The following is a 144,179-nucleotide window of genomic DNA, read 5'->3' on the forward strand; positions in this document are numbered from 1 at the left end:
TGATCTTTTGTGCAAACTCTTTATCCCTATTCTCCGCAAGCAGGTCCACACTACATCTCTTCCCCAGGTTCCCTGTGGTACCAGAAAGCTCCGGTGGTGGAGAAGTATTCCCATTCTTTTGTGTTTGTAAAGGACCATCCTACCCTCACAAGTTCAGATAAAACTCACCTCATTTTCCCTCAATAGCTCAGATGAGACCTGTCTCCATCCTTCCTCTTGACACTTTTATTTTATAAAAGCCCAGGTTTTTTCCATATTTTTTGAAATGTTCCTCATTAATGAATGTTCTCTATATTGCAATACTTTGAATACAGTCATCTCCTTAGTTATCTTGGGCCTTTTGGCTTTCACAGTGGGCAAATCCGGTCTCTGTCAGTGAGTTCATCAGAGACTTGTCGTTCTTTGCTGTAAACTGTTGATTTCCTTGCCTGTCATCCTCACTAGACTGAAAATTCCTTGAGAGTTGAGAATGTCTCTCTATATTCCCACGTGTACTCAATGCAGTGCCTGAGTACACATAGCAGGTGACATATAAACCTTTGAAGACCACTAAGTGAGAGCTTGCTCTATGTTCACTGTTTTCTTTTACTACAGGAAGGACATCAAGGCTGCCTCTTTTCCTGATCAGAGTCATTTTAACACTCTGAATTAGGCTCAGCCTATCCATCCATACCTTCTCCTAAAATGATTACAGAAAAGTTTATTTTCACCATATACAAAAATGGTAATTTCAGCTGTTTACTAAAATCCTTTGTGGTTCATAGATGATTATTACAAAAAAAAATAACCCTTACAGGTGTCATTCATTATATGTCAGAGTCACACAATGTTGAAATATGAACGGCAGTGAGACATCAAAAATGACAAGGTTTAATAGCTTTGAGAAAGTGTGAAAGAAAGATCTTTCCAGAAATCTAATTTCTGGAGAATTATACAAAGTAGTGGGAAATCAAACTTCAAGAAAAATACATAAAACTGAGGCAAATATAACCTTAGAAAGCAGCAAAAATTTAGAATTAAAGAAAGATGGTGATTTATCCACGAAGAAAGTAAAGAATAATTTAAAGTGAAGAATTTAGTTGGCTTTACACAGTGGATTCTTTATTTAGAGCTTGTTAAGTACCATTCGTACTTTGACAGTCCACACACAACTCTGGGGTTTCAAGATTTGTAATAACTTGTACTTTACAAGGTATAATTGTGTGGTGGTAGGTTTCTGTCCAGGAGGCTTACCTACTAGTGAGTGAACCTAGCTTACCACACAGCATTTGGCATTTACCACACAGTATAGAGATAAGATTCTTTGGTCTCAAATCATCATTGTAAATATATCTGTTCTCTTAAAGTCAAGCAACTAAATAACATGATGGTGGATGTGTGTGTCCCTTCCTCTGTGTGGGGGTCTGTGACTAAAATATTATCCTGGAAAAAAGTGTTAAGTATTTTTTTTCTATTATTGACATATTTCATGAGAATACTTGCAGGTTTGAAGATAGAATGGCTTTGCAGATTTTTATTTTTAAATGTAAAATTTGCATATTGTAAAATGCACAGATCCCATGCAGTGAAATGCACAGTGTACAGTACAATGAGTTTTGACAAATGCATAACCATGTAATCTAAACCCCTATGTATCTTTGGAGAAGTAGATACCAGTGGGATTAGAAGTGCAAAAGATTTATTGGGGGAAATACCTATGAAGGATAAAGGGGAGGAGGGTGGAGTGGGCAGGGACAGCCTGACATCAATGAAAAGGGTTAGAAAGAATTAGGTAAATGGGTAAATGTTGCAGACCATAGCAGAGTGTGTTTTCACTTCTCTTCTAGAAATACCAAGGTTTAGTTGCTCGGTCATAGAGTAGGTATATGATTAACTTTATAAGAAACCATGAAACAGTTTCCTAAAGGGTTGTAGCATTTTCTCCTCTCACCAGCTATGACATGTCCTATTGCTCGGCATTTTTGCAAGTATTTGATGTTATTGATCTTTATAATTATAGCCATTCTAGTGGTTTTAATTTATATTTCCAGTATGAATAATGATATTGAACAACTTTTCCTGTACTTATTGGTCATTCTTATGTCATCTTTCTGTCATGTGTTTAAGCCTTTCTCCTATTTTTAATTGTTTTATTATTGTTGATTTGTAGGAATTCTTTACATGTTTTGTACATAAATCCTTGGTCAGATATATTTACTTCAAAAACATCTCACCCAGTCTATGGTTTGTGTTTTTATGATACTAACATTACCTTTAATGAACACAAATTGTTTTTTAAATTTTGATGTTCAATTTATCAATTTTTTTCTGTTATGGTTAGTACTTTTTGTGTCTTCTCTACAAAATCTTTGCCTACTCCAAGGTCATAAAATATTCTAAGAGTTGGCAACTACAGACTGTAGTTCAGCTGCCTGTTTTTGTAAATAAAGTTTTATTGGAACCCAGCCAGGCCATTTATTTACTTATTGTCTGTGGCTGTTTTTGTGTTACAATGGCATAGTTGAGTAGTTGTCACAAATTTTAAAAAAGTGAGATGAGCAGAAGCATTAAAACATTACCAAATGACGGGCAGTTTAGACATGAGAAAAGGTTTCCATAGGGATTTCAAAGAGAAAAATAACTTCAAAGACCAAAAATAATCCTTACCCAAAGAGCTTGGTTCCTTCTTGTTGGAAGAAGCCAAAGTGTGTCTGTGGCCAGAAATTCTCACTAAAAGGGGACTGTGGAACTGTCTACTTCCTTCAAACTGGGCTTATTTTCAAACAAAAAGTAGCAGGTTTCTATACTTAAGATGCTAAGTCTTTAGAAGTCTGGTTTTAATAACCTAACATTTATTATATATTTTTAACTTGTAAAATAATCCCCATTACCCTGTGATGCGTTTTCTTTTTTGTAGATTTAGGTTGCATTTCATGCTCAGATCAGCTATTTGTTCTTATCTAAAGTTTCCTCATAAAATTAGCTCATTTCTCCATCTCCCCTTATCCTACATTAAGAATATATACATTACATATATTAGTTTCTATATGTATAATAGTTTTTTAAAAACAAATTTTCTCATACTACACTCAGATAGTCAAAGAATATATAGTTTATTTGCTATAATTTATGTAACTTTCTTCATGAGTTTCAACTCTGCTGGCTAAAGGAAAATATTAAATTTTAATATTTGCAATCATTTTTCTGTTACTGTGGATTGCAGATAGATTTTCTGTTAATGTAGATCATCTTTTTGGATTAAATGCCCATTCTTTCAGAATCACTTCCCACTTTCGCATTTGGGGGAAAGAGACAAACCATTGGCCTTGTGCTGTTTTGTGCATTGGCAAAGATCTACTGAGAAGTGTTTGCTTTATCTGATTCCTGGGGGGCTTTTGCCCTCTAGTCTGCTACTGAATATTATAACTAGTTGTGCTTTATTAGTTCTCTAGGTCTGTCATGACAAAATACCACTTCAAAAATACAATAATGGGACTGGCATATGATAGACATTTCTATTCCAAAAAGGAAAAATCACAAGGAAGGAAGGGTCCCAAGCAAGTATGAAACCTAGCAGGGCAAATTTTATTAGATTTTAAGGCTTGATAATTATGCTCTTTGGCTTGATGCTCTGTTCTTGTGACCCACCAGGAAGGTGACCTTGACTTCAAGGCCCGCCAGTGTACCAGTGTAGGGGCCCCACCCCTTCTGCACTGGGCATAGGTGGCTTGGTTCTCTGAAACCAAGCAGGTGGGCCCTCCCTCTGGAAATGAGGAAAATAAAGCTCTCCCAACTTACTGGACTTGTGCCCTCTGACTTCCTGGTGACAGTGGCAGCTGTGCTTACCTTTGAGATGCTTTTGGGATCATTCTCCCATTTTCTTGAATGAAAAAGCATATTTGCAGCTGGGTAGTTTTATCGGTTCATCCTGTAGGATCCCAGAAGTCTAACAGCCTTCTTTTATTTTGATTCATCTTTGTCCCCTTTAGGCTAAGCTAGCACTTTTCTGCTAGTATAAAATTCCCAAAAGCCTTTTTGGCCTTCCATGAAACTCATAAACCATCAGACAAAGGGGTTGTCCATAGACCTTTCCTAGATAGCTGCATCCCTATTCCTGCTTCTGCTGAGATGATTGACTGGATTCATGAGGCCTAACCTCTTTAGCAAACGGTTGTCCAGCCATACTCTTGATGTTCCCTCCAGAACATTGTAAATCAACTATACTGCAATTTAAAAATAATAATAATAAAATACTATTGATAGCACCTCCACCCCAAATGCAAGATGCAATATGAGTATGCTGAGAATTTTCCAAATCTCCAAGTTCTGGCTTCTTTCTGCTTAAGAAATGCTTCTTCAGTTTCTCTCTCTCCTCTTACATTTTATTCTCAGTAGCAGGGAGAAACCAGGTTTCACCTTTAATATTTTGCTTAGAAATCTTTTCTACTCAATATCCAAGTTCATAACTTACAAATTCTACTTTCCACACAATATCTGAACAAAATTCTATTAAGTTCTTTACCGCTTTTTAATAAAGATTATCTTTTCAGCAGTTTTCAATAATATGTTCTTTATTTCCATCTGAAATGTCATCAGAATTGTCTTTCATTGCCATATTTCTACCAAAAATCTCTTTAAGATAATCTAGGCTTTTTCTAATGTGCACCTCAAGACTCTTTTAGCCTCTACCATTACTCAGTTCCAAAGCCACTTCCATATTTTCATGTATTTGTTACAGCAGCACACCACTCCCTGATACCAAACTCTGTTTCAGTTTGCTAAGACCATAACAAAGTACCACAGACTGGGTAACTTACACAACAGAAATTAATTTTCTTCAATTCGGGAGGCTAGCTCCCCAAGATCAAGGTGCAATTGCTTTTTTCTGAGGCCTCTCTCCTTGGCTTGTGGATGACCATCTTCTCTCTGGTCTTCCATCTGTACATGTTTTTGTCCTAATCTCCTCATTTATAAAGATACCAGTCATATTGGGTTAAAGCCACCCCAATGACCTCATTTTTACTTAATTATCTTTTTAAAGACCCTATCTCCAAGTTGTAGTCTGAGGGCCTGGGTCATATACATTTTGGGAGAACGCAATTCAGCCCATAACAATTATCCATAATGCCCAAAATTTATTTCAGATCTTTGCTCCTTGATAATGCTTGAGTCCTGCTAGCTCAGTAGACCCTTCTGATTCTCTGTCTTTGTCCTCTACCCAATTCTTGCCTTAAATGACTCACTTCATGTCTTGCCATTATGTATTCCCATGCAATCCTTCCCTTTGGTGTCATCACCTTCCTAAGAAGTGTGAAAAATTCTGGGTACCTCCTCAATATAAGAACTAAAGAAGGTCTGGGAGTAAAAAATACTAGGGGCTTCTGGTTTGATCCTTTTACTTGGTTAAGGCTACCTCATTTTAGAGTGAGAAAACCTTGTTTAGCTATATAATCCCACAGTCCCGAATGTGGCAACCATTTGACTCTATTCCTCCAGCTGGGACCAAATGCATTCTATCATCATCATTTCCTTTAACTTACCTTAAACATATATATATTTTTTCCTCTCAGCCTCTCACATATCAAAGGTAGGTCCAAGGAGGGTGTTATTGGATTCAGGTATCTGACCTCTGCTTCTCCAAACTATGTTTGTCTTCTTCCTTAGATTCCCCAGGTGAAAGGGGTATGATGGATTTTCTACTTTCTTTAGGTCATGTTAACTTTCTACCTTAAGGTAAGTGGCCTTATGACCATCATGGGCCAAGGGAATATACTCTTTATGAGATAAATTCTCATATATGAGTCTTTAGGGCTTGGTTTTTGATAAGTGAAATGGAAACTAAATGAATTTAGAAAATCTATTCTTTCTCAGAAAAGCTTGGTTTTGAAACCATTTTTAAATTAAAATATTCCATTTTCTAGTAAAAAATGTAATACAATATAATCTTTCCTTTTGTGTTCTTGATAAAATACTTCCCTCCAAACACTCACTGAAAATTTCCCCAAAGCATATGCAAACTTCAGATGGAGTAAATACAAAGAAGAAAGTCACATTTCACTGGTATTATACCCACTATGTTTTTCATTGTATGTCTAATTCTATCATGCCATATGACATAATTTTTTTGGAAATTAACCAGGGAAAATAATAGATATATTAAGCAAAGTTATTTTTGCTCACATAGTCGTATTAAAGGCATTTGGAGAAACATCTCTTAGATGAGACCCTTACCACTAATACTGAGTGCTCAACAACATTGTTCAAAAGTTGTTATTGCTTAGTCACATATTTTGTTTAGGCTCCACTTCTTTCCTATGGGAGTACAATATATCCATGTTTAACAACATCAGTATATTCCTCACTAGAAGGAACTTGGATCCAGGTGTTTGGAACTTGAATCAGCCAATGAAAATTAAAAGACTATAGAGCCAAGTTTTCAGCTGTAGATTTCATTTTACAAATTGTAATTTTTACTTTTGCTATTAATCTCACCTCCAAAATTGCATACACAGTTAATTAAGCCACCAGGTGGCTTATTGAAAGACTATTTAATTGCTTGCATCTTATTTTGAGGGCAATGGTTATAATTATCAAGTTGCAAGTGAAATTAAATATGATGCCATTTCCTTGCCAAATGAATTGTGATTAGAAAAGGAAGCTAACTTAGGCCAAGTTGGAAGACTAGGATTAGTGTTAGATAAAATGCAGTGATTGCTTTTCAATTTCTCATTGAATGAGAAATTAAGCTTAATTTAATTTAAGAAAAGCTTAATGATGGGATTAATTTAATGCAGGATTTAATTTAATGCAGTCTCATTCTTAAGCTCTATGCCAATTTGAATGGCAAAAACATATAACATCACAAGTTAGATTCTTCTTATTTGCTATTTTTCAGTTATAAATTAATCACATTGGGAGACGCATAGTTCTCAGAAATTTCCCAAATATGTTCTTTAGATCAAAGGTTTAGAAGCCCATTAACAGATATATTTTACAGATTGATTTTCAAGGCCAAATAAGTTGAGAATTCTTCATTAGATAAGAAAAATCATAGTTATTATTTAAAACATTTCCCCAAAGTATACCTACAAAGGTATGCAGCATTTCAAAATTTATTTGAGCAAGGAAACCATTTTTCTCAGAGCATCTTAGAAATAGGGTGAAAGAAGTTTCAATGAATCTATTTTAGAAAATGTTGCATTGACTCATGTCTTATTGTTTATTGATAAAGCCCAGAAAATGATAGGTCTAGGTCAATAAATGTTATCAGGAAAAAAATGCCTATTGTAAAATGCTTAAATGTCAAATCAGCTTTTCTGTCAATAGTATAATTTTTAAGTGATTAACTGACTTGTTTTCTTAAGTGTAAAAAGAGATTTCAAATATAATTTAAAACTAGGGTAGTCTATCAGTTTATAAAATTGAGTAGTAAACCATTGCTCTGATTGAATTTCTTTTTTTTCCTATAGTTCTTTAAGAATTATTTATTTTTAGATTAAAGTTATTTTACCTACCAAAAGGAAGACAATTTTCAAAAGTGTAATATAATTTTCAGTCATTCACACCTCTCAATTAATCTACAACTCATTCTTGAGACAAAGTTTTGATATAGAGTGAAGAAAGGGGATAGTCCATCTCCTAATTTGCTGAAAGGTCACTGGCACTCGGAAGAAACAGAGGGTGGTGAGTTTATAGATTCTTTCCTGTTCAAATGTCCAAATTCTAGCTTTCCTATGGGAACAAATGAAAAATAAAGTTGTCAAACTCTATATCATGCATTTGAATTTCTTACACACATTGTGGATATAAAACTTGGTAAACTTTGGACACATTTATGAACTTATTAAATGTCAATGGTTTAAAGAATAAAAGTGAAAAATGAGCTGTCAAAAATTCTGCCTTTATGAACTTTTATTCATCGTAAAAATGTAATTTTTAAGACAACATTGACAGATTAGTTTTCCTAATAATTTCTTAGAATAGCTTTAGTCACATCAACTTATGAGAAAGAAAAATCCATGCAACATTTCCCACTCCTTAGGTAGTGAAGCTAAATAAAAATTGATTTTGGTCAAAGAAAAAAATCCGAAAGTATATTAAAGCAATAATATGTACCCTGGAATCTTTCTTTGTTAGAACTTAAAAATGGATGAATTCCCAACTGCCTGAAATAGGTTAGATATAGAAATAGCTAAATATAATGAAGGGTAATAGTACTTCTTAGGGATCCTATCCACTTGTTTGATCATATATAACTGGTTTGAACTGCTCCACAACACTCAGAAGATATGGACTTACAACTCTTTTTTTTTTTTTTAACATCTTTATTGGGGTATAATTGCTTTACAATGGTGTGTTAGTTTCTGCTTTATAACAAAGTGAATCAGTCATACATAAACATATGTTCCCATATGTCTTCCCTGTTGCATCTCCCTCCCTCCCACCTTCCCCATCCCACCCCTCCAGGCTGTCACAAAGCACCGAGCCAATATCCCTGTGCCATGCGGCTGCTTCCCACTAGCTATCTACCTTACTGCGTTTGTTAGTGTGTATATGCCCATGACTCTCTCTCGCCCTGTCACAGCTCACCCTTCCCCCTCCCCATAACCTCAAGGCCGTTCTCTAAGAGGTCTGCGTCTTTATTCCTGCTTTACCCCTAGGTTCTTCATGACATTTTTTTCTTAAATCCCATATATATGTGTTAGCATACGGTATTTGTCTTTTTCTTTCTGACTTACTTCACTCTGTATGACAGACTCTAGGTCTATCCACCTCATTACAAATAGCTCAATTTCGTTTCTTTTTATGGCTGAGTAATATTCCATTGTATATATGTGCCACATCTTCTTTATCCATTCATCCGATGACGGGCACTTAGGTTGTTTCCATCTCCGGGCTATTGTAAATAGAGCTGCAATGAACATTTTGGTACATGACTCTTTTTGAATTTTGGTTTTCTCAGGGTATATGCCCAGTAGTGGGATTGCTGGGTCATATGGTAGTTCTATTTGTAGTTTTTTAAGGAACCTCCATACTGTTCTCCATAGTGGCTGAACCAATTCACATTCCCACCAGCAGTGCAAGAGTGTTCCCTTTTCTCCACACCCTCTCCAGCATTTATTGTTTCTAGATTTTTTGATGATGGCCATTCTGACTGGTGTGAGATGATATCTCATTGTAGTTTTGATTTGCATTTCTCTAATGATTAATGATGTTGAGCATTCTTTCATGTGTTTGTTGGCAGTCTGTATATCTTCTTTGGAGAAATGTCTATTTAGGTCTTCTGCCCATTTTTGGATTGGGTTGTTTGTTTTCTTGTTATTGAGCTGCATGAGCTGCTTGTAAATTTTGGAGATTAATCCTTTGTCGGTTGCTTCATTTGCAAATATTTTCTCCCATTCTGAGGGTTGTCTTTTGGTCTTGTTTATGGTTTCCTTTGCTGTGCAAAAGCTTTGAAGTTTCATTAGGTCCCATTTGTTTATTTTTGTTTTTATTTCCATTACTCTAGGAGGTGGGTCAGAAAGGATCTTGCTGTGATTTATGTCATAGAGTGTTCTGCCTATGTTTTCCTCTAAGAGTTTGATAGTTTCTGGCCTTACATTTAGGTCTTTAATCCATTTTGAGCTTATTTTTGTATATGGTGTTAGGGAGTGATCTAATCTCATACTTTTACATGTACCTGTCCAGTTTTCCCAGCACCACTTATTGAAGAGGCTGTCCTTTCTCCACTGTACATTACTGCCAACTTTATCAAAGATAAGGTGTCCATATGTGCATGGGTTTATCTCTGGGCTTTCTATCCTATTCCATTGATCTATCTTTCTGTTTTTGTGCCAGTACCATACCGTCTTGATGACTGTAGCTTTGTAGTATAGTCTGAAGTCAGGGAGCCTGATTCCTCCAGTTCCTTCTTTTGTTCTCAAGATTGCTTTGACTATTCGGGGTCTTTTGTGTTTCCATACAAATTGTGAAATTTTTTGTTCTAGTTCTGTGAAAAATGCCAGTGGTAGTTTGATAGGGATTGCATTGAATCTATAGATTGCTTTGGGTAGTAGAGTCATTTTCACAATGTTGATTCTTCCAATCCAAGAACATGGTATATCTCTCCATCTATTTATATCATCTTTAATTTCTTTCATCAGTGTCTTATAATTTTCTGCATACAGGTCTTTTGTCTCCTTAGGTAGGTTTATTCCTAGATATTTTATTCTTTTTGTTGCAATGGTAAATGGGAGTGTTTTCTTGATTTCACTTTCAGATTTTTCATCATTAGTATATAGGAATGCCAGAGATTTCTGTGCATTAATTTTGTATCCTGCCACTTTACCAAATTCATTGATTAGCTCTACTAGTTTTCTGGTAGCATCTTTAGGGTTCTCTATGTATAGGATCATGTCATCTGCAAACAGTGACAGCTTTACTTCTTCTTTTCCAATTTGGATTCCTTTTATTTCCTTTTCTTCTCTGAGTGCTGTGGCTAAAACTTCCAAAACAATGTTGAATAATAGTGGTGAGAGTGGGCAACCTTGTCTTGTTCCTGATCTTAGTGGAAATGCTTTCAGTTTTTCACCATTGAGGATGATGTTTGCTGTGGGCTTGTCATATATGGCCTTTATTATGTTGAGGAAAGTTCCCTCTATGCCTACCTTCTGCAGGGCTTTTATCATAAATGGGTGTTGAATTTTGTCAAAAGCTTTCTCTGCATCTATTGAGATGATCATATGGTTTTTCTCCTTCAATTTGTTACTATGGTTTATCACATTGATTGTTTTGCGTATATTGAAGAATCCTTGCATTCCTGGAATAAACCCCACTTGATCATGGTGTATGATCCTTTTAATGTGCTGTTGGATTCTGTTTGCTAGTATTTTGTTGAGGATTTTTGCATCTATGTTCATCAGTGATATTGGCCTGTAGTTTTCTTTCTTTGTGACATCCTTGTCTGGTTTTGGTATCAAGGTGATGGTGGCCTCGTAGAAGGAGTTAGGGAGTGGTCCTCCCTCTGCTATATTTTGGAAGACTTTGAGAAGGATAGGTGTTAGCTCTTCTCTAAATGTTTGATAGAATTCGCCTGTGAAGCCATCTGGTCCTGGGCTTTTCTTTGTTGGAAGATTTTTAATCACAGTTTCAATTTCAGTGCTTGTGATTGGTCTGTTCATATTTTCTATTTCTTCCTGATTCAGTCTTGGCAGGTTGTGCATTTCTAAGAATTTGTCCATTTCTTCCAGATTGTCCATTTTATTGGCATAGAGTTGCTTGTAGTAATCTCTCATGATCTCTTTTATTTCTGCAGTGTCAGTTGTTACCTCTCCTTTTTCATTTCTAATTCTATTGATTTGAGTCTTCTCCCTTTTTTTCTTGATGAGTCTGGCTAGTGGTTTATCTATTTTGTTTATCTTCTCAAAGAACCAGCTTTTAGTTTTATTGATCTTTGCTATTGTTTCCTTCATTTCTTTTTCATTTATTTCTGATCTGATTTTTATGATTTCTTTCCTTCTGCTAGCTTTGGGGTTTTTTTGTTCTTCTTTCTCTAATTGCTTGAGGTGCAAGGTTAGGTTGTGTATTCGAGATGTTTCCTGCTTCTTAAGGTGGGCTTGTATTGCTATAAACTTTCCCCTTAGAACTGCTTTTGCTGCATCCCACAGGTTTTGGGTCGTTGTGTCTCCATTGTCATTTGTTTCTAGGTATTTTTTGATTTCCTCTTTGATTTCTTCAGTGATCTCTTCATTATTAAGTAGTGTATTGTTTAGCCTCCATGTGTTTGTATTTTTTACAGATCTTTTCCTGTAATTGATATCTAGTCTCATGGCGTTGTGGTCAGAAAAGATACTTGATACAATTTCAATTTTCTTAAATTTACCAAGGCTTGATTTGTGACCTAAGATATGATCTATCCTGGAGAATGTTCCATGAGCACTTGAGAAAAATGTGTATTCTGTTGTTTTTGGATGGAGTGTCCTATAAATATCAATTAAGTCCATCTTGTTTAATGTATCATTTAAAGCTTGTGTTTCCTTATTTATTTTCATTTTGGATGATCTGTCCATGGGTGAAAGTGGGGTGTTTAAGTCCCCTACTATGAATGTGTTACTGTCGATTTCCCCTTTTATGGCTGTTAGTATTTGCCTTATGTATTGAGGTGCTCCTATGTTGGGTGCATAAATATTTACAATTGTTATATCTTCTTCTTGGATCGATCCCTTGATCATTATGTAGTGTCCTTCTTTGTCTCTTTTAATAGTCCTTATTTTAAAGTCTATTTTGTCTGATATGAGAATTGCTACTCCAGCTTTCTTTTGGCTTCCATTTGCATGGAATATCTTTTTCCATCCCCTTACTTTCAGTCTGTATGTGTCTCTAGGTCTGAAGTGGGTCTCTTGTAGACAGCATATATAAGGGTCTTGTTTTGTATCCATTCAGCTAATCTGTGTCTTTTGGTAGGAGCATTTAGTCCATTTACATTTAAGGTAATTATCGATATGTATGTTCCTATTCCCATTTTCTAAATTGTTTTGGGTTCGTTATTATAGGTCTTTTCCTTCTCTTGTGTTTCTTGCCTAGAGAAGATCCTTTAGCATTTGTTGTAAAGCTGGTTTGGTGGTGCTGAACTCTCTCAGCTTTTGCTTGTCTGTAAAGGTTTTAATTTCTCCATCAAATCTGAATGAGATCCTTGCTGGGTAGAGTAGTCTTGGCTGCAGGTTTTTCTCCTTCATCACTTTCAGTATGTCCTGCCACTCCCTTCTGGCTCGTAGGGTTTCTGCTGAGAGATCAGCTGTTAACCTTATGGGGATTCCCTTATGTGTTATTTGTTGTTTTTCCCTTGCTGCTTTTAATATGCTTTCTTTGTATTTAATTTTTGACAGTTTGATTAATATGTGTCTTGGCGTATTTCTCCTTGTATTTATCTTGTATGGTACTCTCTGTGCTTCCTGGACTTGATTAACTCTTTCCTTTCCCATATTAGGGAAGTTTTCAACTATAATCTCTTCAAATATTTTCTCAGTCCCTTTCTTTTTCTCTTCTTCTTCTGGAACCCCTATAATTCGAATGTTGGTGCGTTTAATGTTGTCCCAGAGGTCTCTGAGACTGTCCTCAGTTCTTTTCATTCTTTTTTCTTTATTCTGCTCTGCAGTAGTTATTTCCACTATTTTATCTTCCAGGTCACTTATCCGTTCTTCTGCCTCAGTTATTCTGCTATTGATCCCATCTAGAGTACTTTTAATTTCATTTATTGTGTTGTTCATCGTTGCTTGTTTCATCTTTAGTTCTTCTAGGTCCTTGTTAACTGATTCTTGCATTTTGTCCAATCTATTGTCCATTCTATCTCCAAGATTTTGGATCAACCTTACTATCATTATTCTGAATTCTCTTTCAGGTAGACTGCCTATTTCCTCTTCATTTGTTAGGTCTGGTGCATTTTTATCTTGCTCCTTTATCTGCTGTGTGTTTTTCTGTCTTCTCATTTTGCTTATCTTACTGTGTTTGGGGTCTCCTTTTTGCAGGCTGCAGGTTTGTAGTTCCTCCTGTTTTTGATGTCTGTCTCCAGTGGCTAAGGTTGGTTCAGTGGGTTGTGTAGGCTTCCTGGTGGAGGGGGCTAGTGCCTGTGTTGTGGTGGATGAGGCTGGATCTTGTCTCTCTAGTGGGCAGGTTCACGTCTGGTGGTGTGTTTGGGGGTGTCTGTGGCCTTATTATGATTTTAGGCAGCCTCTCTGCTAATGGGTGGGGTTGTGTTCCTGTTTTGCTAGTTGTTTGGCATAGGTTTTCCAGCACTGTGGCTTGCTGGTCGTTGAGTGAAGCTGGGTGCTGGTGTTAAGATGGAGGTCTCTGGGAGATTTTCGCCGTTTGATATTATGTGGAGCTGGGAGGTCTCTTGTTGATCAGTGTCCTGAAGTTGGCTGTCCTACCTCAGAGGCAGAGCCCTGCTTCCTGGCTGGAGCACCAAAAGCTTTTCATCCACAGGCTCAGGATAAAAGGGAGAAAAAGTAGAGGGAATTAGTAGAAGTATGAGGAAAGAAAGAAGGAAAGGAGGGTAGGAAGGAAGGAAGAAAGAAAGAAAGAAGCAAAGAAGGCAAGAAGGCAAGAAGGAAAGAAAGGAGGGAGGGAGGAAGGAAGGAAGGAGGGAAAGAAGGAAAAAAGACAGAAAGAAAGAAGATACAGTAAAAATAAAATAAAGTTATTGAATTAAAAACTTCTTATTTAGAAAAAAAAAAGGGACGGAAAGAACCTTAGGACAAATGTTGGAAGCAAAGCTATACAGACAAAATCTTACACAGAAGCATACACATACACCCTCACTAAAAGAGGTAAATGGGGAAAAATCCTAAATCTTGCTGTCAGAGACCACCTCCTCAATTTGGGATGATTCGTTGTCTAAAGGAGGGAAGGAAGGACGGAAAGAAAGAAAGAAAGAACGAAGGTAAAGTATAATAAGGTTATTAAAATTAATTATTAAGAAAAAAATTTAAAAAAAAAACATGGACGGATAGAACCCTAGGACAAATGGTGGAAGCAAGACTATACAGACAAGATCTCACACAGAAGCATACACATACACATTCACAAAAAGAGGAAAGGGGAAAAAATCATAGATCTTGCTCCTAAAGTCCACTTCCTTAATTTGGGATGATTGGTTGTCTATTCAGGTATTCCACAGATGCAGGGTACATCAAGTTGATTGTGGAGCTTTAATCCGCTGCTTCTGAGGCTGCTGGGAGAGATTTCCCTTTCTCTTCTTTGTTCTCACAGCTCCCAGGGCTAAGCTTTGGATTTGGCCCTGCCACTGCGTGTAGATCGCTGGAGGGCGTCTGTTTTTTGCTCAGACAGGATGGGGTTAAAAGAGCCGCTGATTGGGGGCTCTGGCGCACTCAGGCCGGCGGGGACGGAGGGGCACAGAGTGCGGGGCGGGCCTGCGGTGGCAAAGGCCGGCGTGACTTTGCACCAGCCTGAGGCGCGCTGTGCGCTCTCCCGGGGAAGTTGTCCCTGGATCCCGGGAACCCGGCAGTGGCGGGCTGCACAGGCTCCGCGGAAGAGGGGTGTGGAGAGTGACCTGTGCTCGCACACAGGCCCCTCGGTGGCGGCAGCAGCAGCCTTAACGTCTCCCGCCCGCCTCTGGGGTCCGCGCTTTTAGCCGCGGCTTGCGCCCGTCTCTGGATTCCGCGCTTTCAGCCGCGGCTCGCGCCCGTCTCTGGGGTCCGCGCTTTCAGCCGCGGCTCGCGCCCGTCTCTGGGGTTCGCGCTTTTAGCCGCGGCTCGCGCCCGTCTCTGGAGTTCCTTTAAGCAGCGTTCTTAAACCCCTCTCCTCACGCCCCAGGAAACAAAGAGGGAAGGAAAAGTCTCCTGCCTCTTCTGCAGGTGCAGGCTTTTCCCCGACTCCCTCCCGGCTAGCTGTGGTGCACTAACCCCTTCAGGCTATGTTCAAGCCGCCAACCCCAGTCCTCTCCCTGTGCTCCGGCCTCAGCTCGCAGCCCCGCCCGCCCCGGCGGGAGAGCAGACAAGCCTCTCGGGCTGGTGAGTGCCGGTCGGCACCGATCCTCTGTGCGGGAATCTCCCCGCTTTGCCCTCCGCACCCGTTGCTGTGCACTCCTCCGCGGCTTCGAAGCTCCCCGCTCCGCCTCCCGCAGTCTCCGCCCGCGAAGGGGCTTCCTAGAGTGTGGAAACTTTTCCTCCTTCACAGCTCCCTCCCACTGGTGCAGGTGCCGTCCCTATTCTTTTGTCTCTGTTTTTTCTTTTGCCCTACCCAGGTACGTGGGGAGTTTCTTGCCTTTTGGGAGGTCTGAGGTCTTCTGCCAGCCTTCAGTAGGTGTTCTGTAGGAGTTGTTCCACGTGTAGATGTATTTCTGGTGTCTCTGTGGGGAGGAAGGTGATCTCCGCGTCTTACTCTTCCGCCATCTTCCGCCTTCTCCACAACTCTTATTTATATATACCAAAGGAAAATCATCTTGGGCCACCACCTGTCAGATTGCCTGGGAGTCCAGTGTTATCTTCTTGGATTAACCCTGTTCTCATGGAACATTAAATTTTTTTCTTGTGTGTAAATTGCCTGGTGGTCCAGTGGTTAGGACTTGGTGCTTTCACTGCCAGGGCCAGGTTGAGTCCCTGGTCAGCGAACTAAGATCTCACAAGCCGTGCTGTGTGGCCAAAAGAATAAAGAATTTAAAAAAAAAATTTTTTTTCGTGTGTCTGTGTGTGTGGCAGGGATGGGTATGTTGTTCAAGCTTACATAGTTTACATGAGAGGACCATCTCTTTGGTCCTCTTTTTCCAAGCAGGGGAGCCCAGGTGTCTGGTGATGATGATGGTGATGCGGTTATCCCTTACTGCCTCGTTGTCTTGATGTTGAAAGCTGGTCCTTCAACTTGTGAGCACGCTGCTATGATTGAATACTTTGACCGTGTGAGGTCTGCTGATACATTTTGAGGAAACTGTGAGCCTTTGCTCACAGTTCAGTGTACAGCACTGAAGGTGAATCCCCTCTAAAGTGCCAGTTTATTCAAGGCAACCTTGGCAGAATTCCTGGAAGCTCTCAGAACCTAACCCTGTCTGTTACACACTTTGCAATTCTCATTTAGGACGCAGCCATCCTGGAAAGGCTGTGCCAGGTTGGCTTGGGTGTCTATTCTGTTCTTTACCACAACGGCGACCAGTATTTCTAGTTCCAGCAAATCTATTACTGCTGGGTTATATTCATTTTAATACTCAAAGTGCAAATGAACTCTTTTACTCTCCCACTCCTTAACTATGATTTATCCAGATACACCTCTCTTCCCTCAGGAATGCTTCATTGTCACCAGCCACACTCTCCAGTTTGACTTAAACACAAAAGACAGGTAGGATAATACATTTTAGGATAATAGGCTTGATTGCTTCCCTTGTGCATACGTGTTTGAAATCAAGTGTCTTGTTTAAAGATCCTGAGAAGCAAAACTTGTCTAACATCTTAAAGCTAAATACCATATTTTTTCTTATCTTTTGGAAGACAATTATGGCAATAAAACCAAAGTTTAAAATTCTATATGATTGTCATAGACATTAGAATATTTTATGTTCTAAGTTACTACCTGTATGATACTGTGGGGAATTGTGAGGTTGAGAATTGTTGGTAAGTGTACAGAGGCTTTGTCTTTGAGAGTTTTAAGCACCACTGTAAAATGATGTGGAAGGATTAAAGAGGTTTAAGTGGAGTGACACGCTAGACAAGAAATTACTCTCAATATATTTGAGAGAGAAAAAAAGGAAGACAAGAAGGATATATAAGAAACAATTGTATTTGGTTGAGTTAGGAACCAGTAATAAGGTTGGCTGCACTTCCTTATTTTTCTTTTTGAGCTTGTTGTAGTTTCATCTATTAATATAGATAATGGAGGCATAATATGCCTGTTATTTCATGTTCCAGAAGGCTTATTATTCATTTATTTCTTAATTCTCTTCCCTATCATATCCACCCTCCCCCATCTTCCTTCCAAGCTCCAATAGGACAGAGAGCTATTTTCATTTTAATTGTGATGTATTCCAAGCACACAGAATAGTGCTTTACATATAAAGGGCAACACAAATAGACACAAATACAATTATTTGCTGTATATTTTTATTCATTATTCAGTCATTTTATTTATGATTTTTCTAATTCTAAAAAACATTTTGCATGGCTCATAGAAATACAAACAATACATTAAAATAAAAATTAACATAAAACTAGTTGAGAGAACTGGGGAAAAGAAAAATAAGGTTAAAAATAAGTTAGATGAAGCCCGGAATAGATTAAGGTTACCAAATGTATTCTGTGAAATCTTGTTAGACTCTTGTTACAGGTCACCACAAATTTGGCTTTAAACTTGGTAGCAACTGATATAAAAAAAGGAATATAATAAATCACATCATTTATGATTCAATGCTACACTAACAGATACACACACATGCATATACATAGAGGTGGTCAGGAGGACACTAGTTATTCATGATGTTGAAATCAAAGAAAACTTTCCGAGGATCGTCATGGAGAGGACACTTTGTAAGTAGGTTGGTAAAAACCTCAGTGAAAACTCTACAAGTATATTATAGTAATTTCAATAAAAGTTGTTTCTTATAATATTCCTACCATAAATGTGTAAGGGCTGGATGAAGGCTTTGTGAAAGATGAACTGAATTGGAGATAATCAATTCCTCTCAGGTCTAAAATATCTAGGGTTTTTTTTTTTTTTTTTTTTGGCCACGTTGTGCAGCATGCGGAATCTTAGTTCCCTGACGAGGGGTCGAACCCACACCTCCTTTGGTGGAAGTGTAGAATCTTAACCACTGGACTGCCAGGGAAGTCCCCTTTAGTTTTATAACAGTTTTAAGCAAAGATGATTAATCACAGTGTAGCTGTATGACTCAGGCTTAGCAGTGCACTTTCCTCGGTGGCTCTGACTAAGGTTCCCAGGTTAGACTTACTGACTAGGCAATAAGAGCTGGCAAAACTTCTCCTTTCTACGCTTTCCTCATCTGTAAAGTAGGTTTAACCATAATACTTACTTCACATGTTGTTTTGAGACTTGAGTTATTTTATGTAAAATTATACACAAGTCACCTTGGTAAGAACTTTTCCATTTAGGTTAATCCCTACAAATCTGCCAATTATTCTATATTCACAAACTGTTTTAGACATCTATGCATTTTAACAGCCAAGTCTTTGAAAGTTATAACCTTTCCTATTGGACACATTGAATAAAAAAAGGATAATTGGATGACAAGAGAAAGATATGTAACATCATGAGTCATTAGGGAAATGCAAATTAAAAACATGTTGAGATACTATTTCACATCCAGTAGAATGGCTAAAATTTTTAAAAAATAAAAAAATGCAAATTAACTATACCACATGCCAAAGAGAATCTGGAACAACTGAACTCTTTTAAATTCCTAGAAGAAATGTAAAATAGTGGAACCACCCTGGCAGCCTTTTTGTTTGTTAAACAGACATAATATGCTCCTGGGTATATACCCAAGTGAAATGAAGACATATACCCCCCAAAACCTGTTTATAAATGTTTACAGTAGCGAAGGGTAGCAAAATATGCAACCCTCAAATATACCACTTTGGCATACGGCTTATTTTAAGCTGAAGGCAATTGAGAAGAAGCAGATACGAGAAAAGTTCTCTACCTCCTTTGCCTAAAAGGAGGACATAAATTTACAAAGGCTTTACTCCTCCTGCCTCTACCAGGAAAGACAAATGTTATTTCCCCTAGACAAGTTTATGGCCTATGAGTCTGGAGGCAGCGTCAAAGAAATTTACATGGCAAACTTTATTAATTAGCCTTTATCTCCACCTTTGGAAGCCTAAAACTGCTTAGCTTTAGTCCAGCACTTTCCCACAAATTTATTTTTCTTAGTTGAAGATGTTATAAAAGCCAGAGTTCCAAGCTATCTCTTTGAGTTACTCATTTTCCCCTGATATCTCCCTTCTCTATATGAGGTATACAAGTTAATAAACCTCTGTTTGCTTTTCTCTTGTTAATCTGTACTTTATTAGGCATCTCAGCCAAGAGCTCAGAAGAATAGAACAAATATTATTTTTCCTCCCTTACATTAGTTTTATTCACATTGGCAAAAATTGGAGGACCTGGTATTACAATCAGTTGGTGCATAAATAAGGTGGAGTCCATCAATGGAATAATTTCACTAAAAAAGAATTAACTACTGATACACACAATAACATAGATGCATCTCAAAACCTTATACTCAGTGAAAAAAACCTTACTTAAAGGTTACCACTGTATGATTCCATTTATATGACATTCTGTCCAAAGCAAAATTATAGTAAGAGTGGATGCTAGACATATAAGATCAAGTATTGACAGGGATGATTCCTTCTGAGGGCTATGAGAGACGATCTATTCCATGCTGTTCTCCTAGCTTCTGGTTTGCTGGTAAACTATGGCATTATTTGGCATCTGCATCACTGTGAACTCTCCCTTTATCTTCACATGGTATTCTTCCTTTGTGCATGTCTGTGTCCAAGATTTCTTTTTTTATAAGAACATCTGTCATGTTGGATTAAGTCTCCACTCTACACCAGTATGACCTCATCTTAACTAATTATATGTGCAATGATTTTATTTCCAAATAAGTGTGCATTCTGAGGTACTGGGGGTTAGAACTTCAACATGTAAATCTGGAAAGGCAACAAGTTAACCCATAACAGTCTCCCTCAACTGGGGCTTCTAGCTTTGCTTCCTCGTTATGTTGAGCTGCCGCCTGGCTCCCTGGTCATGCAGGGTTGAAGCCTATGCTCACCAGCTGGAAGGGGCTGTTGGCTTGGTTTCACCCCCAACCTGAGCACGGCTGTTGTATGGGTTCCTTGGCTGCCTAGGAGTTACTGGCTAAGCTTCCTTGTGGGTGGGGCTAGAGGCTATGCCCAGTAATTGGGTAAAGCTGTTTGCTTGACTCCCTGAGTGAGCAGGGTCATGGGCTGGGCTCTGAGGCTATTCCAGGGTTACTGACTGGGTTCCCTGGTCAGGTGGGGTTGGAGACTATGCTCATCAGGTGGGCAGGGCTGCTGGCTTGGCTCTCTGCCTGGGAAAACCATAAAATCTGTTTGCTGGGAACCCAAACCAGGCAGAACTACTGGCCAAACTCCCTGGCCAGACAGGACACAGCTGGGCTCTGCAAATAGGCACAGCTGCTGATTGGGATCTCTGCTTGGGTACCTTCACCAGCACAAATGTAGTCTGCCAAGATCCACGTGCTGGTTGCTGTGAACCCTACCCCCCTTCTCCATCTCTAGCTGATCCCTGGTGGTCTGGTCTAGACTCAGGACTTATTCCCCCAGTAATTCGCATGAGGCAAGACCTAAGTAGGCCTCTTGGGAAGTATCCTGAAGCACTGGAGAAGCTGCATGCCCACCCTAGGCTCTCTTTTTCCCACTGGAGAATCCATAGGCCCAGGGGACTGTCTCAATGCTGCACTGTGCTGCCGGGAGAAGAGGTGATGTAATCAAAGTGCAACTATTCCTCTTATCCCTCTATTGTGTTTTTCCTTGGTTTTTCTGGTCAAAAGAAAAACCAATGCAACATTGTAAAGCAACTATACTCCAATAAAAATTTTAAAAAATGATACGCGCACCCCCAATGTTCATTGCAGCACTATCTACAACAGCCAGGACATGAAAGCAACCTAAATGTCCATAAACAGAGGAATGGATAAAGAAGATGTGGTACATATATACAATGGAATATTCCTCGGCTATAAAAAGGAATGAAATTGGGTCATTTGTAGAGACGTGGTTGGACCTAGAGACTGTCATACAGAGTGAAGTAAGTCAGAAAGAGAAAAACAAATATCATATATTAACATGTATATGTGGAATCTAGGAAAATAGTACAGACGGACCTATTTGCAAAGCGAAAATAGAGACACAGATGTAGAGAACAAATATATGGACACCAAGGGGGGAAAAGCAGGGTGGGATAAATTGGGAGATTGGGATTGACATATATACACTACTATGTAAAAAATGGATAAGTAATGAGAATGTACTGCATCGTACAGGGGGAGAAAAAGAAGGTACAATCTGTTTGTAGGACATATATTAAGTTAACCTTAAAAATGTATTCCAATATACAGTAAGTGCAGACAAATACTGTTTGATTCCACTTATAGGAGGCACCTAGAATAGTCAAATTCATAGAGTCAGAAAGTACATTAGTAGATGCCAGGGGCTAGGGGGTGAAGAGATGGGGAGGGGGAGGGGGAATGGGGAGTTAGTGTTTCATGGGGACAGAGTTTCTGTTTAGGAAGGTGAAAAATTCAAGAGATGGATGATGGTGAGAGTTGCATAACAATGTGAATGTACTTAGTGCCACTGAACTGTACAGTTAAATATAGTTAAAATAATAAGTTTTATATTATGTGATTTTACCACAATTAAAAAAAGGGGGAAAAATATCTGCACATTTGTTTTCCTCACCAATAAATTTCTAGTACTTAATCTCAAAAAAATAAATAAATAAATAAATGAAACTATGTTTATTTTTAAAAAAAAATTTATTGGGGTATAGTTTATTTACAATGTGTTAGTTTCAGGTGTACAGCAAAGTGAATCATTAATACATATATATACATTCACTCATTTTTTTAGACTCTTTTCCCATATAGGTCATTACAGAGTATTGAGTAGAATTCCCTGTGCTATACAGTATGTTCTTATTAGTTATCTATTTTATATATAGTAGTGTGTATATGTCAATCCTAATCTCCCAATTTATTCCTCCCCACTCTTATCCCCTGGTAACTATAAGTTTGTTTTCTACGTCTGTGACTCTACTTCTGTTTTGTAACTAGGTTCATTTAAACACTTTTTTTTTTAGATTCTGCATATAAGCAATATCTGATATTTCTTTCTGTGTCTGACTTACTTCCCTCAGTATTTACCAAACATTTATGTTTTATCCAACTATGTGTGAAGCACTGTTGTAAGTGCCTTACAAAAATATACCTTCTTAACTCTATGAAGTAGGTGCTATTATCATCACTATTTCACAGATGACAGAAATTAGACATGGAAAAGTTAAGTAGTTTGCCCAAAGACTGAGGACTTGGAAGCGGTATAGAAACGATTTAAACACAAGCAGGCTGGTTCCAGATGTTGTGCTCAATTTCAATTGCTGAACCAATAAATATAAATATTTTAAGTGTCTTAGGAGAGACAATTAATTTTCTCAAGATGGAGGAGATACATATTGATCACGTCCTAGTTAAGATACTTTAATTGGAAATCACAGAAGCCAGCAAAAGCTACCTAATTTTAAAAATCAAGGATTTTATATAAAAATTTAAAAAAGGATAGTTTACAGAAATTGAAAGCAAGGATGAAACTATCAGGATGTGAAAGGATAAGATACTAAAAAATAAAACTGACTAGATGTCATGATAAACTTTTCTCTGTATTTCCTGTCACAGCCTAACTCTCTTTTTTTGCTTCATTCTTTCTCAAACTAGTATTTTGGCTTCTTCCTGTATGAGGCAAATCAAGTAGAATACAGTCTCTAGGAAGTCTTTAGGTTTATGGGATCCCTTCATGTGGGATCCCTGCTTTCAGTCCCACTTTCAACTTCCTAGACAGAGTCTCTAATGTTTGGCTTTGGTCTGGTGCCCACTTATGGTCTGATGGAAGGAGGTTAACCAGAGTCACAGAATACAGATATGACAGCGGGCGGGGGGGGCAGTTCTCAGAGAAAGGAAATCACTTTGCTCTAGGCAGATACTGCCAAATGTGTTTGTCATCGATGTTACCTTGAGAACTCTGATCCACTGACCGGGCAGGCATTCAGTGTGAGGGATGCCTGGGAGAGTTTCAGGCTTCCAGGTATGAGAATGGTCTTCGAGAGCAGAACTCAGAACCCTGAGAAAGAAATTGACAAAGAACAAAGAAAACAAAATACTCCTAGAAAAATACTTAAGGAATAAGAAGCAAATGTAGCTTGGTATTGAAAGAGGTACTTGTTATAAACAGCACTCATTATGTATTTGCTCCTAAAATTTTCTTTGCTTTACTTCTTATTCATTTATTCATTCAACAAATATTTTTTGAACATTTCCTATGTAAGAAACATAGTGCTGTTTTCTAGAGTCATAGGTGACTAATAAAACATGTTCTTCCTTTTTGTCGAAGGGGATCACAGAATATTTAAATTATACCATAGAATTACAATATCTACCTATCTATCTATCTATCTATCATCTATGTATCTATCTATCTATGTATCTTCCTCTGGTATTTTCAGGGAAAACATCTTTGCTGCAAACAGTTTCACTGTACAATTAATAGACCATAAGACAATTTTGCCATAAAAGATAAAATAACTAAAATAAAATAAAATGGAAGAGGGACATAATAAATGTCATAGTAAAATATGAAAAATTAATAAAATTTAAAAAAATTATTGTGGAAAATGAAAATACAAAAATATTCAAATACATTTAAAATGTGTATAGATTCATGGTTATAGTTGTATCTGGGTATATCTTAGAGAAAGCCATGATACTTCCTTTCTCAAAGTTGATCATTAAGGATTCAGGATCTAATGTCAGACATAAATTCTTTAGGATACAAAAAAAATCTGCTCTAAAGGCTTCCCTGGTGGCACAGTGGTTGAGAGTCCGTCTGCCGATGCAGGGGACGCGGGTTCGTGCCCCGGTCCGGAAAGATCTCACATGCCGCGGAGCGGCTGGGCCCGTGAGCCATGGCCGCTGAGCCTGCGCGTCCGGAGCCTGTGCTCCGCAACGGGAGAGGCCACAACAGTGAGGGGCCCGCGTACAGAAAAAAAAAAAAAAAAATCTGCTCTAAGTCTCTTTACATTTCCCCAGAAGTAAAATAAACAGATGAGGGATGCTGATATGTCTTATATGTAACTATATATAACCGGTAGTACACATCTGGACTATATTTAAGTGTTTCATCACATGCTCAGTCCTTACATTTTACCAAATCATCTAAGCCAGATTCTGTGCCAAATACCAAAATTCTGTCTACATCATGTTCTCCACTATCAAATAGCAAAACATCTTCAGAATTTTAAAGAAACTTATACTTACCAGGAATCACATAACCACTTCTTTTGGGGGGATAAGAAGAGCTTGATTATTCTTTTCTCTCCAACTTGTAATATTGCATGATCTTGGTAAAGATGGCATTAAAGAACAAGCTGTTGTATCTAAATTAGCTGAAGAATTGATAAATAATGCTCTCAGAGAGAGTTCTGAATTACTAGCCGTCTCTTATATATTTGCCATAGCTTTGTAAACTTTTGGTTTTGATGGGTAGGAGGGATGACTGTGCTCACTGAAGGATTTGCAAAAACTGATATGTTATCATTTTCTAGTGCGATGGAACCAAAACTGTCAATCAACCAGTTATTTTGTCTTTTACAGAAAAATAGTCTTAAAGCCAATTAGTTATGTGATGAAACCGCTTGTGGCAAAGAATTTTATGGCTAAAATACCAAGAACCTATCTATCTGTGTGCCTATCTATCTACCTATCTATCATTATCTATCATCTATCATCTATCTATATCATCTTCAAAGAACTTATAGAAAAAAGACATTTATACCTACTGTCACCATTCTGACTTAACATTATTCTAGAAATTTGGAGTAAAGCAATAAGATCAAAAAAGAAACTTAGTCATAAGTTTCAGAAAAAAATTGCAAAGTATTATTACTAGCAGATGATATGATTGTCTAGCAAGAAAATCAAAGAGACCCTCTTGCACCGTTGATGGGAATGTAAATTGATACAGCCACTATGGAGAACAGTATGGAGGTTCCTTAAAAAACTAAAAATAGAATTACTATATAACCCAGCAATCCCACTACTGGACATATATCCTGAGAAAACCATGATTCAAAAAGGCACATGTACCACAGTGTTCATTGCAACACTATTTACAATAGCCAGGACATGAAAGCAACCTAAGTGTCCATCGACAGATGAATGGGTAAAGAAGATGTGGCACATATATACAATGGAATATTACTCAGCCATAAAAAGGAATGAAATTGGGTCATTTGTAGAGACATGGATGGACTGTCATACAGAGTGAAGTAAGTCAGAAAGAGAAAAACAAATATCGTATATTAATGCTTAACGTGGAATCTAGAAAAATGGTACAGATGAATCACTTTGCAAGACAGAAATAGAGACACAGATGTAGAGAACAAACGTATGGACACCAATGGGGGGGAAAGTGAGGAGGGGGTGGTGGTGTGATGAATTGGGAGATTGGAATTGTTATATACACTAATATGCATAAAATAGATAACTAATAAGAACCTGCTGTATAAAAATAGATTAAAATAAATTTTTAAAAATCAAAGAGGATCACTGCAACATTCTAAAATGTTTAAGTGAATTAAGCATACTGGTTAAAACAAATATACAAAGTCAACATTTTTCTAATATATGAGGACTAATCAGTTAAAAATAAAATGGGAACGATCATATATTAGCAACTAAATAAATGAAATGATAGCTATAAATAAATAAAAAATAAAATACCAAGGAATGAACTTCAAAAAGAAGTAGACTGAACTGTACAAAAATGTTCAAAATTCTGCCGTGGAACAAAAGAGATGATTTTAATGGGAGAGGCATAACACACTTCTTTACAATAATCCATACTAAATATATCCTAATGTAAGCAAAAGGCTTTTTTTAGGAACCTTACTCAATTATGAAGTTTATTTCCAAGAAGAAATGAGATAAAAAAATTAAAAGAGTAATGAGAGAAAAGTCAATTATTTAGTTTAAAATATACTATCATGTTCTTATAATTTATTGTGATATTTGCACAGTATCACATAGATCAGTCTATCACAGTATAGAAAGCCCAAAATCTTGTCCAGGAGAAGAACTATGATGAATTTCGTTCATCACAGAAATAGCGTTTTAAAAGAGTGGAGAAAGAATGAATTATTTAATAAATGTCCTGGTATAGCTTGGCTCATTTGGAAAAACAAAAGAATCTATGACTCTAATATAAAATACATGAACAGCAGGGCTTCCCTGGTGGCGCAGTGGTTGAGAGTCCGACTGCCGATGCAGGGGACACGGGTTCGTGCCCCGGTCTGGGAAGATCCCGTATGCCGCGGAGCGGCTGGGCCCGTGAGGCATGACCGCTGAGCCTGCACGTCCAGAGCCCGTGCTCCGCAACGGGAGAGGCCTGCGTACCGCAAAAAAAAAAAAAAAAAAAAAAAGAACAGTAATTATTGCTGAAATAAATGCACAGATATTAAAAATAATATTCAACCTTACAAGTACTGTCACAAAATATTGACAAATATTTATGTGTTCTCATGGGACTGACTAGTCTTTGTAAACATAAAATCAAAAGCAAAAATCACAAGGAAAATGTGGATAATTTTAACTATATAAAAATGGAAAACTTTTTTTTTTAAAAAGAGTAAATCACTGTTAAAAGATATGTGATGATTAAATTAACAAGTGTTTTCTTAGATTTAAAATACAAGAGCCACAAAATAAAACATTTGGTCTTGAAATATTAAGATATCTTATGCTAACTATATTTGAAGAGAAAAATATATTGGAAATGCTTATATCCTGTTATACTACGTAACATCATATTTTAATTAAATTCTCAGATTAAATTTCTGGCATCTCATTTTGAATGTTCCAAGTCACCTCTTTCAAACAACTACCATTTTTCATACAACCCAACTAGAAGAGAATTTCCGAATCTTCATTTATAAGGCAGAGGTTTCTCTTTGTATGCTAAGTAGTTTATTTTTTCTCATACAGAGCACTATAATGATACCTCTGTGACAAACCTGCTAGTTTTATTGTTCTGACCACCTTGACATCAATGGCAATGTCCCTGTCAATGGTATCTTTTGGATTCAGACTGTTAATCTCATCATTAGACATAGGTGAATAAAACAAAATACTTTTTAGCAGCTTTGGAATAAAAATCATAAATCCCATGACAGTAGGTTCCTATAATGAAACAGATCATGCATAGAAGACTTTGAAATTTGGTGATAAGGCAATAACAGCTTCTGTCAGATCCCGGTAACTTCATTTGACAGGCATAATGTTTCTACTTTGTCTTCATTTAGGACAGCTTTGCTTCAGTGACTAGGAAACGTAACGATGAGTTGTAACAGCTAGCAGTTCAAACTACTTTTCCAACTGAATCTCGAGGTGAAGCTAACAGACTTGCAAATAGGGAAATTAATAGTTTTTCAGAAGCTCCCACATGAAATCACACAACTATGATACTTTTAAAAATGTAGATGTGTAATGATAATTGAAATCATTATGGGAAATAGTATTGAATATTAGGAATAAAGTTAAGTAAGAGTGACTCAATGCAACAGAGGTTTTTATTTGGACATGTTTCTCAAAAGCCATGCTTTATGCTGCAATGGTTTTATTTAGCAATGAGTTTGGGTTTCAAGTCAAGCAAGCCTTTGTAGATTTCCTCAAGGATTGAGGCTGAGCATTCAGAGGTCTACACTGAAGAAATGTTACTGGAGAAAATTAAGGTGTTATATTGGCCTAATTATAGAGAGATATCACCATATTATATTCTTTTAATGAATCTCTGAGTATTCAGAGAAATATAAGGTGACAAATTGAGCAAGCATTCAGGAGATGTGGGCTCTGAGTCCTCCTTTGCCAGCTGCTAACTGTGTGACCTTCGAAAATTTAATTCACTTATTTGGGTTAGGATTATCTCATCTGTAAAATGAAGAATTGGATGTCATTTATATTGGGGTGCCTTAGATGAGAGGTCACTCTGAACTTTCACTGAACGTTAAAGGGATAATTTTTCTCAATACCATCAGAGTAAAACAGGGTGAAGATTTCTAAACACAAGCTGTATGAAGATTTCTAAACACAAGCTGTATGCCATGTATGCAAAAGGGGTAATTTCTGGTCAAAAGGTGACTAGGAAAAAGTCTGTTAGAATGGACTGTCAATGGAGGCCATATGAAGTATAATAAGCTTACTTGCAGTGATTTCTCTGCATCTGAATAGAAAAATACAAATGTCTGTATTTTTCTCTTGCCTCAAGATAAGATTCATTATTGTGCTATATTCAAAAGATGCACAAATTCAACTCCACAGTCTGGTAAAAGGCTTGGAGTTATTTCTGAAAAATCAGTAAAAGAGAATATATAGCTCACAAAACAGAGAAAAGCTCCTAAAATTTACTGTTTAGGTATTACCATCTACCTCCAAAGTCTATACACATGGCAGCTAATAAAATCATTCTACCTCCTCATGTCTCAGATAATCTTGACTTCACTTCTCCACTCTATCTAGCCAGGATCTTCTTCCATTTGGAATATGTATTTCTAAAAAAAATTCCATCTTTTCTGTTTATGCTCAGACTGAGGGAAGAAATAAGGCAGGCTGAAGTGAAAAAACAACATTAAAGGTTTTTAAAGCACCAATTGTATCTAGTCATTTTACCTGACATAATTGCATTTCAGCCTCCCAATCAACCCATAATACAGGTATTATCATCATTCAAATATTAAATATAAGGTAACTGATTCTGAAAGAGGATTGAAAAACTTTCCTACATTTAATAGTTTTTAAAAGGATAGTTTTGGAATTGGAACTCATCAATTCTTGTTGTATGAATTTAAAAGGAAAAGATTTTGATCATATATATTTATTTCACATAGTAAATTGGTACAAGACTTGACTTTTTTAACACTAATTTTCTGAATAGTTTCAAGTAAAAATCTGAATTTAATAATTTTTGTTAGATATGGACATATATTTGTATTAGTACATATTTAGGTACACATATTAACAGATAAATATTTCAAGTGACAGTTATCTGAAAAAAGATAAAAGAAAAAATTATCAGTGCACACAAACAAAGCACACTTTGATATTTCCGTAAAGAAGGATTAGCCTGCAAAGAAAGAGAAGGAATAATGAGAGGTTGGAGAAAAGCAGAGTAGTGTGGTCTCGTGGACGACAATTCTAAAGAAACTTCCTTTAGGGATAATTTATGATTTTTGAAACTTCTGAACACTTGCATGTATCAAAATATCTATCTTTTCACCTCAAAACATGAATTGTAGACAGAACTGACTTTAGAAATCTAGGCTGAATATTGCCTTCCCTCAGACCTTTGAAGGCTTTCCTTATGGTCTTCTAGTTTCCAGTGCAGGCACTGAAAAGTCAAAGGCCACTGTGATTTTTATTCCATTTTACAGAACTGATTTTTGGAGACTAGAAACTTTAGAATTTATTCATTATCACCGGGGTTCAGAAATTTTTCCAGTTTCATCTTTTAGGTTAAGGAAAGTCTTTATTATTAATCCTTTTTAGCACGTATTGGACACTTTCAGTGAATAAAGTCATTTCTTTCAATTCTGAGAGTTTTTTTTTTTTTTTTTTTTTTTGGTATTTCTCCCACTCTTAATTTTCTTTCCTCTTTCTGGAATTCTTAATATTGGCTGTAGAAACTCCTAGACAATTTCTCTAATTTTAAAACTATTTTCTCCTGTTTTACATCACTTACCTTTTGCTTTTTTTCTTTTTTAACATCTTTATTGGAGTATAATTGCTTTACAATGGTGTGTTAGTTTCTGCTTTACAACAAAATGAATCAGTTATATATATACATATGTTCCCATATCTCTTCCCTCTTGCATCTCCCTCCCTCTTACCCTCCCTATCCCACCCCTCCAGGCAGTCACAAAGCACCGAGCTGATCTCCCTGTTCTATGCGGCTGCTTCCCACTAGCTACCTTACGTTTGGTAGTGTATATATGTCCATGACTCTCTCTCGCTTTGTCACAGCTTACCCTTCCCCCTCCCCATATCCTCAAGTCCATTCTCTAGTAGGTCTGTGTCCTTATTCCTGTCTTACCCCTAGGTTCTTCATGACATTTTTTTCCTTAAATTCCATATATATGTGTTAGCATACGGTATTTGTCTCTCTCTTTCTGACTTACTTCACTCTGTATGACAGACTCTAGGTCTATCCACCTCATTACAAATCGCTCAATTTCGTTTCTTTTCATGGCTGAGTAATATTCCATTGTATATATATCCCACATCTTCTTTATCCATTCATCCGATGATGGACACTTAGGTTGTTTCCATCTCTGGGCTATTGTAAATAGAGCTGCAATGAACATTTTGGTACATGACTCTTTTTGAATTATGGTTTTCTCAGGGTATATGCCCAGTAGTGGGATTGCTGGGTCATATGGTAGTTCTATTTGTAGTTTTTAAAGGAACCTCCATACTGTTCTCCACAGTGGTTGTATCAATTCACATTCCCAGCAACAGTGCAAGAGTGTTCCCTTTTCTCCACACCCTCTCCAGCATTTATTGTTTCTAGATTTTTTGATGATGCCCATTCTGACTGGTGTGAGACGATATCTCATTGTAGTTTTGATTTGCATTTCTCTAATGATTAGTGATGTTCAGCATTCTTTCATGTGTTTTGTTGGCAGTCTGTATCTTTTCTTTGGAGAAATGTCTATTTAGGTCTTCTGCCCATTTTTGGATTGCATTGTTTGTTTTTTTGTTATTAAGCTGCATGAGCTGCTTATAAATTTTGGAGATTAATCCTTTGACAGTTGCTTTATTTGCAAATATTTTCTCCCATTCTGAGGGTTGTCTTTTGGTCTTGTTTATGGTTTCCTTTGCTGTGCAAAAGATTTGAAATTTCATTACGTCCCATTTGATTATTTTTGTTTTTATTTCCATTTCTCTGGGAGGTGGGTCAAAAAGGTTCTTGCTGTGATTTATGTCATAGAGTGTCCTGGCTATATTTTCCTCTAAGAGTTTGATAGTTTCTGGCCTTACATTTAGGTCTTTAATCCATTTTGAGCTTATTTTTGTGTATGGTGTTAGGGAGTGATCTAATCTCATACTTTTACATGTACCTGTCCAGTTTTCCCAGCACCACTTATTGAAGAGGCTGTCCTTTCTCCACTGTACATTCCTGCCTCCTTTATAAAAGATAAGGTGACCATATGTACGTGGGTTTATCTCTGGGCTTTCTATCCTGTTCCATTGATCTATATTTATGTTTTTCTGCCAGTACCATACTGTCTTGATTACTGTAGCTTTGTAGTATAGTCTGAAGTCAGGGAGCCTGATTCCTCCAGCTCCGTGTTTTGTTCGCAAGATTGCTTTGGCTATTCGGGGTCTTTAGTGTTTCCATACAAATTGTGAAATTTTGTGTTCTAGTTCTGTGAAAAATGCCAGTGGTAGTTTGATAGGGATTGCATTGAATCTGTAGATTGCTTTGGGTAGTAGAGTCATTTTCACAATGTTGATTCTTCCAATCCAAGAACATGGTATATCTCTCCATCTATTTGTATCATCTTTAATTTCTTTCATCAGTGTCTTATAATTTTCTGCATACAGTTCTTTTGTCTCCTTAGGTAGGTTTATTCCTAGATATTTTATTCTTTTTGTTGCAATGGTAAATGGGAGTGTTTTCTTGATTTCACTTTCAGATTTTTCATCATTAGTGTATAGGAATGTCAGAGATTTCTGTGCATTAATTTTGTATCCTGCTACTTTCCAAATTCATTGATAGCTCTACTAGTTTTCTGGTAGCATCTTTAGGATTCTCTATGTATAGCATCATATCATCTGCAAACAGTGACAGCTTTACTTCTTCTTTTCCAATTTGGATTCCTCTTATTTCCTTTTCTTCTCTGACTACTGTGGATAAAACTTCCAAAACTATGTTGAATAAGAGTGGTGAGAGTGGACAACCTTGTCTTGTTCCTGATCTTGTGGAAATGGTTTCAGTTTTTCGCAATTGAGGACGATGTTGGCTGTGGGTTTGTCATATATGGCTTTTATTATGTTGAGGAAAGTTCCCTCTATGCCTACTTTCTGCAGGGTTTTTATCATAAATGGGTGTTGAATTTTGTTAAAAGCTTTCTCTGCATCTATTGAGATGATCATATGGTTTTTCTCCTTCAATTTGTTACTATGGTTTATCACATTGATTGTTTTGCGTATATTGAAGAATCCTTGCATTCCTGGAATAAACCCCACTTGATCATGGTGTATGATCCTTTTAATGTGCTGTTGGATTCTGTTTGCTAGTATTTTGTTGAGGATTTTTGCATCTATGTTCATCAGTGATATTGGCCTGTAGTTTTCTTTCTTTGTGACATGCTTGTCTGCTTTTGGTATCAGGGTGATGGTGGCCTCGTAGAATGAGTTTGGGAGTGTTCCTCCCTCTGCTATATTTTGGAAGACTTTGAGAAGGATAGGTGTTAGCTCTTCTCTAAATGTTTGATAGAATTCGCCTGTGAAGCCATCTGGTCCTGGGCTTTTGTTAGTTGGAAGATTTTTAATCACAGTCTCAATTTCAGTGCTTGTGATTGGTCTGTTCATATTTGCTATTTCTTCCTGATTCAGTCTTGGCACATTGTGCATTTCTAAGAATTTGTCCATTGCTTCGAGTTTGTCCATTTTATTGGCATAGAGTTGCTTGTAGTAATCTCTCATGATCTTTTATATTTCTGCAGTGTCAGTTGTTACTTCTCGTTTTTCATTTCTAATTCTATTGATTTGAGTCTTCTCCCTCTTTTTCTTGATGAGTCTGGCTAGTGGTTTATCAATTTTGTTTATCTTCACATAGAACCAGCTTTTAGTTTTATTGATCTTTGTTATCGTTTCCTTCATTTCTTTTTCATTTATTTCTGATCTGAGTTTTATGATTTGTTTCCTTCTACTAACTTTGGCGTTTTTTGTTCTTCTTTCTCTAATTGCTTTAGGTGCAAGGTTAGGTTGTTTATTCGAGATGTTTCCTGTTTCTTAAGGTAGGATTGTATTGCTATAAACTTCCCTCTTAGAACTGCTCTTGCTGAATCCCATAGATTTTGGGTCGTGGTGTCTCCATTGTCATTTGTTTCTAGGTATTTTTTGATTTTTTCTTTGATTTCTTCAGTGATCACTTCGTTATTAAGTAGTGTACTGTTTAGCCTCCATTTTTTACAGATCTTTTCCTGTAATTGATATCTAGTCTCATAGCGTTGTGGTCGGAAAAGATACTTGGTATGATTTCAATTTTCTTAAATTTACCAAGGCTTGATTTGTGACCCAAGATATGATCTATCTTGGAGAATGTTCCATGAGCACTTGAGAAAAATGTGTATTCTGTTGTTTTTGGATGGAATGTCCTATAAATATCAATTAAGTCCATCTTGTTTAATGTATCATTTAAAGCTTGTGTTTCCTTATTTATTTTCATTTTCAATGATCTGTCCATTGGTGAAAGTGGGGTGTTAAAGTCCCCTACTATGAATGTGTTACTGTGGATTTCCCCTTTTATGGCTGTTAGTATTTGCCTTATGTATTGTGGTGCTCCTATGTTGGGTGCATAAATATTTACAATTGTTATATCTTCTTCTTGGATCAATCCCTTGATCATTATGTAGTGTCCTTCTTTGTCTCTTCTAATAGTCTTTATTTTTAAGTCTATTTTGTGTGATATGAGAGTTGCTACTCCAGCTTTCTTTTGGTTTCCATTTGCATGAAATATCTTTTTCCATCCCCTTACTTTCAGTCTGTATGTGTCTCTAGGTCTGAAGTGGGTCTCTTGTAGACAGCAAGTATATGGGTCTTGTTTTTGTATCCATTCAGCCAATCTGTGTCTTTTGGTAGGAGCATTTAGTCCTTTTACATTTAAGGTAATTATCGATATGTATGTTCCTATTCCCATTTTCTTAATTGTTTTGGGTTCATTGTTGTAGGTCTTTTCCTTTTCTTGTGTTTCTTGCCTAGAGAAGTTCCTTTAGCAGTTGTTGTAAAGCTGGTTTGGTGGTGCTGAACTCTCTCAGCTTTTGCTTGTTTGTAAAGGTTTTAATTTCTCCATCAAATCTGAATGAGATCCTTGCTGGGTAGAGTAATGTTGGTTGCAGGTTTTTCTCCTTCATCACTTTAAATATGTCCTGCCAGTCCCTTCTGGCTTGCAGAGTTTCTGCTGAGAGATCAGCTGTTAACGTTATGGGGATTCCCTTGTGTGTTATTTGTTGTTTTTCCCTTGCTGCTTTTAATATGTTTTCTTTGTATTTAATTTTTGACAGTTTGATTAATATGTGTCTTGGCGTATTTCTCCTTGTATTTATCTTGTATGGGACTCTCTGTGCTTCCTGGACTTGATTAACTCCTTCCTTTCCCATATTAGGGAAGTTTTCAACTATAATCTCTTCAAATATTTTTTCAGTCCCTTTCTTTTTCTCTTCTTCTTCTGGGACCCCTATAATTCGAATGTTGGTGATTTTAATGTTGTCCCAGAGGTTTCGGAGACTGTCCTCAGTTCTTTTCATTCTTTTTTCTTTATTCTGCTCTGCAGTAGTTATTTCCAGTATTTTATCTTCCAGGTCACTTATCCGTTCTTCTGCCTCAGTTATTCTGCTATTGATCCCATCTAGAGTATTTTTAATTTCATTTATTGTGTTGTTCATCGTTGTTTGTTTCATCTTTAGTTCTTCTAGGTCCTTGTTAAATGTTTCTTGCATTTTGTGTATTCTATTTCCAAGATTTTGGATCATCTTTACTATCATTATTCTTAATTCTTTTTAAGGTGGACTGCCTATTTCCTCTTCATTTGTTAAGTCTGGTGGGTTTTTATCTTGCTCCTTCATCTGCTGTGTGTGTTTCTGTCTTCTCTTTTTGCTTATCTTACTGTGTTTGAGGTCTCCTTTTTGCAGGCTGCAGGTTCATAGTTCCCGTTGTTTTTGGTGTCTGTCCCCAGTGGATAAGGTTGGTTCAGTGGGTTGTGTAGGCTTCCTGGTGGAGGGGACTAGTGCCTGTGTTCTGGTGGATGAGGCTGGATCTTGTGTTTCTGGTGGGCAGGTCCATGTCTGGTGGTGTGTTTTGGGGTGTCTGTGGACTTATTATGATTTTAGGCAACCTCTGTGCTAATGGGTAGGGGTTGTGTTCCTGTCTTGCTAGTTGTTTGGCATAGGATGTCCAGCACTGTAGCTTGCTGGTTGTTGAGTGAAGCTGGGTGCTGGTGTTGAGATGGAGATCTCTGGGAGATTTTTGCCATTTGATATTATGTGGAGCTGGGAGGTCTCTTGTGGACCAGTGTCCTGAAGTTGGCTCTCCCACCTCCGAGGCACAGCACTGACTCCTGCCTTCAGCACCAAGAGCCTTTCATCCACACAACTCAGAATAAAAGGGAGAAAAAGTAGGAAGAAAGAATTAGTAGAAAGTAGAAAGAAAGAAAGGAGGGAGGGAGGGAGGGAGGGAGGGAGGAAGGAAGGAAGGAAGGAGGGAAGGAAGGAAAAAAGAAAGAAAGAAGATAAAGTAAAATAAAGTAAGATAAAATATAATAGTTATTAAAATAAAAAATAATTATTACGAGAAAAAAAAAACAAAAACGGATGGATAGAACCCTAGGACAAATGGTAGAAGCAAAACTATACAGACAAAATCTCACACTGAAGGATACACATACACACTCACAAAAAGAGGAAAAGGGGAAAAAATCATAAATCTTGCTCTCAAAATTCACCTCCTTAATTTGGGATGATTCGTTGTCTATTCAGGTATTCCACAGATGCAGGGTACATCAAGTTGATTGTGGAGCTTTAATCCGCTGCTTCTGAGGCTGCTGGGAGAGATATCCCTTTCTCTTCTTTGTTCTCACAGCTCCCAGGGGCTCAGCTTTGGATTTGGCCCCGCCTCTGCTTGTAGGTCGCCGGAGGGCGTCTGTTCTTCGCTCAGACAGGACGGGGTTAAAGGAGCCGCTGATTCCGGGACTGTGGCTCACTCAGGCCGCGGGAGAGGGAGGGGCACGGAGGGCGGGGCGGGCCTGCGGCGGCAGAGGCCGGCGTGACGTTGCATCAGCCTGAGGCGCGCCGTGTTCTACCGGGGAAGTTGTCCCTGGACCCCGGGACCCTGGCAGTGGTGGGCTGCACAGGCTCCTGGGAGGGGAGGTGTGGAGAGTGACCTGTGCTCGCACACAGGCTTCTTGGTGGTGGCAGCAGCAGCCTTAGCATCTCATGCCCGTCTCTGAGGTCCGCGCTTTTAGCCGCGGCTCGCGCCCGTCTCTGGAGCTCCTTTAAGCAGAGTTTTTAATCTCCTCCAGGTACGTGGGGGGTTTCTTGCCTTTTGGGAGGTCTGAGGTCTTTTGCCAGTGTTCAGTAGGTGTTCTGTAGGAGTTGTTCCACGTGTAAATGTATTTCTGGTGTTTCTGTGGGGAGGAAGATGATCTCCGTGTCTTACTCTTCCGCCATCTTCCCGGAAGCCCCCTTTTCCTGTTATGTTATGGAAATTATTTAAATGTTATCTTGCAGACATCCAAACTTTCTAAAGAATTTGTGTGTGTATAATGTATACACATATACATATTATACAATATATATTTTCATATATCCTATTATTAATTAATTTCCTAGAGCCCTTTCTTGTTTTTCTTTTCCATATGCTTTTTCATTTTTTATTACTTTCTGTGAAGAAAGTTCTCTATTTATCCCTTTAGATTAATTTTACACCCCCCTTCTGCTTTGTGCCGCCAGCTGATCACTGTGGACTGATGGGTACGGATTGCCTCTCTAGGGCTTCCTTGTCTGGCTTCTGGTTGGGGTTTGTCCATAGAGTCTGGCCCCATTTCCAGTAGGGCCTTTGCTTTCTTTCCAATGCTTGGTTTCCCTGAGCTGGGGCTTCTCTGCTTCCAGTTCTCTACAAATTAAACCTGTAGTCTACTGGGTGGAGGAGAAAGGTGCTGAATCTGGGAGAAGACTGAGGGTCTCATTGCCCCTCATATAGACTTTTAAACACTCCTCCTATTTTCAACTCCTGCTTCATGCTGCCTTCCACAGTGCATTGTACGTGCAGTTCCTCAGCCCTTCCAGAGTAGACTGACCTGCTTTTCATGGCATCTGCAGGCATTCAGTTATCAATTTTATCAGATAAAGCTGCTTCACACATTCTAAAATTATACTGATACCTTTCGGGTCTTCTTGCCCATTGTCTTGGTGTGTGTTCATATTTAAAAAATATTTCTGCCATCGTTATGACATAATTTTATTAGAAGGAATTTAAATTCCTGGCAGCAATCTGAATACAGCAAACTTCTTCTTAAATATGTATGAATTTGTTTGAGGGTGGTGGCAGAGATTATTGTCTCTAATAATTGAATGTCCTTTAAACTAATCTCCTTAAAAGACTTTATGTCTTCCATGGGGATGGAGAGTTAAAAGAGAAATTCTAAACAGCTCCTCAAAAAAATATCAGTTTTGGGGTGTTGTCCTCCCCAGGACTCCTAAGAAGTATTCTAGATAAAACAAACTTTTGTCACGTAAACATAATATCAAGTATATCTTTGCTCAAAAGATATGCTTAGGTTTTTTGACAGCACATTTAATAGTTCACTTTTATCAAATGCAATGAGAAACAATGTCAAGAACATTAAGAATCTAGAAGTGAATTAAATGCACACATGCACGTTTCTGACACAACGATTTGTTTTGCTAAATTTTCTTTTGGGCGCTTCACATTGCTGTGAGATTATACTTATTATATTTATATACTTCAAACTATTAGAATACATACAGACAATGCTGGAGGTTCTTCCAAAATACAGAGAGTAATTATTTTCCAAAAATATAAGTTCTGTAACGGGACATGTAAATGTGAATCCAGGAATAAAAGAAAAACATATCCTGCCTTATATCTAAGCTTTTTCTTAATCTTTAAATAAAATTCCATCAATAACGACTTTTCATATGAAACAATTTTGTATCATACCTTTATTAATTAAAATTTATAGCCCATGTTTAATTTCAGCTTAACTCTAACTTGCTATCTGCCAATTTGGAAAGTTTTTAACATAAAAGAAATTGTTAGGCAGTTTAATCTTGAAATGCCTTAATGGCCCTAAGTTGGTTTTCTTTATGTGCTCTTAAAGTAATATTAAAAAATCATTTGGAAATAAAATGTTTATACAGTTAATATGATACTTAAAGACATATCTCCACTGATGACTTGTTACTGCATCTTATTGATGGAGACAATTTTTGTTAGAACATAGACTTGATAATGCAAGATTTTTTTTCAATTAACTAAAACAGGAGCTAAACTGAGGATGTATCATTAATACATTTATTATTACTATATATTCAAAATGTAGACTATATTAAATACGAATATTAATGTTTGTAAATAATCATGCATTTTATGCAGGGAATATAGTTCATTCCCTGAGAAATATAAATTCCCAATGGGCAGACATGTGTTCTGGAGAATGACTGATAAGTATTGCTTTAAGGAAAACATTTTTTCTGAGAAAAAAATATTTTTTCAAACATGGTTATGAAATAGCCCATAGGTTCTACATATTTTTATTGAAAGTATTCTGGAAGAATTATTTGACTCACTTTGTCACCTCATTTTAAAGAAAAATTGAGATAGTGGATCTTTTTCCAACTTGATCGTGTGTGTGTGTGTGTGTGTGTGTGTGTGTTTACCTTTTTTTTTTTTTTAAGTAATTTTACCACATGACTATATCTTGCCACTCTGCTGAGTTATTATGTAAGTTTTGGAAAGACTACTAAGTCCAAACATGGAAAATCTAAAAAAAGTGAATAATTAACTTTCTGTGTTCTCTTAATGCCTATATTTATAAAGAAAAGTCTTGTTTCTTAAATTATTCAGGCTTACTTGAAGAATTAGGCTGAGAAATTTTTGTAATTCATGATGAACTGAACACTTAAAATTATCTAAAATGAAGTTTTCACATTAAAAGTAATACCCTATGTTTACCTGTTGCTCCTCTCTGAATTATCATCATACTCTTATTAGAAACTAAATAATTTATAAAAGACACTGGAAGAAAGACTAAAATATTTGCATAATATTAATCATAATATTTCTGCCTATTCCACTTCCTGATGCCAAATACTTCTTTTACAGCTAATGGCAGTGTTTTGAGTAAGTGCCACTGAACTGAGGCTTACTTTGCTCTTTTACCTTCTGTTTCACATCCACACTTTCCTTCCAGCACTGCTTACGTCAACCCTGTAGACTTGACAGTTTTAAAATAAATGTTTTTCTCTGAATATAATAAAATATATTATGTGAAAATGCAGTTATATTTTAGTGTAATTCAGTATACACTAATATACTATGTACGTCTGCATCTTTATTCCTGTCCTGCCCCTAGGTTCTTCAGAACCATTTTTTTTTTTTAGATTCCATATATATGTTTTAGCATAAGGTGTTTATTTTTCTCTTTCTGACTTACTTCACTCTGTATGACAGACTCTAGGTCCATCCACCTCACTACAAATAACTCAATTTCATTTATTTTTATGGCTGAGTAATATTCCATTGTATTTATGTGCCACATCTTCTTTATCCATTCATCTGTGGATGGACACTTAGTTTGCTTCCATGTCCTGGCTATTGTAAATAGAGCTGCAGTGAACATTGTGGTACATGACTCTTTTTGAATTATGGTTTTCTCAGGGTATATGCCCAGTAGTGGGATTGTTGGGTGATATGGTAGTTCTATTTGTAGTTTTTTAAGGAACCTCCTTACTGTTCTCCATAGTGGCTGTATCAATTTACAGTCCCACCAACAGTGCAAGAGGGTTCCCTTTTCTTCACACCCTCTCCATCATTTATTATTTGTAGATTTTTAAATGATGCCCATTCTGACTGGTGTGAGGTGATACCTCATTGCAGTTTTGATTTGCATTTCTATGATGATTAGTGATGTTGAGCATCCTTTCATGTGTTCTTTGGCAATCTGTATATCTTCTTTGGAGAAATGTCTATTTAGGTCTTCTGCCATTTTTGATACGGGGAGTGGGAAGGGTAAGCTGGGACAAAGAGAGTGACATGGATGTATATAAACTACCAAATGTAAAATAGATAGCTAGTGGGAAGAAGCCACATAGCACAGGGAGATCAGCTCGGTGCTTTGTGACCACCTAGAGGGGTGAGTTAGGGAGGGTGGGAGGGAGACACAAGTGGGAGGAGATATGGGGATATATGTATTCACTTTGTTATAAAGCAGAAGCTACCACACCATTGTAAAGCAATTATACTCTAATAAAGATGTTAAAAATATATATATCATGTAATGCTGCTGTTATATTTTTAATATGAAATAATACCTTGACTTAATCTAATCCATCACCAAGTCCTATTGATTCTACCTTTGAAGTATATCTTGAACTTGTACGCTGTTTTCTAACCACTTTACTCCTACTTGAGACTAGCTCTTATCAACCAGACTTTATCAATGATCTCCATGTTGGTCTTGTTTTAATTCTCCTCATCTTCCAAGCTACCCTCTATGATAATCTGTGTAACACAGATATCTAATCAGATCTTTTCAATGGCTCTATGCCTTTTAAAATGAAGTTAATACTCATTAGATTACATATTAAAAATTTACATTTGGGGATTTCCCTGGTGATCCAGTGGTTAAGATATCGCCTTCCAATGCAGGGGTTATGGCTTTGATCCCTGGTTGGGGAGCTAAGATCCCACATGCCTTGTGGTCAAAAAACCAAAACATAAAACAGAAGCAATATTGTAACAAATTCAGTAAAGACTTTAAAAATGGTCCATATCAAAAAAAAATCTTAAAAATATTTTCCATCTCAACCTTGGCATTGTATTTTTCTTGAGTGTCATCAGTTTTACTTCTCTATATTCTTCATCCACATAAATTTCATTTGTACCTAAATTTTTGAAATTATCCTTCTACAGTCTTCTGCCTTACCAAGTACTTCTCATCTTTTATGACTCAGCTCAAGGTTAACTTTTTCCTGTGGTGTCATCTGTTGACCTTTTTCCCCCCCAAAACTGTCTCATGAAATAGTGAAAGGTTGCCCCTCATCTAATGCTGTCATACACCCTACTATCTCAATTATAGCACTTATTATACTGTACTGACATTAGTTGGTTTGCTTTTCTTTCTATATCACCAAAAAATGATTAGCTTCTTAAGATCAGAGATGAAATATAATTCATTATTTATTGTTAGCACTTATATCTGATAAATTTCAATTGTTTTATAAATGTTTAAATGAATGAATTGATTCGATAGACTTTTCTGAGAAAATATAGTCATTTACACAATACATTTCTACTGTTTTAAATATGTCCAGTAAATGAGCCTGTAAGAGATTAAACTGCAATAGGAGTGATGGTCAAGAAATGTACCATAGAAAACAAAAAAGATTTATTTATTAGAGAATTGACCTATATAAACACTCATGATAAATGATTATAGCCAACACTTATAAGTAACTTAAAATGTGCTAGGTACTGTTTCAAGTGTTTATATATACTTACTCATTAATTCCTTAAAAAGAATCCTATGAAATAGATACTTTTATGATCCTTTTTTGAAGGTAAAGAAATAGAGGCCCGAAGAGGTTAAGTAATTTGCTCAAAGTCACAGCTAATAAGTAGCAATTGCAGGATAGAGCCTATGATTTCCACGGAAACTGTGTGTATTTTTACTATCTCTATCTAAATTAAGAACATACCCCACAATTCAGGGAATTCAAAAAAGAACATTTTATTTCATTTGGTTAACATTCATGGGTCAGAAAGCCAGGTGGTGCTCTTCTGGGCAGTTCTGCTTTCTGTGGCTTTGACTAGAGTCATTTACTCTACACTACTCAGCTGGTAGTTCAGCCATGCTGGCAGGTCCAAGAGGGTTCATGGTTCGATCAACCTTCATGTGGCTTCTCTCTGTTCGTGCACCATAGTTCTTTCATGATTGTTGGACTTCTTACATGGAAGTGAGCTTTCAAGCAAGCAAAAGCTTGAAAAAAGAAACTGAAAAAAGAATTATCTCACATATATGTGTTCATATATATTATGTAGAGAATTTACACAGATTCATATAGACATATTTATGCATATATTATACATGTTAGTCATGTACCTATCTATATACATAATTGTATATATTTAGTTATTTTTAAAGTTTTATACACATCTCTATTTACTATATATACACATACATATGGTACTGCTATATTTAAAAATGTGAAGTTGGCTTCAATTTTGTATTTAGAGACATTAAATATATTACTAGTATGAATATTGTATGACCTTAAAGGTTTTTTCTTTCAGGGTTCAGTTGTTTAATTTTCAAATGTCTGCAAATCACGATGGGTTCATATTAATTTGCTAACAGTTCAATGTACAATATAAATGAATAACAGTCTTCAACAGTATTTCAAATGGTCTTCTTGATAATTTAAAACAAATATTTTGGACAACTTTTTTTCTTGTATGACTAAGTCATTATTATTTTTACATCGTTTAATGGTCAATCTACAACCTTTCTGGAGAGAAGGGAAAGTGACAACTCATCTTCTCATAGTTCACATGAGTTTGTGTTATTAGAGTTAATCTGAAGTTTCTTTGCAGAACTCTTTTTTTAAGGCACTGGTCCATTTTGTGAGGAATAATTTAAGACCACTTAACAGTACACTTAAAGCTAGTTAGCCAGGGGCACTGACTGCTACACATATCACTGTAGGCTAGAAATGAAGGAAAAAGCAAGGCACCTCTCTCAATATCTCTGTGTTCTGGAACTTTCACCCTTCCTTCACGGTAATTCACTGATAGTAAATAACATGTCACTAACATAAGGACTGAACTCAGAGAGGGGACCATACTGAGCCTCACATAAAATATTAGTAAGATTAATCATCTGCTTTATATTTTGGTAAAAATAAATATAAAGGGTGATTTCTATTTTTGAAAAATAGCTACAATACTTCTTATCCCATATAAGCACCCAGAACCTTGTCATTCGCCCATCAGAATTTGTAGTCTATTCTTTCTTCTGTTGAGCCTAGCAAAGCACTGTAATTGCCTCAACTAATGAAGTGCTCAGGAATTGAGTTCAGGAAGGCAATCTAGGTTCCTCCTAGGGCTTGTTCTCTCTCTCTCTCTCTCTCAATCTCTCTCTTGCTTCTTTTTGATCCTACTCACCATGTTGGCAAGCCCTGTGTATATATTCTTCTTGGCAGCCCCAGCCTAAGTCCTACCTGACAACATTAACTGCCAGGTGTGTGAGTAAGGCTGGCGCATGCCATCCTTTGAGCATCCCCAACTAATGCCATGTAGAGCAGAGACAAGCTGTCCCCATCCAGCTCTGCCTAAATTGCACATTCATGAGCTAAACAAATGATTGTTGTTTTACAGCACTAAGTTTGAGGTAGTCTGTAATGTTATACTTGTTAACATGAACAGGAAATTAATGTATTTTCCCCACTTTTCAATAGATTGCCTTGCACACAGCACTTTGAAGACAATTAACCCTGGTTATGACTAGAGGAATCAAAATTAATTGAGGTTTGGGGAAAAGGGTGAAAAATACTTTCTCCTGTCAAGATTATAAAACATGAGTGACTGTCTCAAGTGGTAGAAGTTCCCATGTACAAAAATATTACTTTGACCCAACTGTCATTCTGCCTGGGTGTCCATCATTATATTATGTCTTGGATAAATATAGTGTTATTCTGTTGAAATAAAGAGGCTAATGTATTAAACTGTTACCATATACAAATAAATTATTTTGTAACCTATTGTTTTTCACTGTGATAATAGGTGAATTGGAAAAAGGGAGGGATGTTTTTTAAAGGAGGGATTTATATGTGTGGTTATCTGGTGGGAAAGGATGGATTAGACATACAGAGTTGAGTTGATGCAACTCTGGTAACTTGTAGTGAAGACCAGAAATGTCAAAGATGTGTATAAAAGCTTTGAAAGTAGCCCTGAGAGGCTCCAAAGACAAATTTTATTTCTTAGAAATTTTTGTGTCTGTTCAATGAGTTTTGATTTCAAACATTTTTTAGTTTACCTCTCCTATTCTGTCAGAGTTAGGAGCTCATTATTGTTCAATAAAAATTATAGCTATTATGGTATATATGATTTATAGGAGTATAGAAAGGCTTATGTCATTGTTTCCTTACTAGTTCAGGCAGGTTTGTGGGTCTTAGGACTTGGGTATGTCTCTGCCAATTAAAAAAAGCAGGTGGAGGTGAATATTACGAGGCAGTTACACAGTGTAGAGAATGAATACTGAATCCAAGAGGATATACATGTGGGCTGGAAGTCCCTGAGGCAGTGAATTATGATATGGATTACTTTGCAAATGGTGAAAATTTGAGAAATGTAAAAAATAATAGATTCTTTTACTCATGTTTAATTTGAAGCTGCAATGAACTGTTTCATCTATGTTGTGTTAAGTGTTCATTGCTGACATCTTTGCTACTGGTAGGTCTTTTTTTGGTAGTGAAATTATCAGTTCTTTGACACTGTGGCTGTTAAACCAAAAAATTCAATATACTCTCTTTATCCAAGTAAAAATTCATTTCATTGTAAATGTTGTATTCTCTCAGCATTGTAAACTCCTTCACTAAGTTTTTGCTGATGCTGAAATATGATTCCTAATAAATAAGGTGAATACTTTAGAAAAAATAGATTTTTCTCTTTCAGATCCTTTTTGACACAAATATATTTTATCATATATAAACACTATCTTATTATGTTAGCTAGACAATCCCTTTGTGGCAATTTAATATATAATGAGTTCACAATATAATATACTCTTAATGAAGTGCAATTATATTAAGTTGGTCATAATTTGTGATTTTGCAATTATAAGTTATTTGTCTAGTGGATATTTTGATTATTTTTCTATCTCAAGTTTGTCAAAATGGTTAATTCAATGTCTCATGATAACAAATCCCAGTAATTCATAATGAAACCTCAGGTGGTGCAAATTTGCATTATAGCAACTCATTTAATTAAGGAAGTTCTATAGTTAGAAGAAACACACCCCCCCAAGCTTTAATGACTTAAGTTCTTTTTTTATATGTTCTTAGAATTCATTTTAGTGATGGTGGCAAAGTCTTAAAGAGATTTTTTAAAATAGATTTTAGTTTTTAGAGCAGTTTTAGGTTCAAAGAAAAATTGAATAAAGGGTACAGAGATTTCTCATATACCTTCTGCCCCCCACATGCACACCCTGCCTGACCATAAGCATCACCCACCAGAGTGTTTGTTAACAGTCATGAACCTACTAGGACATATCATTATCACCCAAAGTCCACAGTTCACTTTAAGGTTCTCTTTCAGTGTTGTATGCTCTATTAGCTTTGACAAGTATATAATGGCATGTATGTACTGTTACAGTGTCCTACAGAATAGTTTCACTGTCCTAAAAATCCTGTGTTCCACCTATTTATTCCTTCCCCTTTCTTAACCCTTGGCAGCCAATGATCTTTGACTCTCTCCATGGTTTTGTTTTTTCCAGAATGTCATATAGCTGGAATCATACAGTATGGAGGCTTTTCCATTTGGCTTCTTTCACTTAGTAGAATGCATTTAAGATCCCTCCATGTCTTTTCATGGCTTGATAGCTTGTTTCCTTTTAGTACTGAGTAATATTTCATTTTTTGGATCTACTATTGTTTATTTTTCATTTACCTACTCAAGGACATCTTGATTGCTTCCGAGTTTTGGCAATTATGAAAAAGTTGCCATAACCACCTGTGTATAGGTTTTTGTGTGAACGTAAGTTTTCAGTGACTTTGGGTAACAACCAAGGGTCATGATTGCTGGACCATATGGTAAGAGTATGTTTCATTTTATAAAAAACTGTCTTCCAAAGTTGCTGTACTTTTTTTTTTTTTTTTGCTGTACGCGGGCCTCTCACCGTTATGGCCTCTTCCCTTGCAGAGCACAGGCTCCTGATGCGCAGGCTCAGCGGCCATGGCTCACGGGCCCAGCCACTCCGTGGCATGTGGGATCCTCCCGGACCGGGGCACGAACCCGTGTCCCCTGCATCGGCAGGCAGACTCTCAACCACTGCGCCACCAGGGAAGCCCAAAGTGGCTGTACTATTTTGAATTCTCACCAGCAGTGAATGAGAGTTCCTGTTGCTCCATATCCTCACTAGACTTTGGTGCTGTTAGTGCTTTGGATTTTGACCATTCTAACAGTGCTTTGGATTTTGACCATTCTAACAGACCATTTTAACATTCTAACCATTCATTGTTGTGTTAATTTGCAATGCCTTAGTAACATATGATTTTGAGCATCTTTTCATATGCTTACTTGCCATCTGTTTATCTTCTTTGGTAAGGTGTTAGTTTAGATCTTTCGCTTATTTTAAAATCAGGTTGTTCATTTTCTTATTATTGAGTTTTAAGAGTTTTTTGTCTATTGGTATAATAATCTTTTATCAGATATGTCTTTTATAAATATTTTTTCCCAGTGACTTGTCTTCTCATTGTCTTGACTGTCTTTCACAGAAAAGTAGTTTATAATTTTCATGAAGTCCAGGTCATCAATTATGTTAACATTTTTAGATTGGAAAAACTGTCCCTCATAATTTCCTGTAAAACACATAACTATTAACAAGAAATTTTGTCCACATATACTTGGTTTACTTCCTTTAATGATGCTGCTTCTACACTCCTCTAGTTTATATTCAGTAATAACATTCTTTCATTTTTCTAAAAGCAAATATACAAGGTACATCCATGATGTGAGTTCTGTCTGTTGATAAGAGTATTCAGAATGAAAACTGGCAGAGAGCTTTAGCTCAGCATATGATATGAAGTGGTGGGATTTTAGTGTAATTTTCTACATTCAGAAAAAATAGTATATCACTTAGAATTCAAATAGAGAAGCAGAACCAGTAGGGGATACACATTACAAGATGTTTTTCAAAGAATCGGTTTATCTGATTATGGGGCTGGCTAGGCAAGTCTGAAATGTGTAAAGCAGGCTGTCAGGAAGGTCAGGCTGAAGCTTTCAGGCATGGGCTGAAGCTGCTGTTTATAAGTGGAATTTCGTCCTCTTTGGGGAAACCTCAATTCTTCTCTTAAGACCTTTTCAATTTACTGAATCAGATCCACACAGATGAACAGATTATTTAGGGTAGTCTCATATATATGACATATTCAAAAAATTACAGAAAATATAAGTATTACAGTCATTTCTGTAATTGGTCACATGGTCATAGATTTTTTTTTAACTATTTGCTTTCACTATCCATTCCATATTTCCTTTATCCTCAGCAAACACCTCAGATAATTGTGGTAATTTGTCTGGTGGTTTGACCAACCCTTTATTCCTGAAGGGTCTGGGACCTTAGTAGTCCTGAACTGACTTAGGTTGTAGTTTTACACTGACTCAGGTCACAAGACGATTGTACTAAGTGATGCCCTAAGGGATCTCCTGTACTCCAGACATACTCTTCCTTACCTCTATCGTGGAGTGGCAGTCCAATTTCTCCGTGGTAATCAGGCTCAGTCACTCCAGCCAGTACATTAAACCCTTTCTTTGCCTCTGAATTAAAAGGCATGAGGAGTCCAAACTGACCTGGTTACAGTTTTAACTTCCAACTCAATCATTGTTGTGTCTCCTGGGAGAAGCATTCATTCATTTAGAGCTAAGATCTTTACTTTTATTTTTATTTTATTTTTATTTTTATTTTTTTGCGGTACACGGGCCTCTCACTGCTGTGGCCTCTCCCGTTGCGGAGCACAGGCTCCGGACGCGCAGGCTCAGCGGCCATGGCTCACGGGCCCAGCCGCTCCGCGGCATGTGGGATCTTCCCAGACCGGGGCACGAACCCGTGTCCCCTGCATCGGCAGGCGGACTCTCAACCACTGTGCCACCAGGGAAGCCCGAGCTAAGATCTTTAGACCAGCAGGACCTAAGGTGACCAAGATGGGAAGCAAAAGTTTTCTGGTGGATCAACACTAGGAAGTAGATCACTAGTGGGCAATAATGAGCAGAGACACCTCCATTTCCACCGCTTAATTCCTAGACAACAAATCCTGGTTACGAGAAAAACACCATGTGTTGAAGGCTGATTTAGAACATATACCACATCCTGGAGGACATTACCCTAGCCCTGCAGTGTTTCCATATAGTTCACACTGTAACTGCGCCTTTAAAAGGTTTTTTTTACAAGTCTGTCAAACCAGCTGCTTCAGGATGAACATGGTACGATCAGTGAATTCCATGAGCATAGGCCTATTGTTATATTTCATTTACTATTAGATGAGCTCCTTGACAAGAAGTGATGCTGTGGAATACCGCCATTGGTGGACTAGACATGTTTCAATTCCATGGATGATCATTTTGGAAGAAAATTTCCTTATAGGTAAGACAAATCCATGTAGAGTAATATCTATTTCAGGAATTAAAAATTCCTGCTCTTCCATGCTAGAAGCTGTCCAATATGATCAACCTGCCACCAGAGGCCTGGCTGATCACCCCAGGGAATGATGCCATAATGGGGACTCAGTGTTGGTCTCTGCTACTGACAAATAGGCTGTATTACAGTGGCTGTAGCCAGGTCATCCTTGGTGAATGGAAGTTCATGTTGTCAAGCCTATGTATGACCTCCATCCTTTCCATCATATTTGCTTTGGCCATTCGCCCTTTGAGCAATGGCAGGGCAGGAATGGTTGGGAAAGTATCTGACTAGCCTCCGCAGACAGGTGATCCTAGTCACATGATTATTAAAATTCTTCTGTGCTGAAGTCATCCTTTTGTGAGCCTTCACCCGAGAGGTAAATATCTTCAAAGTTTTGGCTTTCAGAGAGTTATATATCCACATACCTCATCTCCAGACCTCCTGTCATCAATTTTCCAGTCATTCCCTTCCGTATCCTTGAACCATCCATCCAAATAATTGGGTACAGCCCATGGACTTGAATAGACTTGTACCTCTGTCCATTTCTCCTTCCAGGTAAAATTAACAACCAGGTGTGTACTGCTCAAAGTTCTGCCCTATCCTTCGGTGCTGTCGCTGAAATGGGTAGTTGTGCACCTAAAAACGAAAATATTTCTGAATTTTCCGGTTTTGTTAGCCAATGTTTAAATTTCTTAAGCAAGATTTTTTAAAGATCTTTTTTTCCCATTGCAATAAAAGGAGTAAGATCACAATTTTTCCTGATGTGACTTGAGTATTAAGCTTTTCTTAGTTAAACCTTCAGTACATAGGATGATCCCCTATCATTTATACCAAAATAACATTTAGAGGAAAAGGTGGAACTATTAACAATTACACAGGACCAAAAGATATAAATTGTGACTGTCCCTGGCAAGCCCAGAAGAATAGTTACACTAACCATATTGCAAATACTGGACTAATTAACCTGACTCTACTGCTTCTAGTGAATGTGTAAAAAATGAGTGCAATGCCTTCTTAAGACCCTAGCTCTAAGCATGTGTAAGACCTGTACTATGTATGAGATATATTAAAAAAATAAATTGGAGAGGAGAAGCAGCAGGAAATAAAAGTGTGTTTGCTGTAGCATTATTGCTCTCATTTAATTACTTTTTCTCCCTTTGATTTCCTGGCTTATTTCTTTTCTCACTTCATTAATTTTTCTCTTCATGCCTGACTAACCTGTCTGTTCTTGTCATTCACAGTGTACATTATAAGCTTGCTGGTGGCTATTATTTTTCGATAAATGCACATTTCAAATTTGACATTGGAAATCTGTGGAAAACAGGAGTAAATAATAGAAATTGTGTTTTGTGTAGTACTTTTCTGGAATTAGTGTATTGGGAATCTCTGTGTGATTAAAAATCTTAGAAAAACAAAGCTTGGGGAGTTATTAACACTTAGTGGAACATACTTTAAAATAATTTTTAAAAATTGCAGAGTAGGGTTTTAGAAAGAATGTATTGCCAAATATTTCTTGCTCCATTTCCTAAAATTATTCAAGAAAAAGCAAAATCTTTTGACCTTCTAACTTCTTAATTTTAAAAGGATTCTTTTAATACTGGTTCTTGATTGTAATTTTAAATTAGACCAATACTAAAGGGATTGTTATTTTTCTTTATAATAGTAACTTAAGAGGCCAGGTTGTTTTCTTTACAATGATAACTTATGATCTTTCTCAGAGCTGGTCAGTAAAATAAAAATTAGAAAATGATTTATTCTTTCCATGGTGCTATATTATAGCAAATACTCTCCTGCTTCCTAACTGTTCTTGAAAGTATCATTTCCAGTGAAGGCATTTTAGAGAACACCTGGATTTAGGGATCAGTTCAGCCACTGTGAAAATTGTCTTTAACCACTCATAATATATAATTATGATTGAAAATTGTATTTAAATGGATATCACTGTTTTTTGAATGATATAAACACTTATATTTTGAGTTTTATTAAGTTAACATAAGTTCTTAAGCACCTCTCTCTTCTACATGTATGGAAGTAAAATACAGTGTGAGTCTCTATTAGATTTCTCTTATTTTAATAAAAATATTGTAACTCTTTGATCATTTAAATTAGCACAAGTTCATAAAGAGCCAGATTTTCTACACACAACTAAATGTTGAAGACTGGAAGAGTTAATGTGTTTTCACTACCATTATTGTTTTTAGTTATTATCAATATAATAGTGATGTAATCTTTGTAGACCACTTAAAAGTAACAGCAACAGCACATGAAGTTACAGAATGCACAAGTGAAGATTTTATTTTCCTCACTAGACCCCTTCCTAAGCCCAGTCTTCTGAGGCAAACATTGCCCAGAATTTTTCTTTATTTAGCTCTTCAAGTGGGTACATTATATATTTATATACTTATATCATTGTTTATGAATATATTAATTTTGAACAGGGTCTTTTGGCTCCTTGCATAATTGAGTTTCATTCTCCTCTCTCTTTTCCTCTAGTATTTTCTTAATTTTAGCAATGACATTTTTAGCTTCCCTACCAATTTCTCTTTAACTCAATTTGTTCTAGATATTCATTAATTTATATTATATATTTTTGTAATCTATATATGTATATATTTATAAATCATTTATAATTTAATTAGTTAATCTATATATATTAATCTATATTATATAATTAAGACAAATTTGATTGTTTGTTAATTAGACACAGAATTTACTGATTTCAAGCTGACTCTGCAACAATTTCTTATTTCTCTTTTTCCCCAACCTCTACTGCCAATCTCTGCTTTCCAATTTCTGTTTTTTATAGTTTTGTTTACACAGTTCAGGTTTATACCAGTTATAAATGATTCTTTAAATACGATGGCCCTCTATGTTTTATTGATAGGTTGATTCTAAAAATTGGAGAATATATATGTGTCATATTCTAGCATAATCTCCTTTAATTTTTTTCTAACATTTCCTGTCTTCTGATTCATATTTAGATGCGCCAAAAAAACCCACACCATTTTTATTGAGATCTTGTTTTTTGTTTGGATTTTTTGTTTTGTTTTGTTTTACAGCAAGATATTTTGAGTCAGTTGAATGTCTGATTTTATTTTGACTTAAAATTTGGCCAACAGTTTTTCTAAGAATGGAGTTAACTCTTAATACTTCAACAGATTATTGTCATGTGGGGTGTAGGCTGGCTGTAAAAAATGTGATGACAGGCACTTTTCATTTTTTCTTTTCTTTCTCTCTTGGCTTTTATACTCATAGTTTTGAAAATTCAGAAAGATATTTCTAAATATTTGTGTTGTTTTAAAAATTTGCTGTATTGTTGGTGCTCCCTTTCATTCTGGTGATCGTATTTTTTCATATTAGCTCCTCTCATCCATTAATTATTCTTCTTTCTGAAATTTTATTATGCAGATGTTCTATCTCTTGGTTCTATCTCCATGTGTCTCTTTATGTTTCTCTTACACTTTTTATCTCTTGCTATGCACAGCTGCATGAAAACTTCTTTTTCTTTCATTAATAGACACCTCCAATTTCACTTGCTTCGCTAATTCAGATTAGTCCATCATTTTCATGTTGTTTGATTTCTTCTAGTGTCTGGTATTAGGATGGTCTGGTTTTATTTAAGACTCTAAGACTACAGTATTTGTAGCTGGTGTGGATTTTCTTTGCAATTGTGTTGATTTGTTTCCCTTGAATAGGGATGACTCATTTTGGAATCTTGGACAGACACACATCCCTGCATGAAAAGCAGGCAGGTAGACAGAGTTCCTCAAAATTTCCAAGTAAAGAAAAGTTAATATGCAGGTTACACTTCACTGATGCTGACATAGCTTAAATTTGGTTTGTCCTAGAAAAGATGAGGAACTAAGAAGACAAATTTTTCCCAGGCTTTGTCTTACAAAACAACTTGCCCATAGTTCAATGAAGAGGAGTGCAGGAAATATGCATCCCTGGCAGTGACAGCAATGTGTGCAAAGGCATAGAGGCAAGGAGAATGTGGAACATGTATGGAGTTGAAGTACCTCAGTGTACAGGAGCAGGGGGTGTGTTCTAGAGTGTTCCACATAACTAGCTTCACAATGGAGCAGAGATTTCTAAATCACATTCAGCCTTTTCCTCCCCTTTTAAATGGACTTCAATTTTTAAGAGCAGTTTTAGGTTCAGAGAAAAACTGAGCAGAAAGTACAGAGAGTTCTCATATATACCCTGTCTAAACTGAACAGAAAGTACAGAGAGTTCTCATATATACCCTGTCTCCATATGAGCACAGCCTCCCTACTGTCAACATCCCTCATTAGAGTGATGTTACAATTGACGAACCTACACTGACACATCATTATCATCTAAAGCCCATAGTTTACATTAGGGTTCACTCGATGTTGAACAGTCTATGGGTTTTAAGAAGTATATAGCAACATGTATCCAGAATTGTAGTATCATACAAAATAGTTTCATTATCCTAAAAATTTGCTTTGCTCTGGCTATTAACTTCTCCCTCCCCATAGCCCCTGCACTAATCTTTTTACTGTCTCAGTAGTTTTTTTTTGTTTTGTTTTGTTTTGTTTATCTCAGTAGTTTTGTCTTCTCCAGAATGTCATATATTTGGAATCGTATTTTTTTTTTACATCTTTATTGGAGTATAATTGCTTTACAATGGTGTGTTAGTTTCTGCTTTATAACAAAGTGAATCAGTTATACATATACATATGTTCCCATATCTCTTCCCTCTTGCGTCTCCCTCCCTCCCACCCTCCCTATCCCAGAATCCTATGTTTTATATTGGCTTCTTTCACTTAATAACATGAGTAATATGTATTTAAGGGTCCTCCATTATGGCTTACTAGCTCATTTATTTTTAGCACTGAAGAATATCCCGTTGTCTGGGTGTACCACAGTTTATTTATCTATTCACCTAGTGAAGAATATCTTGGTTGATTCCTAGTTTTGGTGATGAGAAGTAAAGCTGATATGAAAATCCATGCATGGGCTCTTTGTGGACATTTTTTTTTTCTTTTAAGTCAGAAACAACCCATTATTTTCAGAAAGTGCGAGTTTTGGTGATTTTTTTGTTGTGCAGGCAGAAATAATTACCTCTGTTATTACAAGTGACCATTAATTATGTTGAAAAATCTTTCCTAGGTACCTCAGTTTTTACTAAGGATTTCAGTCTTACCAACTAATTAAATCTCCAACGTACAGGAACTTGATAATCATAGAGTTTTCTAATTATAAAATTCAGTGATTTTATAAATTACCAAATTAAATAACTGCATTAGCAAAAGGTTTCTGAGATACAATAAAAACAAACTGTATGTACTTATTGTTTATAAACTGAACGATAAGATGGTCTCTACTCACCAAGTGGGTGGTTTGGATTCAGTTGAATTGACTTATTTTTATTGTAATAATACAAAAAGTTATATATTTGTGTGTGTGTGTGAAAATGTTCAATAAGGTATGAGAACAGAGTTTAAAAAATACATTAGAAAATTATGCCAGTTACCAAACATAAAACATGAAGTTGTGTGACCTTCTACATTTGTAATGTAGTTAGTATCATTTATTTTGATAGCTGCTCCATATTCAAAAAATTAAACTCCTTCAGTATTGTCAGTCATTGTGCTTGATGTTAGAAGATAAGGATGAAAAACCTTGGACTCTGCATTCAAGTAATTCAATCTTGTAGGGAAAGCCCATATAAACAAAAAACATGGTGCTTGGTTACAAGGGCATCAATAAATGTCTTAAACATATTACAGCAACAGCACAGAGGAGAAATACAGGGTTACCAAGTATATAATTCTTTCTAGTGATTGGAAGGCCAGGTGAAGATTCAAGGAAGCTAGGATATCTGATGAAAGGTTTGAATGATGAGAAGTAAAGGCCTTACATCCATAAGTATTTACAATTTAAGACATTACAACTTGCATGCTTACCTTGCCAAACCTTCCAAATATACACAGATAGATATTTTATTTATCAGGTGGATAAAATTATGAAGTTTTTGAGAAATGTACAATTTATAGCTGATATCTTTGGAATAGCAGTGTCTTCAAAATACCAACTAAGCAGAAGTACATGCTCCAGTTTCAATAATACCTGTAATAGCCTCTCCGATGGCTTGCTTCTCCATTTCTGATAATATGCCTTTAAAAACAATGTCCTTTAGGGTTCAGTGGACCATGAAATAGTCTCTGCTGAAGTAACCCTGGTGCCAGCACTGAGACAAACATTCATTTTGGCTGTCAGCTAAAAGGACTTGGAAGAAATGAAGCCCATTTATTATGTACTGATATATTCTGACTAGATAATCCTTTTTAGTTGGAGGCACTATAAAAGCAAGTGCAGATTACTGTTGGCAAAATAGTAAAAAATAAAATTCAGTTGAGCTGCAAAAGTTTTGCCTCCAATTTCACAGGTCGGTAATTTTCTTTATAAATTTCTATTAAAAAGTTTTGCTGGGAATGAATATATTATTAAATAAACAATTTATAAAATAGTAAAGTCAGATGAATCAGTAGACCTGCAGAATGATCACTTTTTTATATTTTAAAAATTTGATGCTTTTTTCATTGTTATAGGACCAGTGGTTCAGTTAAGTAACTCTACTAATAAGAACTGGCATTATTATTAGCATGAAAATGTAGTTATAGTAGAATTTTTATAAACCTTTTTATTTTAGGAAATGATAAATAATATCTTTTATGTTTATAACTGTGGAAAATTAATCTTAAATATTGGCTTCTTCATATTCTGAAATATTAAAATAATAAGCTGGTTCCTGTTTAGCCATAACCTTAAAAAAGTGGTAGCAAATATTTCTAGAAGGTAAATAAAAAAAGATTAAATTACCTTTCAAGAGTAAAGAATAGGTATCTTAAACATGGTACAGCAACAGGTTGACCTGTTAGCCATCTTTCAAAGGAAAGAGACACATTTAATTGTATATTGCACCATTAAGACGTCCCTTAGACCAGAGGTCCCCAATCTTTTTGGCACCAGGGACCAGTTTTGTGGAAGACAATTTTTTCACAGACCGGTGAGGGGAGGGTATGGTTTCGGGATGATTCAAGTACATTATGTTTATTGTGCACTTTATTTCTATTATTATTACATTGTAATATATAATGAAATAATTATACAACTCACCATAACGCAGAATCAGTGGGAGCCCTGAGCTTGTTTTCACTTGCTACTCACTGATAGGGTTTTGATGTGAGTCTGCAAGCAATTGATCTATTATGGTCTCTGTGCAGTCAAACCTCTCTGCTAATGATACTCTGTATTTGCAGCCACTCCCCAGCGCTAGCATCACTGCGTCAGCTCCACCTCAGATAATCAGGCATTAAATTATCATAAGAAGCCTGCAACCAAGATCCCTCGCTGGCACAGTTCACGGTAGGGTTCCATCTCCTAAAAGAATCTAACGCAGCCGATCTGACAGGAGGTGGAGCCCAGGTGGTAATGCGAGCGACGGGGGAACGCCTGTAAATACAGATGAAGCTTCGTTCGCTCACCTGCCGCTCACCTCCTGCTGTGCAGTACAGGTCCGTGGCCCGGGGGTTGGGGACCCCCTGCTTTAGACGGTTATCTAAAGTGTTATCTTTTTAAATGGCAACTTACTTCTTTGTAAGTGATTTAATCAAAGCCAGTATTTTGCCATCTCTTTCTGTGATTTAAAGCGTTTTAGAATCTCACCTTGTCCTACATTTATTCCAGTCATGAGTGAAATAGCAACAGCATTTAAATGGTATCCAGTTGTTCTGATCTGGAATAAGTGAGGTGGATTTTCACATCTAGTGGTTCTGCCATTTTGATAGCAACTATCTCAGACTAGTTCTCAATTCACAATAGCCAGACTTACCCCTCATCCTGGTATATATCCTAAAGCACAGGGCAGCGATAATAGATTCAGGGAGCAATGATGGCTTTATAGAACACGTCAAAATATTTTACCAGTTACAGTCAATAGAAAAATAATCTGTATGAGTAAAAGGACCTTTTTTTTTTTTTTCTGACTGTCTTTATTTGTTATCACATTTTGGGAAAATTGCTGGATAAATTTTTACCAAATTTTGGAGAGTAAGTTTTGGGTAGTCCATTTGGAATACATGTTATGTGACACATTCAAAATTTACTTTGGAGGTTAAGATTGTACCTCAAAAATATAATTATTCCTCAAAGAAGCCTGTTTTCACAGTCACAAGCATAGCTGTAAGAAGCTCCTCCAACGAGTAGTGGCAAAGATCTATTTATTTCAGAGGCTAACGATTTCCCCAGGCAGTGACAGTGAGGCCAAGTAGCCCAAATGAATTCACTTGCCATCATTTTCATAAACTATTTCATATCCTACAATTAATCTTATATAGGTTAAGCTTTTTGAACTAAGGAATGGGTTCTAATGGAAGAAAGTAAATACACTTTCATTATGTTCATTATATAAAATCCAGCCATTACAGAAATACATTCCATATTTCACCAAAGGTAAGCTAATACAACTACTTTTACCTATCACTAAGTAAAAAGTCACTTCTAATTAATCAATAATATAATATTTTCTTATTTAAAAATTTAGTTTCATGTTTTTGGAAAAAAGATCTTTACAACTCAGTCAGACCTAGGTTTTTGTTTTTTTAATGCAGAGGAGGAAAAATTTCTCCTCTACTGTCTTAGCGTTTCTGGCTGTGCCTAAGAATTACACGGACATAGGACAGATTAACAGGAGAAAAGCATACATGTTTTAGTATTTTTTTAACACGTATACAGGAGTCTTCATAAGAAAAATGAAAACCCAAAGTTTCAGTTAGAGTCAAATGTTTATATACAGAGTTTATATAAAGAGTAGTAAATTATGAAACCTTGACAAGTCAAAGGGGGGTGGGCTAGGGTAGTTAATCATGAAAAAGGGACTAAAAGGATAAGAATTGGTTTAACAAGCTTTATTTGTACAGATTTCTCTCCACCTCAACTTCCCATCTCTGGTGAGAATGTTTCTTTCCTCATGGTATAAAGAAAACATCTTTCCCATGACAGTGTTATCTCTTGCTTTCAGGGAAGAAAAAAAAAATAGAAGGTCAGAGTGTCCTTCTTGCATCTGCTCTTTTCCAAATGCCTTTAACTTAAAATAGTATGTCCAGTGGCATATTTTGGGGTGACATGTTCTGAACTCCTTCATAAATCAACACCATTTTGCATATTATATTAATTTCCTATTGTTGTTGTAATAAATTACCACAAACTTAATGGTTTAAAACAATGCAGATTTATTGTCTTACAGATCTGGATATCAGAAGTCCAAAATGGGTCAGCAGGGGTGTGTTTCTTCTGGAGCAACAGGAGAAAATCCTTTTCGTTACTTCTTCCAGCTTCTAGAGGCTGCCTATCCTATATTCCTTGGCTAAGCCCACTTCTCCATCTTCAAAGTCAGCAGCAGAGTATCTTCAGATTTCTTTCCCTGTCCCTCCTTCCCTCCATTCTTCTCTTCTTTCTTCCCTCTCTCTATCCCCTGCCATCTCTCCCCAATTCTCACATCTGCTTCTGTAATCACATTAACTTCTCTGACTGTGAGCCTCCTGTTTCTCTCTTATAAGGACCTTTGTCCAGGGTAATCTTCCTATCTCAAAATCTTTAATTTAGTCACATTTGTAAAATCCCTTTTAGCATATAAGGTAACATAATCACAAATTTTGGGGATTTTAGGATGTGGATATCTCTGGAGGCCATTATTCTGCCTGCCATACATACATAAAAGAAAAAGAAATACAAGTGAAATAAATTAATTGTGGCTTATCTAAATTTTCATATCCAGAGTTCACTTTTAAAAATATTTATCTATAGAAATGTAAAACTTATTAAGGAAGTATAAAAATCAAATATATAGAATCCAATAAAATATTGCAAAGTGAACACATGAAGCATGACAGATAAAAATAGAATATTGCTTGTACTCAGGAAGCTCGTGCCATCTCTGAATCTCTCCTTCCTCCATTCCAAAAGTAACCACTCTTATTCATGACACTTTTTCTTTTTTTAGTTTTGTCTATTCTGAACTTTATACAAATTGAATAACATAGCAAGGCTCTGTGGGTGTGTGTTAGCATGCATGCCCATGTGTGTGTATGTAGCTTGTTTTGCTTAATATTTTACTTTTAAAATTAATACATTTTATTGTGTGGACTGTAGCTAATTATTTTCATCACTCTATAGTATTCCACTGATAGAATATATGGCAATTTACTTATTCATTGTGTAGTTGATGGACATTTTGGTTGTTTGTAGTTTAAGAATATTCTGAATAATGCTTTTTTGAATAATCAATTACTTGTGTCTTGGGGAATACAAGTACATGTTTTCATTGAAAATATACCTGGGAGTTAAATAGCATAGGCATTGGACATGTATGTATTCAGTTTTGGGTGACATCACTATGCTAATCTCCAGAGTGATTAAGCTATGTTTCACTGTCATGAGTTCTGGTTGCTTGCTTTACATCCTTGCCAACAGTTTATTAGTGTTTCTCACTTGAAGCGTCCTGGTGAATATGCACCAGGATTTCACATTACACTCGTGTTATATCTTAAGTTGGCATTCTCTTGATTATTAATGGGGTTGAGCACTTAAGCATATTTTCATAATGTCTACTGGGCTTTTGGATATCTTCTTTTATGAAGTGTCTACTTAAGTATTTTGCTCATTTTTTCTGTTTGATTATCTTTTTCCTTATTATTTGAGAGAGTTCTTTATTCTGGATCCTAGCCCTTTGTTGATTTTATGTTTCAAACATCTTACACCATACTGTGGTTTGCCTTTGTATACTTTTAAGGGAATTTTTGATTAATAAATTTTTTATTTTTAATGTCCAATTTATCAATATTTTTCTTTTTGGAAAGTGATTTTGAGTTCCATTTGAGATTTTTTTCTTGCTACCTTTTTAGTAACAGTATTCTCTACTGGGCTAATAATATATATGTAATGAATAAACATTTAAAGAATGAATGAATGAATAAAAGAATGATTGCTGAATGATTATCCCACCACCCTTTTACACTTATGTCTGTTATTAATTTACTTAAGCCCAATATATAAAGGACTTCTTTCTGTAGCGACTTCCTTTCAAAACTTCTCTGTCATATGTTTCTATGCTTCCCTCTAATAGAGAAAGAGAGCTAGGTAATCCATTTGCTCAGGCTGCTACAAAATTAAGATTTTTTAAAACTTCCTCATCAGGGGCTTCTTTAATATTTATGTATATATAATATAAGGAATATATATATATTTTTTCTCTTTCTCTTTCTCTTCCCCCCCATGGCTTAACTGATTTGTCCTTTATGCAATATCAATGACTATTAGATTTTTGAGGTCACACATGTGGCATATATTATCTCCTGGTTCTGTTTACCCCTCTAGGTGATCACCTCTCTAGCATCAAGACAGTGACAGGGAGACCTGATTTGCAGCCTGATTTGCTGCAATCCAAGTCCACTCTCAGGAGACATAAGGAAAGTGAATCTCCACCTTTTCCCAGGTATGGTTTGTACGAGGCAAAGATGTCAACTAGTTGATAGAACATGTGAAGGACCACATATATCACTATGTGGTTATCAGACCATAGGATTTACTGATTATGTTGACCGACCATGTGGGATAGACAGTAAGTGCGCTACTTCCCACAAGTTCTCAAATATATATTTTATATTTACATATTTACACAATAATTTTCCTCTGTTTTCATTCTGACAAGGTATTTTCCTGAAGTAATTTTACTTCCCAAGGAACCCAATAATGCAGCCTACTTCTATATTCAAACTGGGCATGTATATCCATCTCCTTAAGTGGCCAAATCATGATTTTGGGAGTGTTTGCCCTTCTGGTCTACCTTGTTTGACATCAACATCATCTGTTCTAGTTTGTTTTCTTCTAAGCATGTGTTATCCATATAATGTTTAATGATCAAAAATATGCAAAGAAACAGACATTTACTAATGATTGTAATAGGCACCAGCTGGAGTTAACATCACATGTTTAAAAACTGTCTTTGCTCCTGTGTTTTGGTGAAACCATTTTGCTCGCCTTACCGAAGCACTCTTAGACTTATTTTTATAATTTATTTTACTACTAGCATAGTCATTTCCCTCATCAGTTTTGCAAATAATAAAAGTGCATAAAAACAAACAAACAAAATAACTGAATCATCCTTCCCAAACCATCTACTGATTTTTGTCTGAAATTAAATATACCAAAATTTTTTCAGTTACCCAGATTAGAAAAGCCATACCCACATTGAATTCTCTATTTGGGAAGCTGTCAAACCTTGTAGATTCCATTTCTGCAATACTTCCTCTTTTCCATTCTCTTTTCTGGGACCCAAATTCAAGATTGTAGTGTTCTTAAAGCACTTTCAAGTCAACTAACACACTGTTGCTAGATTGTCCTGCCTAATACATACATTTAATCATAACTCCTTAGTTCTCAGAAGACTAATAACTCCCCATTGCTAAAAAATTAATGACCATTGAGAACGATGTTGGCTGTGGGTTTGTCATATATGGCCTTTATTATGTTGAGGTAAGTTCTCTCTATGCCTACTTTCTGGAGAGTTGTTTATTATAAATCGGTGTTAAATTTTGTCGAAAGCTTTTTCTGCATCTATTGAGATTATCATATGTTTTTTATTCATCAATTTGTTAATATGGTTTATCACATTGACTGATTTGCATATATTGAAGAATACTTACATTCCTCCGATAGATCCCACTTGATCATGGTGCATGCTCCTTTTAATGTACTGTTGGATCTTGTTTGCTAGTATTTTGTTGAGGATTTTTGCAATATGTTCATCAGTGATATTGGACTGTAGTTTTCTCTTGTTTTGATATCTTTGTCTGGTTTTGGTGTCAGTGTAATGGTGGCCTTGTAGAATGAGTTTGGGAGTGTTCCTCCCTCTGCTATATGCTATATTTTGGAAGAGTGAGAACGATAGGTGTAAGCTCTTCTCTAAATGTTTGAAAGAATTTGCCTGTGAAGCCATCTGGTGCTGGACTTCTGTTTGTTACATTTCCACCAAGATCAGGAACAAGACAAGGTTGCCCACTCTCACCAATATAATTCAACATAGTTTTGGAAGTTTTAGCCACAGCAATCAGGGAAGAAAAAGAAATAAAAGGAATCCAAATTGGAAAAGAAGAAATAAAACTGTCACTGTTTGCAGATGACAGGATACTATACGTAGAGAATCCTAAAGATGCCACCAAAAAACTACTAGAGCTAATCAATGAATTTGGTAAAGTAGCAGGATACAAAATTAATGCACAGAAACCTCCTGCATTCCTATACACAAATGATGAAAAATCTGAAAGAGAAATTAAGGAAACACTCCCATTTACCATTGCAACAAAAAGAATAAAGTACCTAGGAGAATAAATAAACCTACATAAGGAGACAAAAGATCTGTATGCAGAAAACTATAAGGCACTGATGAAAGAAATTAAAGATGATACCAACAGATGGAGAGAAATACCATGTTCTTGGATTGGAAGAATTAACATTGTGAAAATGACTCTACTACCCAAAGCAATCTACAGATTCAATGCAATCCCTATCAAACTACCACTGGCATTTTTCACAGAACTAGAACAAAAATTTTCACAATTTTTGTGGAAACACAAAAGACCCTGAATAGCCAAAGCAATACTGAGAAAGAAAAACAGAGCTAGAGGAGTCAGGCTCCCTGACTTCAGACTATACTACAAAGCTACAGTAATCAAGACAGTATGCTACTGGAACAAAAACAGAAACATAGATCAATGGAACAGAATAGAAAGCCCAGAGATAAACCCACACACATATGGCTACCTTATCTTTGATAAAGGAGGCAAGAATATACAATGGAGAAAAGACAGCCTCTTCAATATGTGGTGCTGGCAAAACTGGACAGCTACATGTAAAAGAATGAAATTAGAACACTCCCTAACACCATACACAAAAATAAGCTCAAAATGGATTAAAGACCTAAATGTAAGGCCAGACACTATCAAACTCTTAGAGGAAAACATAGGCAGACCACTCTATGACAAAAATCACAGCAAGATCCTTTTTGACCCACCTCCTAGAGATATGGAAATAAAACCAAAATAAACAAATGGGACCTAATGAAACTTCAAAGCTTTTGCACAGCAAAAGAAACCATAAACAAGACAAAAAGGCAACCCTCAGAATGGGAGGGTTGTTGCAAATGAAGCAATTGACAAAGGATGAATCTCCAAAATATACAAGCAGCTCATGCAGCTCAATATCAAAAAACAAACAACCCAAACCAAAAATGGGCAGAAGACCTAAACTGACATTTCTCCAAAGAAGATATACAGATTGCCAACAAACACATGAAAGGATGCTCAACATCACTAATCATTAGAGAAATGCAAATCAAAACTGCAATGATGTATCACCTCACACCAGTCAGAATGGCCATCATCAAAAAATCTACAAACAATAAATGCTGGAGAGGGTGTGGAGAAAGTGGAACCCTCTTGCACTGTTGTTGGGAATGTAAATTGATACAGCCACTATGGAGAACAGTATGGAGGTTCCTTAAAAAACTAAAAATAGAACTACCATATGACCCAGCAATCCCACTACTGGGCACATACCCTGAGAAAACCGTAATTCAAAAAGAGTCACGTACCACAATGTTCATTGCAGCTCTATTTACAATAGCCAGGACATGGAAGCAACCTAAGTGTCCATTGACAGACGAATGGATAAAGAAGATGTGGCACATGTATACAGTGGAATATTACTCAGCCATAAAAAGAAATGAAATTGAGTTATTTGTAGTGAGGTGGATGGATCTAGAGTCTGTCATACAGAGTGAAGTAAGTCAGAAAGAGAAAAACAAATACTGTATGCTAACATATATATATGGAATCTGAAAAAAGAAAAAAGGTTCTGAAGAATCTAGGGGGAGAGGAATAAAGACGCAGAAGTAGAGAATGGACTTGAGGACACAGGGAGGGGGGAAGGGTAAGGTGGGACAAAGTGAGAGAGTGGCATTGACATATATACACTACCAAATGTAAAATAGATAGCTAGGGCTTCCCTGGTGGCGCAGTGGTTGAGAGTCCGCCTGCCGATGCAGGGGACACGGGTTCGTGTCCCGGTCCGGGAAGATCCCACATGCCGTGGAGCGGCTGGGCCCGCGAGCCATGGCCGCTGGGCCTGCGCGTCCGGAGCCTGTGCTCTGCAACGGGAGAGGCCACAACAGTGAGAGGCCCGCGTACCACAAAAAAAAAAAAAAAAAAAAAAATAGATAGCTAGTGGGAAGCAGCCACATAGCACAGGGAGATCAGTTTGGTGCTTCGTGACCACCTGCTAGAGGGGTACAATAGGGAGGGTGGGAGGGACACACAAGAGGGAGGGGATATAGGGATATATGTATATGTATAGCTGATTCACTTTGTTATACAGCAGAAACTAACACAACAATATAAAGCAATTATACTCCAATAAAGATGTTAAAAAAATAATAGAAAAAGCAATTATACTCCAATAAAGATGTTAAAAAAATAATAGAAAATAATTAATGACCATTGATTTTGATTAAAAAGTTTTCATAAAAAGGCTTATTCGGGCTTACCTGGTGCCGCAGTGGTTGGGAGTCCACCTGCCGATGTGGGGGACGCGGGTTCGTGCCCCGGTCCGGGACGATCCCACGTGCCGCGGAGCGGCTGGGCCCGTGAGCCATGGCCGTGGGCCTCCGGGTCCGGAGCCTGTGCTCCGCGACGGGAGAGGCCACAACGGTGAGAGGCCCGCGTACAGCAAGAAAAAAAAAAAAAAAAGGCTTATTCACTTTTCAAAGTCTATCACTCCCTACCTCCAATAGATAACCCAGAATGCCTTATTCAGTGTATCTCAGGATTACCCTATATATTTTTAGTTCTGCAGTTTTGTTCATCCTACTTTTATTTCTAGAAGGCTATGTGACATATGCTCTTTTGAAAAAGCACGTTCATCCTTCAGATGTCTCCTCTGTAATGAGAATTTTTCTGCCTGGGCTGTGCCTCAACTGGATATTGGTGCTCCTTTCTTTGGCTTTTCTCTTTGTGTCCCTCTTATAGTTTGAGTCTGTATGTTCCTATAACAAAGTGGTGCAGTTATGCTGTACAACCATCCTTAAGGAATGGCCCCTATAGTGAAAACTGTTGATGTTCTCCTCACATTTCCTTGGATCATTTTTACTGTTTCTTGTCCTCCCTTCTTTCCTCCCCTACTCCCACCTGGTACAGTTTCCCTTCCAACAGCCAGAGCCTGCATAGCTTTATCAGAAGAAAACCCTTGGGCTACTGGAGCCTGCTGGCCCTAAGGTATAAGCTGTAAGACCTGTAAGGTCCTGGGAGTTGTAGTTCCTGGGGGAGTCCTTTAGCCAATGACCAAACTGGTGCTAGAATGTAAGAGCCAAGCTCCCCTGCTCAGGATGACTCAGCAGTGACTTACCTTGCAGCTTCCCCCTGGGATCAGGCTGATGCTGCCTGCGATGGCAGGACTTTGCCTGAGATGGCATCTTGCTTGGCCACCACTTCTCTTCTCTTCTCCTTCCTCTGCTCCCTTACTAGTTTTTCCTGGGAGCCCTTCCTTCATATCGTGTACCCAAATGCTTCTTTCAGGGTCTGCTTCTAGGGAATCTGATCTAAGACTGCATTCCAAATACCTCCAGTAGTTGTCCAGTTTAACTAGACATAACTTAGAGGGATAAGTCAAATTGCTTAAGTCCTCAGATATGAAGTGCAGAATGCTGCCAGTATTCTGAACAGGTTCTAATGCATGGTTGCTTCTGGTCTACCTTTTAAACCCCATGGGTGTTTAAGAGGAGGTGTTGAAGGAGAGAAGGTTAGCATTTATCATTATGTTTGTGAGGGAAGACATGCTTACCATATAAACATATTGTTATAATGACTCTGATGGAATTGGCTGTAGTTTGTGCCGCTGGCTTGAAGAGTTTGAACTCCCTTGGGCTATTAGAGTCTGGGATTTGATTAGTGTTGGCTGCAGTCTAGTCCCTTATCAGCTGTTTCTGCAACACATCAGTTCTCTGTCATTCAGCAATGTCTTTGCTGGGAAATAATTCTGACAATCTGGTCTATTTAAATTTATCAAATAATTGTATGCAGCCTAGTCTTAGTGGATTTTCTACTAAAATACTCCATATTTTCTTCTTGACAAACTTCATCTCACTGTTAAGCTGTGATAAGCAGCCAGTGTCTGGCTAAGAGGCCATGGATTGCTGTATTTTCAGTTCTGAGGGCTGTATTGAAATAGCCAAAATAAGGGATGGGATTTATAGACCTTTAAACTCTGTCATTCTCAGAGATCATATAGATACTGCTAAATTGGCCTCTATCATTTTTAATAACCTTGAAATCAAGTATTTGCTACATCTGCTACATTTTTCTTTGAAATTCTTATCTTTTTGAAAATGTTTGGCTATAAGACATTTATACAACATAGGAGAGCCATAATTCCAGGCATATCATTTTATCAGTTCTCTGTGTTACATTATATATTCACAGCACTGCAGTTTTTTGCCTCACAATTGTCATTTTATAGCATGCTTTGCAGATGGAGAGCTACTGTAGCTACTTTTTGTTATTTTTTAATTTCCAAATGATTTGAGCTCCTTTTCACTGTAGGAAATTATCTTCACTTCCAATAGGGATTCTACTTATGTTTAGAAACTGGCATTTTGAACTAGAAAAGTCAAGTACATGAATCAAAATCTTTACTCTTCATAAAAATACAAAATATACTGAAACGGAATATACCGAATCGTGAACTTTCTGATTTATTGTAATTTATAAAAAATATGTTTTTAGGTACAAAAATATACAGCTGCCAGTTAAGAATCCTTTTTTTTGATAAATATTTTGATATATATTAGGGATAAATTTTGTATTCCTAATAAGGCATAACTGTTGAGCAAATATAATAATAAGAGTTCTCAGGGCTTTGTTTAGTCTTGGGAAGATGTAACCTAGAGAGAGATAAACTCTTGCTTCTGATATAGTGGCCTTGAGAGAAAGACGAGAGATCAGTGAAAATCTGGTTTTGCTATAAAAGATCATAGTGAGGGAAACACTTTAAACATTGAGCTCTGCTTATAGAGCTATATAGATACATAGTTCTGAGTAGACATTTCCACTAGGATGGCACACTGAAATCTGATCACATTGCTGTAACTCTACCAATAGGAAGAGGATGAGAAGGATGAAGATCCATACAGTCCACTCAGAAGCTACAAATGCCTCCAGGGAAGAAGGCCCAGACTCCTAAGATCCTTCTTCTGCATGCCAAGTGTGCCATTGCTACATTTCTGTGCCTTATTTTTGAAGCTTCTCGCTCTGTGACCTTGCAACTTGTATTATTTCTGTCCGTATAAAACCTGAATGAAACTTGGCCCCCTTTACTGTATTCCCTGAGAGATACAATCGTGCTCAGCAGTGTGGATATAGTGCCCTATTCTTAACGCTCAGTGTATAGAGCAGAATCATAGAGTACCCTGTGCAGCCTCAGTCACATCCACATCAATGCTATTGACCTTGATATTCCCCTGCCTTCTAAGCCTACCCACTCCCTTCTAGTTATCCACCTGCCACATGGAGCAGCCTGGACAGTGGCTCCTTGTTCTCTACCTGCTGTTCTCATGAGACCCATCCTGCTACCCTACTCCCCCTTCTCCAGTGCCTCAGGAAGTCTGCCTGTCTAAAACCCTCTGAAATCCTGGTAAATATAATTTTTCTCTTACTTAATAATAATTCACTACCTAATAGTATGACACATGCTGGAAAAAGGTTATGAACAGAGTGGTATGGTAACACAACGGAAGCAACAGCTCCTTCTCAAGGATGGGAAAGATCAGGTGAGGTCTTCTAAGAGGAGATTACTTTTGAACTGGTACTAAAATAATTAGTAGCATATAGGAGGTCCAATTGGTGAACAGAGGGTAAGAGAGAGCATTTTATAAATTAAAAAAAAAAACTTTCTAGATGTAAAGTGTTCTTAAAAATGAGACATTGTGACTCATTATCTTGGGTAGATTGCCATGAGAAACAGATTCTGAGTTGGAGATTTGCTGCAGAAGGTTGATTGGGAAGACATCTCGGGAACAACAGCACTAAAGGGGGAAACAGGACTGGGCAGAGGGGAAAGTTTAACCATGATGCTATTGGAACAGAAGCCTTGGGAGATCTTCGGAAGCTCCAGAGCTGGACAGTCCCACAGAGTCGTCTCCAGTCAAGGTGAAAGGCTGAGCCTTACTCTCCCAACATTGCCCAGCTATTACACGTGGGCTGCCTCTGAGAAGAGTGCATAAATAGGAGCAGGTAGCTCTCTTCTGGAGGACAGTGACCAGAGGCAGCTGGGGGAGTTAGTGCCAGACTCCTGAAAGGAATCTGGGAGGCACACCACACCAGGTACTGCACTCGTGAAATTTATGGATTCCTTAGTTATCGGCTTTGAGAGTAGATACCAGCTGTTCTCTTTTTGCACTGACTGGACAAGATGTAGCATATAATGTAACTGTATACATTAGTAGAACTGATGGTCAGTTTTACTGAGTACTAGAAAATTAATCATTTTCTATTGTGTTAACTTTCCTGAGACATGTAGGCATAAATAATGTCTAAACCTTTTCTTGAAGTGTTTACCATGTTTGCCCTGGCTGACAATTATATCATAGCATGTTTACCTTGGGTGACAATTTTGAAAGTTTATGACAGTTGGCTTGAGGATTTTAGACCCCCTGATTAGGCAGAGTTAGGATTAATCCTGTAGGGGTAGAAAAAATGATCTAGATGACTTATTTGGGACTAAGTAAGCCTAATTTTATTCTGATGTATAGTTAAATCTTATGATAATTGATTCAGTTCCTCATGAGAAATTCTAAATGCTAAATGTTGCTTTTCAAATATGCATATTATATATGTTTAACATGGTAAGGTCACAGGTCTAAAATTATAGCTAGGCCTATAATGGATTTATTAATGATGTGACACTATCAAAAGTTTAATATTTCTAAATACCTTGTATCACCACTTAATTTTTTATATCACTAAGCAATAGATTGTTTTACATTAAAGATTTTCTTTTACAGTGATTGCAGTAATTAAAATCATTGAAGCCTGACTCAGTATAAACTGTAAAGATGTATATTGTATTCATATATACATAGTCTTGTCATCTTTGTCACAGGAAGAATGCATGCACTTTATTTTCAAAGACTGGGACAGTTTATTAGAAATGATTTCATTTTTAAATGTGTATTTTTGATAGGCAGAAAAAGTAAAAGAGAGTTAACTGGTTGAATTGCAGTAGAAAATTACATTCATGATTCAAGAAAATTTGTATTATATGTATCTACATAAAGTAAGTTAGCAGGTGGCCTAAGGAGAATGTCAAGTGATCATGTCATTAACTAGGAAATAAAGCATTTGGCAAAATGCAGCACCCATTAATGATAAAAACTGAGCAAACTAGGGCTTCCCTGGTGGTGCAGTGGTTGAGAGTCTGCCTGCCGATGCAGGGGACACGGGTTCGTGCCCCGGTCTGGGGAGATCCCGCATGCCGCGGAGCGGCTGGGCGCGTGAGCCATGGCTGCTGAGCCTGCGTATCCAGAGCCTGTGCTCCACAATGGAAAAACTGAGCAACCTAAGAGGGAAATGGAAGTTTCTCCATCTTTTTTTTTTTTTTGCGGTACGTGGGCCTCTCACTGCTGTGGCCTCTCCCGCTGCGGAGCACAGGCTCGGGACGCACAGGGTCAGCGGCCATGGCTCACGGGCCCAGCCGCTCCGCGGCATGTGGGATCTTCCCGGACCGGGGCACGAACCCGTGTCCCCTGTATCGGCAGGCGGACTCTCAACCACTGCGCCGCCGGGGAAGCCCAGTTTCTCCATCTTATAAAGGACAACTAAGGAAATCCTACATCAAATATAGTACTCAATAGTTATATGTTAAATGCTTCATCCAAGATGAGAAATCAGAAAAGGGTGACCATTCTCTTATCTTTTACTTAACATTGTACTGGAAGTCCTAGTCAGAGCAATAATGCAAGAAAATGAAATAGTGGCATATATCCTGGAATGGTAACTACTCAAATTAGCAAGTGAATTTAGTAAGGTAGGGCATATGGTCAATATATAAAAATCAAGTAAATATTAATATTCTAGCAATAGATAATTAGAAAATGAAAATAAAAAAAAAATCCCTCAAAACATATCAAGAAACAAAACAACTTAAGCTATGAAAAATCTCTTTATACTAAAAACTACGAAATGTTTCAGAGTAATTAAAGAAAACCTAAGTAAATAGGGTAACAATAACAGATTTATGAACTTATTGAGAAGACTGAATACTGTTAAGATGTCCTTTCTTTTTGTATTAGTTTTCTGAAGCTGCCATTGAAAAGTACCACAAACTGAGTAGTTAAATAATAGAAATTGACTGCTCACATTCTAGAGGCTAGAAGGCTGAAATTAAGATCTTTCTGTTGGCTGTGAGGGAACATCTATTCCATGCCTCTCTCTTATATTATGTTGTCTTGCTGGTAATCTTTTGTGTTCCTTGGCTTGTACAGGCATCACCCTAACTTCTAGTTTCATGTCACATGGCGTTCTTCTGGTGTATATGTCTGTATCTAAATTTCCCCTTTTAATAAGGACACCAATCATGTTGGATTAGAAGGCTACTCTACTCCAGTATGGCTCCTTTTTAACTAATTACATCTGCAATGACCCTATTTTCAAATAAGACTACATTCTTAAGTATTAGGGGTTATGAGGTCAACACATGACTTTTGGGAGGGACACAATTCAATACATAATACCCTACAAATTTATTTATAGTTTTAATATGATTTCAACAGAAATCCCTAGTAGGGTTTTTTGTTCATTTGTTTTGGTAAAATTAACAATCTGATTCTAAACTTATGTGGATATTTCAAGGACCTAGAATATCCAAAACTTCTTGAAATGAAGATGAATATTAGAAGGCACATGCAACCTACCTTCGAGACAATATAAATCTATAATACTCAAGATATGTAGTATTGGTTTAATCTTAGAAGAATAGATCAATAGGACAAAATAGAGGGTCTAGAAATAGCCCAAACATTTAAGGTCAATTGATTTTTTTCATAAAGTTGCTAAGGTAATTCAATGGGGAAAGGATTGTCTTTTTAATGCAATAGTGCTGAAACAACCAGAAAAATATTTGTTAAAAAAAAAAAACAAAAAACATCAACTCCTCCCTCATGCCATACATGAAAATTAATTTTTGGATCATACACCTAAAACAAAAAGTTAAAAATTTTTCTAGAAGAAAACAGAAGACAACATTTCTACACCACTGAGTAGAAAATATTTTTTAGGACACACAAATCACTAAGCATAAAAGCAAAACAAAACAAGAAATTACATGTGTGAGTACACATGCACACATACACACTACAAAAAATGGTAATATGAACATCATCAAAATTACAACTGCTTTTCAAGAGACTCTGAGAACACCAAGGTGTTAGGTGACACTAGCATGGGAAACCCTACAACAAGCAGTTCAACCTTGGAAATCTTTTTGTCCCTAGGCACCTGAGACTCCTTTCTCCTACCAAGAGACACTGGCCTGGACTGGGGGAACCCTTCTGCTCCCTCTGATACCATCAGCAGCTAGGTTTGGGCACCCCACTGGCATCAGATAAACCAAATAAACCTAAGTCTCTGAAAATTAAATTTATGGAGCCACAGAACAACAAGGTAGAATGGCAACAGTGCACATAACCTAAACAGAGTGACTGCTTGCTAAAGTAAAAAATGTAAATAGGTCTCAGGCTCTCCTAACACAGACAACATGTTCATCATACAAACCAACATCACCCATCTTACCAAGAATCGGAAAATAACACTTGAATGAGAATAGAAAATCAACTGATTCCAACATTGAGATGCTGGAGTTATCTGACAAAGACTTTAAGGCAGCCACCATAAAAATGTTTCAAAATCAATGAAAAATTCATTTAAGAAAAATGAAGATATAAAAGTTCTCAACAGTGAATAGAAGTAATAGTAAAGAATCAAATGAAGCTGATATAACTGAAAAATATTATAATGGAAATAAAAAATTAAAAACAAATCACTAGATGGACTCAATAGTAGAGTGAAAATGAGAGAGAACAGATTCAGTGAATTTCAGAATGTATCAGTAGAATTTACCTAATCTAAACAGTAGAGAAAAAACAGAAATGAACAGAGTTTCAGGGACCTGTGAGACAATAACAAAAAATTCATGTTCATCTCCTCAGAGATAATTATTAAATATACAATAAGATCAAAGGATTCTCTATCTACCCCTATCTTCACCATATTTCTGAGGTGAAGTAAGTTATTTGAAAGTAGATATGTTTTCAACTTTCATATTCATTGAAATTCATAATTCATTAATTCAAGAAATACTTAGTGAATATTTGCTCTGGGAAAGAGAGTTACTGTTAAGCACTTAGCAACATGGAGGGTGTAGGGACCATCTGGAGATCCAGACCATATTAAATACTCATCAAGAAAGAGTTGTAAACCTTTTAAATTATAAATTATAATTAGGCCATTATTGTCTTGGTGTTCTCATTTTACACAGTGGAAAAATTATCATTGCATAAAGCATGCCAGAGTCAAGTGAAGGACAGGGTGAGGAACCAAAATGTCAAATATTTATTGTGTCTTTATGGCCCGTTATTACTGACTCTGTGAAGTGTGTTCTCCTTTAGTAGTTGTAAGCAAATGAATTGTGATGCATTTGTGATTATCATAGCTAATTGGCTTATTTAGATTTCTTCATTTCTGGGTACAAGCACAAAGCTTGGCCTATAAGTGCATTTTCCATTTCACTGTTAGTAAAAAACAATATTGAAAGCAACCAGATAACTTGCTATTTTCTGTCTTGACAAGATTGAATTCATTGCTTACATATTTTAATAGAAGCATTTTTCTGATTTGTCATTTTGTACAACAACCTGCTTGAGAGTAACAGTGTCTTCCTGTGTAAAATGTAAATAAATAAAAGATACTCTGAAGTATAACTTTCTCTGGACTGGGGCTAACCTAGGTCTGAATCAGAAACCAGAACACTTCCCCCACTTCACTATAAGGTCATTATAGATTTGATTAGATTCCTTCTACATGATCCGTTTAGGCTTGTCATTTTGTTTTTTCCTCACTTACACCTCTCTTCTGAAATGCGCACGCACACACACGCACACACACACACTGTTAAATATAATTAAAACTATCTTTGACCCTGACTGGGAAAGAGTATTCACAATCAGTTTCATTGAGGTATTGATGAATAGGCTTTGAGAAAACAGTCTCTATTTTAAATTATTCTGACTTGATTATTTAGTAACTTTTTAGGTGACACTCTTCAAGTTCCATTAGCAAATGAGAGCTTTGCTCAGCAAGATTTAATTCCCAAATTCTAGAAAAAACACACTTATTTTCATATTTGAAAAAAAAAACTCTTTTCAAAATGTTTCAGGAGGGCACTAATGGAAAATAAACCAGTTTAAATGCATAGTTAATCCCATTTGTAAATCTGTACCTACCTATTCTATTAAGTCACTAAATGGGATGCATTCCCCTTCACATTCAATTTGCCAATCACACGTCTCAATATTTCAATGAAGATAAATTGTAACTGTTGGTAATTAGTTAATTGGTAATTTGCTCATTCATCTTCATATTGTGTTTTTTTTTCTCATCTTGTTTATTACATTATTCTTTCCTCTTTTTCATTTCTGAAGATAGGGAATAAATTAGAATAAATATCAGCCCTGAAATTCCCAAGTAACACAAACCAAGCAGCTTTTAGTGTTTAGGAAATTAGATTTAATTTAGAAGTGGGTAAGGAAAGACAGGAGGACATGAAATAAGATCCATCCAAAGTATAATGTAAAACTGCAATTCTGAAATAGTGCAAAAGTAAGAGTGAAAGTTATAGGAGCAGAATACATTTTGGCGTTAGAAGAATTATGTTCTTTCTGACCCTTCCTTCCACTATGGAGTGACCATGGGCAAGTAAGTTTGTGTCTCTAAATTTCTGCTACATTGTACCAGTTAAGGTTCCTAAATTCAAGCAGTGAAATCAGTGGTTAGTTAAAGAAGAAAAAACATTCATAAAAGGATATCACACAGTCAATCAACACTCAGGAGGACCAGAGAATCTGATCTGGTGACTTTTCTGCAAGAACAAATGCCCATATCACACTGCACTCTCTGCTGTTAAGAAAGCCCACATGGCTGCTTCCCTAGGGCACAGACAACACAGCTTACACCATGATGCTGTGCATCAGATGTCAAATTCTCCACTCTGCAAAGCATGACACATCCTTTACCTCTCAATCAGATATTAGTTCCTGCAGGATACCTCCCTTCTCATGTAGCTTTTACAAATCAAGGTCTGAAGCAGTTACACTTCATTAGTAGAGCCTAGGTTACCTGCCCATGCGTTATGTTCAAGAAAGTTGAGAAAATAAATTTCTAGCTTTTCCCTTCGGCAGGTAGGACTTACTAATATAAATATCTTAATATGGGGTAGAGGAGTGTTCAAAAATTCTGGGTGACCACAAAATTCGATAAATGTACACTATCGTCTCCTCAATGTCATTATATAGCTTTTTTCTATCCTTAAATTTTCCAACAGAAAAGTAATCTCATACAAGCTGATGCAACTTTCCTCTGGGAAAAAAAAAAAAAAAAAAAGAAGATACATACTCACCTCCTGAAAAGGCTGAAACCCTACGTCCCAGTAGTCAAGGCACATTGTACCAAGTCTAAGATACCTAGGTGATGTGCATCCCTACACCACCTCCTCAAAGCCCCTTCTTGACACTCCGTAACCTAGCATAATATGTAAAGTAAATCTCCAAAAGTTTACCTTGTATAAAATAGTACAGCAAATGTTAGAAGAGTAAGAAAAGAAGAATCAGTTAAAATATGAATATATATATATATATATATATATAAAAAGAGAGAGAGACAGAGGGAAAGAAGATAGTATGTTTGCTGTAAGAATAAATATATGTTCAGATGTTAGAGTCATTTTTGCAAATGGTCCTGAGATCCTAGGACCATTCTTCACTGTCTGCTCTATGTTCTGTTTACCTTCAGTCAGAACTTCAGCTTGTCCAGAACTTTGTTGTGGCACCATATCCCAAACACTAATTCCATATCAAGTTGATGTCTCAGTCATCTTGCCTGTCAAAGTTTGCTGTAGTCTTCTCTTAATGTTTACATGGAAGCACTCACAGATCCCAAAGAACACCCTAAATTCCAAACATGCCTCTCTCAGCAACCATTGGAAATCAATAACATTATTCCGTGTGATAATCAAGATCAATCTATACAGTCAACATCATAACTCATTTTTTTGTCCATTCTTCTGTGCCACAAGGAGTCCATTAATGGCATATTTTCAGCAATTTTGGCTTCCAGTTTAAAGGAATCAATGTTTTTTCACTATGTAGAAATACTCCTTTCTTGGGTTCTGTGATAGGAGCTCTGCTATGTGTCTACCACATTGCTTTCTCTTTCAAGACCCAGAGGAAAACTTTTCCCATCCATTTCTGCAGTTTGTTTGGGGCCGTGTGACTGAAGTTTAGTTAATGTGATATGGTCAGAAATAACATTAGCTGTTTCCAGATGTCCTTAAAAGAACCCCATTTGAACCTATCGCCCTTTCTCCCCTTCTGCAATGGAATTGGAGGTCACATGTCCTAGTTGTTGTAGCTACCAGGTGGGAAATACTGACCAGTCTGCATCAGACTGTGATAAGTATATGTGGAAAGAATGATTTTTGTCATGCCAAAGAGATTTGTTTGCTTATTTCCTTATTTGACATAGCATAACCTACCTTATCCCTACTTTTACTGGTACTAAGTCTTCCAACCCAGCAGAATTCAAAAGAATAAGAATGAAACATGTAGCTTTCAAATGTGCCAAACAAGTGACATTCCAATTTCAACTCCTTTGTTCCTAGACTCACAAATTTTGGCTATAGGGAAAAAAGTGGTCCACTGTTCATTAGTTACTGTTCTCCCAGTAAGATGGTGGACATGGGGTGGGGATTACTTCTGTCGTTTTCTGTACATTGGAATAAAAAAAAGTAATCTAGCTCAGTTCTGACAGCTCAGTCTCTAAGTTTTTAATGCTAAGAAAAGTAATGTTGTAGCTAGAGGGAAAAAAAAGTAACCTGAAATTAAATTATCTGAAGGTAAAGGTTTAAAATAATATTTTTGGTTATAATAAGTGGATTAGAGAAAGTGATGGTTTGATGTAGAAAGAATTAGAGTAATCAAGTTTAATCTAACGTCATCAAATGCTCACTTATGACTGCCCATGGATGTTATTTAAATTCTCCAAAATTCAACCGTCTTATTTGTAAAATGGTTTTAATGCTAACAAATATTATAAATATTAAACGGTTCACTTATTTAAAAGTTATTGCACAATATGAGAGGTAAATGTTGACAGTCTTAAGAATATTATCACTTTTGCTGTGTTTCTTCATTAATTTATATATTTTGAATATATAATGAGATTTTTTTCTCTTCCTTGACCCTAGCTAATATTCCTTGTGAGTAATATGTTAGCATATCCATTTATAGCTAAGCATGAAAGTAATGTTTCAGAAATTTCAGTATCCTGTTTCTTCACCTATAATGCCAAGGTAATAAATTGTTATGATAGTCAGAAACTAAGAATCTGATTGAACAAATGATTATTTTTAACATTTTTTAGAGGCTGAAACTGAAATAGTGGAGATGCAAGCAGTGAAGATGAGCCAGAAGTATTTCGTAATGAAAGATCAAAACATGTTTCTATCAGTTGGTACAAAAGAATAATGAAGAAAGTAAGCAATTACACAGGAAATAGCCACTCTCCAGATACATATACCTTGAAATCAGTGTGCAATTCCCTCTGTCCCAACTCTTCTCCTTAAGCCACATAAAATTCCTGTCAGCTTCAACTTCAAAATTATTTTAAATCTGACATTTCTTTTCATCTGAAACTGTTGCCGTTTCAGACCATCATAATTTCTTGCTTGGATATACAATCAATGCTCTTTTCTTCTCCTTTTATACTGAGGCACATGTGAAGTACAATGAACTGGCATTTTTAAGGTGTATAATTTGACTGGATTGGATATAAGTATACAACCATTAAACCATCACCTCAATCAAGGTAATGAACATATCTATCACCTCTGAGAATTTTCTCATGCACCTTTATAACTCTCTCTCCCTTCTCTCCACCCCTAGGCAGATTTGCTTCATGACACTAAAAGTTTGTTTGAATTTTCTGTATATAAAATGTATACCTTATCTCATCTTTTTTTCTGACTTCTTTCGCTTGACAATTATTTCGAGATTTTATTTGTTGCCTGCTAATATTGCATTTCATAGATACACTACAAAATTTTCTTTATCCATTCACTTGTTGATGGATATTTGATCGTTTCTAGTATTTTGGTTATTATAATTAAAGTTGCCATGAATATTTGTGTACAAGCGCTTATGTGGATATATGTTTTCTTTTCTCTTTGCTAAATGCCTATGAGTATAATGGCAGTGTATGAGAGTTTCATTTACACCATCCTCGCCAACCTTTGATAAAGTGAGTCTTAATTTTAGCCATCATAACAGTATATGGACTAAGGATGTTGAACACCTTTTCATGTACTTATTCATCGTTCATAGGAGAATGAACTTGTCATTTTTCTTTTGCTATGCTTATTCAAACCTTCTGCCCATTTTTAAAAGGGTTTGTCTGTTGAGTTGTAAAATTTCTTGACAGTCTTTTGTCTGTATGGCCAATATTTTCTGCCAGTTTTTTGTGCAGTAGACTCTTGACTGTCTTCCTGCTTTACTCTTACTATATTCTCAAAATATCAATAATTTCAGGTCTCACTCCTGTTTAAGACCCTCAAAAGTTTTCACTTTGCTCTTAGAATAAATTCCAACCTCCTCACCATTCTGTCTAAGGCTTTATGTTATCTGACTTCTGCCATGTTTCTGTTTTCATCTCCCCCTACTTTCTTCCTCACTCTCTGCCTCACCTACTGTCTTTTTTCTGTACCTGGTACACCACACTAGCTCCTGCCATTACTGTTCTCTCTGTCTGAAATTCTCAGTTCAGAGCTTTCCCTGTTTCCATCTTATCGTTCAGCATCGGTAACGATAACTCACATTGAATGTGAGTATTCCCTACTTGCTTTAAACTAATCCAACTGTACCCTTGGTCACTCTATTCTACTGATTCTCAACACTTATAAAAAATCTGCTATTATCTTATATACCTTTAAATTTTTGTTTTTTGCTTGCTCTATCTAGAATGTAAATCTCATAAAAATTAGAACCATTTCTGCTATGTTCAGTACATATCTTTAACACCTGAAACAATATCTGGTATAGGAAGACCTCACTAAACATTTTCTGAGGGAATGAAAATCGGTACCCTGTTGTATTAACAGTCATCAGTGTGCTGGAGCTGACTCAGACTGGCCCAGGGAGCTGTTCGTGTGCCTTTCTCCCCAACTCCATTCAGTGACATGACATTGTTAGCTTGAAGGAGATCTTGGTGGAAATATTCACGCCATATTAATCATCAATGCCACAAATAACGGCTTTTTTCCTTCTTTCTTAAGAGTTGGTTATTAAACGTTTACTAGCATACCCCATGTTATAAATATTCTACTGCATGGCTGTTAACTCATTTTTGATGAGTTCTACTCTGACTGTTGAGGGTGCTGGTTTTGATGGTAGGGGCTTGGAGTTTGTCACCAGTGACAGTATGAGGACAGAGCTGCAAAGCTAGTGACAGTTCCTGTTCTATCAACTTCTGGTAGGTTTACCTCTAGTTCTGCGGGTTATGGTAGCTATCTGGGTGCAGAGCCTTTCTTTTTATGTCTCAGGGCTCACACTCACTGATTTAGCCTATGAGTAAGCAGGTGGTAATGGTTATCACAAACAAGAATGAAAGACAAAACAGTAGAATGAAATCTTTCTCCTAAATAGAAAATACAGTCGTATCTAGAGGGTGTCCTAAAATCATAGTGTAGTTTTGAGTCTCAACAACCTTGGAACTATAATGGCACAAACATAAAAAAGAATCATCTGAAAATTTAATTACTCTGACTTATTTCCTTTTGAATTTTATATATAAATTTAATAATTTTAAGCAGGCAAATCAAGGGTATAATAGTCAAATATAAGAAAACTGTTTATATAATGAACAAACTTTATAGCATCCCCAAAGATGAGACAACCAAATCAGAGGTTAAGATAAACCTAGTAATTGTCTGATTTAAATATAGTCCCTCTAGGTCACTTTTATGCTATTGTTTACTTATTCTCAATGAGGAAAACTAATTAATTTTAAGTAATAGGTGTAAAACTTATAGGATTGGAATAAAATATTACCTGATTCAATTCAAGTATTCATATTTCTTCGAATTATTATTGTTTGAATCATATTTAAAATGAGCATTCTAGTGTTAAAATTCAACAGTTAAGACTAGATTTAATGTTTTATAATTTAACGCAATCAAATTTTTAAAAAATATATTATTAAAGCTTGCTGCACTGAATTTTAGTTAATCATTGAAAGATTAATCAGAAGTATATGAATTTATAATCAAGCACTACCTTCTCTTTGGGAACAGAATTAACAGATTTTGAAGAACTTGATAAAATTAAATGTCCACATGGCCAAACAAAAGAAAATATTCTTGAATGCCTTAGTTTATAAAAATTAAAAAAAAACCAATAAAACATTCCTGATATATTTTATATTTTTTGCTAAATAACTCAGTTAAATTAATAATGTAAAATGTATGGAATTTAGGGGTCAGCTGATCCAAGTTTGAATGTAGGTTTCTGTTACTTTCTGGCTGAATGATCTCTATCAAATTAATTGAACATTCTGGCATTTATATAATTCACCTATTTTTCCTCACTTAGTGTCAAGGATGAAGACAAAAAACAAAACAGGTTATATAAAAAAAAACAGGATTAAACATGCCTCTTGTGCATCTCATCTCACTGTAATTGCATTATATAAGATTTATTATCAGAATACCTAGTAAATAGTAAATGCTCAGTACGTTAGAGTTGTTACAGGATTATTACTATTTCTGGTGCTTTGAGTACTGAAGACAGAGAATTTTCCTTATTCTGGACCTACTGAATTTCTTTAAAGCTTGAAGTTAATGTCTTAGCAGATACTTTGCCAAAGTAAAAACCCTTTACGAGAGTGCTTTTGTTACAAACTAGGAGGAAAATGGAATATCACAATGACATTGCTAAAACACAGTCCAGCATAGCCTAGACTAGCAGCCTGCTCAAAGGAAAGAAACAATTCACTGGCTAAAAGGATAGTGCCTGGGTTTTCAATTATTTGATTGTAATGTGTCTTTTTCTGTCAGATCTTGGATTAACACCAAAACATTTATTTCACTGTCATCACAAAGTGACCCAAAAATTACTTTTTATTAAGTTGCTGCTTAATTACAGGGCCTCTAGTTATCCGCCATTATCAGCAGAAACAGTCCATTCAATAGACAGAGTATCTTGCTTCCTCTGGCAAGGTAATCTGTATGTATGTTTAGTTGCTTAGGTAGATGTTTGCCCACAATAAACATCCTCACTATAAACCTTATTAAGAATTAGTATCTCAACTTTTCCTGGTGTCCATTTGCTCTTATTTTTCTTCTAGTTTAACCTTTATATTTGAAATGTTTAAAGTTATTTTCTGAGAACTGTAAGATCTCTTTCTATGTGTTTCTATTGTCTACCCATCTCATTTAAGAGCTTTTATAATTCTAGTTTATGTTCTTCTAACTTCTAACATTTTCTTCACATCTTTCAGCTCATTTATTATAGTCTTTCTCTGCTTTTTGGTCATTGTTTTATGATGTGTCTTAATTTTCTGTAAGTGCCTTTTCAGATGTTCATTACTCTCCATTATCCTCCTTTTCTTGCATTATATTCATATAAGTGTCAAAATAAAATCTCTTAGGGGATAGAGTGGGCCAGCTCCATGGTACTGGTTCTTTCTCTTCTCAACCAAGACCACTTCAGTTCTTTCTAAGTTCCAATAGTCTGTTAGTCTGGGTTCTCCAGGGGATTGGGGTGTGCAGTGTGAGATGAGGTTGGAAGGAGTGACAGAAATCAGTCCTGCTTGGCTCTTTGGGCCTAAGAAAGACAACTATGTCATCCTAACTACAGTGGGGAATGTTGGCAGATGTTCAGGTAGGTCAGTGAGATATTCAATTTAAAATTTACTATTGAATTTACATGTATTTAGAAATGCATTTTTAAACATGCCTATATTTCAGAATGTATAATCTAATAGCACCCAAAAAGAGAAAAAAAAAGTGCTAGGAGTAAAACACCAATTTTGAGGGATCTCTAAAAGATGGAATTGCCCCTATAATCAAAAAACCTCAGTCCAAAAGACAGAGGAAAAGTCTTTTTGAAAATGCTAGAAATGGTTCCACAGTGCTTGAAACTCAAAGACAAATGGTGCAAAGAGCTGGTGGGTCCTGGAGCAATGGAACCGGTGACTGGTTGTAGAATAGTGATCAGCACATCTGTGAGTGATAAACCACTGTATCCCATATGCATGCCAAGTTCACCTTTTCTCTGTACTCTTCTCATTCTTTTCTTTTTGCCAAATTGAACTATGAGAAACAGAGGTTCTTAGGGGTTGGGGGGGGGAACAGAGTGAGAGACAGAGAAATAAAGGTGATCCTTCAGCCAGATAGATGTGGTAGAACCTGAGTGAGGTTTTAACCATGAAGAGCAGGGACTCTCGAATCTCAGATGGGATACTGATTTATAATTCTCCCTTGGCATTCCTTGTGACTCCCTCATCATCAACAGATACACCTTAAAGTAGATAGGAAGGGGCTTCCCTGGTGGCGCAGTGGTTAGACAGAGATTTTAAAAACATTTTTATTGAAGCGATTTTATTTTTTGCAGAAATTTCAGAAAATATGCGAGATGTTTTATGTTCCTATCTTACTGAGTTTAGACTATCCAATGAAATGGGTGCATTTGTAATTGAGATTCCCTTTCAGCTTTCTAAGACTGTTCTTCCTATCTACTTTTTTTTGCGGTACGCGGGCCTCTCACGGCTGTGGCCTCTGCCGTTGCGGAGCACAGGCTCCAGATGCGCAGGCTCAGCGGCCATGGCTCACGGGCCCAGCCGCTCCACGGCATGTGGGATCTTCCCGGACCGGGGCACGAACCCATGTCCCCTGCATCTGCAGGTGGACTCTCAACCACTGCGCCACCAGGGAAGCCCTTCTGCAAGATCTTTATACTAAATAATGGTCCAGTTTTTGCTTGGCCATCCTATATTCTGTCTTGATAGATCTTGGTATATAAGTTCCACATAGTTCTTTTTTTAATTGAAGTATAGTTGATTTACAGTGTTGTGTTTGTTTCATGTGTAAGCATAGGGATTTGGGTTTGTTTTTTTTTTTTTTGCAGATTATATTCCATTATAGGTTATTACAAAATATTGGGTATAATTCCCTGTGCTGTGCAGTAGATCCTTGTTGCTTAAAAAAATAAACAAATAAAAAAACATACACACACATAAGAGATAGAAGTTATCAACACTTATCGCCATGTTAAACTGAAAGCTAAAGAACTTGAAGAGTTACTATATGAGAAAGTAAAGGGCACTTCATAGGCTGTAGAGTGTGGGTTCTAGAATCAGGTTGCCCGAATTTTAACTTAAAAATGTTAAAGTAAATTTCTGAAGTTTCTGTAATCATGAGAAATTTAGCATGTTCATCACTCAGTTATTTCAACAAAAAAACTGGATAATTACAATAACTGTGTTATCAGATTAAATGTCATAATGCCTCTAAAGAGCTTAAAGCAGTGCCTTACACACGGTAATCCCTCTGTACGTGGTCCTACTGTCATTATTTATGTTCATATGAAATGTGTGGCAGAGTTTAATCTAGACATAGTGCTCATTAAAAAATGGTGAATGGATAACTTTCTCAATGATAATATGGTATTACAATATGATACTGAACACCAGAAGGAAAAAATTACTATGCATTCATTAATTTTCAAATAGCATCCAATGTTCACTTCTCCTCGGGGTTCATCCTACATTGACTTTTTTTTGAGAGCAAGAATTATGTTTTTACTATTTAAAAAAATCATTATTTAAAAAATTCTAGATTAGAGGCTCCTTATACATAGTAGGTACTCTGCTCAAGTTTGCTAAAAACTTCCATACCGTTAACTTTAAATAGAGTTGTCTTTCATCAAAGTAAATGAGACTTACTATGAAAAATTATTTTTTATAACTAAAGAAACATGACACATTTGATTCAAATTTCTTTTAAAGTAGCTGGATGTAATCAGGAGGAAAAATGGAAAAGTTAATGCTAATTCAGAACTTGCATTTACAACTATTTTATCCTGAGAAGAAAGTTCTTTGGTATTTATTAAGGAGCTTAAAGCTCCTTTGCCTGATTTATCTCTACCAAAGGAAAAATGCATAAGCTCAGGCATTACATGAAATAATAGTTTTATTTGACAGAACTAATTAATCTAGACAAAACTTAAAGTGATTATAAAATAAAATTTCCCCCTCTCCCCGGTACATTATGTGATGAAGTTGTAGATTTTTCAGTTCCAAGAGGATATGGAAATGCTGTCACTGGATTCAAAAAAGATTAAATGATTGCTAAAAATAGCTCTAGTTTGTAAAGTAAGCATGGTAAAGATGTAGATAATTAAATTTGTGGCTTAGGGCATAAAATAACTACCTTTGGGGAATAAGGAAAAATAAGCTACATCCTCACTGCAGTTTCCTACTTCATCATTAAAAAAAAAAATCAGATATTTGATGTGCCTTAGGAGGCTACCTGTAGTAACAATACAAAAAATAGTTCTAACCAAATATATACATATATACATATGTGTGTGTACATATAAATAGTATGAATATATATACTGTGCATGTATTGTGTATATGTGTTAATGTATGAGCATTGAACCTTTAAATATGTATTCCTTAAAGTAAATTTTGAAAAGAGGCATTGACAGATATTGAGACCAAATCTATCTGTCATTTAAGCACAGAAAATTTCTATGAAAAAATTTCAGGTCACTGTGGTACACTGAATAATATATGACCACTCTGAAGATAGATTGAGCTTAAAAGTAAGTTTATGGAAAAAGCTATTTAGGAGTCAAATTCCTTATTTGCCATGTAGGTAAAATGTGGTAAATACTGGGTGAAACATCAGGAATAGAAAGCTAGAGTTCTCCCCTAAGTCTTCTGGTAACAGTGGAAGGAAATAATGATGCTGCTCCAGGATTTGACTCTGTCTGTTTAGGGAAAATGCTTTTGCCCTCCAGAGGAGGATTGTTTAGTGTGGAACAGAGGCTCTGCTGAAAATAGAGTAAATAGAATTTGATGTAATTATTTTGTTCTCTGTGTTCTCACTACTTAGACCATATTATCAACCCATACTGGGAAAAACATTATATGAAAATGTAGTTTGAAATTGAATAGAGTAACATTCTAATCCCACTAATCTATTTTATATCTCAAATTCATTCTTTTGGCATGAGGAAAGCAATAAAAAACAAACCCACAGTTCTCCACCAAGCACAAATATCCTTGATTTTCTAATGAAGAAGCTGATGAAAAAGGCAGAAATGAAACAATATGATTTTTATTGTAAAACATACCCAAAATAGTTGCTTCAAACCACTTTTCCTGTTACCTACCTGTGTCTATCTATATGTCTGTCTCTCTAAGGAGAGAGATTGATTTTCATTAATTATTTTTTGATTTTCAGTTGTTTATATAGTTGTCCCTCAGTATCCTTGAGGGATTTGTTCCAAGACTCCCCCGCCTTTCCCCATGGATACCAAAATCCAGGATGCTCAAGTCCCTTATATAAAACAGTGTAGTATTTGCATAAAACCTACACACATCCTCCTGTATATTTTAAATCATCTCTAGGTTACTTACAGTGCCAAATGCAATATAAATGCTAAGTATAATAAATTGTTGACAGTGCACAGCAAATTGTTTTGCTTTTTGGAATGTTCTGGAATTTTTTTCCCAGAATATTTTTGATCAGCAGTTGATTGAATCCACAGATGTAGATCCAGTGGTACTGGGTAAGACTCAGTCATATGTACTTTTTAAAACTACTTTTTGAAAAGTCAACTTGAGGTAAGAAGTTATTTTTAGATTAAATTTTAAATATGTGAAAATGTATAATATAGTAAACCTAGCTCAGAGCTTGAGGCAATTGGCTATTTGAACTAGTGAGCATTTTCTACTTAAATAATGCTTGACTGTGCATATAAATTGACTGAATATATGTCTGAAAAGATACATTAATTTTATGTTGAGTAATTTAAAATAAATTACTCTCCTCCCCTACCTCTGTGGATGCAACACCTACCCAGTAGGATTTGCCCTGATGTAACTCTGCACAGTCAAGCTGAGTCTCAGAACTTCCACGAGCTCCAGATTTTGGTCCTCTGCGTTTGTGTCAGTCATCTGACCAATCGATCAAAAAAATAAAATCTGAAAAAGAGTCAAGGTTTAGTAATATGTTTATAAATAAAGCAAAACTAGACAGTTTTAAATTTTACACACCTTAGAAGTGAAAACAATATTCTCACAATTCTGGAGGCTGGAAGTCCTAGATCAGGGTGCCAGCATAGTTGGGTGAAGCCTCTCTTCTGGGTTACAGACTTCTCTTGGGATCCTCATATGTAGAAAGGGGCTAGGGAGCTCTGTGGGATCTCTTTTACAAGAACGTTAATTCCACTCATGGGGGCTCCACCCTCATGATCTACTCACTTCCCAAAGCACCCACACCCTCCTAGCACCATCAGATGGAGAATTACGATCTCTACACATGAATTTTGGAGGGGACACAGACATTCAGACCATATCAGGCATATTTCATGTTTCTAAGAAAACTTTTCTGCGTATTCAGTATTGTATGGTATATATCAATTTTTTATACATAATAGTCAAAATATATTTAAAAATCCAATAGCCAATTTAATGAATTCAAATATTCCCTATTATTGGTCATTTGTTTGGTTTCCAATGCTGCTTCTATAAATAATACAATGATTAAACTATTTTGTATACATTTTTTCTCATTTTGGATTAATTTCTTAAGGAGATTTCTAGAATGAGAATGATTGGAACTAATATGCAAAAGCACTTACTATAGATTGTTAAATTATTTTCCAAAAATTTTTTGATCAGCATATTCACTAACAGTACCTGGTAATACCAATACCATCGGACAATCTCCAGTATTATATACAATTTAATTTTTAATAACTTAAATACACAAAATTGATATTTTACCAACTTTGTATTGTTTTGATGACTAATAAAGTTTAAGTTTTAAAATATATATATTAGACATTTATATATTTTAATATATTTCTTGTGAAATAACACATACAGAGAATTCCACAAGACAATTATAAGATTTAAGAAATTATTATAAAGAGAATACCCCATAACTACCAGTCAGGTCAAGAAAGAGAAATCACCAGTCCTCCAGAAGTTATCCTCCACAGCTCCCTCCCTACCACGTAACAACTTATCTGACTGTGAGGGCAATTATTTTTTTCCAGTTTTCTTCATATTATTTTTACTATTGCATGGTGTGATATGTATCACAAAACCTAATGTTTAATTTATTATGTTTTGGATAGAACTCAGCGAACTGAGATTATATAGTATGTACTCTTTTGTATTTGAGCTTCTTTCATAATCATTGTGTTTGTGGGATTCATCCATGTTGTGTAATGCTGTAGTTTATTTTTATTTTTGTGTATTATTCTATTACATGTATACATTCTTTTTATCCCTTTCTACTGTTGATAATTATCTTAATAGTTCCCAGTTTTTGTCTGTTACAAATCATTGAGCTATGATTAGTCTTGTAAATGCCTCTTGGTATGGAAGCATACACGTTTTATTGATTTTATACCTAGGTGCAGCGTTGCTGAGTAGGAGTAGTTGTGTATGTTCATCTTAAGTAGATAATGCCAAACTTTACAAATTTCTCTGCCTCCTGCAATGTATAAGAGCTTTGCTTGGGCTACATCCTTACCATGCCTCGTCTTCTGAGCCTTTTCCTTTTACAACCATTCTTTGGCTATTAATGGTATTACATTGTTGCCCTAATATAGATTTCATGGCCTTATATTTATTGGTCACTTGGATATCCTTTTTATCCTCTTTTATGAAAACTGATATGTCGTTTTCTTATTTTTTTGTTGTTGACTGGTAAGAGCTTTTTATATAAAGTAAATATAAACTCTTTGTTGTATGTGATGCTGAGCTCTTCTCACATTCCACAGCTTTTATTTTCTCTCTCTGCATGATGTCTTCTCATGTTATAACAGATCAAAAATACCAGATTTTCCCCTTAGGATCAGTATTTATTGTCTTGTCTTAAAAAAATATCCTACCAAAGATCATTTTCATATAAAATTGCACAAGTCTTATTGTTTTGCCATTCTGACTTATTTAAGAAAGTCTTTAAGTATTACACAGGCTATCTATGCACTAATAGAACATTGGATTGCCTTATTTTGTACAAACCTTCTGCTAGTTCATTATTTGACAGCAATACATCAATCCATTAATTTTCAATTTCTACAATTAATTAATAAAAGTCCCTGCAGTGAACTTTGTTTTTTTTTTGAAGGGTGTGGTTAAATCTGAAACAGGAAGGGTTGATAGGATTTTATTTATGAAAAATTTTCTTAAGCAATAAGGACACACTGAGGTAAGCTAGACTACTTCATTTGTGCTATGGTCCCATGGAGGAATAAACCACTCAGTTATGTTGACACTCCTGCTGTATAATCAATGCAATCCATAATGAGCAGAGACAGCAGTGTAAATATCATACTGCAACACATGTCAGGGAAAACAATTCTTAAAAAAAACACCCATTTTCTCTAATGTGTTTCTATAGGAACTGAAACTGAGTGTCAGTCGAATGCCTGTAAATAAATTATTTTTGAATCTGAATTTCTACGCTGGAAGAAGCCATTAGTTCTCAATCCTGAACCAATCATGCTGGATCATGAATAGTGATCTCCTGATAAATTGATCTGTTTATTGTATTTTAGAGCCTAAAAACTATTGAAGCAATAGTTGTGATCAAGTTTGTAATTAAACATCTTTTTATTCAAGCACATGGTGAAGAAGTCACTTTAGTTTTCAGGCAAGAATATAGATATGAATTCATTCATCATCAAACATTTATTGAATGCCAAGCCTGCATTTACTCACTGTGCTGTCCACAAGTGTTCCAGAAGCACCTATTCCCAACCTTGAGTTCCTCTTAGTTTTCCATAAACATATCTTCTATGCCAGAAAAATTGCATTCTCAATAATCTGCCAGCAATTGTGAGTGTGTGTGTGTGTGTCCTTCCTGATTGTGTGTGTTTCTCAAGATAACAAAAATTGAATGAATAACTGATTTTAAGGCTATGATGAACTTACAAAATGGAAGTCACTATAGGACTTCATTTATTTTGAAAGTAATTTTATAATATTTCAGTTGTACAAGATAAACCACTAGCTATCTGAAAACATATATGGAAAGACTATATTAAGTATTTTAGCAATTAGACAAACTGAGTATTTAAAACTTATCAAGGCATCATTTTCTAAACAGGCAAACTTATTCTTTCATTTTTTTTTTTTTTTTTTTTGGGATACGCGGGCCTCTCACTGCTGTGGCCCCTCCCGTTGCGGAGCACAGGCTCCAGACGCGCAGGCTCAGCGGCCATGGCTCACGGGCCCAGCCGCTCCGCGGCATGTGGGATCTTCCCGGACCGGGGCACGAACCTGCGTCCCCTGCATCGGCAGGCGGACTCTCAACCACTGCGCCACCAGGGGAGCCCCTCTTTCATATTTTTATAACACAATTATATTATACTAAATGACCTCTTGATAATCTGAAATATAAATTTTTTGTGAATTTATGTGTGTGTGTATATAGCAGTAGTAGTAATTGTAGTAGTTGTGTAGTAGTAGTAAATCACCAGTAAAAGTGAAGAACATTATAGATGTTCATTCAGATGATTGGTATTTAAAATATTGGTATTTAAAATTTTAAATACCAAAATTTTATTTTTTTTTCTAAAAGTGTTAATTCAATAAAAGGCTAGTAAGTAAAACTTTAAGTCAAGAAGTGACAGTTGGTTTAAAACGTTGCAAATGTGTAATTTATACCAGGTACAATATTACGAGAACTTGGCTTGGAATCTTGGCTCTGTGAGCCTCACCTTTGGTTTCTAGTTTGCAAGAAACTCTTCTCTAAAAGAATAAGGAAACAGGAACCCCTTATGTTTGGTGAGATTATAGGCTTATGCAGTGTTTGGGATCATCACAAATTGAGGTACAAAGCCCTGGAAGAGGCAAATGAAAATGAGGGTCTCTGCAGTTTATCCTTCATGATCTCTATGGTAATCCTCTGATTATACATAAATGTATAGAGGGTGGTAAGGCTGGAAAGACAGAATCTGATTGTCCTTGTACTCGATTTCTAAGTATATCAGAGTATAAACTGAATGAATAAGAATTTGTTCATCATACCTTACGACATTAGCAAATGAGTGTCCAACTTTCAGGTTATGTGTAAATTACCTGGGCTGTTTATTAAAACCGTTTTGTCTCATATACAGAGATTCTGATTCATTGCATCTGCAGTGAAGCTCAGAGATCTGCAGTATTAATAAGCAAGCCAAGTGACTGTTATACATAGACAGGTTTTGGAGAAAGTGCTTTACAGGAGGTTAGGAACTATCAGTAGAGACAGGCCAATAAATCCATTTTTAAAAGGCTTAAGCAAATTCTGTGATTATAGATTTGTTCTTGACAGCATAAGAAATTTAAGAAAAAAATGACCAACAAGCTAAATTTTTAACATCAGCAACAACTAATCCTAAAAACTAACTGTCAGGGGTCAACATGAACTCATACAAAATCCTTTCTTTGAATACGGGCAATGAACAACAGTCTAATTTAGAAAATTGCTTTCCTTAAAATTTTTTGCAATTATTACAACTACCCTACTACTGCCTTCCAACTACCACCTCTACCCTGGGCCAAGCCATCAGCATATTTTGATGGATTATTGAAATATTCTATTGTTTTTCCTAGTTTTTTGTATTTATCTTCATCTTACATAATATATATTTCCTTACTTTTTTGATTTACTGTCAGCCTCCTAGTTCCCCTGATAGAATGTAAGCTTCACTGAAGTAGAGACTATTGTCTCTTAGTACACAGTTTTGTACTTACTAAAATACCTGGTATACAGTGAGAGCTTAAGCATGTTTGAATAAATACTTCTCAATGAATGTTTTTTTTAAAACAATGAATATTTTTAAATGACTGAATAAAACAACCTAGAAAACATTTCCAGGGCAACAATAATTTTCTGATAGAGACACTGAATGTTTGCATGACAGTCATAATTTATTATTTAAAAATATCAATAAATAATTAACACCATGTGCTAAAGAGCAGACTCCTTCTCATCCTCGGGTCTGTTGTCCACTTCTCCCCACTACCAACCTCCCTAGTTTCCCTCTTGTTTGACTCCTGCCTGACATTAGAAAACCCTATATCTTTATATTTTCTGGTTTGCACATAGACACACTGCAGCCTAAGTCCTGTTTCTACCATAAGTTACCTTCCTAGCTGTCTTGTGTAGTAAGAAGCAGGATAGGAATAACAGCTTTTTGGCAGTTCCCCCAACATTTTAGAGGGGCATACTCACTGTTACCATATTATCCACAGGGTAAATAAAATGTATAGATCAAATAGAGAGGGATAAGTAATCTGGCCAAAGCTTTACCAAAGAAGCAAGCCAAGGAGCTATTTTATTGGGTACTACAATTTTTGACACATATACCAGGAATATTTGGTATAAATAAACTTTCTCATTCTAAGCATGGTCTATCATTCTATAGATAATTCAAGTGACAATATTTGAAGAGATAGAAGCCATCTGAGGCTCATGTCAGTCAGGATCCACTCTAGATTGGTGTGTCTTCAAATAATTACTACTTTGGGGTAACTAAGGCAGCATAAAACTGTCTTAGCCCCTGCTGTCACTTCTATCTTGCTCTTCTTTTAAAAATAGACTCAGCAATTTTCTGCTTGATTTCCTTGGTAGGACCTACTATTAATTACCTTTTCATCATTGCACTAAAAGTCACCTATATTTTAATCATTAAGCTTGTGATTAACTGACAAAATTATTTTCACCAAGTTTGTATAATGTTTGGAACCAAAGAACCTAGATCTATGAAAAGCATTACGTAGCATGTGTCATCTTATGGTACTCATGTGACTAAATGACTTGGGAGTAGCTTTCAGAAGTGTGGTAAATTGTATACCTTCAGGAAATATGTTTTATTGACTTTTTGTTTTAGAGAGTATACGAATCTTTGTGCTTTTTTTTCCCCACCATTTTCTTTTTTTTTTTTAAATTGGGGTATAGTTGTTTTACAATGTTGTGTTAGTTGCTACTGTACAGTGAAGTGGAGTTCCCTGTGCTATACAACAAGTTCTTATTAGTTATCTATTTTATGCATAGTGTGTATATGTCAATCCCAATCTCCCAATACATCCCACCACAACTTTCCCCCCTTGGTGTCCATACATTTTTTCTCTACATCTGTGTCTCTATTTCTGCCTTACAAACCAGTTCATCTGTACCTTTTTTCTAGAATCCACATATATGCGTTAATATATGATATTTGTTTTTCTCTTTCTGACTTACTTCACTCTATATGACAGTCTCTAGGTCCATCCATGTCTCTACAAATGACCCAACTTGATTCCTTTTTATGGCTGAGTAATATTCCATTGTATATATGTACCACATCTTCTATATCCATTCGTCTGTCAATGGGCATTTAGGTGCTTCCATGACCTAGCTATTGTAAACAGTGCTTCAGTGAACATTGGGGTGCATGTATCTTTTTGAATTATGGTTTTCTCTGGGTATATGCCCAGTAGTGATATTCCTGGGTCATATGGTAATTCTAGGTTTAGTTTTTTAAGGAACCTCCATAATGTTCTCCACAGTGGCTGTATCAATTTACATTCCCACAAACAGTGCAAACAGCCTTTTCTCCACATTCTCTCCAGCATTTATTGTTTAAAGATTTTCTAATGATGCCCATTCTAACTGGTGTGAGGTGATATCTCATTGTAGTTTTGATTTGCATTTCTCTAATACTTAGTGATGTCGAGCAGCTTTTCATGTGCTTCTTGGTCATCTGTATGTCTTCTTTGGAGAAATGTCTATTTAGGTATTCTGCCCATTTTTTGATTGGGTTGTTTGTTTTTTTAATATTGAGCTTCATGAGCCGTTTATATATTTTGAAGATTAATCCTTTGTGGATTCGTTTGCAAATATTTTCTCCCATTCTGAGGGTTGTCTTTTTGTCTTGTTTATAGTTTCCTTTGCTGTGCAGAACTTTGTGCTTTTCTAACTGCTTTGTTAGCATTATTTTGTTCAAGTAATTAAAGTCACAGTTAAACAAATGTTTTATCCAAACTGCACAAATCAATTCCAAAAGTTGATTGGAATTCTATGGCTCCAATTTATATAACATTTACTTGTGTTCCTTATTTTATTAAGAGGGGTAATTGGATTGTGTAGTACTCTGTGGAATTTTTATTTTGTTTAACTTTTATGTTTACCAAAGTATTGTCTGTACCTAGTTTAAAAAGGCAGAATACTCAAAAGCCCAAAACAAAAAACACAATCCTTTACATGAAATATAACACACTCATATCCTAAGCTCCTGAGGAAACCACTTTCAATTCTTTACCTCTTCTGATGCAAACATAGCAGTTTATAATTCTGTTTTTTCACTACATACATTACCTATCATCTTCTTCTATGGAAGAGATAAATTCTCTTACATTTATTGCTGAGAATAGATGCTTTGGAGATAAGTTTTCCAGATCTTGCAAATCTGAAAACATGCTCTTTTTACTTTCACATTTGATTGGTAAATTTGTTAGAATTCTCAGTTGCAAATAGATTTTCCTGAGTTTTTTTTTAAGGCATTACTCATTGCTCTTATAGCACCTTGTACTGCTTTTGAGAAGTACAATGTCATTCTCATTCTGGTCCTTCATTTGAGGACCTGAACTTTTTCCCCTCACTTTGGAAGCTTTTAGGATATTCCTTTTATCTCTATTGTTTTGCAGTCTCATAAATGTGAGATTTTGTGTGTGTGTATCTATCATGCTGAACATTTGGCACACTTTCAATGTGAAAACTCATATTCCTTAGTTGTGGAATTTTATTTCTTGTGTAATTTTTAAGCAATTTCCTCAGTTCCATTTTTCTTCCTTTTTTTCCCTTTCGGTAACTTTTGTTGGTTGTATAAACTGTTGTCTCTAATTTTTTAATCATTTCTCTCTTATTCTCTGATTTTTATTCTTTTATATGTGATATTTTCTCAACTTTATTGTCATCTTTCTAATAATTTTTGTCTGTAATATTATTATTTTAATTTCCAAAGGCTTTTTGTTATCATCTAAATGTTTCTTTTTAAAAATAAACTGTTTTTAGGTTAGGGACAAAATCTTTTTTTCCTTCTCTGAGTTTATTAACTATAGTTTTTCTTATTGTTTATTCTTTGTTATCTTTTTTCTTTTGGTTTCTTCCTCCCATATTAGAAAATTTTGTCAAATATTTCTTGATCTTTTGTTTACTGAGGCATCTCACTGTCTAGAATAGTATTTTTTGTTGGAAGAATAGATGATCATTTGGCAGTCTTTATTTTAAAAGCAGATACTGAAAATCTGTTATGAATGTCTGTGAGCAGGTTTGAGCTTGTCAGCATCTCAGTTTTACTGTGGAGTGGTCACAGGGAGAGAGCTGGACCATTTTGCTTGGTGACCTTCAAACATGGGTATCTGTGGATTTTTTTCTCTTAGGCCTGTTCTTAAAAGGGTTCTCTAATTTCTGGCTTGATCCATGTGGGGGTAGGTAATTCTGTCTTCTAGAATCTATAACCTGAGTGGGGAAAGGATGCTAGAGGGTCTCACTCTTCCTTATCTAGACTTTTACTTGATACCAGTGTTTTCAGAATGATGACTCACCCTGATCTGCTGTACAGAGTACTTGCCCCTAAACCCAGTTTCTCTGACTCATTTTCTGCAGAGAGCAAAGCCAATGTCTACCGGGCTTCAGGAGGTATCTTGTCCTCCATGGATGGGTGGGGTGGTGGGAGGAAATCTAGAGATGACACTGCTTCTTATACCTACTTTCAACTAATCCATATACAGCAACACTTCTCACCCACTCTCAGAGTAGGTGGAAAGATATATAAAATTAAAGGATTCTTAGTTACATTTGAATTTCAGAAAAACAGTAAATATATATTTTTGAATAAGTAGGGCCCGTGCATTGTTTGGGACATATTTATGCTTCCAAAAGTTATAATTTTCAGGTTTAACTGAGTTTTCTATTTTACCTGGTAAGTCTACCAGAGACACCTGTTGCCATCAATTCCTAATCTCTTCTTGAGTATTTTGCTGTGCATTGAATTAAGTTTTAGCTTTCTCTTCACTGGGCATCTAGATTTCAGCTTTTCTACCCTGAAAGTCAGGTAGTACTCATCCATACACTTTTCATCCTCCTAAACTGTGGTTGGTATATTTCACTTCTTTTCTTTCCCTCTCTTTTCTCTATGTATTAGAGAATATATCCCTTTTATTCATTTGCTGTCTTTTGTTGGAATTTTTAGAGAGAGTGGCAAGAAACAAACATGTTTCATATGACGAGTTTAGCTGGAAGTCTCTTTGATTATTTTAAAATTTTGAGATTTAGTTTCTGAGATATGCTTTCACATAATATTTTGTATTTTTCTACAATAATTGTCTAGGAGTGAATGAATAAACAGAACAACATTTTTGATGTTTTAAGAGATTTCTCTTGATTTTAAATACAAAATGTAAAATAACAAAAGCCTATAGAAAACTTTTGCTTTCATATTCAATTAAACTAATTAAGGTGAATAAGTAAATACTTTGACTTGATGCTGTTATTTAAATAAATCTGATATGGATCACAATTACATGTTGTACATGCGTGGAAAATAAGAATAACTTTGGTAGGCTTGCTTCTTGTCACACAAACACAGATGTGATCAGTAGTTTCAACCTTAAACAATAAAATCAGGATCAATCTCACACTGTTAAAGAAATCTTTAACAACAGAAAATGATTTTCCTATATTTGCATTTAGTAAACTCCAACATACATGAACATTTTTAGTAAATTAAATGGAAAGATTCTTTTATTTGCCTTAAGGAGACATTACTGTATATGCTCCAAAAGATAAATGAAGAGAGTCTAAATTCAGCACAAGATTGAGCATTTGTCAAATCAAAATTGAAGGCAGCAGGCAGTAAATTGGATTTTCTTTTACAATAACATGTGGTTCACCTTCTATCACTGTAACAAATATTATAATATATACTTTATGACATCATATCTTTCATCTATTGTTGTTGCTAAAATTTTAAGAATAAGATGGGTCTTTACTGTTGCTGTGCCACAACTCACTGTTAAGCTTGCAAAATTTGTTTCCTTAAGGATGTTTTTCACACAGAGAAAATATTAGCCGCAATTGTCATCTCAGATATAGAATAAATAGAAATATCAGTACTCAATTCAGGTTCAAAGGAATCTGTGAATCGTGGTGTTGAGACTGCTCAAGGTACTAATCATCTCTCAGAATCCAGCTGTTGTCAACTGCCAAGAAAAACACAACTTGGGTATTTTGTTGTCTTCTTTTTCCAGATGCTAAAGAATAAATGTAAGAATGAGGAAGAGAATAGCACTGCCTCTTTCATCAAATCACAGAAAGTATCTCCCAACCCAGGTGATGGGTAAGAATACATCACAACTAAGTGAAAAATCACTTTCCCCAGGAAGTTTATAAAATGTATGTTGTTATTTTTTTTCTGTTTGATAAAGAGATGCTAAGTGGTTTATAATCAGTGGTGGAAAATAGCTGAGGATTCTCACCTGCCCTTCAAGGGAGAGAAAATGCAGTTTCCTTGATACTGCATTCTTAAGCAAATATGAGTTGTTTGATGTGAAGAATTCTAAACCTTGAAATAGCACCCAGCGCTAAAAGCTAAAAGCACAAATTTATATGGGGTTACTTGCCTTTTTAAAGAAGAGGCATAGTATATTTGTTGAGCTGGCACTATGCTCTGTCTAATCTGCTAGTTATTTCATATCGTTTTATGTAACTCTCACAATTCTCCACACATGGTATGTTTACTGCCATTTCACAGACCAGAACAATGAGTTTGAGAGAGGATAATTAACCTTTCAATGTTTACCGGTTAATAAATGCTGTAGAAGGAATTTGGGCCAAGACAGACTGATTTGAAATCCATGCTTGTCCACTACAATACCCTCATTCACACGCAGAACTCTGTTCTATCAATCATCCATTTATCCATTTTTGAAAAGGACAAATACTTGTAAGTATTTAAACACCCGACTGCCTGGTGATTGATAAGGATAGTTTTGTATTTATCTGAAGGTTTTGGGGGGATTATTTATTATAATTGGAATATTGCAGTATTTTAAATGACTCTAAAGAGACTAAATTTATCCATTCATTGAGGAGCTAAGTCACAACATGGAGGAGATAGATAGATAGATAGGTAGGTAGGTAGACAGGCAGGCATATATAGATAAATACAGAGAGAAATGATATTTGAAGTGATTGCCATGAGAACCCAAGAGACAGATACATTCATGAAAATGAATTGCCCATATGGTGCCTCTTCCAAAGACTTCAGTAAAGATTTCAATTACTTTACAGTATTAGTTACTTATAACATTGCTTTTGACACCACTCTGTGATGAACTATAAGGAGGCACAGATTTCATTAGGGTAATATTGAGTGCTTATTAGATGCTAAGCACGATTTTAGAAGTTAAGAATACAAAGATGAGAAAAACAACAAAAATAATGTAATCCCTGCCTTCATGAAGATTTCAGTTTAGTAAGGGAGAGGTATGTACAATAAACACATGATCATGCAAATAACAATAGAGTCACAATTTTCATAAGGTTGTGGAGGAAAAATAATAGTATATTTCAAGTACAGGTGATGGAAGGAAAGATATTTTAAGTTAAGGAAGCAAATACCATGTTGAGGAAATGACATTTAAACGCAAAACTTAAAGAGTATAAAGAGTTAAAGATTCTGGGCAGAGAAAATTGCCTGTGAAAATGTCCCTGAAACAGGAGACTGAAGGGAAGGCAAATGTGGATAGACAGTGAAGGAGCAAGGGGGAGTGAGTCAATAAATGAGGCTGCTTAGATAGGTAGGAGTGAAATCCAGCAAAGCCTGGAATTTAATATTACAGCCTTTCCTCTTCTACCTACTATTTGCCAAGCACTGCTCTAGGTGCTAGAAATATAACACTGAACTTAAGAAGTCCCTGCTCTTACATGATAAGTGGTGTGATGAAAAGTAGAGCCAGGGAATGGACTGGACCTAAGCAGGGGTGGCCAAATTATAGCCAATGGGTCAAAAGTGGCCCGTGGCCTGACTTTGTACAGCCTGCAAGCTAAGAATGGTTTCTATATTTTAAAATTTTATATGTAAAAATAAACCAAAAAAAGCAACAGAGACTATATGTGGCTTGTGATACCTAAAATATTTACTACATTGCTCTTTACAGAAAATATTTACCAACCCGACCCCTGAATTAGAGAAAGGAAGGGGATGATATTTTTGTTCCATGGGAGGGGAAGTCCTCCCTGATGTTTGAGCAAAGACCTCTCTTTGAGGTGAGAGAGTATCCTTTCTCCTAAATGGGGTGATCTGTTTTAGAGTCAGAAAGCAGTGCAAAGATGCTGAGATGGAGGGCTGTGTGTACCAGAAAAATTAATAAACCAATGCTATTGGAGCAGTGAATGATAGATGATTTCAGAGATGAAGCCAGGAGCAATATTGTTTGGGGCTTTATCAGGATTCTGGATATTATTCCAAGTGTGAGGGGAAGCCTTTGGATGGTTGACGACAGGGAAGTCATATGATCTAATTAAATTTTTAAATGAATAACTGTGTGGAAAGAGGATCTAGGGGCCAGGGTAGAAGCAAGGAGAGTGGCCATGAGGCTATTATGATTGTGGAGAGAGAGGTGATGGTGGCTGGTCCTAAGGTGGTGACAGTAGAAGTTGGGAAGTGAGAAGTGGTTGGATTCATGATATATATTTTAATTAGACCTGATAGAATTTTATTATGAATTAAATGTGGGGCATGAGAAAAAGTGTAGTAAACATCAAAGGAGTTTTTGTTGTTAAAGGGAACAGAAAAAATATGGTAGTAGCTATAAGGAGATGTGTGATCATGGGTAATTTTTAATTTTATTTTATTTTAATTTTAGAAGAAAGCTACTACATATGTTTGAAACTGGTGAGAATGATTCTGATTAATTAAAGAAAAAATTATTTTAAGGAGAGAGGGGAGATAATTATTGAGAGTTGAATTCTTCTGGAAGCAGGAGGAGATAGGACCTATTAAAAAATTGGTGAAGTTTATCTTAAATAATGACACAGGCAGTTCCTTTTAATTGAAGAGAAGTAGGATGCATATGTACATGTGCTTATTGATAGTAGGAGGATGGAGAACATATTGATTATTTCATTTCTGTGAATTTCTAAGCAATGTCATTAGCTGAATGAGGGGGTACATGAGGTGTTAGCAGTAAAGAGCAAAAGAATTCATGGCCCGTGAGCCATGGCCGCTGAGCCTGTGCGTCCAGAGCCTGTGCTCTGCAACGGGAGAGGCCACAACAGTGAGAGGCCCGTGTACCGCTAAAAAAAAAGCACAAGAGAACTTCACTTAAGGAGCATACAACCAATAAAGTGGCAGATCCAAGATTCAAAACCCGTGTGCCTTGCTGTAAAGACTGTACGCCTTACAACTATTTCATACCACAACATTATTATTTTCCATAAAGATAAGAGTTAAGTGTTTCTAGAAGCAGTCTCCCCCAAATCCAGGGTCTCCCATCCATCAGGAGCATTGGTCTCACATGGGTCCCCCAAAGTCTTGCTTGTATTACTCAATCCCACTTTTTCTTATGACCTCTACTAAAAAGTTAAGAAAATGCAAGACCTAATTTCAGAGTTGATACACATGCAGAACAAATGAATAGCATTGAGGGCAGAGGGGAAAAGTCTTGTTAGAACTATTCTGATTTCTTGGGTGTGGGCTTCCTTGGATGACTGGATCATGGGCTAGGCCAAGCCCACACACTGAGTTCAAAACAACTGAAGCTGTGTGTTTTCAGAAACATTTCTTTCTTCCTTTATAAGTCTACAGGGATGAAAATCTGGTGACACGCAACCTGCCCTTTCAAAACTCCTCAAGGACTCTGGGGATTTTGCAACCATCTAGAATTTGCTGTCATCCTGTGATTTCTGCAGGTTTAACTTTTAATCTCTCCAGTCACATCCTTTATTATTCGCACTATGCATAATTTTTGCATTATCTAGTCTTTTTTTTAAAAAAAACGTGAGCTCAAATTGCTCAATTTACTCACAAATATGACTCTGAAAGAACTCAAAGTCTTAAAAGTTATTTCCCTCGTTCTTTACATTTAAAACAAAGTGTTCTGGCTGCAGCAGATTTTTTTGTTCAGAGATTAAATCCATCCTCCTCCAAAGGTACGCAGTATAGAGCAGGCTCGAATGAGGGCTAGATATTTTTAGGATTCATTATGAGCAACTAAGAGAACGTTAATTTCTCTGTTTACTTGGTGTTAATGCTTGGATTTCAGCTGTTTCTCCTGTTTCTAAACCATAGAATGTTAATACCAAAAGGGAATTGCTGATTATATAATTACAGACAGGACATGTGCCCTAAAAATGAGTTTGCTAAAGATTAATTCACAACCACATAATCTGTTTGACTAAAACTCATCGTTTTTTGAATGCTGTGGCATCTTTTTTCTCTTTTCTTCATAATTTTCACTTTAATAATTTTAATTCTAAAGGTACTTCCCAGTTTTTTTCACAGAGGTCCCAGTGGTCCCTTGACAACCCCACCACCATTTGGGGGGGCCTGCATGTAATACAGCTAATTTTTGCGCTTTTGTTTTGCTTTTGTTGTTGTATTTTGTATGTTGTATCCTATTATATAAATACATCACAAAATATATAGCACTCTGTTTTGGATGGACATTTGGGCTATTTCTAGTTTATACTATTGTGAAAAGTGATGCCATGAACTATGGTATATATTCTGGTTCATATGTGAAGTTTCTCTAGGATGTAGTCCTTCCAGTGGAGTTGGGACATGTGTATCTTCAACATATCAACTAATGCCCGTTTCCCCAAATGGGTGGAACCAGTTACATTTTGGTGCATGTGCATCAGACTTAAAACACTCCCACCATCAGTGTCAGAATTTCTCATGTTTCCCATCCTCATCAATACTTGGAGCCGTTAAACTTCAAAATTTTTATCCAATCAGTGTGTCTCTAGAGGCGTTTCATTGTCATTTTAGTTTGCACTTCTGTGATTACTAATGAGGTTGAACACAATTTTGTATGTTTTTCGGCTATTTGGATCATCCTGTTCGTGAACTAGGTATTTTTTTTGAGATTTTGCCAGCGTTTTTAGGTTATTCTGTCTTCTTTTATCAAGTGGAATCAAAATCAAAAGTAACACAAATTTTTAGAAGAAAACGTAGAAGCATGTCCTCCTGACCTAAGGGAAGGGAAGACTTGCTGAACAATATACAAAATATTTGATGTAAAGGAAAAGACTGATCCATTAAACTTAAAATTAGAAATTTTACCAAAGGCACTTTAAGTGGGGTGTGATATTTGTAACTCATATAACAAATAAATGAAGAACTCCCGCTTTTAGTAATTTAGTAGGCTACCTCCAACCAATTGAAAGATGTCAAAGTCCAAGAGATGTTAGATTTTCTGGGGTGGGAGAAGGAGAAAGAAGGAGGATAGGGGCTGTGACTCTGCCTGATGACCCTCATGGAAATGAGACTGACCTTGGGTGGCCTCAGCCTGCAGGGGCTTGAAGCAGGATATCTGATTCCTGGCCAGAGATTGAAGTCAGGCCATAGCAGTGAGAGCGCTGAATCCTAGCCACTAGACCAGTGGCCAGTGACAACGCCCTGGCCCGTCAGCTGTGTAGAAATGAATTGCCACATAGAGATGGAAAGTAGTGAAGCAAGTAAAGTGTTTATTAGGAGGAAAAAGGGTACATGTGGATAGACACATGGGCTGGCTCAGAGAGTCATGCCCTCGTGGTAGTTTGAATCACTTTTACTGGGCATTTCTTCTGGGTTTCTTTTGGCCAGTCATCTTGCTTTGCCTGGTTCTGAGTCCATATTTGGTATATCTCAGGGTCCTCCCATGTGTGTGTGTGCATCACTTAGCCAAGATGGATTCTAGCAAAGAGGCCTACGGGAAGGTTGTCATCACTTACTATAGGTGACGCCCCCTCGCTTTTGACCTCTGAGGAGCCTTTCTGTGCATGTGTAGTCGAGGAGGTCTCCTTGACTTCAAGAATGAGGGATATTTGGTCTTTTATCTCTTATCTGGGCAGAGCTCAGCTTCTCCTCTCTCCTGCTATTTTGGAGCATCTGTCCATAGGAGACAAATTCCGGCTGTTCAGACTGGGGCCTATCTATCTCCTGCCTCAAGACCAGAGGGATAGAAGTTATTTTCTAAGGTTCCCTGGGTTCTTTTCTTCTCTTTCCTTTCTTTTTTTCTATCAGCCAATTGGATTTAACCTTTACTTCTCTAGTTATCCTTGAAAATCACAGCCTTTTTTGGGGGAGGAGATGACTGATCTATTAGGAAATCGACTTCTGCTTTCATGAAGGTAGTCCACAAAAGTTTCTCTTTTCCTTTTCCGTTTTCTTTAGTTTGTATGCATTTTGATTCATAACTAGAAATGTTTCCCCATTATTTATGTTTTTCATTCATACGTGTATGATTTGTATTTTCCATCTAGAATTGAGATATTTATCACGGTACATAGTAAATAATGAATCTAATTCTATCTTGTTTCCCATACAAAATCCAGGTGTCCTAGCATCACTCGTTACATTGTTTTAATTACAGGTATCTTATAACATGTCTAACAGAGCTGTTTAGCACCTGATGTCCCTTAAAAGCCAAAATCCCTGGTTGCCATTGCCTCAGGCCCATAGATTCGGCACTGCTCATTTTTGTTCCAATGGTATTTCATAGAGATGGTGTGATAGGCGCTATGGACTGAATGCCTGTGTCACCCCCAAATTCATGTGTCAAACCTCCAATGGCCAATGTGATGGTATTTGGTGGTGGGGCCTTTGAAAGGTAATTAGGTCATGATGGTAGAACTCTCGTGATACGATTAATGCCTTTGTAAGCAGAGACACAGATGATCTCTCTCTGCCATGTGAGGATATAGCAAGAAGACAGCTGTCTGTAAACCAGGAAGAGAGCCCTCACCAAGGGCCTGGATGTGCTAACACCCTGATCTCAGATCTTCAGCCGCCAGAACTATGAGAAGTTAATGTATGTTGTTTAAGCCACCCAGTCTATGGTGTTTTGTTAGAATAGTCTGAATTGAACTAAGTCCACCAAAGATGTCCACATTCTAATCCCTGGAATTTGTTAATATGTTATAATATATGGCAAAGGGAAATTAAGTTTGCAGATATTATTAAAATTGCCAATCATCTGAACTTGTAATGGAGAAATTATCCTAAATTTTCTAAGTGGGCCCAGTGCAATGACAAGGGTACTTAAAGAGGGAAGCAGAAGAGAAGGTGAGAGCAGTGCGAGGTGAGAAAGACTCAACTCACTACAGATGGATTTGAAACTTGAAGAAGGAGCTAGAAGTTTGAAAGGGCAAAGAAATGGATTTTCCCCGAGAACATCCAGAAAGAAACACAAGACTTCTGACACCTTGATTTTTATGCCAGTGAGACTTGTGTTGGACTTCTTAACATACAAAAAGTAAGAAAATAAATTTATGTTATTTCAAGCAATTAGGTTGTGGTAATTTGTTACAATAACAATAGAAAACAAATACAGATAGTCCTTTTCTTTTTGAGCTGGATATCTCTTTCTGTTTTTTCCTTTCATTGTTCCACTAAATCTTCTGCAGTTGTGAGATATGTAACTAGGGTGTTTTCCCCTCGGATGCACTCCTTGCAAAAAGGCATACATCTGCATTTTTAACACGTGACTTGACTGTTATGTTGGGCTTTTTGCTTCTGTGCAACTAGCATTGGGTGGAAGGTCTTCCCTCCTTCCTTTAACTTTGCTTTTGCTTTCAGGCTCAGACATTTATTTTCTGACATCTTCTCTAGATTGTTTTTCTTTTGAGTTCACTCTGAGTAAGAAACATGAGTTCGGTCACTTCTAAGTGAGCAAAACATACCTGCTATTTAAAATTAATCTTGTCTCCATTTACTTCCCTGAGCTGTACAGTAGCACACAGGAGGTGTTTTGTAATTAGGCTAACAAGTAATCCAAGAAACCATTCAATCTATTATGGTCCTGCCAAAATCCAAATTTTAGTGTATCTTATATTCCATATTCAGTATATATTACTTCCCTTAGAGTTGTGTTTTTAAAATTTATATTGTATGTTCCCTTGGGGTACAGGTAATACCTGCATCTCCAACCACAGTAATTATGTTGTGTGAAACTCTCTTAATAGCATTTGAATACTTTTTTTTTTGATATTCCTATTTTTGGCCACTTAAATTTGTCCATCTTTAATGAAACCACTTTGCAAAGCTGTCTCAGTCTACAAGGGCTTGTTCCCCAATTGCTCTCATTACAGAGTCTATGCATGAACAATATGACTCCAAACACCGTATTGGATCTGGGATCCCTCTGAATGACTCTCTTCATTTTTCTTTAAGTAATCATTTCTCTCCTGGCTCTAGCAACACCTAAAACATCTTTCTTTTGAAATTTTCGCTTCAAAAGCAGCTAGACTCAGGCTCATTTCTTTTTCTCTTTCTACTCAGTTTTCTAAGCTCTCAAACATTCTCCTAAGGAGTTTGCTCTCTTCTTCTAGTTTAACAAGCTTGTTTTCCTTTATATTTCTTTTATACTATTTCACACTTCTGTTTTAAAGGTAAAACTAAAGAAGCATGTCTTTAAAGCAAATTCAATTATTCTTTGATTTATGAAAATCTGCTTTATGGAAAGAGAGTCAACCAGGCACATATGTTTCAAATTCTTTTATAGCCTTTGGTTTGCAATAGCTTCAAGAATTTTTTTTTCTTTACTGTATTCAAGAAATTGGCATGTTCCCTTCATAATTAGGACCCCTGTATTACTCTCCTGTTTTCTTTTATACATTCTACCATTGTACATGGTAGCCACAGTCTAGGTCTCTGACATCTAAACCCAAAGGTAGAGCTTATCTGATTACTACATTCAGAGCCAACTGAGATCCATGTGGTGGATGGCAAATATTTAGTCATGGACCAGCTACATGAATCCCACAGTTTAGTCCACACAGTTTAGTTTCCTTACGCTGCCATGAATGGAGTAAAAACAGGCAAAAAGAAAGTGTAAATTTAGACAGTGAACCTAACGTGTCTTACTAATCATAGCACCTTTTATTTAGAGACATGGGCATTATTAATTCATAGCACTTTCTATTTCAAGGCATTAAATCCATGCGGAATTTAGATTGTGTAAAGTCCTGATCTCCTACCTGGCTGAAAAAATGCAATAAAGACATCAAAAAATCATTCTCCTTGCCAATGTCTAAGAAGCCTGAGGTGAATGAAAACAGAAATTAACCAGAGGTTAGGAAAGCTGAATATAAGATTGTGTTTGCATCAGAGAAATGACATGTGCCAAGTTGCTAAATGTGAAGAAGCATAATTCCTCCAACAATGCAGCATAACTGCCCCATGGGTTACATGTGAGGAAACGAAGTTGAGCAAGGAGAGAAGACAGCAGAGGAAACCTCCCATAGGTTTTATTAATCAAGTTAAAGAATTTGTTCTTTGCTCCAGTATTAATGGGATGGCCACTGAAATATTTTAAACAAGGAAGTGCTGCACCATGAGAAATGGATTCAACACATGCAATCCACGAGTCAGGAAGTTTCACTAAGGAAATGTCAGAGTCATCCGGGCAAGAGATGCCTGTGGTCGACTCCTTAAAACATGGAGGAAAGATGGAAAATAAAGGGATGAATTTGGGAGATAGTAAGTAAGTAGAATCCACAGGATCTGAGAAAGTGCTGGCGGCCTATCACAGCACTAAACCACACTGTAATCTAATTACTTCCCATCCTGTGTCCCTCACTAGACTGAACACTATGACAGGAAAGGAGCAGTTAGCAAAGGGCAGTTTTGTCTGAATGAAATTTAAGAACAGATTTAATGTAAGTAAAGTCAGTGAGAGAGGTAGCTTGTGGTCAGAGTATGCAATATTTCTGATTTCAGAGATGGGATCTTTTTTTGGTGATAAATTCTAGATTATGATCCTCTTTATAGTTTATTGATACCAACTATAGTCGAGAATTATTGGAGTTAAGCTAAATAATTTTGAGATTGTTTTGCTGGATAACGTGTACAGATTGAGATATATATATGTATGTGTATATACATATATATATATATACACCAATATATGTATATGTATGTCTTTTATGGTAATGGCAAGAATTAGTGTGAGGTGGAGAACTTCAAGTTCATCACACAATTCCTCAGTGAATGAACAGTTAGACTGAGAGTTGGTGAGTCGGCAGCAATGAAGAGTACTGTGCTACGCATGGTACGAGAAATAAAGATCCACAATATTGGAAAAGTAATGGTATAAAGTGGAATGGTATGAAGTGGAAAAGTAATGGTATAAAAATCACAAGAAACACTGAAACAACAGACTATGATAGATGATCTTGGGAGAATAACCAATCAGTAGATTAGAGAATTTCTGGGGAGAGGTTTTCTCAGTGTAGAACTAGATATCAGATAGAACCTTAACAATTTTCCAGATAAAGCTCTGAAGACTCTGAAGATGTTGCTGCAGATAAATGAAGGACCACGGATAAGCAAGCAGTATTACTTGGATTAGCAAAATAGTAATAGACAGTAACAGTTAAGAGGCATGAAAGTATAAAGAAAAGGAGCTATAAAGCTGGACCAGAGAAAAATGTTATTAGAAACAGTTCATATCTCCAGGGAATAATTGTTGCTGGATTTATCTAAAAATATTTCAAGTAGAAACTCTGATTGAAGACCTTCCAAGAGCAGTAAAATACATATGGATATTTATCTTATAGAATGTGTACCTGAAACAATAGACTAAATGTTTCCAAGTTTGTTCTGTCCCCACACAAACATAAACCACCGGAGACACAGACAAGCATGCATACAAGCACAGACAGAACCAAATGATACACAAGTACCTCAGAATAAGGAAGGCTATTTTCCCTTCATTCAAGTTCTTTGAATAATTACTTTAAGAACATTTAATAAAATGAAAAATACTCTTTTACTTCCAACTTTATCATGAAGCATTTAGTTCTTATGATATTATTTTGGTCATTTGAATATAATTTACCTATGCTAATTGAGGAAACAGTCCTTCTACCAACAGTCTAGGGGTACACTTATTCATTTTTATTTTCGCACCATTTCTGATGACAGCCGACGTCAAGCTTGCTTTAGTTTAAAGAGGACCCAAGATAGAGTCTATTTCCACAAGCAAATGAACTAGCTTCCCTGGTATGTGTCAAAGTGTGCTTCCTCTAAATGACTTTTAAAAACTAGTTCATTGGGGCTTCCCTGGTGGCGCAGTGGTTGAGAGTCCGCCTGCCGATGCAGGGGACGCGGGTTCGTGCCCCAGTCCGGGAGGATCCCACATGCCGCGGTGCGGCTGGGCCCTGTGAGCCATGGCCGCTGAGCCTGTGCGTCTGGAGCCTGTGCTCCACAACAGGAGGGGCCACAACAGTGAGAGGCCCGCATATCCCAAAAAAAAAAAAAAACAAACAAAAAAAACTAGTTCATTAACTTGTTTTTGGAAATTGTGTGCTGAATGAAGTGACATCAACGAATGCTCACATGGTTCATTAGCATATCATCTGGGAAAGCTGAATTGTCTTAAATGAAATGGCTTTTTGTTCAACTATCCTCAGGGCTCAGTATGTGAGTGTCGGTGTCTGTGTGTGTATGTGAAAGTATGTGCGTGTGTGTGTGTGAAAGTGTATGTTTGTGTAAGCACATTCATTTTAATCTTGCCAATATCTTGAGACAATGGTATTGTGTTTCTTCTCATATGATTTTTTGATACAGTATTTTTGGTTGGCTACAATGATTCTAAAGGACAAGGGAGACATAAATAAAAGCAATTCCTGAAGTATGGAAGATAAGAAGAAGGGGTAATTAAGCAGGGAATGAGTGGAATTGTTTAGTACTATATTCATGATGGGTCTCAGCAGATTAGTGTAGAATTATTCTTTGATAAAATCTTTAGTTTTATTCATAATGAGTAAAAATGAGTGCTATAGTCTGAATGTTTGTGCCCACTCCCCCCCAAAATTCATATGTTGAAACCCAATACCTAAGGTGATGTTATTAGGAGGTGAAGCCTTTGGGGAGGGTGAATATGCAGCCCTCAAGATTGGGATTAGTGCCCTTATGAAAAAAGCTCCATAGAGCTCTCTAGCCCTTCTGCAACATGAGGGCATGGTGAGAAGACAGCTCTCAATGAAGAAGCAGGCCCTCATCAGACACCTAATTTGATGCTTTGTTCTTGGACTTCCCATACTCCAGAACTGTGAGGGATTTGGCTTATGGAGACACATCCTTTTTGTTCTAATCAGGCCCTTAACGATTGGATGATGCCCACAGACATTGGGGAAGACTATCTACTTTACTGAATCCACTGATCTAAAGGCTAATTTCATCCAGAAACACTCTCATAGACATAACCAGAAATAATATTTAATCATGGCCCAGTCAAATTGACACATACAATTAATCATTACAGACAGCTTCTGGATTATTTGCTAAATAGATATGCTTAATTGCTATCTTCATTTTAGAATGTGGCTTTTAACATTATAAAGTATTTTTTTTTGTCTCATTTAAATGAGACAAGCCTTTTGGCTTGAAATCTACCTTGGTATCAGATTTGCAAGCTCTGTTTTCTTTCTGTTTGGTAAATCTTTATGCATTTTGTTATCTTCAACCTATTTGAATTATGCATTTTAAGCGTGTCTCTCTCACACAGCATAGAGTTTGATTTTGTTTCAGGAGCCAATTTTAAAATCGTTTTCTTTAAATAGGCATGCAGAATGGTGACTCTCAAGAAGAAAGTCAAAACATTGGAATAGAAATAATACTTAAAAGAGTAAAAGGAAAATTTCCAGAAATAAAAGACAATGTGAATTTCCACTTTGGAAGAGCCTACTGGTTACCAGGGGAAATTGACCAAGAACAAACAACGATAAGATATATTCTAGTAAAATTATAAAACTATAAAGTCCACAGGGCCTCAAGCAAAGAGATAAAATAGAATAAAATCATTAAAGAATCAGAATATCGTCAAATTCCTCTATAAAAAAAAACCATGTAATGAAAGGCAATATGAAGTGGAAGTTTCAAGAAACTTAAGGAAACAAAATGAAGACCAAAAAATCTGAAAGAAAGTGCAGACCAAGCTGTCGCAATTTCAAGAGCCTAGGAAAACAGTTTTGAATGTGCCAGAATTCAGGGAGCCCTTTACAAGTGTTTCCAAGGACTCGACTTAAGGATGAGCTTCAGCTGTCTTCCTTTCCACCCATTTTTTTCTTTGGATTGTTTTCTTTCTTTACCTCATTTTTATTTTCAAATATCTGATTTCCTATTCTTCTTCTCCCTTAGGAACTTTGTAATTTAGTCTTTATTTCTAATATGATTTTGCCTGTTTCTCATATTCCTTTGCTAAACCCATTCAACGCTCATTTTAATTGTTTCTAGGTTTTGCCCATGTTTTTTAAAATTTTTATATTTCTGATTTGAAGTTCTTTTTTTCATATTCTCAAAACTTTAAATATTCTCAACATCTTACTTAAGATAGTTATTTTACCTTGGAATGTTGAGTTACAGTTATCTTCAGCTCCATTGATTGCATTTGGCCAAGGTTTTTCATCAACAGAGAAACTTTCATTTGTATTTTAAGGCTTTTTTTTCCAGGATTGTTTGCTAAAGGATGTGGTCTGCTTTTTTTCTACTTCTATTCATTTTGAGGTCAGGATCTCTGGTTTGGGAGTGCTCATTTCTATTAGCTCCATGCTCTTCTGTGCAGGTTCTTTTTGGAAAGTGTTATTGCTTGTGGGAGGGGATGAGAACAGGTTGGTATATCTTGTTTCCCTTTCATTTCTGCCAGATCTTTAATTTCCCCCTCTGATTTCCTTCTTTACCTCATCTTTAAGAAGTACTGCTTTCTGTTTTCTGTTAGCCTCTTTACATCTCATTCTTTTCCAGAGCTATACTTCTCTGAGGCTGACACTTCCCACACACAAGTCCCACACACAAGTCCCACACACTTTCATGCTTTCCTTTAGTCAGTTCGGACCAAATTACAAGGCCTAATCTTCATTCATTTGCAGTTTGCCACCTCTTGTGGTGGTTTTGGCTATGCTTTCTACAGGTCCTTTCTTTCAGCATTATTTCACAGAGTTTTATAAAAGTCTTCTCTCCCTTGCTCTCTGCACTCACAGGTTTACAATGAAGAGCAGACAAAGGGGTGTAGGGTATGCTGGAATTTATTTCGTTCTATATTTACAATTAATCTGAAGATTATGATGTTCTCTATCTCCTGGCAATGATGAAGTTGTTGCCTAGGATGTAATTTGTTCTAGATTTTACATTTTGGGGGAGAGAGTGTAAAGAGGATATTGAAAATTGGATTTTAACCAATTTTATTCAAACCCACAAGTCCTTGTAATATAAATGTTTAAACATTACAAAGAAGGCAGTTTCATTTGTGTCCCCATTGTTAATTCTTTTCCCTTGCACTCCCTAGGCAGATGTAACTGCTGTAATTAGGTTTGTACATTCTAGACCATAACCATGTTTTAAAATGTAGAAAAATATGTACTATTTCAAAATACATAATATGCTATACTTGAAATATGTTTATACCATTAGCTTTTTTCACTTAACAATATCTCTTGAAGAACTCTGCTGTTAATATATATGGATCTATATCAGTCTTTCAAAATGTGCCATGCTATTCCATTGTGTTTAGTAGTATAATCTAGATATGTTCCTATAAGTTGGCATTTAATTTTTTTCAAAAATTTCACTACTACAAAAATTCAGTAAAGATTATCTAAATATTTAAGAGCATAATACAAATGGTTCAGATATATGAGTAAGTCTCTGGGGTACATAATAAAAACAGTACGATTGCTGAGGTATAAAGAATGTCTCTTCCTAAATTTAACAGATGTAACCAAATTGCACTAGGAAGTAGCTGTATCAGTGTGCAGTCTCTCTATCAGTACACTTGTCACACACTTGCAAACATCTGATATTATTCATTTAGAATTATTCATCAATCTGATGGGTGATATCTGACCTACACGTTGTTTAATTTTTATCTCCCAGATTACTACTTTAGATATGTTCTTTTTGTATGTTATTTCCAATTTTATCTCCTTTCTGTAGTGTTGCCTTTGTATTCTTTTCCACTTTCTATTTTTAAAATCTTTTGCTTTGGTTTGAAAGTATTCTGTATATATTCAGAGTAGTAATTCTTTGTTATATCAGTTGACATATTTCCTCATTCTGCTATTTGTCTTTCAACTTTGTTTACATTGCTTTCATCATAGATCAGTTTAAAATACAGTGTTAATGAAGTTTATCAAATTTTCCTATTTTTCATATTTATTGTGTGTGTATGTGTGGGGTCCTCAAGGAGACCTTTCAATATTGAAGTTCATAAGCATAGAATCCTATTTAAAAAATAATTTCTTAGCCTTGTTTTACATATAGAAGTCTTTAGTCCAGGTAGATACTTATTATCAATGTGTAATTGATATGAAATAATGGTTCTGAGATTTTTTTCTTCCCTTTTGTTTTTGGTGGCCAAATTCTCCTCTTTCTTCTCCAACATACTTTGAATATCCTTACTCCTTCATTTTTCTATATTAGTATTACAAATTTCAAGACTAATTTTGTTGAGATTTTGATTCAGATGCATCAAATTTATAGATTATTTTAAGGGGAAAACTGACTTCTTTATAATATTTATTCTATTTTTGCACATAAATCTTTATTACATTCTTATATACCATTTCTTAAATGTATACATTTGCTTTTTGATGTTTTATGTATTTTATTAGGTTTAATGATAAATATTTACTAGTTTTGTTGTTACCTTGAATGCATTTTTCTCCTATGGCAAGTGATGTTTGTTCCTTTGCTGGTGTGTAGGAAAACTGTTGATTTTTATGAACTATTATATTTAAATGCAATTACCAAATTCTTTTAAAATTTCTAATACTTCGACAATTGAATCTCTTAAAATTTATATGTACTTTTTATTATATCTTCAGGCAGGAACATCAATCTTGTCTCTTCTTTTTCAATTTTATTTCTTTAATTGATACATAATAGGCATGGTTCTAGAATTATTTGGTCATGCCAATAGATGAGGAGAACACAAGGATTTTTTTCTCTGTTCTACTCTTAGTAAATATTGAAAGATGTGATTGAGGTTCGTTACATCTCAACATATATAGCCTAGGGGTAATTATACTTATTTTTCCATCTTATGTTAGGAGTAATTCGTATCAAACATGGCCCATAAGCATCCATGTTTTCTGACCTGGATCTCAACCACTAGCAACTTAATCTGTCAATAAATTTAACATGGGTTAAATGAATACAGAGCATTTAGTGGATGTAAAATATAATATAAAAAGACTAATTACACAAGGTCCTTGATCTCAAGGAAATCACAGGCTTAATTATTTTGATTTTTTTTTTCTCTTTGATTTCTTTACCATTCCATCTATTTGAAACCAGTGTCATGTACAGTAATCAGAAGACTCTGGTGAGAATGCACTGAAAATTACCTCATTTAATTTCCCCTGCCAATACATAATCAAGAATGTAAAGTTATTATAAGTTACTCTTCCTAGGTTAAATTTATTATTTCCATAGATAAGAACCCAAAATATAATATTCCCTCTCAGAAAGCAGCAGCATTTTACCCTCTAGATTAACCCTTAGATGAACATGTTAAAGAGGTTTCCTTTGAATACTCCTGCAAGTAAAACAGCTGCTTTTCTCTCCTATTTTGAGATTCTTTGATGATTTCTTGCTGTCTTCGTAGGACACTATACATTATAAGTTGTTAGAAAAATTATAATAATGGTTGTATGTAGATTATGTTAAAATGTAGCCTTTAAAAATAACCTGGTCCATGTAGCTCCCTTTTTTCTGACTTAAAAGTTTAATTTCATAGCACTTAGGAAAATAGGGCAAACTTTTCCCCTAGAAGAAAAAAAAAAGTTCTGCCACTTTCATATTTATCCAAAAGTACTTAAATAATGGTCATTCAATTCCCAGAAAAGTAGCAGTCTTAACTTTCAATAATCATTGCACAGAACAAGACTTGTATTTTTTTAATGAGGAATCTTTAGAAAGTACCACTATATGTGGAAACTGATGAGTATTTTTCCCCTAAAATTTCATGGAAGTGGATTACAGATGTGAGAAAATCAGATAGTACATAGTGACTTTTCAAGGTGAATTATTGGAGTTCAGGTACAGAGGCAGAAAGAAATTTTTAAATGAATAATATTCTTTAAAACAACACAAAGTTTGAGCCTGGAGATTCCTTGAAATTGTGTCTTGATACCTTGGGACCTTAAGTGACTCTATAAATGAGTTAGAATTATCTTTAAAGCAAATGCCATTTTACAATCAGAAGTGACACTGACAGAGCGGCACTTATAAGAATAAATGTTCCAAAGAAGGGCACATACAGAAAAATCTTAGTATGCCATCTATTTTATCAATTAGATCATGGTCTTCACTTGTCAAGGACAAATATGAGACTTTATGAAATAGCAAACCTGCAACTCTACATCATATAATGATTTTTCCTAGTGAAAATAACAACCAATCATTCATCAAACATATCAGGCAAGATAAATTCACTATAATTGTCTTGTGAGTAGGAAGTGCTTCTCCCAAACATCTGACCTTTATAATCATGAGAATATCTACAAAGTGAAGAAAATCCATGAATCTGGCAAGTGTAGTAATGGTTTCATCTAGAGTTTAAATCTTCATATTCAGTGGAGAAACCACATAGGAGAAGAATCTTTTTGTATATGGTACCAGCTTAAGAAACATCATGGCTTAATAGGCACAAAAGAATTCCTGAAGGAGAGAAACTTTATACATATTAGGTCCTATAGGCTTCATATGTTCATGTTCATTTGAGAGTTCAAATGGTAAGCCCACTAATTAGCAATTGTAATAATGTCTTCTACTATAGCTTAACACTTTGTACCACCAGAGTCCACCCAAGAAGAAAACTGTGCCAAAATTATGAATATGATAAGGTGTTCCAGGAGAGATCAACATTTGGATCCATTGGAGTGTCTATATACTTTAGATGAAAATTAGTTATAAAAGTAAAAACTTCAAATATATCAGTGCATAGGAAAGAAATATTGTACATAACCCTTAGTGTGCTAAGAAAAATTTACCACCATCTCTTCTAAAGAGTTTACTTTTAGATCAGTAAGCTATTCTGCCTTCTTGTCACTGAATAGAAAATCCTTTTAAACATATGTCAACAGCTAAATGTCAGATTTTATTCATGGAGGTTTATATTTCTCGTTATACCTTCCTATGTCTTTCTAATTGAAAATGTCACTTGTAGAATCTGAGGTTCTGAGTCTCCTTTTATATAAACTTTTATTGCATAGTTGTCTGTAAAAGAGAGTAAAACTTGAAATATAGTTAGTGGATTGATTGATTTGGTAAAGATGGGTTTCAGACTTCTGTTGATATCTATGAATGTCAAAAATTTACACTTTTCCTTTTGATCTGAGAATAGTAGCCTATGGATTTGAAAAGAGAGAGTTTACTTTTTGACATAACTCATATTTATTTCAACTCCTGTTGAGCTTTCCATTTAACCTGCAAGTGTTTCTGAGATCAATCTGCTTGAATGGTCTTGGAATTCCACCCCAGATAGCATTAAAAGTCCTTTATGTCTAGAATCGTATAAAAATCTGATAGCCAAAAGATAAATCTTTCATGGTGATACACAGTTAGAAAGATCTCATGAACACAATTTTTAAGCAAAATGTGCAGTGCTTTGTGCCTTTCAGATTTACCATCTAATGGCTGTAATGTACATAGTAAAAAATATTTCTTGGGAATTTGAAAGTGGCTAAATGTACATAGTAGGAGTTGATAATAAATAAAGTTTTCTCTATACAATACTGCTTATTATATTAGTGCACAAAAGATTGAAATGGATCATGACATTTAGTCATTAGCATACCAAGATTTTGTTGATAAGTTCATCAAAAGAACTGAATTTTAGTACAGATCTCCCTGTTAAAAAGAGTTTATTTTACATGTGATTTAATATGCAAACTCTTAATTTTGATTGCCTTCCATAAAACTGCAAAGGATAAAAATCAATATCAAGTTTTAAAGCCCAATTTACAAATTGTCTTTCATATCATTATTCTGGAACACTGCAGAAAGATTTTCTACATTTTAGTAGAAAAGAAATTGAAATATAAGTAGTAGATTTGTTGATTCAGTAAAGATAGGTTTCACTGACGGCCCTGTTCATATCTGTGGGTGCCAATATTGGCCAACCCCTTGACAACTCTGAGCCTCAGTTTCCTTTTTTTTTTTTATTGGGGTATAGTTGCTTTACAACGTTGTGTTAGTTTATGTTGTACAACGAAGTGAATCAGCTATATGTATACATATATCCCCTCCCTCCCCCCATCCCTCAGTTTTCTATTTACAAAATTGTGATTTAATATAATCAGAAACCACCCAGGGTTCTTGGCTCACAGCTCCTAAAACCCTTAGAATTTCCTAAGTAATGAGATCTCAAAGGTGTCTATTATGTTATGCTAATGAGGTGACTTTTGGAAAGCACCTAAGGATGGGTTCTGGTTGGCAGTGGAGCCAACCATGAGATTAGAGGATTGGAACTTTCAGTCTCACCTGCACCCCCCTAACTCTGGGGAGGAGAGAGGGACAGGAGAAGGGAAAATGACTTAATCAGTCATGCCTATGTAATGAAGCCTCCATAAACCCTCCCAAAAAAGGAAACAGTTTGGAGAGTTGGTGAACACCGGGAGATGCTGGGAGAATGGCATACCTGGAGAGGGCATGGAAGCTCCATGTCTTTTCCCCATACATTGCCCTGTGCATCTCTTCCATTTGGCTGTTTCTGAATTATATCTTTTTATAATAAATTGGTAATCTACTAAGTAAAATGTTTCTCTGAGTTCTATGATCCACTCTAGCAAATTAGTCAGACTCAAGAAGGAGGTCATGGGAACCTCTGATTTATAGCCAGTCTGTCAGAAGTAGAAATAACAACTTGGATTTGTGATGGAAATCCTGGGGTTGGAGGGGGTCATTGAAACCTCCAATTTGTAGCTGGTGGGTCAGAAGCACAGGTAACAGCCTGGGCTTGTAATTGGTGTCTGAGGTGCGGGGGGAGCGGTAAATTGTCTTGTAGGACTGAATCATCAACCTGTGGAATATGATGCTGTCTCCTGACAGTGTCAGAATTGAGTCAATTCCTGGACACAGGTGTCCAAGAACTCGTTGCTGGTATGTGGAGAAGTCCCCCGCTCCTCCACACACACGCGCATACACCTTGGAATCGGGTCTAAGAACTTAAAAAAGAAAAATTAAGTCATTACACATAATAATCTCCCAATATTCTTTCCAGTTCTATCATTCAACTTTCTTTAGAAAAAGAAGTATCATTTTATCATATTCCTTTGGGAAAATAAGACTAATACTCATATGACTATATTACTATTGTCATGAGTGAATGGTATGGGATTGTCTTAGAAAAATTCCACAAAGTGTGTCTCCTTGGGAATGCAGATTGATTTTTCCCCCCAGGAAATAAAATTATTGTTATTTAGTGCTTGATGATTACTGGAGAAAGTAGTGAAGGATGGAACTTATGATGGTCAGGATACTTGCAGAGAGACAACTGTCTAAGACTTCAACCATAATTTTACTGTTTTTGCTGGATAGGGCATTTGAGTGTCATAAAAGGGCAAGAAACAGCAATTAAAACCCTGAATAAAATCTCCATGGATGGAGAGGGCAAAAGCTGGCTTTGACACCTATTTCAGAGTATGAATGTTTCTATAAAGTGTCAGGCTTCCTCCTTGAGGGAATAATTGCAAATTAATTAAAAGAAGTGCCTTAACTGGTATAATATTTGGATTTGAAAGTAGTGCGTTGTCTAATGGTGCCATACAAGGGTACCTAAGATATCAGATCATAGTCATCTTTATTGTTTTGAATATTTATATGCATAATTATATATATGTAAATATGTATTTAAAGTTGTTAATTCCAAAGATAAACAATTTTACAGTTCTCTGATAGATGATAATAACAGGTTTTAAAAAGGTCAATTTACTATGACAATCTTCCAACAGTTATAAAGTACAGTGTAATCTGTTCTGACGTAACGAGGAAGAAGAAAGGTGATAATCCAACATCCTTGTTGATTTATATCTAAAATAAACTATTCTTGGGGTAATGTATACAAAATCCTAATGTGCTCAGGAATTCCTAGTGCATAGTAAATGTTATGTCTTCCTATTTATTAGGAGATGAATTTTGGACAGATTATCTGATGGTTGACTATCTCTAAATTAAGGGAAAAAATCTGTTGGCAATAATACACTGGTTAAATTTGATACTCATATTGTCTGCCATTTGTTAAAACTAACAACACAACTGTTTTCAATTTAAAACAATAAGTTCTTTATGACACAATTTACTGTGAATAATAAATATTCATTTATCACTAATAATTCACCCAGTAACTATTACATGTGTGCATAATGGACCCACTTCTTTCCTTGTAGGTATATAATCTTTTTAGCTTGTGGATTACCCTTGCTGTAATTCTTTTTTACTAATGATTAGATATATCTCTGTTTTTCTCTATCCCCATCATTTTTATATGACAAATAGTATTTTACAGTTTTTTTCTCATTTTAGTTGTTTCATTTAACAGTATATTCTGAAAATCACTTCAAATCAATGCAGAGAGATTTTTCTCATTTTTTTTAAGTCTACATACTACTCCATTATGAGGATGTAGGATACTTTCTTCAATATTCTTCTACTTAAGGGTATTTAAGCTAGACAGAATATTTTGCAATTATATACAGTGCTAAATAAATAACCTGGTTCATATGTATTTCTGTACTCTTGGAGGTGTGTCTTTAGGGTAGTCTTAGAAGTGTGATTGCTGGGTCAAAAGATAAGCACATATAGATTTGTTACTGACAAATTCTCCTCCAAAAAAGTTGTATTGATTTGTATTCCCACCTGCACTGTATAAGAATGACTGTTTCCTCATTGCTTTGCCAACAGAATTTACTGTAATACTTTTTGTTTTCACAATCTGATGATGAGAAAGGGTATTTCAGAGTTATTTTAATTTGCATCTCTTTAACTATGAGTGAGATTGAATGTTTTCTGTATGCTTTATATATACGCGTGCACGTGTGTGTGTACACGTACATACATACACATATATGACTGTTCACATATTTTTCCCATTGTTCTATTGGGAAATGGTAGAAATTTGGGAAAAAGAGATGAAATTAGAGCTATGCATCATACCATACATACTAATAAATTCCAAATTGATTGTAGACCTAAATTAAAAAAAATAAAGCTATAACAAATACTAGAAAAAAGTATGACTAAATTCTTTAATCTTGTTGTAGAAAAAGGCATTCTGATTCAAAATTCAGAGGAAATAAAATATTTGATAAATTAGACTACATAAAAAAACACTTTTGCATAGCAATAGCAAATAAAAAAAATCAAAGGACAACTGATAAAGTAGGAGAACATATTTGCAAAATATATCCGATAATTTTGCAGGTTTGTTTGCTTTTCTGTTTTGATGGTGAAGAAGAGTTGTGAATCCTCCTGCTTAATGGTTCCCTTTCGCCTTGTAGGACCCTAAGATTTTCCCCTCTTTTTACCTTCACCACCCAATTGCCAAACACTTTTCCCCTCTTTATGTCAAATGGACATAAAGCTTCTCCACCAAAAGCTATGCATTTCAAAAACTGCTCCTTTATATGTGCTTGTCCCTTTAAGTCATGCCTGTCTTTACATTGCGTCTGCTTCTTTAAATAGCACCTGCTCCTTTAAACCACACATACTTTGAAATACTCTGATCTGTCTGAAAACATTTCCAACAATTATAGGAAGGGGATGGATTTACTATTTCTGACAATCATGCCATATCACTCTTAGGCCCCTTTGCTAGTTTTCATCTTCCATCTTCCCCATAGTTTTTCTCATTATGGTTTTGCTCTCCATGTAGCCTTGTGGCTGGGTAAGGCTAAGGCAGTAGCATGAGAGATTTCATGCTGAGACTGGTGTTTCTCTCTTCACTCACAGTTAGTTTGTATTTTCAGCTTTCTCTTTCTTACAGTTGTGCCAAAGGCATGATTTTGTGTAGAAGCTATTTATGCCTTCTTATTTTCTCATGTCTTCGGAGAGGAAATTTAGGGATGTAGATAGCTATGATGCTGTGTTTATCCTCAGCTACCTCTATGCCTGATAATTCTTATTGGTTTTTAATCAAAGAAAACCAGAGCAGACAGAAATTAAAGGGATGAAGATAACTTTTATTATATATTAAAAATGATTGTAATGGGAAAAAAGAGAGCTCATTGTAGAACTGGGCTCAATTCTGAAAACAAAAAGGAAAAGTGGATGTCAGTGGATAGAAAATTACTAGAGGAAAAACTAAGGGTGTGTGGGGAATTCTGGATAAACCAATTTGACAAAATTCTTGCTGAAGTCAGGCCAGGATAATCAGGTACCAAAGGTATGGGGTGAGGAATTTCATATATCAAGGGGGCAGGTAAGGGTTCTTGCTAGACTGACTTAGCAGGATTCTTATTAGAACTGAACTCTATAAGGAAGGACACAGAAGCTCTGAATTTAAATGAGAACTCAGATGAGCCTGATCAAAGTTTGGTCAGGGAGAGAATTTTGTCGGTTTCCAAATATTACTAAAAAGGGGAAAATTTTGTTATATTCCTTTAAATAATGTGGAACTTTGTTCTTTCATGCAGGTAAGTTATTTGGGATCAGTTTGATCCTTTAAAAGCTTGCTTGATTAGTCTATGATTAATTTTTTACCCTCTAGTAAAGGTGAGGCTATTCCGAAACCTCTACGCTATATCTTGTGTATAACTAGGTCTTACAACTCTTTCGACTCAGATTTCTGTCTCCTTAACTGCTGGACTGTTTTTATTACCCTTCCTAAACTAAAGCTTGACATTTGCCTCCAGGAAGTAAAATGGAGCAGTCATAACATTCACCTTGTTTGTTTCCTTCTTTCAGGAAAGAAACCCTGTGCTGCCCATTGCCCCATATCTGAAAACAGTTGTTTCACGTGTTTGGTTTGGTTTTCTAGTCATTTATAGTGAGAGGGCAATTTTGTAGCAGTTAATCCTTCAATAACAGATGTGGGCATCTTAATTCCTACCATAATATTTATTTCGATAATATGCATTGTTGTTGTTCGAAGTTTATGACAATAGTTAACATGGCTGAGGAAAATATAAAAGAAACTCATGTATCTTTAATTCACAACTTCCTTTTGTATTTTTTCTAAGCAGGATACCTGCTTCATATCCAGCTATCCCAAAATTCTTCAAAGTAATCCATGTGTAATATAAGAAAATGGCTTAGTCTATCTTATATAAGGAAAAACAAATAACTTATTTTTCTTTGCCTAATTTGAAAATAGATGACTATATTTTCAAATATTGTTGATTTTTTTTCAAAAGGCTAAAAGTTTAAAAGAATCCAAGAAAAACTAAAGCAAATTTTCTTTGCCAATAATTAAATTAAAAGTTACCCCTTGGAAAATCTAGGTTTTAGAATATATAAAATACATACACTGTAATATGTAATTTATAGAATATAAAACAGGTACATTTTAGAATATACAAAATAAAGAATGCCTCATTTCTTTCCCCCAAAATGATCATAACTTTAAACTAATGACATGTATTTGAAATATGTTAACTGAATTTTCAAGTGTAGCAATATATGTGAAATAACATGTCCATGAAGAGATATGATGCCTCTAGTCAAACAGATGGAATTAGTATGCATCATTAAAAACATATGAGTTATAAAATATAATAACATTTTGCCAAAAGGATTTAGTAAGCCTCAAAAACGCCTATTTGTTGAAAGATATCACTGATTTCTGAGTTCTTAATTTCTATAGTTTGAAATTTCGCAGAACCAACTTAATGTCTTTTATTTTGATGCCTTAATTAGCCCAGCCTTTCATTATCTTAAAAACAAAAAAATGAAAATAGGACTGGCAAAATGACCATGAAAGCACTTAGTCTGTGCATGAAAATTTGACTTCTATGTGATACTAGTTCTAAATTCCATAATGAGAGGGGAGATATCACTACCAATTTTACAGAGATGATTAGGATAACAAGTGAATGTTATTAACAACTTCATGCCAGTAAATGTGTCAATTTTGGTGAAATAAATTACTTAAATGCCACAAACTCCTAAAGATCATTCAAGAAAAAAAAAGATTATCAGAATAGTACTTATATCTATTAGAGAGATTAAATTTGTAGTTACAAACTTCCCACAAGGAAACTCCAGATTATTCATGAGGGAATTCTAAGAAATATGTAAAGAAATACTGTCAGGTTTTTTTGTTTTTTTCTTCATTTATTACCAACTCTCTTTCATCCTTTATTTCTAAATTTTTTGGTGATACTTTCCCCAATATTTCCAAATTTGAAACAGAAGAAATGATATTGTATATCAGGCTTTAAAGATTCATAGTAGTCTATTATCAAGCTGAGATCACAATAAGCAGTCAATATAAATAATGTAAGTATAATTATGTATAGCTCTAAATATCAGTTCACTGAAAAATGATGTAATATTTATCTCCTCTTCTGCAATTTCTCATAAATATAGTTTGCTCCCATGAGAATCAATATAGCAATTTTAAGGAAGTATTGCTCTGTTATACAAACCCCAGTAACAATTACAATGATTCTTTTCATTTTATCTCTTCTTTGTAATTTTGCAAAGATGTATAAATTCTGGTCATTGAAAAAACGTATGATTGATATCCTGTACATTCCTAATTTTCCAGCTCATTAACAATTTTTTTAACACCATTTTCAACAGTAGTTCTTTTGGCTGGCCAATGAATTATTCTTATATTTTGACATGTATATACACACAGGCAACTTTTTGTTTCATATGAAAACATTTTAAAAAGAAACACAATGTTATTTTCTTTATTTTTAAAGAACTAATAATATTAAATATCCCAGATTCTGCTATGACATTTGTCTCCTTAAATGTTTGTTATTCGGCTGTTGTTGGGAACTTTTCTTTATGTTACATAATTATGATTATGCATTTGAAGATATACAAGCCGAACATATATGCATGCATTATGTTAAGGAACTATTAGTTCTGTGCTATTTTGAAACTGCTTTAGCTTCTAAATATTCTATATCTCTTTAGTTTATGTTTTAATAATGGAATTATTATTATAAACTATACATTTATTGAAAAGATACATAAATATTATAAGTGCACTAAACTGCCAGAAAAACTGAGATAAATGTTTTTAAATCTGTTGTGTACGTAGATAACAATATGATTATTGTTACAAATCTGAAGGATCAAGTCTTCACTTAGCCACTAGTCCTAAAAACAAACTTATATTCTCTGAAAAAACAAAACAAAAATAGAGTTGCTCAGAAAACCTTTTATTATATACACAATATTAATATACAGTTAAAATTTATAAGAAATTTGAAGAAGCAATAAATAGGATGCATAAGATGGGGATAAAATTAGCAGAAACAAATTTCTCAGCTAACCCAGATATTAGAACTAGTATAAAAGAACTTTAAAATAATCATTATATATGTATGATCAAAGGTTCACAGGAAAAATGGAAAGAATGAGAGAAAATGCAGAAAAATCTCAGCAATGAAATTAGAACTATAAAAACAAAATATATTCTAATATAGAAAAACAATTTCTGAAATCAGAAATACATACAAAATACAAAATGAACACTGTAAAGGAATTAATCATTGAACTAGAAAAATATCAATTGAAATTATCTAAAATGAAGCACAAAAAAGAGAAAAAGAACAGTAACAGACAAAAACTAATAAAGATGTTATTGGAGTCTTAAAAGGGGGGAGGATTGAGCAGAAATGTTATCTAATGAAATAATGGATGGAATTTTAAAAAATTAATAAAAATGATCAATCCTTAAATACAAGTAGCTCAGAAAACCAAACATAAGTACACGATAGTCCAATAACTGAGTATTAAGTGAAGGAGAAAATCCTAAAATCACTCAATAAACACACACACACACACACACACACACACAAAGGGGACCAATCATAATAATGACAGTGCTGACTTCACATCAACAATAAATGCAAAATAGAGGGCAATGGAATTACAATTTTTTTTTTTTTTTTGCGGTACGTGGGCCTCTCACTGCTGTGGCCTCTCCCGTTGCGGAGCACAGGCTCTGGACACGCAGGCTCAGCGGCCATGGCTCATGGGCCCAGCCACTCCGCGGCATGTTGGATCCTCCCGAACCGGGGCACGAACCCATGTCCCCTGCATCAGCAGGCGGACTCTCAACCACTGCGCCACCAGGAAAGCCCTGGAATTACATTTTTAAAGTATACACAAAAGTAATACCAGAAATCTCTATCCAGTTAAAATAGTCCAAATTATATTTTCTGACAAATTAAAGCCAAGGGACTTTGTCATCAGCAGACTAACTAGCACTGTAAGAAATGCCACATAAGTTTCATCAGCATGAGACCAGTTGAATGGTTCCATTTAGAGAAAGAATTGAAATGGTAAATAAGTGGTGAAAAGTAGAAATTATCGATTATAATGTACTCCTCAGATCAACAACTAAAAGAAAAAGAGAGAGAGAAGGACAGAGAGAGAGAATATCAAGAAATACAGTTGAATATTATGCAATAATATTTAGTCTCAAAGAAAGCAGGAAAGCAGAATCGAAAGAACAAGAAAGAGAGGGAATGCTTACAATAATAGCAAGAGGATAGTCTTAAACACAACTATGTCATAATTGCATTAAAATAAATGGATTTAATTAACCCTATTAAAAGGCAAACTCTGCCACAATTGATTAAAAAAGAACCCCAGGACCTAACTGTATGCTATTTATAAGAGATCAGCTGTATACTCTGAAATTTAAATATGTAGCTTAAAGTTAGAACTGCTCACTTCACTCCTGTATTCAACTCTCCACAAAAAATTAAATTTCTTTGTAGTTTATAACTGGTCTCATTTTATTCTAATGACAGAAGGAACCAAAAGATAAATTTAACATTAAAAAATAAATGTGACTCTACTGTTTAAAACAAAGACCTTCATTGTGCATATTATTCTGAAAATTTAAAATTCATGTTCTGCATCATGGTTGATCTTCTCCTTTTCTCTTTCATTCCAAAAAGGTGCATCATCACCTTCTTCCTCCCATGCTGATATCTGGGTACAGAGAGAAGCTCATACTATCAACACTACCTTTATCCCCAATATACCCATACACACAACAACACACTGGTTTATAATCTAAAATTGATACATTCGTTACCAACTGAAACTGCCAAGATAGCACACCATTCAGATGGAATGTGTCAAAATTGACATATACTGGATGAGTTGATCCTGCTTAATAATTAAGTTTAATACTTAGAGTAGTACGAACTGGACATATTATACATTATATTAATTTTAGGTTTGATACAGTTGCATAAGTCAGTCTGAGAGGAACACAGCACTCTCTGCAATTAATTGAGAGTACTATTTTCAGCTATAATAGAGAGTGTAGAAATAAACTTATGACAGTTGATAATACATTTTTATTCTAAAAAAAGAATACAAATTTTAATACCACATATATACATTTAGTTTCATAAAATAATTTGGTGCTTCTGGTAATTCAGCTCTTTCAGAGAATAATTGCTTCAAAATTACTTTAATGTTGAATTTCTTATCAATTAATTAAATTTGTTAATTTTCAAAAAAGAAATGTAAAATTTATCTCTCATAACTACTATCATGTGACTCCCAGGCTTGCAAATCAAAATAATTCTCGTACATACAAGTTAGTTGCTCATCATTATGTGTGAATACAGTCGTCTCTTTAATATCTACCTAGTTATCTATCCATCCACACACATACATAAACATATCTATGAAAATATATCCAACTTTTGCTTTTTTCCTAGATTTAAAAAATTCTGATTATTTTAGCTGGTTTAAAGTAGTTCAGAGTTTAATAGCTGAGGTTCAGCTATTTGTTGTATTGTTTGAGAATATTTGATTCTTGCAAGGAAAAATGGGTGAAACTCATAAGCTGTATTAAGTATAGATAAGAAGTTAGTAAGTAGAGCAAGTATGAGTTAAAAAGAGAGAGGATGGGACGACTAAGAACACTGATTATTCATGAGGTACCAGAAGCACTAAATAACGAATATATTAAATAAACATGAGACATATGCACCACTCATTATGCATGAGGTCTTAATTCAGCCACCCACCGATGACACCCATTTTGGCCCTAACAGTTCTATGCCCAAGAAACTCACATAAAACCCATGGCTGTTCAGCAAGTTAATTGGCAAGCCACAGCTATTAGCCAGACAAACGTGTTCTGTGTATCTGTGATAAAGCAAGAGTGTGTCTTTTGCCCTGGGCATCTTCCCCAGGTGGGCTCCCTTGCTTGAACCTCGATGCTCATTCTGGTAACCATATCATCACAGGACAGGCAGATAGACAGGACAATTTTGTGTACTAGGGATTGTGTACTATGCATTCAGGTAGTAGAGTCCTTCCAAAGCACTTGCATTCTATCCTAAATGTGTTAACTTACTCCAGCTCTTTCCCCTTGCTTTATGCTACGTGTGGTATTAATGTCAATCACATTAACATTGTGGTTCAGGCAATTTAATTTGGTCTGTGAACCTTTCTGTTCCATGACCACTGACTGGAAAACTTCTTTGTTGGTGTACTTGGAGTTTACTATTCCATCCAGGTAATTCCCCACACAGCAAGGATACCAAGCCTTACTGGTCTAATCAGTATTATCCTCTTAGTTATTTTGTTGACAGAGAATGGAATCAGTATTACTTTTGGGTGAATATATGCTGCAGTTCTTAGTTCTTTTCATCTTAACAGAAGATTGACTGAATTTTCAAATACAAATAATTTTGTTAGCACAGGCATACACAGATACATATCTCTCTGTACAATGAGTGTGTAAACAGCTTACACTCCAGGATTAAACACACACAAATATGTACACACAGAGAAAACAGTAACTACTACACCTGGTCATTGTAGCAAATGCGTAAATTTGTGTGTGTAGGAGATGACCATAGTTAATACTCATTTGTTGATGTGAATTAATTATGATTATTCTTTTCAAATGATCCCTTGATGTTAAGTAAAATTGCAGATGTTAGCTTTGTTGGCTTTGGAACAGAAGGTTGCTCCTCACTCTGTCAGAACACAGCACTCCAGTCTGTTCCCCTACATTGGGGGGATGAGCTCCTGTTGAGACATTACCATTTTCACTGAGGCCAGTGGACTCCTCACCAGGGAGTCAAAGTTTTCTAGGCTGAACTAACCAGTCAGAATTGGTGTCAAATGCATGACCTTGACCCCTTGAGCAACATGAAAATACTCTTTATTGTAACTGCTTTTGAAAAGTTTAGATTAAACTAAGATTAAATACAAGGTCTAATTTATAAAAGAAAATAATGTTGAAATAACTGAAAAGTCCATTAAAATGTGGTGTGGCTTATATTTGCTTCTCTTGAAATGCTAGTTTGCAGACGTTTCAACCCCTCCTTCCTTCAGCATGTGTCTTGTAACTGTTTTGTGATGGTGTCTCAGTATCCCAACTGCCCACCATAATATTATCTATTTCTACGTTTTTTTCTTCAGAATTTTCTTTTGAAATCTAAACATTTCCCATAAGTAACACAAACTAAAAATAAGTGTAAATATCAATATCAACTAAGCAGCTGGATAACAACTGTTATTTAGTGATGATTTTAAGAAACACAATAAAGTATTTCTCACGTTAACAATTTAGACCTGACAGTCTGTGAACAAAAGGAAAACAGTCTTTTCCACCATATTTCACTTTTTTATCTTTTGGAATCTATTGTAAATTCTGAGTTTGGTTTTAACTTCTTAAAATTTACACATATAGATTTATGAGTGTATATATATATATATATATATATATATATACACACACCACATACATATAATATGCATTATGTTATTTTGTTAGATATATTTTATAATACTAAATATAAAATAAAATATAATTTATATACCTCTATAATATATATTTACACTAATTTATAGAGTAATTTACCTTATAATGCATGTTTACTTAAATTAATGTAATAGAGTGATAGATTGCCTCTATAATGCATCAAAATTATCCGTAAAGGGCTTCCCTGGTGGCGCAGTGGTTGAGAGTCTGCCTGCCGATACAGGGGACGCGGGTTCGTGCCCCGGTCCGGGAAGATCCCACGTGCCGCGGAGCGGCTGGGCCCATGAGCCATGGCCGCTGAGCCTGCGCATCCGGAGCCTGTGCTCCGCAACGGGAGAGGCCATGACAGTGAGAGGCCCGCATACCGCACCAAAAAAAAAAAAAAAAAAAAAAATTATCCGTAAAAGTTTTTTCTCAGAATATTGCATTTTTCTGTAATCTTTTACTTTATTGGACAGATTCTTAAAAAGTGGCAAGTTTCATAATATTAACTAATCTGGTTGTCAACAATAAATAATTTCATTAAATGTGTTATGGGATCTAAGTTTAGGTTTGTGTTTATTAAAAAGAAAGTTTAGTGATAAAGAAATAACTCTTGTATTTTTAAAGACCTTGTTTTGAGTATCTACTCTGTGCCAGGAGTTGTGTTATATTTTGGATATACAAAGACAAGTATTGAATATGCCTTGCTCTCAAGGTATGGTGTGGCCATATGTACTTTGGAGGGATGGGAATAATTTGAAACTAGATAGAGGAGATGGTTGCACAGCAGTGTGAATGTACCAAGTGTCATCAAATTGTTCACTTTTAGTTACTTAACTTTATGTGTGAATTTCACCTCAAATTATTATTTTGCGGTACGCGGGCCTCTCACTGTTGTGGCCTCTCCCGTTGCGGAGCACAGGCTCCGGACGCACAGTCTCAGCGGCCATGGCTCACGAGCGCAGCCGCTCCGCGGCATGTGGGATCTTCCCGGACCGGGGCACGAACCCGTGTCGCCTGCATCGGCAGGCGGACTCTCAACCACTGCGCCACCAGGGAAGCCCTAACCTCAAATTATTAACGAAGAAAAAATGCTGGTACAGAGAGAGAGAAAAGGAGAGGAAGTGCATCACAGGTACCAATTGCTCTGAATGACCCTTTGATTTCACTTGAAAGAACTTTCCTTTAGACTGAACCATAAGGAAGTTGGGTTTCATAGTGATTAGAAATAGAAATGCACCTCTGTATCACAGGGTGACAAGTAGGATGCCTTCAGCCACAAATAACAGAAAAGCTCATCTCAAATGGTTTAAGCATAGGAAATTTGTTATCATATGTAGCCTGAAATTTATTGGTACAGTGTCCCCAGGTCTTGTTGTTTAATCAAGAACCCCTGAGTTTTATTTTTTCTGCTCCACCAAACTCAGTGTGTTAGAAGCTCTTCTTCCAGGCTTCTTACAGCAGCAAGAGTTCTGTGTACCATGTTCAGACATAGCAAAGTCACATAGAAGAAAGACTATTTCTTTCTCAAAGTTCATTTTAAATAATAGGGATTTTTTCCTAAAAGTCCCTGAAGACATTTTTTCACATCTTATTGGCCAGAATTGAATCAAATGACCATGAACTAATCACTGAAAAGAATACAATTGCCACAACTGAACTTCAGACAAATTTAGATATACTCTTTGAGCAGGAAATAGTTATCTTCCCATAAGATGGGAACAAATTAGGGTCTGTAAGCAAAGGAGAAAGTAATGTTATTTTAGTGGACTGTCACCAGAGGCTACTAAAGATGACAGTATAAAAATGCATACATATTAAATGAAATATATGAGAACTAAAACAATAATTGTCTTGATATGGTAGAATTTTGTAATTGATATATCAGGTATACAATATATAGTTTTGGCATGATTACTCAAAAATTAGTGCAAATTCTTGCATAAGACAAACGAGAAAAATCTTTCTTACTATTTTCTAATCCTAGTATTTAAACTTAAACCTAAATTTCAGTTCAAATTTAGAAGCTTTATAGTATAATAAAAAGAGTAAAATATTTGTTGCCAGAAAAACTTAGGTTCAATTTCTTTTCTACAATTTTTTAAATGATTAGCCTTGAGCAAAATGTTTTACCTCTCTAACTAAGCCTCAACTTCCTCATCTAGAAAATGAAGATAATGACGTTGTACTCTCAGAATTATTTTTAAAGATAAAACATCTGTGCTTGAGACATAGTATGTTACCTATTTTTATTGTTTTATAAATAAAACAAAATATGTATGGCAAGCCAACCTCCTCATTAGACTTTCCCTTTTAATTGTTTTGTTTTAGTAATTGGCATTGAGTACAGAGGCTAAACCAAATAAATGCATTATTAATTATAATATATGACGTGAAGATGAGTATTTCCAACTTTCAAACATTAAGACAAATTATGTTAAAGGATGCTAGAATCAGGATAAACCCAATGATAACATTTATTGAGATATTTTCCATATATAGTAATTTATTTGGTTTCATTACTTGATCAACTAGTGCTATGCCTGGTTTAAATGATAAAGCAAATTATATATTTGAGTCAAACTGAAAGCAGCTCTTTGTCCCTTTCCTGTTTATCCATTTCTGTTCCCCTCTAACCTTAAAAATCTAATTATAGGAATGAGATCACTAAGTAATTGAAACTAACTCCTGACTTATGCTCTCTCCTGAATGCACACCATACCTTGTCTAACCTGTTGATTCTTTTCCTAGATAAAAAGAAGTAAGAATGAAGAATTAAGTAGTTAAAAATGCTTAGCTCTCATACCCTCTTGCCTCCATGATTCACTGAGATTCTTCCCCTTCCATTTCTCCCTTTAAAAACTCTCATGACCGAGCAGAATCTTCAGAGTTGGTCTCTGGACATGAGTCCACCATGTCCCCAGATTGCCAGCTTTTCTGATTAAAGCACCTTTCCTTTCTACTGACACTTGCCTCTTGAATTATAGGCTTATAAGCAGTAAGCAGCCAAACCTGGGTTCAGTAACAAAACTCATACAAAGAAAATCAAGGCAATGAGTAATTAACTGTAATTATTTTCCCTTAATAGAAATTTTGGTGATAAATACCCACATGGAATCCCAAGTCTTCTGTAATTTTCTCAAGCCATCGGTTTTCGCTCTCTCCTTGTTTAGCAAGGTGTAACTATAGATGATCCACACAGAAAAAGGACCTTCTTTCTCCATTAATTTTCATGCCCGTGTGTACCCAGAAGCAAATTTATTTTATTTGTTACTTAGAAGGTCTTCATCAGAACAATAATGACTATGTGAATGGGGCCCTTATGAGAAGCTGTCATGTGATTGGACATTGGGGACAGCACTCTAAAGGGAAAAGGATACTTCTGTATATTTGAAAGTTCAGCTTAGTAAATAACACCTGGAGGTGGTCAGCTCCTTTCACCATGAATTGTTTTTTGTTTTCAAAGGAAATTATCCACTTCAGTGACCTACATGATACTGCCTCTAATATACCTGTGAGCAGTTGGGTCATTTACATTGATTGTAGGGTGGTCAAAGCAGTGTTCCCACGGGGATGCAGGGAGCATTTTTAGCCTTGGTGAAGTAAAAAGAAAAAGGCTTTTAGTAAAGGAAAATAGGCTAAATATTTTTGCAAAGGATTTGCTTTGATGTGCGGAGAGTCAGGTTTTCACTCTCCTCCTCATACCTGTTCCCCAACAATATCCTTCATGCTTTATGCTCATTTGTAACAGGTAAATTAGCTCTTCTAGAATCAATTAATTAAGCTTGAGAAGAAGAGCTAACTCAATGGGACATCCCATCTCTCTCTAAATACTGCCATAAAGGATCCAGCCAGGACAGTACAACTGTGCTTTTCCCTACTAACTTATAAGCAATGCATCTACATATTGTATATAATTTTCTCTATGATTAAATTGCAAGGATCTATCAATTTATTTATTGACGTATCTATCTGCCCATCTATTCATGCTTTTTCCTACACATTTATTTCAAGAACAATATCGATCATAGCCTGGGCCTTACTGCCAACTGATGAATAAAATGCAGTATTTCAATGATAGTCTCTTATTATTAAACCGTACGACCTAGAAATTACTGTAAAAAGTATCTGTAGCTATCAGAGTGATGAAATTTTAGTAAATTTAAAAAAAAAAAAAAACCTGAAAGCAAGTATCTCCTTAAAATGATATTTTAATTATTATCCATCATAATCTTATTTTTGTCTTCTTTTACTCAAAATAAAAATATACTTCAGTATATTCAGGAAAAGGGAGGAGATAAAATTTGTGAGAGTTACGTTTAATTTTAAAAGCTTATAAAGTTTTTATATATTTTTTAAAAATTTAAATTCCACCTTCTATTGCTGCCTCAAAGCAATACACTAAGAAAAGATATAATAAACACAGAATCTTGTTGATGAAATCTGAATACATCTCTATGTTTAAATTTGGTCTTTATTACTACCACGCTCCCTAGTTCCATGTGACACTTTAGACCCAATATGTCTCCAATGACCATTGTCTACAAAGAATATTACACTTTATCTTCACCCCCCAAATTCTCATGCTAAGTGAGCAGGGGAGACATGACATCTTTAGTTATCATATCTTGTGCACAACATCATAATTTGGCCTTTTTCTTATTTTCTAAAAGAAGAATCATAATATTGTCAAATAGCATATTAGTTAGATATGAAAATTTAATTTTACAACTTTTAAATGTACAAAACTTTTGTGAACTTAACAGGGCAAAGCAAATCCTAACTGTGAACACAAAATCAAAACTGGTTTGAATACTAGATGAAATTGCTGTTGTCATTTTGTCAATACATCTTCCTAATCTGAATAGGATTCAGCATTACAGTTCCATTTGTTAGTCTTGTATGCAATTATAAAATAGCTTTACCTATCGTATTAGATCTCAAAATTATATATTTGTATAAATATAAAACTATAACTGTTGAGGAAAAGAAGAACAAAGAACACATGGCATAAATATAAACCAAACAGCAAGATGGCAGTTTATACTTATCTACATTTAAATTAAATGTAAATGTTCTAAAACAATCCCATTAACAGGGTTTATTTTATGGTCATGCATATTTTTAAATTAAATTGTCTTTATTTGTGAATATATTCAGAAGAGAAGGGAAATTAAATTTACATTTAAAGTATAAATGAGGGACTTCCCTGGTGGCGCTATGGTTGAGAATCTGCCTGCCAATTCAGGGGACATGGGTTCGATCCCTGGTCCAGGAAGATCCCATATGCTGCGGAGCAACTAAGCCGGTGCGCCACAGCTACTGAGCCTGTGCTCTAGAGCTCGCAAGCCACAACTACTGAGCCCACGCACCACAACTACTGAAGCCTGCGCGCCTAGAGCTCATGCCCCGCAATGAAAGAAGCCGCCACAATGAGAAGCCCGTACCACAATGAAGAGTAGCTCCCGCTCACTGCAGCTAAAGAAAGCCTGCACCGAGCAACGAAGACCCAACGCAGCCAGAAATAATTTTTTTTTAAAAAAAGTATAAATGAAATGAGATTTGCCTGAGAAAAGAGGGAAGCTAAATGTATTTCTAATAAGTTAAGTACTACTAAGGAAGATGATATTGAAATGACTTAATCCTCTGAAATTAGAAATTACATTGCAGTGTTTACCAATTGTGTTTTACTCTATTTGCATTCTAGCTAATTTTAGAATTCTTTAGTCATAAATGTTCGTTCACTAACATTCATTTTTACATGTGCTCAACAAATATTTTTTGAGCACATGTACCAGGCACTATATAAATGCTATTGAACAAGTAAAATGCACACACACACACACACAGACACCCCCACACACAGTGTGTATATATACCCAGGAGCATAAGGAAAATCAAGAGTGGGTGGAAAGGAAGCAGTGATCATGTTGCAATTTGGACAAGGTTGGCCTCAATGTGATAGTGACATTTGAACAAACTTGAAAAGGTGTGGAAATTGGCAAAGTGAATATCTGAGAGAAGAGCATTCTAGCCAGTGCAAATGTCCTAAGATAAGGATGTACCTGGCTCTACCAAGAAGTATCAAAGAGACCCCTGTGAATTGAGCAGAATGAGAAATGAGGAAAGTTTTGGTTTTGGTTTTATTCTTGGTAATATGTGGAACTCCTGTGGGGTTTTGAACAGAGGTGAGTCATGACTTGATATACATGTTTAAGAATATAGCTGAGGAAGGACGGAAACAGAGAACAGTTAGGAAGGTATGGCAGTGGTCCAGGCAGAGATGATGGGGAATCATATCAGGAACATGGTGATGGAGAGAGGTGGTCAGATTCTAGATATATTTTTGAAGGTACAGCCAACAGGTTTTCCTGATGAACTGGATGTGGGGTGTGAGAAAAAGAAAATCAAACTGTCCTTAAATTTTTTGGTCTGAGCAAATGAAACAATGAGTTTCCCATCAAATGTTATGTGAAAGGCTGTGCTTGTAGCAGTTTGGGATGTGGGAAGATCAGGAGGGCAGCTCTGGACAAACTGAGTTTTGATATTTGTTAGGAATTTGAGTGGAAATAACAAGTAAAATTTGGGCTCAGGTTTAAAGTTTGAGAGAAACTTCTCTGACATAAATACATATTCTGTATCATCAGGTTATAAATGATATTTAAAGTCAGGAATGTGATGAGATCACTAAGTGAGTAAGTATAGACAGAGAAAATGATCAGGGACTGAGCCCTTGGGCACACCAACTTTGAGAGTAAATATATACATATTAATATATGAATTTTTTGTCCAAATCCTAGTTATTTTTATTTTCACTGTGCTCAGAATATAGAATTTAGTAATATATTTAAAGAATTATGGATACTGTCTCATCATGTATTTCCTTGATGTTTAGATAAAGTTTAGTGATGGCTTTCAGCAGAAATAAATCAAATTAAAAACAGGATTTCCCATTCTGCTTACTGGGTTTCTTTTTGGATACATTTGTCTGACACTAATGTATTCTTTACTAAGATTTTCAAAACAAGATGAGTCTATAAAATGACATTTGCAAAAAGTCTAAAGTCTATGATTAGACTGAAAAGAAAGTGAAAATACAAAATCAAAGATACATAATTATCTTCAGTAAGAAAATGGAATAAATGCATTTTCTTCAAGCTAATTTTGTTTTGACTGGTGCATTTGCTATTTTTTCCCTAGATAATACATGGGGCATTTGCTATTATATTATACACACTTTTCAAATCCTAATTATAAACTTCTGTTTTTAATCTTTCTTTACAGTATAGCATTATGATTATTTAAGAGTGATTAGAATTTTAACTTTAAGCACTGGAATCACACCTAAATTTCCTTTCAAAATGATTCACCGCATGTTAAATTCAAGTTTGTTTTGTAATACTTCAGTTCAATGTGTTCAGCATGCATTGTAAAGTTGATACAAGGTAATATTTATTTGTTCCAGTGTTCTTCTATAGCACATGATTACACCCATCTATTTTTCTTAAACATACCAGAATATACATAAGGGGGGCAAGGGGGGACTCACTGAGAAAACTGCTAATATTGTTTATTCAAAGATATAAATATTTGTGAATTTCCTATATTAAATTCTAGCAATTTCTTTAGCCAGATTCTTAAGCTCCACAGGTACATTTCTATATTCCAAGTTGCCATAGGCAGCAGTTTTAACAATTTTTCCAACAGCGTATAATACAGGTTGCCATTTTTCCAGCCTGATATAGCAGTTTTATGCCACTTTTCCAAGTTCCACAATTTCCTTGATGCTTCTCCAGATTTCACTTATTCCAGACACAAAATTAATACAACATGTTTTAGGTTTTTGTTACAGCAGCACCCCATTTCTAGATAATAGTTCCTGTATCAGTTAGATTTTGCTGTGTAACAACAACAAAAAATCTGAAACTTAAATCTTGAAAATCTATTTGGTTTCATAAACATATTGCCTTAAAAAGCTAATTATTTAATTTAGCTCATGATTTTTTTAGTGTCTAGGTAGTTCTCCTGGTCTGAGGGAGTTCAAATGATTTCTGATGGGCTCTATCATGTGCCTATTGACAGCTGGCCAGTAGGTGAGATAATCTGAAATGACCTTCTTATCTCTGGAAGTTAGTAAATTGTGACACAGGGCACTCCCTTCTCTTCCGCGTGTCCCCTCATCTTCTAGTGCACTATTATGGTTCACATGGTTCATGTTGGTGGTTTCAAGTCTCTGCTTGCATCACATTTCCCACCATCCCATTGGTAAAACCAATCCCAGGCCAAGTCCAAATTCAAAGATCCCACCTCCTAAGGGAGCAGAAACCTCTGCCAGCTCACATCATACATGCCATAAGAATTAGAAATAGATATGTTGTTTTAAGCCTTTGGAATTTTGGTGTTACTATAGCATATCCATCCTATGCTATCCAATCCTATCCTAATATAAATAATGGTATAGTTATTGGAAGTGAGGTTGTCCTATCAGAAGCCTAAAATAGCTGGCATTATTTTAAGGACCAGGTGATGGGCAATTAAGAAATTGATTCCTGAGAATGGAAGGACAGCCTTCTATGCCATGAAGTGGCAAAACGTTTGGTAAAACTCATCAGATACAGCTCAGAAGCTAGATCGTTTGCCTACTGAACTTTTTTAGATCGTGGAGAAGATAGTCTACAATTGAATTATAATACTGTGTATTGATCACTACTGACTGGATATGACCAGGTATTACATGAAAATGATGAACTCAGAAAATAGATTGTTTTCAAGCCAAAATAAAAAGTAATGAAGAAATCTGAAAAATTCAGGGTATACAAATAATGAAGCAGTAAAATGCTTTTTAATCTTTACAGCAGGAGATAAAATCATGAAAATATGGTAGCAACAAAGGCCTCTGAAATTCAGCCTGGAAGAAAAAGTCAGACTAAGAGTGTAGCTTGCTTTCTTATTATTCAAATTTCTCACCTGATTAAGGTAATTCAGGAAAATATAGCAGTACAATGGTATGAAAACTAGTAATATCTGTCAGTGCATAAAATGATTCAGGACATGAATCAGAGTAGGGGTATAGCTTTTGCCAGAGGACTATGAAAGCTTAATTTGAGAGACAGACATTTGGCAAAAAGTAAAGAAAGATAGCAGATCTGAAAACTATTTTCCAAAAATAGCTGGCACATGGAATTGATGAGATTCGAGTGGATGTGAATAGAGACTGAAGTGCTGCTAAACAAACCATGAGTCTAGACTTGAAAATTCCCGTGACTCTTTGAAAGCAAACAGCCCTTGGGACCCCAATCTGCAGTGAGTATGAAGAGAACTGTGAAAGCTGGGCATATTCTTCAATAGCCACCGAGGATGAGGGCAAATGAAATGCCCTGTCTTAGTCAACTCACTGACATTAACAAAATACCATAGACTGGGTGGCTTAAACAATAGAAATGTATTTTGTCATAGCCCTGGAGGACAGAAGTTCAAGATCCCATTTGCCCTGAATGAGTGTATAGAACTGAGCCTCCACAGCTACCCAAAAAGGGTAAGAAGAAATGTTTACATGCCAAGTCACTGAGGCCCTGGGGTTATATAATACGAGTACAAACCCACTTGGCCTGTCTAATGTGACTAACTTTTACTGAAAATTTTAAAAATACATTTTTCAAAATAAAAGAAGTCATGCAAGTCTTTTGTTCTTACTGCAGTGAAATAAAGCTGGTAACTAACAAGAAAAGCAAAAATTTTAAGTTACAGAAATTAAAAAGAAAATTCTACCCTAGAAGTAAAGGAAATCAAGCTAAATCTGCAAGTTAAACAACATAAATGAAGGAAAGGAATAAGTGAAAACTATATATTGAAATGTGTCAGATAGCAAGTTGCCTTCAGGAGAAGTACAGGACTTCAACAAACTTAAGAGACCAATATAAGAGAAAACAAATCAGTGAACAATAAACTGGCAATTTATAGAATATATATATGTATGTAAGCAGTAATCTTTAGAAAATATTATGTCCAATCTCAGTTATAAGCAGGAAATGCTAATGGACAAAACAATGTGATATTTTTAGTTTATTTTATTAGCAAAAATTATAGAGATTTTCAGTGTGGGTAGGAGCATGAGGATGTTAATTCAATAAACATTCCTTGAGGCTGCCATATGCCTGGCAATTAGGATGCAGCAGTAAAAACACAGGAAAACCCTCCACCCTTATCAAGTTAATGTAATTATGATTATTTTTGATCATTTATTAGAAGATGAAAAATGTTATGAAGACAAGTAATATAAGAAGGTAGGAGAAAGAATGACCGATGGCAAAATGACAGGGGGCTTCCCTGGTGGCGCAGTGGTTGAGAGTCCGCTTGCTGATGCAGGGGACATGGGTTCGTGCCCCGGTCCAGGAAGATCCCACATGCTGCGGAGCGGCTGGGCCCGTGAGCCGTGGCCACTGAGCCTGCGCGTCCGGAGCCTGTGCTCTGCAACGGGAGAGGCCACAGCAGTGAGAGGCCCGCAAACCACACACAAAAAAGGCAAATTATGTTTTGATATATCCTGGGGTGATACTGATAATAATTAACTTCTTTGGCCATTCAGAATAATTGTTGGCTGCCCTGGGCACTGAAGCAAGGTTTGAAGGACTTCTGCTAGCCAAGTGTCAAGCTGATTGCTGGGGCATGGGGCTCCTTGGGAGAGGCAAGGTGGCTGGGGGAACTAGGAAGTCCTGGGGTAAATGCTAGTTACTATATAGGTATAGAATTATTTCCACATTTTAGGAACCAGTCTGATCATATCCTAACATACTAGCTTAATATCAGCTTACTACTGAACTTTAAAAAGTTTGAAGGAGATCTTTATATTTGAGAAATAACACGATGCACAAATAAACACATTACAACTCAATAATTTATATCTTGAATACAATATACATAAATACAAACATATTTACACTTACACACAATATATATCTACATAAACTTTATACGTGGAGAGGCATGTAAACATATAACATTACTTGTAAACATTTACACAAAACTAAAACCAGTAACTGATTCTGGGAGAGAAACATGAAATGAATGTTGAAAGACAATTTTAATATGAAAATGAAAGATAATTTTAACTTCTTTATCATTACAAGTCTTGCATTTTTATAAGGAGAATGCAGTAATTTTTGTATTACTTGTATCATTGAAAATAAAAATCTTGGTTGCATGTATTTAATTTGCTGTTTCCCATATTGAGAGGAAAAATGAATTAAGCAAATCCATAATTTAAAATCAAGAAAAAGGAATAAATAGTTTCTTGATATTTTGTTACCAGAATCTCACAAACTACTCAAGGAAGGTAAAAGTGGCTGAATATAAACTTGTTGCAAAGTGGCTGCTTTTGCTGCGCCTCAATGTCACTTCACTCCTGATTGTTTCGTTTTCAATGCAGGCAGTGGTTCTGCAGCTCATCAAATACAATGAGCATCTGTTCTTTCAAGTGTAGAGAATCCTGCAGAGATTGAAGAGCATTTTGCTGATAACTATTTCATGCAATACATCTTACATACTGTCTTGACTATGACGTGACATATTTTTCAGGGCACTTTTAAATTTATCTAATTTTTTCATTCTATAACCATCATTTGCCTCTAAGAGCCCAGTATGTGATAGGCAAATGGAGATTTGAAGAAGAAAATAGATCACTTGGCCTTTTTAAGACAGATTCTGTTTTTGTAGTTGCGATTATTATTACTACTCCTTTGCTTTTGTTCTGGGGGATTTGCTGTGTGTATTTGAAATAAAATATATGTAAGCTGAGGTATATAAATAGTGTAATAGATTTCAAATTGATCATGAACATGTACTGTGAAATTCGTTGTCACCTAACCTTTCTGTGTACTAAATTTCTTATGTCTTGTCTGTAAAGTAGAAGCAAATGTCAAGCAAGAAGGGAAGGCCCCTTTAAAACCTTCTAGGATTTTATTGATAAGAAAGTTGAAGATCTTTGAGATTGACTTTATGCCTGGGAAAATGGAAGATCTTAGAGACAGGATGATTTTCTCCTAATTACATAATGGGTCTTTGGCCATAGGATAAGAACCCAGACTTAAATCTGCGTGTGCTAAAAGAATTAATACCCCTCTTTTACAGAAATAAGTTTAATCCTTTTGTGTCAAAGATGATATTATGATAAAATAAAACAAAAGGTATTAATTCTTTAAAATATGTTAGTCATAAATGCTATTCAGCAAAAATTTGTGGTCATTTCTCCTCTAGACAGAGAATTGCAATTCACTGCTCTTAAAGCTAGCTGTGCTTTGATGAAAAAAAAAAAAGGTCCATGAAAACATGCAAGTTCCATACTTCCGGCTGAAAATCTGGAGCTTGAGAACAGTTTACCACGTGCACTCCTTCCCACCTCAACAAATGTGGAAACCCAAAAATGGAACGTGTATAGTCTGGGCTCTCGGGTGAAGACAAAGCAAAGTAGAGCCCCAGCTGACCCTTGATGGACATTTACCATGTGAGATAATGATAATGCTTTTGTCAACCACTGTGGATGGGTGGTAGCATATCACATATATATGCTGTATGCATACACCTAGGTTTGCTTCCTTCATATATATGCCCTGGAAGATAAATGATTGAATATATGATTTTAGGAATATATTTCATCAGTTATGCAGTAAAATTGTACAGGGTCATGAGTGACTTCTCATCACTTCACTAGTAGTTCTCATATGTTCTCCTAACATAATTTGGGCCCATAAACTGTTGGGCCGGCTGCTCCTGCCTAATGGCACATTTATCCATCGCACTCCCGGGTTAGATGTAGAGCACATCTTCCTCCTTTACATTTTCTAGTGCACTTCATCAAGTCATTTTTGTTTTCGTAACGGATATTTTTGTTAGTTTTGTTAGCAAATGTCAAGCAGAAATGGCCCATTGGAAACCATCCAGAATTTATTGATTAGGAAAATGAAGATCTTAAAAACTCATTTCATTGATGAAAAAAATTGCTGTTTTTTAGAAAGACTATCAGGAAGATAAGGTGTCTGGGTTGTTACATATGTGAAAATATTTTCATTTTGCCCTCACATTTTACTGTTTTTGTCATGTATAATTCTAGGATCAATGGTAATCAAAACTTTGAAGAGACAAAGGACTTGCTGCTTGTCAGTCTCTTTGCATCAAATATTATTCATGACATATCTCGTGCCAGTCTTATTCTTGCTACTGTGGAGGTAAAGTTATTATTATAATTATTAAAAATGTCAGCATTTTAAATTATTTTTTGTGAAACATTATGAGTATATATCTACATATATGTGTATTTAAAATAATTTTCTGCCAAACATTAGTAGACTATCTAAATGTAAAGATAAGTAGGTATATTTTCAGCTCTTAGTTATAGCCCTAAATTCTGTTTTCTCTTGTTGATTCTCTTTCAATAGGGATGCTTGAACATATGGCTTTGGGCTCTATATCTCTAAACTTTTCTATTACATTTTATGTCTCTTTTACTTATTGTTGAACCTTCAGGAGAATTTTACATTTTAAATTGAAGGTCACTTACATGTGCATTATCTTTTCTAGACATTCTATTGAAGTAGAATAGAAATTGTGTTTTAACATAATTATTTCTTATTTTCTGATTGCTCTCCTTCTAGAGAAGTTAGTTTTTAGTTTTTTCTGAATATAAAATGCTGTTGATTCTTGCTATAATATTTATTTCATAGTGTTATGTTTTTGTCCTGAGACTCATAGATACAGCTTTTGGCTCGACCAATTGTCCTCGTTGCTCATAGTAAATTTTTCTTTAATATTTTTTATATTTCTCAAATATTTGTTTGTATTTTGTTGTGCTTTTATATTTGAGAGTGTCAACCAAAAAAAAAATACACAGAAGTTTGCAAATAAGAAGAGAGTTTATTTGGGGTCTTATTAATTGCACTTCAGGAGACTCAGATTTGACTTAAATCAAAAGAGGATTCTGGGGAAGAGAAGAGGTCCGGGAGTTATAAAGACAAAGGCCATGAGGCTGTACTCTGACACCAGAAGGGAAATATTTGTCTTTAAGGGATGTCTGTCATGAGTTGTTTTAGGGTAAGGGTCCCAAAAGTATCTTGAGTTTCTGGCAGATGTTCTGGATGCCTTCATTAGGACAATAAGTGGTCAAAAGGTCAGATTCCATCCAGGCTGAGATGTGCATAAGTCACACGTCCTCAATGGCCTCTCAACCTCATTTTAGAGAGCTCTCTTAGCAATACCTACTCCCTTTTGATTTTCCTTCCACAAGAACAGCGCTCTGAGATGTAGTATATTTTTCTTGTAGTTGTGCTAGTCTGTTTATTCTTCTGAATTAGCTTCCTCTGAGCATACGTGGTCTGTCATGAGCAGACTAAAATAAGGATGCTCCTATTTTGAAATGCTGTAGGGTAATGTTACATTATTGAATGGAGGAATGTTGAGATTTTTTCTTTTTCATCTGTGTCCCCTGCAGAGGTCTGCAGTGAAACTTAACTATGTTCGGCTTTTCAGCCATATGAGCTCCCCATGAAATATTTTGCTGTGGTTAGAAAGTAATTCTCACAGCTTGGACTTGGAAGCAAGTGCTGCTTTTTATGCTGGAGGGAAGGGGTGGTTCTAGCTCCAATCTTGGTAGGTGGCCCATTATTTATTTAACTACACTAGCAGTTCTCCAACTTTTTGGTCTTAGGACTTATTTCTATACTTTTATTTATGTGAGTTATCTCTTCTAATGTCTACCACATTAATAGTTAAAACCAAAAACCATTTAAAACCCAAGAATATAGAAACACACATTTCATTAATCTTCAGAGTGATGATGTCAGCATATCACGTAGTCTCTGAGAAGTTTTCCACTATACATCGGGAGAGAATGAGAGTGAAAAAGACAACGACATTACTAAGAGTTTATATTATTGCAAAAATAACCCCTAGACCACAGTTTGAAAACCACTGAGATCTGTTATTCAGTGGTTTAGGTAGGGTAAATCATGCTTGGAAGTAATATAATGTTTTTTGCACATTTTCTTTCCTTGTTGCCTTTTCTAGAATTTATTCTGGATCTTTATAAGTTACTACTGAATGGCATGTAGAGACATAAGTGACCTCTCTCTATCCTGCTTTGCTTTATCCATGACCTAAAAGCCGGTAGATACACTGCTCATTCCTGCATCTCCTATCAGTTTATTCTGAGCTTAGACTCTGTTGGAAAATGATGGTTAACTCTGCAGCAACCATCTTCATTTGGGTTTGATTTTTCACTTCTCTACATGTTCCAGCAGTTTCATCCCATCTGGTTTGTGTTCCTTTGTAGTCAGTCTCTTTTTCTCATCCCCAGCCCCTTGCAACCACAGATCTACCATCACTATTGTTTTGCCTTTTTTAGAACTTAAAAAGATGCAGTCGTATAGTATGAAGTTGTTTGTGACCAGCTTATTTCATTTAGCACAATGCCTATGAGGTTCATCCATGTTGTGTATATGGGTAATTTTTTGCTTGTTATTGCTTAGTAGTTGGATCCATTTTATTGATTACTCATAGACATTTTGGTTGTTTTTCAATTTTTGCTATTCTGAATAAAGCTGTAATGAATATTTTGTACAAGTCTTAATGGTGACAGGTTTTCATTTAAACTAATTTGTTTTTAAATATACTACTTTATTATTATTTTGATCTTGAAGTGATTTGCCATATGCTGCAAACACAAATCATTTTTTTCATTTCAATAACGGGGCAGAAGATGAAATAGAGATATTAAATATATTGATCTGAAACAGAAAGTTTTGATACAAGGTCAGTTACAATGGAGGAATTATACTTCAGGGCATTTTGAAAAATTTCAAAGGTATTGGGAACATTTTATTATAAAGGGTCATTACAAAAACCAGAACTTTTAAATAAATTGATTTGTTTTAAGTACTTGTGACCTAAAATTGGTGCTAGACTAAAATAATCAACGTTTATGATTTTTTAAAAATGTCATGGGTCTTAGAGAATATTTTAAAAGGTTTACCTTTGGTATAGAATCATTACCAAATGTTTTGGAGAATATTGGGTTTTATTAAGACTAGTGAATTTCTTGGTCTTTAAAACTCATGTTTTTATTTTTTATTTATTTACTTTTTGCGGTATGCGGGCCTCTCACCGTTGTGGCCTCTCCCGCTGCGGAGCAGAGGCTCAGGACGCACAGGCTCAGCGGCCATGGCTTATGGGCCCAGCCGCTCCGCGTCATGTGGGATCCTTCCGGACCGGGGCACGAACCCGTGTCCCCTGCATTGGCAGGCAGACTCTCAACCACTGCGCCACCAGGGAAGCCCTAAAACTTATATTTTTAATTTTCGTGGCATTTCTCATTTAACAAAGTATTTACTTTATTTTACCCATTCAACGAACACTTACTGAGCAACATTATGTGTTAGGTAATATCATAGATTCAAAAGTCAGAGATAAAAGATGTAAATATACACAAAATATTTCATAGTCTGCTAAAGACACAGCTTCAACTGTGTCCCTGTAGCCATGGACATAATGACACAGAAGAGAGACAAATTTTTGAGTGTCCAGCCTTAATTCTAATCATTTTGCTTCCTAGCCAGTTTTGGGGTTCTCCACTCTCCACTTGCATCTTGCCTCACCAGTGGAATTTCACACCTGTAACTCTTATCCTCTGAGTGAAATACACTACCTTGTGGAGGGTTAAAAAATTCTTCATTAGTGCTGAGGACTCTGAACTCTGATTGGAATTCTTCAGTTATAACCTATTCTTTCCAAGTTTAAAGATGTTTTTAACAACTACTCACTTAATAGAGACAACCTATCCACAAATTAAAATCAGGGAAGGTCCTTAATTTTTGTACCAATACATCAACCATGAATCTCTAAAAAGTAGAAAATGGTGAGTGTGGATTAAGTTAATGAATGAATGAAAAACTATTGTTTATACTTAGGAGCAAAATTGCTCTTTCCATTAATCCTACAGGCTACTATTTCCTCATTAAAATATTTCATTATATAACTTGAAGAAACTTAAAGTAAAACATGTACAAATAGAAGAATGAATTCACAGAAGCAATTTCAATAATAGACTAGCTCTAATGCCACTGGAATGATAGAACGCTGTGGGATGCCCAAGGAAGTTGATACTGGCTGGGGAAACAAGTTCTTATTTGCTTAATAATGTAATTCTCCAAAAAACTAAAATTTATCTTTCACTGAAAATCTGAAGTCTGGTGCTATATTTATACCAATTTATTCTACAGATATTCAGAAGTTTTCATGGACTTAGATACTGAATTAGTTGTTCAGTTCTATTCAACAATGTATGATTACACTAGTAAGATCTATTGTGATTCTAAATATATTCCATGAAATGATTTTGGAATGGACATATTATATACAAAATGCTTATTGAAAAGACTAACAAATTTATCTAATGCCTTAAAAACTCTAGAAAAAGATAACAAGGCTAACCCCTTTTCCCCTAAAATGTGTACAGTATTATAAAAATCACATTCAAATATGTCATATAACAACTTCTTCCCACCGCTTGTTTTGGTATTAATGCTGTTTGATTGGAAATCATTGGAAGCCATTTTAATGGAAATGTTACCAGTGCTTATTATCAAAATAT

This window comes from Lagenorhynchus albirostris, chromosome 5 (genome assembly GCF_949774975.1).
Source record: "Lagenorhynchus albirostris chromosome 5, mLagAlb1.1, whole genome shotgun sequence".
In the NCBI taxonomy this organism is placed as follows: domain Eukaryota; kingdom Metazoa; phylum Chordata; class Mammalia; order Artiodactyla; family Delphinidae; genus Lagenorhynchus; species Lagenorhynchus albirostris.